Source organism: Cheilinus undulatus, linkage group 7 (genome assembly GCF_018320785.1).
Source record: "Cheilinus undulatus linkage group 7, ASM1832078v1, whole genome shotgun sequence".
Lineage (NCBI taxonomy): Eukaryota > Metazoa > Chordata > Actinopteri > Labriformes > Labridae > Cheilinus > Cheilinus undulatus.
The window spans coordinates 49196190-49340368 of NC_054871.1; the positions used below are offsets into that span (position 1 = coordinate 49196190).

General features: G+C 39.8%; 1 protein-coding gene across 1 annotated transcript; it reads left to right on the plus strand.

Moving 5' to 3' along the window:
• The first annotated feature begins 27841 nt into the window (after nucleotides 1-27841).
• On the plus strand, nucleotides 27842-116087 carry kita (KIT proto-oncogene, receptor tyrosine kinase a). Its single transcript, XM_041790598.1, has 21 exons — nucleotides 27842-28125; nucleotides 41867-42121; nucleotides 56182-56466; nucleotides 56554-56693; nucleotides 67871-68042; nucleotides 70622-70808; nucleotides 78652-78767; nucleotides 78976-79090; nucleotides 84427-84611; nucleotides 92729-92835; nucleotides 92999-93125; nucleotides 93666-93770; nucleotides 94084-94194; nucleotides 95785-95926; nucleotides 96085-96176; nucleotides 96286-96416; nucleotides 98631-98753; nucleotides 106771-106882; nucleotides 106966-107065; nucleotides 110361-110466; nucleotides 114385-116087. Exons 1-21 carry the CDS (start codon nucleotides 28071-28073, stop codon nucleotides 114568-114570), a joined length of 2952 nt encoding a protein of 983 aa, XP_041646532.1. The 5' UTR covers nucleotides 27842-28070; the 3' UTR covers nucleotides 114571-116087.
• Nucleotides 116088-144179: the final 28092 nt, after the last annotated feature.

The window sequence follows — 144179 nt, forward strand, 5'->3', positions numbered from 1 at the left end:
ATTCCACCATTTAAGGACAACAGAGGAGAAGAGTCGAGCTAGTGACGTAGGAGCATGATATGCTGGAAGTACCAGGCGCCTTTCGCTGGCTGAGCGTAGTGGGCGAGAAGGGGTGTAGACCTGGATGAGGGACTCCAGGTAAACAGGAGCAGTTTTAGTTACTGCTTTGTAAGCAATGATTAAAGTTTTGAATTTAATGCGAGCTGCAACTGGAAGCCAGTGTAGAGAGATTAAAAGAGGCGTGACATGAGCTCTCTTGAGTTGGTTGAAGACCAGACGTGCTGCTGCGTTCTGGATCAACTGCAGAGGTATAACTGTGCATGCAGGTAGGCCTGCCAGTAATGAGTTACAGTAGTCAATACGTGATATTATAAGAGCCTGTACCAGGAGTTGTGTAGCATGCTCTGTCAAGTAGGGTCTGATCCTCTTGATGTTGTAGAGGGCGAAACGGCAGGACCGAGCAATCGAGGCCACATGGAGCTTGAAGGTTAGCTGGTCATCAATCATGACACCCAGATTCCGGGCTGACTTAGTGGGCAAGAGATTATTTGATCCAAGCTGGATACTGATCTGCGGTTCCACAGTGGGACTGGCTGGGATGATAATGAGCTCAGTTTTGGGCAGGTTGAGCTGAAGGTGACGTTCCCTCATCCATTTAGAAATATCAGCAAGGCAGGATGAGATCCGAGCTGAGACAGTCGTGTCATCTGGTGGAAAGGACAGGAATAGCTGTGTATCGTCTGCATAGCAGTGATAAGAAAAGCCATGGGAGCGGATGGTTGCACCAAGTGAGGTGGTGTATATTGAGAAAAGTAGGGGACCAAGCACAGACCCTTGAGGCACCCCTGTTGATAAGCCATGCAGTTTAGACACTCCTCTCTTCCATGATACTCTAAAAGATCTCCCTGTGAGGTAGGACTTAAACCACTGTAGGGCAGATCCTGAGATACAAGTGAAGAGAGTGTGGAGAGGAGGATTTGGTGGTTTACTGTGTCAAAGGCAGCAGACAGATCCAGCAGTAAGAGAACTGAGGACTGGCCAGCTGCTCTGGCCAAGCGAAGTGAATCCGTTACCAACAAAAGTGCAGTTTCAGTAGAGTGGCCCCGCCTAAAGCCAGACTGATTCTGATCAAGTAGGTCATTGTTCTGCAAGTGTTCTGAGAGCTGGTTGAAGACTGTGCGCTCCAGTATTTTTGATAGGAATGGGAGAAGTGAGACCGGCCTGTAATTTTCAACCAGGGCTGGGTTGAGAGTGGGTTTTTTGAGCAGTGGTGTAACCCGCGCTTGCTTGAAAGCAGCTGGGAAAACACCTGTGGACAGAGAGGAGTTAATGATACAACTCACAGCAGGGCTGATTGTGGGCTCAATCGCCTGCAAGAGATGTGATGGTATCGGATCGAGGGGACAGGTTGTGGGCTTAGAGTCAAGCAGAAGCCTGGTGACCTCGCTCTCACTTAGTGGAGAGAATGAGCTAAGTGATGCAACACTAGCTGGTGGCAGAAAACTGAGTTGGACAGGCTCAGAGAATTGGTTGCTGATGGTAGAAACCTTGTCAGTGAAGTAGGAGGCGAACATGTCTGGAGTCAACATACTGGAGGGTTGTGGGTTTGAAGGAGAGAGGAGCGAGTTAAAAGCAGAGAAGAGTTTGCGTGCATCAGTGGCAGCACAGATCTTTGATTGATAGAACGCCTTCTTAGCAGATTTTAGAGCAGAGGTAAAACAGGACAGTTTTTGCTGATAAGCACTCAAATCAGTGGTTTGTTTGGATTTACGCCATTTTCTCTCTGCCGCCCTGAGCCCTGCCCTTTGGGTTCTGATGACCTCAGTGAGCCAGGGACAAGGTGGAGTATTTCGAATAGGCTTAGACACCAGAGGGCAGAGTTTGTCCAGAGAGGAGGTCAGTGAGGAGCAGAATGTGTCTGTGGCCTCGTTAACAGTGAGTGTGAAGGACTCGTTACATGAGGCTAGTGCAGCTGAGACCTCGTCAGACAGCTGTGTTGGGTCAAGTGACCGAAGGTTTCTGCGGTATGATCTTAACTCAGTAGTAGATTGTTGAAGTTCAGGTAAGCCAAGTGAGAACTGAATGAAATAGTGGTCAGAGAGGTAAGTGGTGTTACACTCAAATTAGCCGTGGAGCAATTGCGAGTTACAATCAAATCCAGTATATTACCAGCCTTTTGTGTAGGAGGCGTTTGAACCAGTTTCAAGTCAAAGGAGGACAGTAGTGAAATAAAATCAGTAGCCTGGGCTCTATCCAAGTGGATGTTCATGTCACCCATGACAACCAATGGTGTGCCATCATCAGGGATGTCTGAGAGTAACATGTCCAGTTCCACAATAAAGTTGTCTAGGTGACCCCCAGGTGGGCGGTATACCACAACCATGTAAGCCTTTATCGGTGCAGTGACCTGTACTGCATGATATTCAAATGAGGTGTTATTGTCCAAGGGTTTGAACTGGCTGAAGTTCCAGCTATGAGAAAGAATAATGCCTGTGCCACCTCCTCGGCCAGAAGAGCGAGGTGTATGAGAGAAAACTGCATCAACTGATAGAGCAGTTGGTGTTACAGTGTTCTCAGGACGGACCCAAGTTTCTGTCAGGGCTAGGACCTGAATGTCAGACAGTTTAGTGAGGGAATGGATGAATTCTGCTTTGTTAACTGCAGACTGGCAGTTCCAGAGGCCAACTGTGATAAAAGGTTGTGGAAAAGAAGCTTTCTGCAAAGTGGATAGATTATGCAGGTTTCGTTTTCTGTAACTATTGTGCTTCTTTCTGTTCCCATATATGACTTGTACTTTTTGGTTGCACATGTTGCGTTAGACTGCTGAGGTGCGTTAGACTGTTGTGAGGCAGTGCTGCCTGTCGGTGGCCTTGCTCGGTGGACTCGCACAGGTAGACTCGCTGGTCTTTACCCTCACAATTGGGCTTCCACAAGGGCTGACGCTTACACTGATGCTTCAGCGCAGTCTGTGTACTTATATAGAGAGATATGCCACAGATGTGCACAATTTAGTTGATTGTGCACAGCCGCTAACCGCCCCAGCTGGCAAATTTAGATTCAAACTCTCTTAAAGCTTGGACTACAGTGAAACTCTGCCCCGGCTGTTTTCACTTTAGCAATCAATAGAGGGAGCCACACGCGTCAACTGCCTCACCTATTGTTGCAGAGAGAGTGAAACTAACACGTTCAGCCTAAGCAAAACTGCCAACAACCTACTTCCAACTGAAACAACCCAAAGCAGATTCCTCTTACCAAGTAGCTTCTCCCTTCCTATCTCAAAGATCAGAGCTTGTTATGTGAGTCAAGGCAGGTGAGCAAATACTTTTGGCAATGTAGTGTTTATGCACCAGCTTCCAGCTTATGCTGACATGGCATTCATCATCAGAAAAAACAGCAGCTTAAGAACAAATCTGATGAAGATCTCTGAGGCATTTTAGTGGGGACAATTTTAAAGAAAGTCTTCAGGAAGTGTCGGGGGATGAAGCCCTTTGTTTTTAGCATTGCTAGCGTGCTGCCACAGCTTGCTGTCATTGTAAGGTATTCTTTTCCTTATCTAGTGTTGTCACTGATGCCTCAGAACTTCTATTTACCTCCTTTTGGCACTGGACTGAGACTCATATGGGCAAATTGGTCATTGATGATAAAAATAACTAGAAAATGTGGGGATTATAACAACTGCTTTGATAAACAACTCCCAACTGTTGTTCACACTTCCCGCTCCTCATCTGACTTTTGTGTGTGATGGGGGTCATGTGACAGCAAACAGCACAGCACTACTGCTGGGAAGCTTGGTTTGGTTTCTGTGGAATCTGAGCAAAGCATGAACATGAGGCCAATGACCTTGACCTTTGACCTTCAAAATGAAGTCTGTTCATCCTTATGTTGAAGGGGATTGTCATGAGAGGATATGCAGCACTGTTTGGTTGTCATGCTCGCAAAAATGGTCTGGATTGGTGGACATAAAAAGCATCACAGCTCGCACATCTTTAATGGTGCTGCAGCCTAAGAGGACGAAGTCATAGTCCAAAAATGAAAACAAAAGAAAGGAAGCACTGCAAATAATTAAAGTGCTGCAGGATGCCTAAACGGGCTAAAATATGGAAGTGAACCGCTAAACAAACAGGCAAACTGAGGAGAAAACAGGCGCCTGTTCAGTCACCAGAACAGAGCACTCCGGGCTGCTCTAGATCTTCACTAATTTGTTCTCATATCAGATGGAAGTTGACCGAACAATGTGATCCACCGAGCAAAAGTTTGTCAGTTGATTTGTTCAAGTTGCTGCTGCTGTTGCTGTGCTGTGATATCTATACTGTTTTTTGAGAAACAACAAAAGTCTCTTTTTTTATTTGTTTGTGGCATTTTAGCCATCTTAAAAATGAAAATCCCTTTTCTTAAACAATAAAACTGGTTTAAAGTGGTGAAATTTAGATGACAAAATGGCAAAAATGAGCATAAAATTGGTTATAGGCAGTTCTGACTTTATAGTGATTTAAGGGGAAAAGAAATGTCTGGGAGTAAAAAACGTGCTGAAAAAGGACTTGAAAAGTGGTGCAAATTGATTTAAACTGGCAATAATGGGATAAATGAGGCAGAAAAAAGAAAGTGGCATAAACAGTTTAAACTGGCAAAAAAGGGCATAACAATTAGTGAATGTGGTTAAAATAGACAAAGGTGGGAGTAGATAGTGGGGAATCAGGTTAAATCATGGCAATAATGGGTCATCAGAGGCAACATTAGGTGGAAAGACACACTGTAAAATAAAAGCATCCTGAAAACTCAAAATCTCAAAGCAACCTTTTGTAGATTTTTGAGTTTTGAGACCAACTCAAACTTTGAGGTTTTGAAGAAAACTGCCTGTAGTTGAGCAGACAAATAATCCTTAGTTGAGGTAACTTACATTTCCTGTGTGATCAAACTTGGAATTTTAAGTTCTACAAACTTTAAATTCCACACCGGGAAATTTGTGGCAACTTATTGTTTTTCTGTTTGGATAATTCATCTTTTCACGTGACACAATGAGAACTCTAGACAATAAAGTTGTGCCAACTTTTTCTCTTTAATACGAAAAACAAACAAAATCAGATGAGTTCAAATGTTTATTTAAACATATAGCAAGTACACATGAAGTGACCATGAAAAAGAAAATAACTTCTCCCAACACAACTTTCAGTGAATCACCAAAAATTTGTCCTGAAAATGTAACATGTACAGTCATGGACGAAAATGTTGGCACCCCTGGATTTTTTCCAGAAAACACACCATTTCTCCCAGAAATTGTTACTATTACAATAGTTTTTGGTATACATGTGTTTATTGTCTTTATGTGCATTGGAGCAACACAAAAAATCTGACAGAAAAAGACAAAATTGACATAATTTTACACAAAACTCAAAAAATGGGCCAGACAAAATTATTGGCACCCTCAACTTAATATTTGGTTGCACAACCTTGGAAAAAAATAACTGAAATCAGTCACTTCCTATAACCATCAACAAGCTTCTTACAGTGGGGTTCTCCTCAGTCTCCTGCCATAGCGCTTCATCTCATTCAGACGACCACGTATGGTCCCAGCTGACACTTTTGCACCCTGAGTCTGCAGGACAGTCTGAATTTGTGTGGAAGTTGACTGAGGATGTTTATCCACCATTCCAACTATCCTGTGTTGCATTCATTTGTCAATTTTTCCTCTTCCATCCACGTCCAGGGAGATCAGCCACAGTGCCATGGGTTATAAACTTCTTCATTATATTACACTCAGTGGACAAAGGAATTTCCAGATCTCTGGAGATGGTCTGTAACCTTGAGATTTTTCATATTTTTCCATAATTTTGCGTCTTAAGTCCTCAGACAATTCCTGGCTCTTCTTTCTCTTCTCCATGCTTGGTGTGACACACACAGGCACACAACACAAAGGTTGAGTCAACTTTTAGACATTCTAACTGGCTTCAGGTGTGATTTCTAGATTGCCAGCACCTGTTACTGCCACAGGTGAGTTTAAATGAGCATCACATGCTGGAAATAAAATGATTTAGCCAAAGTTTTCAAAGGGTAACAATAATTTTGTCCGGCCCATTTTTTGAGTTTTGTGTAAAATTATGTCAATTTTGTCTTTTTTCTTCAGATTTTTTGTGTTGTTCCAATGCACATAAAGGAAATAAACATGTGTATACCAAAAACATTTGTAATTGCAACAATTTCTGGGAGAAATGGTGTATTTTCTGGAAAAATTCCAGGGGTGCCAATATTTTCATCCATGACTGTAAGTAATTATAATAAAAAGGAACAAAACTACATGAGCACACAGTAATAATTTCAATATTGTAGCTGTGAACCAAGGGGATCTTCAAGAGGTACATTTTGTTGTCATCTTTACTCAGTTAAAATCAGGTCTACTGTGTTATATAAACTCAATCCAGTTTTTCTACACAACCTCAAACTTGTCCCGCATCAGTCTAAGAGAAAAGGTCGTCTTCTCTGTAATGTAGATATGACAGTCTGGCAGGCTTCCACCCTGGGTGCCTCAGTCCTTAGACCGGGGGTGTCAAACTCAATCACAGAAGGGGCCGGGTTCTGAATTAAGGTATTACCTGAGAACTAACAGGGTCCACATTTAAGCAAACTGTTAACCTCATTTTCTCCAGTAATGAATTATGGAGACAGAAAACTAGCACTGATGAAAAATGATTTTGAGATTTAAAAGTCAAAATGTTTAGTTAAAAGCTTCATGATCTGAGATAAAAAAGTTCAACATATTAGTTCAAAAGGTCAAAACACAAAATTAGATGTTAAAATAAAAAAGGCAAATATATAAATAGAAAGTCACAATCATGTTTTTTAAAATCGTGCAAACAATGAATTGAAAAGTTCAAATGATTAGATAAAAAGTCAAAATTATAAATTGAAAAGGTCAAAATATGAGATGAAAAGTGAATTTTAAAATAAAAACAGGCCAAAATCATAACATAAAGTCAAAATTATAAATTGAAAAGGTCAAAATATGAGATAAAAAGTGAAAGTAATAAATCAACCAACTCAAAACACAAGATGTAAAGTCAAAATAATGAATTGAAAAGGTCAGAATATGAGATGAAAAGTGAATTTTAAAATAAAAACAGGCCAAAATCATAACATAAAGTCGAAATTATAAATTGGAAAGGACAAAATATGAGATAAAAAGTGAATTTTAAAACAAAAACAGGCCAAAATCATAACATAAAGCCAAAATTATAAATTGAAAAGGTCAGAATATGAGATAAAAAAGTGAAAATAATTAACTGACGAAGTCAAAATATGAGACAAAAAATTCATAATAATAAATTAAAATATGAGATAAAAAGTAACAAAAAAAATGTAAATGGTCAAAATATGTAATAAAAGTCCAAATAATAGATTAAAGTCATAATTGTGCAATGCAAAATTGAAAATTTGAGATGAAAACACAAATTAATTTCTTTTTCCACATTTCTTTGTATCTATTTTTTTTTTTACTTTTTATTTTTTCACATTTTTATGACTTAAGGATATTTGATATCATATTTTTATACTAGAGGAAATCTGCAGACCTTATATTTTAGGGTCAGTTATAATAAGAATAGGATGTGATTTTGCAGGTTGGGTGTAACTGTACCACGGGCCGGAGTTTGACACCTTTGCCTTAGACAGTTCCTTGTTACAGCCTTTCGCTTGAAATAAGCACGATCCTCCACATGTATTTGTGTGCAGTAGCCTTTAGCTCAGTGTTTATTTTTCCCAAATAAAATACTTTCAATAAAAGACTTTTCATACCTGTTCCATAGGTTTCTGTAGTTCAACCCAAAATGGCTTAATTAAGGGGCACTTCATAATCTCTTTTCAGCTACTTCCACCTGCATCTGGTGACCCCCTCTCAGTGTCTTGCGACCCCCAATGGGGTCCTGACCCCAACATTAAGAACCACTGGTTTAGATATTTACCTTATTGCACTTTTTTGGGTAATCATAGTCATTCAAGACAGAAAAGGTGCACAGATAGGCCTTTTTGATATAAAAAGCTGATACAAACAGTCCAATAACAACCAAACAAACAAAAAGAACTCTGACCAAATGCTGGCTTTGGTTTATCTGACAACACTCAGTGATGCTGGCAGGTTTCTCAGACAGAAATCATATTGGCTTCTCCCAGTAGACATCCATTTGAAAGGAAAATTGATAATTGATGGCTGTTTTACACGACTTAATGGTTGTAGGAAGTCAAATTAGAGATTTGGTTTCAGTGTTTAGGCCATTAGAGGCTTTAAGAGAGGTCTGCGGTGCTCACGTTCAGAGAAATCATTCTGCCAGATATTAAATGACACAAGGAATCTTTTCAGCATTGAGGTTGTGATCCATACCTCTGATAGCGCTGAAATGCCTTCATAACAAGCAGATCTTTAGAGTCATTCTGCTCTCGGGCAAAATCTGTGAAGAATTCTCTGCAAACAAAGCTTTTTTATTTCAAACTCTGCTCTGATGAACTCTCAGAAAGAAGTCTCCAGTACAGCTGCCAGCAGTCTGCCTTTCAGTCTCCTGAGCCCGCTGACGTTTGCACGGGCCCCTGAAATGTTATTTCAGCCCCATCTCAAGATTTTGATTGATTCGCTGACTCTAAAGCATGCGTATCACATTTCATGGCATTTGTTTAAAATGGTGCTCAGAGACGTTTAAGGCCTCGGGTGGAGAAATTCCACAGGTAAATCATTTGTTGTCATTTGCTGCAACCAATAGGCACACGTGGGCCAGGTATCACTAGTCACAGCCGGCATGATTGGCTTTGAGGTATGTGATTTCAGGCCGCACCCATATTTGCATGTGGCTGACATTTTTAAGCAAGTATCTGCGGGCTAAAATATGATATGTAAATGATAGAAAGAATAGGTGGTTACACAGGGACTGGATGGAAAAATACCACCTGATAGGAATCAGAGTAGAGGCCCTGATTACATCGGAATAAACCGCAACAGCAGATAGCTCCAAAAATGCTGCATCATTGCTCCCCTAACACTCCATCCTAATCTACAAACCTGTTTATATATAGTTCTAATGATATTTAGTTGTAAACATGTCTATAGAGCCATCCTTCTCAGTGCTGTTTGCTCTTGTTTTTGTCTGAGTATAGAGAGAGGCCATCTGTACCTTTAAGGCCGGCTCAGACGACACAGCACCATGTCAGACTATGCAACAAAACATTCATTCCACCTGGTCCAACGGACTAACCACGATATACGTATAGCTCAGTGGCGTTACCCCTGACTTTGACTCAGACTGGGGGTTCAGATCCCTGCAGGCACAATGAGTGGCCACTGTGTGTGTTTACAGGTTGTCAAGAAGGGGGTTCAAATAGTTACGGTCACTCTACAACAGAACCGCTCTGTGTAATCGTAGCGGTCTTTTACTTGTAATTAAAGGAAATGATAGAAGCCATCATGGATTGGATCATGGCTCTATCAATTGGAGGACGATAGGACTCTGGTATAGCATGTGATAACGTAAATTAAATCAAATGTACTCATTAGTTCCCTGGAGAAAAGAAAAGTAGGGATTACCTAACCTGGCACGCCAGATGGATTTGTGTTTGTTTTTCAGAGTTTCAGAGGAGGATAAAGGCCCATTTATGCTCAATGTTAAATACGGATACAGACGGAGCCTTCTGTCCGCGCTCCGCATTCATTTCGTCCATATTTCTTCACATTTCCATAAAGCTTACGGATACAGACCAAACGGAGCAGAACAACCGGAAACCGTAGGGCAGTGTTGCTGTCACTACCTGATACGTAGCTCTAGTGAGACACAAAGAAGAAATAACAATGACGGAACTTTTTGAGGAAAAGTTGTGCGAGTTGGCCTCCTACAACGCTGCCTCTATTTTTGTCTTTTATGCAAGAGGTACATCATCAATACCTCCTCCACAGTCGCCATGTTTGTTTTTGAGTTTGTTGTTGTCATAAACCTTTGACTCTGGACCCCCCGGTGGATGTATTGGTTAACATCCATGTCAACATAAAAGACACATGGAAGTATGTGGGCGTATGTGGAAGTATTATCGTTTGAAAAGGACGTATACGTTTTCGTACGTAAAGGGAGTATAAATGGGCCTTAACACGACTGTTTGTAAAACATGCTCCACAACGAGCCCCAAAGGGGTAAACTCAGTTTTAACATGACGGATCTAAAAAAATCACTTTAGAGTAATTATCCTGATGATGGACTATTAAAGGCAGTGGTTCTCAACGTGGGGGTCTTGAGACACTGATGGGGTCGCCAGAAGTCCTAAAAAGACAACATTTTTTTTTTATGATATCAAATTGTATATTTCATCAATTTTATATTAGCATTTTATGAAAATATAAGCATAAAATTAGTTAAATGTAAAACAAAACACGGTTATTTGATGAGATTTATGCTGAAATCAAAGCCCCAAGTGAAGGAGTGGAAGTGTTTTGGGGTCTTGTTCACGAGTGAGGGTAAAAGGGGGCGTGAGGTTGACAGGCGGATTGGCGCAGCATTGGTAGTACTGCAGGCGTTATGCCGGACTGTTGTGGTGAAGAGGAAGCTGAGCTAAGAGGCAAAGCTCTCAATCTAGATCGCAGATAAAAGCGGTCGAAATGAGTTTCCTCCAGAGGGTGGCTGGGCCAAGCCTAAGGGACAGGGTAAGTGGCTCAGACACTCTAAGGGGGGCCAGGAGTAGAGCCGCTGCTCCTTCGCATCGAAAGGAGCCATTTGAGGTGGTTCAGGCATCTGATCTGGCCGCCTCCTGGCCGCCTCCTCATGGAGGTGTTCAGGGCACTTCTGGCTGGGGAAGACCCAGAATGCACTGGAGGGATTACATATCCTGTCTGGTCTGGGAACGCCTCAGGATCCCTCAGCAGTAGTTGGAAATTGTTGCTGGGGACAGGGATGTCTGGATGGACTTGCTTAGCCTGCCACCCCTGTGACCCGGCTCTGGATAAGCAGAAGAAGATGGTTGGATGTTGTATTTATTTTGGCCACTTTTTAACCACTTTTCCCACCCAATTTTTCCACTGTTCGGAACTTTTCATCAATTTCACGCAATTTGAACAGATTTAGCCTCTTTTTACCTATTTTACACCAATTTTCCACATCTAAACCTGTTTTCATCACTTTTAACACACTTCTGCTACTTTTCTGCATGTTTTTTTGCTCTTTCCATTTATTGTCGGAATCAAATTGAATTTATTGGAGGATGAGGTGGAGGCCATTCTGAGAAACATGGATCATCCACTTCATATCTCCCTCAGTGAGCAAAGAAACAACGGTGGTGGACGGCTCCTATCCCTGCGCTGCAGGACAAAATGATTTAGAAAATCTTTTATACCATCAGCTATTAGACTGTATAATTCTAAAGTAAACAGATGAGAATCCCAGACCATTGAATTTCCCTTTGGGGATAAATAAATAAAGCTCTAGTATTGTCTTGTCTTGTATTGTTGCCTTTGTTGATCCATTATTGCCACGATCAACCCTGCTTCACCCTTTTAAACGCCTACTGTAATCTATTTTAACCACAATTACTATTTGTTATTCTCCTTTTTGCCAGTTTTAACCATTTCTGCCACTTTCTACTTTTATTTTTCCTTGATTAATCCATTTTTGCCAATTTAGACCAATTTCCCACTTTTTGAATACCATTTCATTATCCTTTCCACCCATTTTTGCCCCTTTAAGCCCATGTAAGCCACTTTTAATCTAATTTCACCACTTTTTCTACCAAATTCTGCCACCTTAAAGCTGAAATTGCCACTCTTAACCACTTTCTATGCTCATTTTTTACCCTTAACCTATTTTGCCACTTTAATCCAGAACCCCCCGCCCCCCATGGACGGCCTTGTCTGCACATGACTATGCTTGAATGTGCATGGCTGTGTTTAACCACACAAAGTGGGGCACAGAGATATGCTGGTTCAAATCTGGCCTCTGGCTCTTTCACAGAATGTCATTCTCTTCTCTCTCATCCCTGTTTCCAGCTCTCTCCACTGTCCTGTCTCTTTTAATAAAGACAAAAATCCCTAAATAAGTCTTAAAGAAACAAAAACATGATACACCTAAAGTGATAATGACAATGCTTCTCTATGTGTTGAAGTTGGTTTTTATTCATTAAGGAATGATATATAAATATGATATATAAATAATCATTTCCAGAACTTTCAGCTACAGTATATTCCAGTGTTACTGAGGACCGTTCTGCAGAAGCAGTGTGCTCAGTGACAAAAGAGGCCTGCAGCATTTGTAGTGTTCTTTGATTTTCAGGAACTCATTGTTGACAAAACATTTCTGGGAAAAAAAATCTCAAGCAGTAGTCAGAGAGCGCCAGAACAGACAGAAAAAATCATCATGACTAAAGAGCATGACATTTATTAAGCCAATGAAAAGGACATCAAACTTCCAGAGTGGGTTCTGTGTGGTTTATTCCAAGCCATAAATGCCAACAAAGATCACAACACTGACACAGTGAAATTACTCCGAAATACATTCAAATCAAAACGATTTTCCTCATGAGGAGGGAATATTTACTTGTCCAGTCAGTAGTGGCAGTTGTTTTTATGTAAGAGTGGTGGAAACTACGAGAAAAAGCAAGACTTAGTCTAGTGCAGGGGTGTCAAACTCAATCACAGCAGGGGCTGGATTCTGGATTTACGTCGAATCTGGGAGCCTGCTAGGGTCAACATTCACCATAAACTGTCAACTCATTTTCAGCAGTAACAGAATATGAATAAACAGCACTGATGATAAATCATTTAAAAATTTAAAAAAAGTAAAAATGATAAGTTTAAAAACTCAAACTCTGAGATAAAAAAAGTCCTAAAGGTCACAACACAATATTAAAGATAGAAAAATAATGTTTTTAAAGAGCAAATATGTGAGTAGAAAGTTGAAATCATAAGTTTGGAAGGTCAAAAATATTAGATAAAATTTGAAATCATAACTCTAAAGTCAAAATAATAATAAGTCTGATATAATATGGGCTGTAAAAGCCAAATTCAGGGGTTGTAAATGTCAAAATATGACTTAAAGTTAGAAAAAATGACTTAAAAAGTTAAAAATATGACTTAAAATTTAAAATTGTGAATCTAAAAGGTCAAAATATAATATAAAACATCAAAATTATCAATTTAAAAGGTCAAAATATGAAAAAAAATGAGTTAAAAAGACAAAATAAGATCATAAAGCCAAAGTAATGAGTTAAAAATGTGAAAATATGACTTAAAATGTAAAATTATGAATTTAAAAGGTAAAAAACATGATAAAAAATGTCAAAATCATGAATTTAAAAAGTCAAAATATTGAAAAAAAGAAATGGGTTAAAAAGGACAAAATAGTGATTATAAAGCCAAAATAATGAGTTAAAAAGGTAAGTATATGACTTAAAATTTAAAATTTTGAATCTAAAAGGTCAAAATATAATATAAAACATCAAAATTATGAATTTAAAAGGTCAAAATATGAGAAAAAATAGAAATCATGAGTTTAAAAGGACAAAATAGGGATTATAAAGCCAAAATAATGAGTTGAAATGGTAAAAATATGACTTAAAATTTAAGATTGTGATCCTTAAAGATAAAAATATGACATATAAAGTCCAAATTTGAAGTTTAAAATGGTCAGAGTTTGAAATAAAAAGCCAAAATCTCAGTTTAAGTCATAATATTGAGATGCAAATTCTGACTTATCTAATTTTTCTTACTCTTTACTTTTCAGGTTTTTATGGCTTTACAAGGATATTTTGAATAATCAAGGTTTAGTTCACATTTTCATTCTGGAGTAAGTCTGCAGACCTCATACTGGTGGGCCAGTTATAATAGAAATATGATCTTGCGGGCCGGGTATAACCATTCCATGGGCCGGATCTGGCCCCCGGGCCTTGAGTTTGACACCCCTGGTCTAGTGTAATCACTTTCAACAAGGTAAATGGCGTCTACAGAGCACCTCAGTGGCCTGCTTTCAGCAGGATGTAGCTGTGGTTGCAGACTCTCTGGTCTGGCCCTGCTTAGAAACGCTACTCCACTCTGCTCTACATGAGTTAAACGTCAAGTCTATTTTCTAGCTGAGCGTGCTGCCAAAGCACGTCACTCCACAAAGAGCAGATCGACCAAAAAGGAGCTAGAACATGCAGAGCATCCAATTTTTAAAATACAACAATGATTGAGTTATGATTGTAAAACCGACGCATAATGTAACAACCGGTGACACAAGCCACAAGTTCATTTTGGAGGTGAAAACCTCAGAACTTACATAACTACACACGTCCTTTTTAGGAACATTTTGTAATGACCCTGGGTCATAGTTTTATATTTCTGTTTGACTACAAATGTGCAGCTTTGAATCCTCCCCTGGAGTGTTGAGTGTGTGTGAGTGGGTCAGTAGCTGTGGGTCAGTAGAAATCAAAATAGGAGGACCAGCCCTGTCCATTATACTAACATATTATCCTATAATCGTTATATAAACAGTGCTTAACAAATTTATTAAACCACCCTAACCCTAACCAAAGTAAGGTTTATGCCACAGCTGCCCTAAATTAACAGCATTGGTAATTACCAAAATCATTTTTTCTGTTTCTGCAGTGGTTAATACACCAATATGTAGAAGCTCTTTAACCCAAATGATATTTTTAATGCTAAAATATAATTATTATTGTCAGCCATGAATTTTTAAATTGACTGATTTACAAAAAAACGAAAAAAACATTACTATTTCTTGATTGATATGTCAAATTATAGTTATTTACTTGCATTCCTGAAGAGAAAAATGAGTTTTAGTGGTTGAATGTTATGCTTGATTCATTTTTGACTCCTCAGAGAAGCCCAGTGAGCCGGCTCAAATTTTGGTGAATTCAGTTTGAAATTCCTCATTCCTGTTCAAAATGGTAAAACCCGGAGAGCTGACTGAAAATGAAAGAGTCCGCATTAAAGCACTTCATGATGCTGGATGGTCTCTGAGACAAATACGACAGGTGGTCTAATAAATTTGTTAAGCACTGTATATATGATAATATCATTAATCTTATGATATTATATAATGTAATCATATTCTGGGCTGCACCGTGGTGCAGGGGTTAGCGCTGTTGCCTCACAGTCCCTGGTTCTCTTCCTGGTCAGGGCCTTTCTGTGGGGAGTTTGCATGTTCTCCCCGTGCCGAGCATGCAGTGTCTATGTAGGTGGACAGTTAATACAAAATGTTGAAGAGTTCAAATAGGTGTCCTCCTTGACTGCTCTTTGACCTTTAAAAAAATGTCAAAAAGGTGACTAAAATTTTGAAAATGAACATTTCAAACTTTCGTCATATAAGAAATTCTCTGTCCATGGAAGCGTCTAAATCCTATCTGTATGCCATGATTTTTTCCCATATTTCATATTGTTTAACCTCCTGCTCACAGGCTAACCAGACTGCTCTGAATCCACCGAGATCACTTTATAACCAAGCTTTGAAAATATTGGATAAGAAACCGAGGCGGTACCATCACTGCTAACTACCTGAGAAACACAAATCGCTGAGCTTTGATAACTTCATCAGATATCAGATTAGTACATAAAATAATAAACAACACTGCTCCTCCACCCTTAAAAACTTTTGTGCAGCCTCGCTCTGAGTCACTGGGTAGAGCCTCACGCTCCACCTCTAGAGGTGACTGTAACATCCAAAAACATAGTTCTGCCCTCTCTCAGTCAGCCTTTTCAGGCAGTTAAAGAACAGAATAAACTTCCACATGACTTGAAAAGTATAACAAGCTTTTAAAGTTTCACCCACGGCATTAAAAACTGGATTCTGAGCTTCTCAAAGCGAGTTTCTCTTAGCACCTACTGCCTCAGATGTGCAGAGCAAGGAATCTGCATTAGTATCAAGTCCTCTCCTGCTTACTTAGTCATGCAGTTATTATAGCTTAATGACGTCATAATGCTGCTACTGCATCTTGGTCATTTTGTAATGTACCTCATAAATCTTAGTAGCTCATAATGCAACTGATGAATTTGGGTTACTCTTTCATTTAACTGTCGTATTTTAGGCACTATGTAATGCTGCCATTGTGTATTGGTCATGACATATCTATTGCCTTTCCATATTTTTATATTGCTGCTTTTGCATCCTGGTTATTTTATAATGTAGCCTCTAAAGATTGGTAGCTCATAATGCTACTGATGAATTTTGGTTACTCTTTTATTTCAATGTTGCATTTTAGGCACTGCTTCAAGGGATAATTCAACATTCTGGCAAACTCGCCCATTGCCATAATTCCTGTAGTCTTAGTAATAGGTTCGTTACCTTTAGTTGTCGGTGCAAGCTATTTTTAGATTGGCGCTGCCGAGTTCGGAGCTGCTGTGCTAATTCAATGTAAACAGACGGTATTGCAGCCTCCCTCCTCAAACTCATCAAATACACAATCCAACAACTCCAAAACGCTCTCGTGGAAAAGTTGTGACCTGTACATTCACCAGGCTATGAAATAATCATGGAACATTACAAGACAGAGATGTTTTAAAGTTAAATGCAAAGCCAGAACTACACTCCAGACATGGCTGCTGCACTATGTCACTCTGCCCGGTGGTTCACTCAAGAAATAGTTCCAATTGTTTGCTTCATGTGTCGTAATGTTACATAATTATATGTTATTATTTCATATCTTTTCCACTAAATGTGGAAATTGAAGGTTAGACTCATGCTGAGGCTGGTCAGAAGTGCAAAAACATGTTCTCCACCAAGAGGAGCTTTCAGCAAGGCTCTCTGCTCTTTATTTAATCAAGAAATGGGATCTAATTCTGATAAAACTGCTGCTATAGCTACATCCATGCATCTTTGCCAACTTCTCAAACCTCTGTTTGACAACAACTTAACGTTGTCTGTGAGGGGCAAGGCGTTATTTGTGTTTTTAACCACTGGGCACCAAAGCACTTATCCATCCATCCATCCATCCACCAGACCAAATTTCTTCAGAATGTTGCTTTAAAATAAACTTAAATGCATTGTGTATGTGCACAAATCCATCAGACCAGGGGTGTCAAACTCAAGGCCAAATCCGGCCCGTGGCACAGTTATACTCGGCCCGCCAGATAACATCATATGTTTATAACTGGCCCACTGGTTTGCAGTCTGCAGATTTCCTCCAGTTAAAAAATGGAAATCTTGCCTTGATGATTAAAAATATCCTTGTTAAGTCAAAAAAAATTTAAAAAAGTAAAAAGTTAAAATAATTTGAAAAAAAGTCAGGAATGTGGGGAAATACATTTCTGTTTTCATTTCATATTCTTAACTTGCATCACACAGTTATGACTCAAAGTTATGGTTTTGACTTTTTATTTCATAATATGAAATAAAAAGTGGATTGAAAGTGGATTGAAAAGGTCAAACTATTATGTTGACCTTTTCAATTCACAATATTGCTTTTATTTTATTTTTTACCTTTTAGATCATCAATTTTAAATCTTTAAGTACTGTTTTGACCTTTTAAACTCATGATTTTTCTTTTAGCTCCTTACTTTGACTTTTACCTTTGAATTTGACCTTTAAGATCCTCAATTTTAGATTTTAAGTAATATTTTGACCTTTAAAACACAAAGCATTTCTTTTCTCATTCTTTTAATGGTTTAAACGATTGGTATTTAATTTTATCTCATATTTTTACCTTTAAAAATCATGATTTCAAATTTTTGTCTCACATTTTGGCCATTAAAAATAATGATTTTTACATTTCTATTTCATATTTTTTCCTTTGAAAAACTTTATTTGACAATAGGTGCCATGTTTTGACCTTTTAAGCTAATAGGTTAGAATTTTATCTCAGAAATTAAGCCTTTAAACTCATCATTTTTACTTTTTCAATCTAAAACCATACATATCAGTGCTAAGCCCCCCCCTCCAATAATTCATTGCTGGTGAAAATGAGGTTGACAGTTTAAATGGTTAAATGTGGACCCTGTTCGGCCCTCAGGTTGGATCCAAATTCAGAATTGGGCCCTTGCTGTGATTAAGTTTGACATTAGACAGTTTATTTGTCCTCAAAGAGAGGTGTCAAAGTACAAGTGCATAAACAAGAGGCTGATTACTGACATCTACATGAATCACTTCATGGTCAGAGTTGGTGTTAAGATGGGCAGCTCTTATGAGAATAAATGCAATCTCTTATTTATTGCAGCGATGCAGCATTAGAAGTCGACACCATGGCAGAGAATCAGGCCAGCTGTGGAGCCTGTGAGTGCGTGCCAGGGTTCAAAAAATGAGCAGGAGAGGACGAGGACAAAGACCGTGTTATTTGATGTTCCTGACTTGATTTTGCTGGTTTTTATTTCAGTTAAAATGACTCCAAGTGTTAGTTTTAAAAACAGATCCAATAAAAACTCAGCGAGTGGAATGAAATAAGGTATGTGAGTTTAAGTTGCAGAGGGGAGTTTTTATGACTGTAATGTGATTGGAGTTCGTAGAAGGCTTGTTTCAAAGATGTTATCAAATTTAGTCTGATTTTTCTGTCGGTTCAGAACAAGAGCTGACATGAGTCTCTTGAGCCCAGTTTAAAGCTGTGACTTTTATGTTTCACCGTCACTGTGAAATAGGAGTGTGCAGTGGGACAGCCTTAGAAATAGAAAATATAAACACTCTGTTAAAGCTGAGAAATCGTAGAAATGCATTCTTATTGTACGTCTTTGTTCACTCACCCCTCTCCTCTCCTTCTGCTTTCAGACTGAAAATGTAAACAAAACTAAACTCAGTGAACAGCCTGCACAAAGTCTGCAAATGTCAGCATCCTGAGAGTCAGAGAGAGGGATCAGACAGTCAGCAGAGGAGAGAGTACAGCAGCTGCAGGATTATTGCTACTATTATTCTGCTCTTTCATTGGTGCATCTCCGCATCTCCGCTTAAGCCTTAACCAGGAAAACAGAATAAGGATAATAGAATTTTGATATATAATATATACATCCTTTATGTACAGTGCTTAGCAAATTCAACAAATTGGTCACCTGTCAGAAAAACAAGAAAACATAAATATTTTAGAAATCTTTCAAAAACTTGTTTAAAACTAAAAATGTTATTGTTATTTATTTGCTGCCATTGTTTTTCTGAACTTTTCCACAGTCTCTTTTGTTATTGAGTTCCAAATAGTTTCTAGCTGTTCCCACAGACTGGCTTTAGATTAAACTTTTGTGCCATCAATCTTTGAATCTACTAAATCCCAAATTTGTTCTGTGGGATTCAAATCCAGACTTTGACTTGGCCAGTCCATCAGTTCCAGTACTCCAGATTCCTATTTCTTGCTCAAATAGTCTCTGCACAGCTTTGAAGTCTGCTTGGAGTCATTGTCTTGTTGGTCTATGAACCCACGACCAATCAGATTCAGTCCAGAAGGGATCCCATGATGCACTAAGATGTTGTGGTAGACGTTCTTGTTTATGATACTGTGGATTTTCACTCATTTGCCCTTGCCGTATCCACAAATGGAAACCCATACCATAACGGACTCTTAGCAGCCATTCTTCCCTTTAAGCCTTGTTCTGTCAGTCGTCTGGTCATTGTTGAGACTTTCTCAGACTCTGATCTAGAAGCATTCATCTCTGCCTGAAGATCAGCAGTGCTCTTCCTTCTGTCTCTAGTAGTTCAGATCTTGAGGTGTCTGACATCTGCTTCAGTTAACTTTGGTTTCCTGCTTCTTCCTTGGCAGATTTTGCAAGAATCAGTCTGGCCAGTTGACTCCAAAGCATACTCGAGCACACTGTGAGAACACTTTATGTCTTTCCCTGTTTGTCTCAGAGACCATCCAGCATCATGAAGTGCTTTAATGCAGACTCTTTCATTTTCAGTCAGCTCTCCATGTTTTACCATTTTGAACAGGAATGAGGAATTTCAAACTGAATTCACCCAAATTTGAGCCGGCTCACTGGGCTTCTCTGAGAAGTCAGATATGAATCAAGCATAACATTCAACCACTAAAACTCATTTTTCTGTTCAGGAATGCAAGTAAATAACTATAATTTGACATATTAATCAAGAAATAGTAATTTTTTTTCTTTTTTTGTAAATCAGTCAGAAAATTCATGGCTAACAATAATAATTATATTTTAGCATTAAAAGTATCATTTGTGTTAAAGAGCTTCTACATATTGGTGCATTTACCATTGTGGAAACATAAAAATGATTTTGGTAATTACCAATGCTGTTGATTTAGGGCAGCTGTGGCATAAACCTTACTTTGGGTGTTGGTCTAATATATATATAATAATTTTATTTTAGATTATCTTATTTTATTTTTATTTATTATTTATTTATTTATTATTATTTTATTTTATTTCATTTTATTTTATATAATAATTGTATATATATATATATATATATATATATTTTTTTTTTAGTATCATTATCAGGGTCTTTATTTAACAGAGAGAGGCAATGATGTCCGAGAGGTCCAGACCTCAATCTTTTTTAAAGAATGTTTATAACAGAATAACAGTTTCCATGCAATTATATACATGCATGCAGCTCTCTCTCTCTCTCTCTCTCTCTCTCTTTCTCTCTCTCTCTCTCTCTCTCTCTCTCTCTCTCTCTCTCTCTCTCTGCAATCTAATGTAATCTAATCTCTGCATTCTTGCACAGAAAAATCTGGGGGGTCATTTTTCCAGAGTTAAAATATTTTTGAGTGTATTTGTCACCAGAGTTGGAGTAAAAACACACTTGCAGTTTTGCTGGAATAAAACTTGAACCACATCCACTCAAGTTAGAACTCAGCCGCCATCGCTCATGGACAGTCACGGCTGTAGATAATTGGCAATCAGGATCTCCTCCACCCAGTGATGAACTTTCAGACACCTGTGTGCTACAGCTTCTAGTCAGGCAGCCTGGCTCCTCTTCAACCTTTGACTCTCGGGATTCTGCCTCTTCTAATGCTGCGTTCCATTTACCTCGGAGGTCAGAAGTCGGAACTGGGAATAACATCACATTTGTCTGCAAATACAGATTTCCCAGTTGTTTGCGTTCCATTTATCATAACCACTAGGAGCTGGGAGAAAATGGCTGTCTCCATAGTTGCTTATTTTGGTTGGATGAAGAGCAACTCTATGATGTACAAACCAGCAATTTTTTATTATGACAGGAAATGTAAAGTGTCAAAAGCTTTATATTTTGAATTTACTTGTATTGTTTGATAAATATTGTATCCATACAACACTGAATGTGTTTGTTTAATTTCTAGGTACCCCATGCATACAGTGTATTAATTCATATATACATCAGTGACTGATTTAAATAATGTTTGTAAGTATGCATGTATGTGATTCACACATATCAATAAAAAAGTCAGATGCTGTTCTTGCATTAGCCTGTCGATGTTTTCAGCAACATGTATCAGTTGCTAGCTGATAAACCTTTAAAACAGCACATTGCGCAGTACTTCATGTATTAAAAGACTGCAGTTGCACATGACATATAACTGCAGGGTAGTGCTGTGTCCACAATTTCTAAAAATGCACTGAGAAACAGCAAAAGGTTCTGAAAACAAAATCAAAGTTTTTACTACACTTAATACTTTGTGCTACCATGTTGGGGCGTCGAGGTCGGGTGTTCTGTGTAAGACCGAGTTCCCGAGTTGTAAATACGACTTGGAGAGACGTTCCATAGCATAACTCCATTTGTCCTCTATTTTTGCAGTGTGCTTCTGCACACCAGCCAGTACTCTCGCCATCGTTTGCAATATTGCTGCTGTCAAATAAACTCCTTTAACCTTATAAACACACTGGAGATCAAAATTAGAGAACAATCCACAATTTCCTACATTTCAAGTTCTCTGAATTGCCCTGTTTTAACATGGTCCAGACACGAGTAAAGAGCAGAATTTTTAGCATATTGCATGTGTTACATATATTGTGAAGCGCAGTATAAAAAACTTAAATGAAATATTTAAAAAGAACACTGATCAGAATTACAGAACACTTTCAGATACCTTCCCAGTAATCGGTCACCTGGTGCTAATTTCCTTACTAATCTGACAAACCCTGTTTAACTGGCAGTCTCACTTCCAGATTTGACTGACTTCACAAGATAGTGAGCCGTTCTAAAGTGACCGAAACCCTCCGGCAGCAGGCTGTCCAGATGAAGGCCAAAGGGATGACCCTGTCAGCCGTAGCAAGAGAAGCTGGCCATTCTGAATCTGTGATTTCAATAATATTACATCTTTAGAAAATCACAAACTCATTCAAGTCCACCAAGAAGGCCGGTTGCCCATGAAAGACAACTAAAAGAGAGGACAGAATATGGAGAACCTCTATGGACAACTGGTTTAACACTGCAGCTGGAAATGCTCGCCAGTTCATCACTGAACAGGGTAAGACTCTGTCTCATCATACAGTGTCTTGATGTTTAAGAGCATTTGGACTGAAGGCCCACTCTGCAGTGACTAAACCTCTCATTACCAGAAAGAATCAAACAGCTAGACTAACCTTTGCTGAGGAACCTGTGGACAGAAGAAAACTGCTCCAAAGTTCACTTCAGTGATGAAAGCAAGTTTAATTTATTTGGGTCCAATGGAGAACATCATGTAAAAAAAACTGTCGTCACACTGGGGAAAGACTGAGGAGGAAGTGTCATGGTTTGGGGAATGTTTTCTGCAAAGTGAATGCAAATGTTTATTAGAACCTTCTTTGACAACATATGATTCCTTCCCTGCGTTCATCACCTAATCAGACAGTAATTTTCATGCAGGACAATGCCCATTGTCAAACAGCAAAATGTGTAAAGCACTTCCTTGAAACTGAAAACACTGAAATATTGAAATGGCCAGCCCAGAGTCCTAACCTAAACCCAAGAGAAAACCTATGGAAAATTCTTCGTGACAAAGTTATGGCCAATAAACCCACGACAGTCACTGAACTGTGGAAGAGACTGGCAGAAGAGTGGACCAAAATCCCACCAGAGCGGGAGACTGGTGACGTCCTGTGTAGATGTGCTCAAGTCATTCAAAGCAAAGGCCTGTACACTTCCTACTCATTTTGACTGCTGTAACCTTCAGAAAATTTTGCTTTAATCTTTCCTTGTGCTACAGGCATTGCTGTTCTTTCATTTTCACAGTATTTTCCACAAAATAATTGTTTTCTGTTAAAGTTCCTTTCCCTGTTTTAAAACAATGTTCCAGTAGCACGGCATTGCCACAACAGAAAATCCTTCAAATGTTGAGCAAAGAAGATCACATTATTTCAGAAAAAATCAAGTGTTAATAAATTGTTCTCTAACTTTGATCTCCAGTGTACATAGTTATATAAACTCTCTATGGTCTTAAATAGTTGTAAACACTGTGTGGCCCACCTGAGGTACCTCTGGGGTCCACTAGAGGGCCCCAGCCCACACTTGAGGAAGCACTGGTTTAAACAAACTTTCTTCTGTGCAGTTGGAGAGCAGAAAAAACTATTCAACATTTTTGGGTTTCTATGAGATCATTTTTTTTTAATGATTTTGAAGCAGGTGCTGATATTGTTTGATTTTGACCAGTATCGTAACAAAATTATAAATTCAACTCTAACTGGCTCCTCCAGCAAATATGGTACCTACACCATCCTGCTGCACGATTATGTATTATTTTATTTAGATTTATTAAACCAGGACAGCCTCGCTGAGATGAAGAATCTCATTTACAAGCGTCCTGGCAGTGCCACAATTAACAGGTGCAGATATGAAGAATTTAACATTAAAAACACGACAAAACAGATCAACCAATCCTGAGTCACAGATCAGAAAGTCATCAGTTAATACATCTACAGCCTGATGCATCTTCCTCCAACGCCTCAGTCTACTTTTAAAGGAGACCAGCTCCCAGAGACCTTCATTTTCCTGCAGAAATGTTCTTGCATTATTTGGGTTCATTCTTATTGTCTGTGTTTTGTCTTAATTTAACCTCCACCCACTGGACTGTTGGTGTGTTTTCCAGATTTGCATCACCCTAAAGCCATGTGTTAATACAGACAACAATGGACCATACACACTGAGAAAAATGAATCTGGGCAAAAGTGGGTTTCATTTAATTTCATCTTCGATATTAATGATAAAAATTCAAGTTTCTAGCTTGACATAAGTACATCTAATTTTGTTTCAGTCTCCTTTGTTAAAAATACAAGATTTTTCTCCTAAACAAAAATAATTTAGATAATGTAAGCCAATCTTCCAAAGTTTATCCACGTAACTAATCCTGACTTTGTTTCTTTAACTCTGTTTTATTCTGTTTCAGAACTACTAAAAACTACATTATCCATGTATAAATGCTTTCTGTGATGCATTGTGGGTATTTCAAATAGTGATAAATGGCTTTTCTAACAATCAGGATTAGATGAACTGCTGACTGGAGACATGGTAGTGACGATAGATCAGATTGGTAGGATTCAAATCTGGAGCTATGTAGGCAGAATTTTCCCATGATGCCCTGGTGCAGAATGTTTCTATGTGTTTAGAAATGTTTAAATGTGATCAGGTGAGTTTAGATGTTGAATGTTGTACATATAAACTTAAAACAAAAAGTAAGAAAATGTGTGTTTGGTAGATTATTTCTTTGTTGTAACAATGCTTCTTGGTAATAAATCTTATACTGTTGGAAAGCCTGTTTATTACCCTTTTAAATGGTGCCACATTTGTAAGGATCATGCATTTGTGGGATGAGCAGCAGAGCTGAGTATGTGGGTTGTGCCCATGAAAAATGTGCCAAATTTCTCTGCCAATGCCAAACAGCTGATTCTGCTGTTGCTACTGACTCTTGTTTTGAGCTTCTGGTACCCTCAGGTGCTGCCAATCAGGTGCCTGATTGGCAGCACCTGTGAGCATGGGCCCTGCTCCAGCGGTCAGCAGATGTCTGTTTCAAGAATCAACATGCCACGTTTGACTGATCTGGATAGGGCCCGTCGGTTGGGCAACCTCAAGCTGGTGTTCTGCAAAACCAAGTTGCAGCATTGTTTGGAGTGAACCCTAGTACCATCTCCAAACTGAAGGCCAAGTTCCAAATAACGGGGAATGTCAGAGACAGGCCGTGAAGTGGGAAGAAGACGACACCCCAAGAATACTGTTTTCTCACCCTGTCAGCAAGAACTCTATCCTCCAAGATGACAACACTCGCCCCCACAGAGCGGGGTCTATCAGAGACTACCTCTAGAATTTGGGAGTGGAGAGGATTGAATGGCTTGCCAGCAGTCCTGACCTCAAACCCACTGAACTCTTGTGGGATCAGCTTGGGCGTGCTGTTGGTGCCAGAGTGACCAACACAACCTTGTTGACTGACTTGAGTCAAATCCTGGTTGAAGAATGGGATGCCATCCCACAGCAGTGTGTGACCAGGCTGGTGACCAGCATGAGGAGGAGGAGGCAGGCTGTTGTGGCTGTGTATGGTGCTTCCACAGGCTACTGAAGCTCCTGTTTGTTAAATGAATAAATTGTTAAATTGTCAATATGTCTTGTTTCTTCAAACTTCAGTCATCCAATCCACCAAACACCAAACAAGAGTCAATGGCAGAATCAGCTGTTTGGCATTGGCAGAGAAGATTTGGCACATTTTTTATGGGCGTAACCCACATACCCAGCTCTGCTGCTCATCCCATGATCCTTACAAATGTGGCACCACTGAAAATGGTATAAACAGGCTTTTCAACGGTACACTGAAAAAAGTAAAACATGCTCTTGTAGGATTGATGTGATTTTTTGCTCTATAACAGCCTAAAATGATTGATTTGTTCATTAAATCTAAATGTTCTAAATTATCTTAATGGTTGAACCTTTATTTTTTATTTAAACTGGCAGCCTGACACCAAATTAAATTGGATCAATGAATTTTTATTGCATTAAGCCTGCTGTGCGCATGCACATTCGTAACAACATCCTGTAGGTGGATCCTCTGTCAGGGCAGAGCAGGGATGCTTAGTTGCAGCGCCGTTTCTGGGCATAGGCGATATTGGTCCTCAGCGTGGCGCCGTCATGAGCCCTGAACATTTTGAATAGTTCCACCAGTATATCAGATCACCAACTCCTGGACTCTAACCTCTGTGCCCCTCTTTTGTGAAACAGTCTAGCCTCACCTTGCTGTTCTCTCTCTCTCTCTCTCTCTCTCTCTCTCTCTCTCTCTCTCTCAGAGTGGTCACGTGATGTGACTCTGAGGAAGACTGCAAGTGAGCAGTCGAAACTGTCAGGTTTGAAAAAAGACTCTGGTCTGTTAAAAAGAATCACTTAGAATAAGTTATCAGTGGACCAAATGAACCTCATTGGACTATTGTGCATCCCCCTTGTTAAAAAAAAAACAAAAAAAAACAAATCTCCTACTTCCTATACTACTGTTTTTTCAGCAATAAACTTCACAGGCATGTTTTGGGGACCTCTGAGACTAATATAAACTTAAAATATGTCCCCTTTAATACAGTTCTGCTCTCCCATCGGGCCAAAGTCGCAGGAGTTTTCAGGAAAAAAGTGTTGAGTTGACTTTTAAGTGTTGTGGGAGGCATGGTGGTGCCGGGGTTAGCGTTGTTGCCTCACTGCAAGAAGGTCGCTGGTTTGCTTCCCAGTCTGGGCCTTTCTGTGTAGAGTTATTTTATATTCCCCCCGTGCACGCGTGGATTTCTCTCCAGGTACTCTGGCCTCCTCCCACCTCCAAAAAAAAAAGCTCATTAGGTTATGGTGACTCTAAATTGCTGGGATAGGCTCCAGCCCCCACCAACCTTTGTAAAATGGTTGTACGAACTTAAACATTTTAAGTGGAATATTTATATCAGTTAATTAAGGGAAATTTTTATTTTTAGTTTAGGACAATCTTAAATAATTAGGTTTGCTAAACATTTAAACACAGTTTCTATGAACTTAAAAAATTTACATTTACCTACTATAAAAAAAAGATTCAACTCAAAATGTTTCGTTTGATTGATTACTTCATTTTTTTTTAAGTTCAACCAATGTTTTACTTTTTCCAGTGTATAAGATTTATTACCAAGAGGCATTTTTGCAACAAAGAAATAATGCACCTAACACAAATGTCCTTACTTCTGTCTGAAGTTTAGATTTGTTCATCTCTCTGATGGATTATTGTTGGTTTGGATGTCAACACTTTAGCACCATGAGTGAAAAGAGTACTTCCTGAAAATGAGTTCGACTGCCCGCCTTACTTCTGTCGTTCAAAATTTAATCATTTTCTGTTCATTGCATTAATGAGGGAAATTAAAGAAGGAGTGGAAACAAATACAGGTACTTCCTCTGCAAGCACGGTTGCAGCTGTGACTAACGAATACCACTATTGGGAGGGAATCCTAAATTATACTACTCACATGATTGTGTTAGACTGCATTGAAAGCATGAGTCACGTTTGACTCCTTTATTCTGAGATGTTGAAATGACATGCATTTCAAAGAAAACATCAGGTTCAACAAAGATCAGTCTTGTTGAATCTACTTGAAAATGTAAGTAAATTTCACTTTGATTTTTTTGTTCTTGAACTAAAACAGAGTAGTCATTTTTACAAAGATTAGTCTGGATACCTACGTTTTTCTAAGTAAGAACCACTTAGTTCCTTGAAGGGAAGTACTGGAACTACATTTTGGTTAAAACGCGCCTTTAGGTGCTCTTTTGTGAACTAGTATGTCCGTTTCTGTTAACTTTACTCTGAAGAGTTTTTTATTCTGTTTCCATTTCAAGTTGTCACCAAATGATCAGGAGTGATCCTCTGAGGAGCTCGTGCCAAAGGGAGCGTGCCTCTTTGTCTCGCTGTCAGTGTGTGAGCGTGCGCGGTGTGGTTGTCGCCTCCCTCTCCTCGCGCACTCTGTGCGTAATAAGCTCCACCACTGGCTCCTGAGAACATGTTGTTGACGCCTCAGTCAGTCAGAGGTACCTGTCCTGCCTCCGTTCCTGAAGAGCTCAGCATGTTTGCAGAAAGACCAAGCCTGCTGCTGCTGCTGCTGCTGCCGCGAGCTCCACTGCGCATCTGTGCCTTTAAACACTTGTGAGCGCGTCTCTCTCCGAGCCCGCAGTCAACGTCCCTCAACTGCGAACGCAGCAGAGCTACGTTTACCCATTCAGGACCTGGCTCACCTTCACAGCTAGACCCATGGAATTATAACTATGGAATATCTCTGGATACTGCTCTCGGTCTTTCTACAGTTCACCTTCCGTCCAGGTAAGACTTCGGCGCTTTTACGCACCGAACTTGTTGCTCTCCGCGACAACCAGAGGCACGTTTACGTGTTCATGAGTGCAGGTATTCATCTCCCTACAGCTCTGTACGGTAAAGTTAATCCACGGTCTGGTGAAGTGGTCGCTCGTTTCTCTCTGCGTGGGTTTTATTGTGAGTTTGTGCACTTTGTTCTGGGAGGTGGTGCAGTTAGAGATAAGAGAACTCTGAAACCTGATGAGGAAAGCGGATCCCTCTGCTCATGATCTGGATGCAACTTTAATAATTCATGCTTAATTCGGGTCTCCATCAACAACACAGCTCTAACACGGTGGAGGGGAAGTGGGATGCTGAACAGAGGAGACTTTATCACGGCTCCCTGGAAGCGAGATAAATCGCGTAACCGTCCGTATGGAAATGTCCCCTACTCATTCCTTGGAAGCATGCAAACGAGCTGTATGTTGAGCGTAATTCCCCACTAGGAGGATAAATGCTGTCACACCTGATTGGAAGCCCGTTTCCTTCAGTTAAAGGCAAGAATATGTATGCAAACTAAGCACTGATGGAGAGAAAATACAAAAATAAGAAATAAAAAAAAGTCAGTTTATGAGACAAGTCTAATAAAAAGTGAAACTATGATCTATTAGTCATCCACATGGCACAAAAAGTCAAAAACACGCATGAAAAGTGGAAATAATGAGGAGTCAGTCATAGGCAGGGGAGTAAAAAGTCTAAAACAACACAAAACGTCATAATTATGAGATATAAAGCGTAATAATGAGATATTAAGCTATAAAAAAAACTACTTTTAAGCTACAATCTGAGATATAAGGCGACAAAGTGAAATGGTAAACCAACATTATGCAATAAAAAGCCAAACTTGTGTTAAAGATAGTCTGTTTTTTAAGATAGTAAGCAAAAATTATGACCTTTAAAATATTGCAACAGTCATATTTTTGGACTAGAAAGCAGGGGTTATGCCATAGTTGGTCAACATTTTGTGGTAAACCTTCAAAATCATTAGCCCAAAGTCATAACGGTAGAAGAGGTCACGATAATGACATAAAATTCTAAATTATAAGACACACTCATGGGATAGGCAGTAAAAAAATCTGAGCTGAATAGGCATAACTTAGATCAATCATCAGCAATATGAAAGAAAGTCATAAATATGAGATAAAAAGTTACAACAGTGAAAACAAGTATGATTTCATAATAAAAGTGAAAAAAGTGTGAGATAAAATGATGAAACCATGAGAGTCAAAAAAACAGTCCAAATATGACAGAATAAGAGCAGCCAATCAGATCATAGGTGATCTATTTACCCCATAATTATGAGGTTTTATGTAATAACGTGGACTCTCCTCATGTTTAACAGTCAGACTTTTTTAGATAAATGCGCACTAATGGGCTTCCATACATTAGTGACTCTAAGTGCTCATAATTTCCTGACCGTTGAGGCGTTGCAGCATCTTCGGCCGTCACGGTTGTAAACACCTCTAGTGGAAAATTTCTCACTTTCTGCCTTTTATGAGGCCTCAAGTTGGGTTTTTATCTCTTTAGGAATCAGAGTTTGGTGATTTTACAGAGATGCAACTGTTCTGGCAGAGCGAACGAACTCGTAACACACGCTGAGCGGGGGTGTGTGTGTGTCTGCAGAGCTGCAGCTCAGCGCAGCAGGTGGATTCAGTTTTCTCTACCTTGTAGGGCTGGGCGATGTGGACCAAAATGTATATCTTGATGTATTTTAGCTATATCTTGATATTCAATATACATATCGATATATTTGCCTGTGAAGAACGAATAAAAACAGACTCAGTTTTGAGTCAAATCCACATGAACTGAATAACTGTCTTTAACTGAACCAGTTGCATCCTTGTTTCGTGAGGTCTCGGAGGAGGAGGGTATTTTAACGAAAAACAGATTATATCCATATAAACGATATTGTCTTACTTCATATCTCGTTCAAAACTATATCGATATATCTTATAAACTCGATATATCGCCCAGCCCTGGTACTTTGTTACATCTGAAGAACAAGTCCATGTTGATCATGTTGATATAATCAGTACGGTGGCCCTGAGGGTCAACTGCAAAAACAGTTAGCTGAATACAAACATCTCACTATAGAAATCAGTCAACTTTACCTAAAAACATTTAACAGATAAAACTTTCAACACGTGGCAAAGTTTTGCTGCACTTCACCTGATTAATACTCTGCACAAAATGTCTTCACATTTAAAAATACATATGTGTCACTTACGGTTATTGCATTTCTCTAAATGTTTTTAAATTGAACATTTTTTATTGTTTTATACAGTTTTTATGCATTTCAGAAAACGTTTCTATTTCTTATGAAATAATTTCTAATATTTTGGTGCTACCTGTTAAGCCCTAGCCTCTTTTATCAGGCTACTTCTCAAAATTAGAGAACAGAAAGATGATTTGCACACTGCAGGGCTCCAAAAATATAATTATTTATTGCACCAACGTGACGTTTCGAGCAGAGTAGCTCTTCATCAGACCTTCTCTTAGAGGTGCATTTAAGTACTGTGGGTGCTATTGATGAATCAGAGATGATCCATCATCCTATCATGAGAGGTAAATAGGGGTATTGTACATCTGATCCTGTCATTCTGTGAAGCTATTACTCTGAATAATCTTAAGAAACCAGGTAATTGATAAAGCATAGTAATAAAAAGCAAAACAGACCAGTTTATAGACAGTATGACATGACTTTCACAACTCGCAGATCAGAGTACAAATTCATAAATCTGTAGGATGACTGAGTAATAGTGGCCGAGGTGAACCACAGCATGCACATTATAAAAAGGGGTGGATATCCATCTCTTCACTGAGGCCTTTGGGTGGTAACGGCTTGAGAGAATATATCCAGAATACTTCACGTTGAAGGAGGATGTTGTTAAAATCTCCTCCTCTCCGTGGGAGTGTGACATGTTCAATACCAATGTAACTTAAACTTCTCTAAATTACCAGCCCATCTTTAACTAAACTCTGTAAGTTCTATTTGAATGATCAAGGAGTGTAAATATGTGTGTGTATGTTACTGGATCAGACAGAATCAAGTTGGCAGATTTCATTTTCGCCGAATTTTAGCGTATATCCCATAGAAATAATGCAGTTGAAGTCCAGACATCTCCAGTAGGCCAAAGCACCACATTTTGGCATTACCTCTTTTAACTTTCATTCCACTAGAGCAGTGGTTCTCAATCTTGGGGTCAGGACCCCATTTGGGGTCACGAGACACTAAGAGGGGGTCTCCAGATGCCTTAAAAAAAAACAAGAATACTTTTTAAATGACACTGTTACCACTTGACATGAATTTTATCAAATTTTAATCCTTTTTCATCACTTTTTAACACCATTTTGGCACATTTTTGCCATTTAAAACCCATTTGTGTCGATTTTATACCTTCCACCACTTTTTTCTGCCTGTTTTTGTTACTTGTAAACCAATTATTGCCACTTTTTGACTGTTTTTGCCTCATTATTGCCACTAATAGCCATTTTTTACACCCCTATTTGCCCATTTTTACCACAGTTATCCCATTTTTGCCCATTTGTATCAATTTTTCATCCCAGCCCACTTAATTTCCCTCAATTTTTTGCACTTAAAAGTGATTTCAGCCACTTCGTAATCCACTTTTACCACTTTTGTGCCAATTCTTGCCAATTTAATCCATGTTTAGTTATTTTTTGGCCACTTTTATCTAATCTTTGCCACTTTTAACCCATTTATGTTCTTTAAAAATCCAGTTGTATCTTTTCCACCATTTTTTCCATTATTCATTAATTTAATCAATTTTTCACACATTTTTAGTTTGTGTTTAACAAAAGTTATTTTCATTTTAAGAAGGCTGTTACATAAATGAATAGAAAGAGATATTTGTTCCTTCGATCAGAGTGGTTATTATTTAGGTCAAATATAAAATATGGTTTTCGCAGCTTAACTTCACAATGGACCAGGGTTTTGCTGACCTCCATGGGCCCCCAGTTTGGCTGGGCCCCAAAAAGCTCTCCCCTTTATCCCCCCTTATAGACGGCCTTGTCTCCACATGGCTCTTGATTGTGCATGGCTGTTCAGCCGCCTTCAGGTACAGTGGGGGTCCCCGGTCTCTGGCACCTTTATTTTAGGAGTCCCATGCTGAAAAGGTTGAGAACCCCTGTACTAGAGGGTTATTAGGACAAAATAAGAGAGATTTTAGTAAAAAAATATCCAGGCAAAGTCCCCTCATGTGCCTTTTGGGCACAATTTGATCCAATTTGGCACTAATTCTGCCATTTGAAAAATCTCAGGTATCACTCATTTTTATTTACTCATATGCTATTATAGGTGGTCACTGCTTCATGGAATTCTTTTTTCCCGCTCAAATCACCCAGACCTCCATACAGTTCCCTTTCAAAGGAAGTCTGACAAAGGAACTAAAGTTTGACACCAAGAGGAGCAGATTTATCTTCAATGGCACAAAAAACACAACACAAAATAAAGTTCAGAAACTAAAAGAAACTGTTGAAACAAATGGAAACTGCACAAACATGACTAGAATTTTCAGTAAAGGCTGGGCTTTCAATTGAGACCATGTTTGTGTCTGTAGTACCAGGCACCATCCCATAGGGGGCGGAAGTGTCTGGCCAGGTAACGCTACGGCCGCTATATGTGGTCACTGATTTGAGTCCTTCTTGAGTTGAATGTGGTGTAGGTAAAATTGGTTTATTTGAGCTTGAAGCTGGGCTTCTTGCGTTTAATTTGATGTGCAACATGACTATTTTTGTACAAAACTAGAGTGCACACAGCAAGTTTGTTTGGATCAAGGCAAGCAGGATGGGATTGGTCCTGCTAGCGCTTAAAGGGTTAAAAGTATTTTCACACTTGGCAAGGTTTTATTTTGAACTTTTCTTAGGATATTTTTGAAAATCACAAAAAGTTCTTGTATTTAAGATTTTTTTTTTTTTTTTTTTTTTTTACAGGCACAAAAAATTTAAGTGCGACAAAACATTCTTGCATTCATCTTAATGTTTTTACATTTAATCTATCTGACTTATTGTGTTTGACGAGAAGATCTTGCACCTCACAAAATCTTTAAAATCAATGTTTTCATGGTCACAGAAAAATATGTAAGTCTCAAAATGTTTGTATGCTTGGAAAGTTTTTTTGCATATCAACAAATGTTTTTGCTTTTCATTGATATTTTTTGCATTTCACAAAATGTTTCTTTATCTCATTATTTTAGTTTGATTTTAATCATATATTTTTGCATTTTTTTTATTCATTCCACAATATATTTCACTGTTTCCAGAATTATGTTTGCATCTTATTAAATTTTATATTTCATTAAATATTTTTGCAGTTGGCCCTCAGGGCCGCCGTACATCACTGACTCTGAATGGCTTTCACACCTCATCCACATGTGATAGAGTTAAACAGTCAATAAAATTCTCCTTTAATGCTCCAGACCTCATTAACTTTTCTTCTCGGTGATAATCACATGGATAAATGAACATATTTTGAAGTAAACACCATTGTGGCACACGTGGATAAGCTGTAAAACATGTTTTTAGCTCCCCCCTGTCAGCCTGATCTTTACATTTAATTCCACAGTTGTTAGCCAAATATTTACGCATCAGCACAGAGGCTGAGCAAACACGGGGGCCATCAGCATCATTAACAGTCTCTAAATAGACCCATCTTTGTGTAATGATACACTCATGTTTGCTGTTCTGTGATTCTACCAGTTTCAGCATTTTAGATGCATCCAGCCCACCACCACACCCTGTAAATACAGCAGAGCTCAGACAGAGGGATTAGGGAAAAGTCTTTGTTTTTATATTGAAGAATGAGGGAATGACTGATGGAGGCTCTTTGTCAGAGGCAGCTGCTTTGTCACCAATGGTTTTTGGAGAAACACAAAGGTTAAATGCCTCCTCGGGTCAAAAACATGTTCATTTCCTTCTCCATCTGCTTTCTGTCACTGCTGCAGATTAGACTTGGACTGTTCTGCCCCTAACCAAGCTCACCCTCTCAATAAAATGTTGTTTTTAGACAGATTTTATTTTCTTTTTATTCCTTCCTCAGATGTGAGAGATTGAGGTTGAATCCCTGCTGTTAAAGGATGATGAGAGATCGAATTTATTGGGCTGTTATTTCTGTGACAGTCTTCAGAGTTGGCACAGTAGAGTTACTGTAAGACCTGGTAAAGGATAACCCTGTAGTGAAATTATCAGAATTATTGATTACACCATGCTCCAAATTTTATTGCAAATTGGATTTTAGTGTCATAAACATTCAGTTTTTTGTTTTCCAGTTAAACTCATGGATGGTGTTGTGTCTCAGGGCTCTTTGGATCACTGAAATCAATCTCAGACACCTGTGATCCCATAGTGAGCCCAATTAAAGGAAAACTACTTAAGAAGGACGTTTCACATTATTAAGCAGGCCACAGGTTTCCACTTGTTTGGTCCGCACCAGAGTTCATGTGAGCTTTCACACCACTACAAACGAATCGGACCACCCGGGAAAACGGACCAGAGTTTGTTTAAAGTGGACCAAACAGCTCTGGTGTGAATGCGCCCTAAGAGAGCAGCTGCTAAAATGTCATTACAAAGCAGCAAACAGGTATTTGAAGCTGATGGTGCCTCTTTTGTGGAGTCCCACAAACATCAAGGTGTAGGATCCTCCAGAGGCTTGCAGTTGTGCGTAACCTACTATTCAGCGCCCCCTAACCAATGCTCACAAGCAGAGACGGTTGCAGTGGGTGCAGAAATACATGAAGACTCATTTTCAAACAGTCTTGTTTACTGATGAGTGCCGTGCAACCCTGGATGGTCCGGATGGAGGAGTAGTGGATGGTTGGTGGATGGCCACCATGTCCCAATAAGGCTGTGACGTCAGCAAGGAGGGGGCGGAGTCATGTTTTGGGCTGGAATTATGTGGAAAGAGCTGTTAGGTCTCTTTAGGGTCCCTGAGGGTGTGAAAATGACCTCGGCAACATATAGAGTTTCAGTTGGACCACTTTCTTCTATGGTTCCAAAAGAAGAACAGTGCCTTCTGTCGCAACATTATCTTCATGCACGACAATGCACCATCTCATGCTGCAAAGAATCCCTCTGTGTCATTGGCTGCTATGGGCATAAAAGGAGAGAAACTCATGGTGTGGCCCCCATCCTCCCCTGACCTCAACCCTACTGAGAACCTTTGGAGCATCCTCAAGCTAAAGATCTATGAGGGTGGGAGGCAGTTCACATCAAAACAGCAGCTCTGGGAGGATATTCTGACATCCTGCAAAGAAATTCAAGCAGAAACTCTCCAAAAACTCACAAGTTCAATGGATGCAAGAATAGTGAAGGTGATTTAAAAGAAAGGCTCCTATGTTAACATGGAACTTGGCCTGTTAAGATGTTTTTGATTGAAATAGCTTTGATTTCAGTAAATATGACCTCCTAATGCTGCAAACTCAACAAATGACCATTTTCAGTTCTTTATGGCCTTTAAAATGTTTTGAAACTTGAAAAAAATCGTTTTCACTGGGAGGTTTGTTCAATAAAATCTGAATTATGCGCTAATGGTTTATGACTTGAAAATTATGCTGACTGTCATTTGCATCAACTATTTAGGAAAATCAGGGACATTCTTCATTTGCATAATAATTTGGAACGTGGTGTATTTGCTCTTCACTTATGGGGATAAAACTTATACACAAGTTTCAAGCAGAAGTTTGGATTTTCAAGACATTCAGAGATAAATCAGAGAAGAGAACACATCACAGTAAAATGACAGTATGGTTGGTATAGTTTCCAGGAAACTAATGAGGACCTAACAGTAAGTCATCCAGAGAAAACACAAGTTACTTCTATGTTAAACAGGGAACAACAGAGAAAGAACCTGCCAGTTATTCAGGATAGGGGTCGGTTTTTTTGGGACTCCTTCCAACTTTTGCTTTATGGAAACACAAAAAATGCGTGCCGTTCTGCACCGAACTGAGCCGGACCGCTTGGTGGAAATGACCTATTTGTGGCACTTACAGATGTTTAGCTCTGGTATCAAGCACCATGCAGCAGCTGGTGGGGAGTTGAACTGTTGATGCTCTGCTGTTGGTGGGTTAAGTTAATCCTGGAATGATTGAGAAACTACCTGCCAGTTGACAAGGCGAGGAATGTGTGACTAACTGCTGGTTAGTGGTTGGTTGGTTAACCGGGCCCAAATGGTTCAGACGGGAGCTTTGCAAGATGGATTCACCAGTGAAAAACACGGAATCGGGTGTATCCATCTGCTATGCAAGGTTAGGTGACAATGCAATGTGCCACAGTAATTTACAGCCCTGCTCTTTTCCCACCATGGCTGACAGAGTCTTTTCCTGGGAGCACAGCCGAGCTATGCATCTCAGCTACCCCGTAGCAGCTCTGTTTGAATGCACAGAGGAAATGTAGTTCCTTCTTCCATTGTGGAGTAGAGTAAATGGGTGGCCTCTGTTGTCAGAGAGATGCCACTGCTCTTATTATTTCACCTGGTAAAGCAAGGAGGTGAGCCCTGAGTGGACGCTGGTATCAAGCCCCTGGCCCAGTGGTGGGTTCTGGGGGGGTTCGACCATTAATACACTGCTGCTGGTGTGTAGAAGGGGTGACAACTGAGGTGCACCATATGAAGTAATGGACCACTGTGGTGCTGGTATACTTCAGGTTTAACTGCTGGTCAATCTAGATCGAAATAAGCACAGTAACTTTGTAATAACCTACTGTTAGTTAACCTAGCATTGGTATTAGGAGATGAGTGAGTGAGTAAACAAGAAGATGACTCAATGACTGAATGCTTGTTAACCTAGACTTAAATGGGCTTACTTATTGAGAAATAAAGAGGTAAGTCATTGCAAATTGACCCAGGAATGACACTGTAAATTATAGATAGTAGGACTGAGCAATTAGCTGCAAATTAGATTAAATTGCAATATGACGAGTTGCCATATTTCTTCAATTTGAAATGTGTGGCAATACCATAACAATACTTTTATTTTTGTAGCAGCAGAGATTTTATGCACATTATGAAAAGATTCAAGTGCCATTTTTAATATTTGCAAAAATTGCCTTTTCTTGTTTTATGTGTTTTTCTCAAAGGAAACATAAAATGATAATCCCCTTCAACAAAGTAAATGATAACAAATTTGCAATATGAGAAAAAGTAAATGCAACTAGATATGTTTTTATAATCATACTGCCCTAGTTCATTCTATCTAATACTGATGAAGCATAGCGTCAGCCGTGATCAGCTGACAGCTAGCTGATACCAATTCTTGCCTCCAGCTCCCATGGCCAATCACATTTCATTCTCTCAGCACAGCGGTCCATTTAAATTTGACGTGTTTCTCACTTCCCTGCTTGCAGTAATGCAGATGCACCATGTTGGTGCTGGTAAAGATTCACCTCCCCCACCCCAGCCACCTCCTTTATAGCTGAAAGCACGGGTGTCAAACTCCCGGCCCGGGGGCCTAATCCGGCCCATGTTACAGTTACACCTGGCCCACGAGATCATATCATATTTTTATTAAAACTGGTCCAGCGGTGTAAGGTCTGCAGATTTCCTGCAGTATAAAAATGTAAACTTAACCCTGATGAATCAAAATATCCTTGTTAAGTCATTAAAGTTTTAAAGTGTAAAGAGCACAAAAAATAAGGAAAAGTCAGAAATGTGCCAAACGAAATTAATTTGTGTTTTCATGTCACATTTTCAATTTTGCATCTTACAGTTATGACTTAAGCTTATGATTGTGACTTTTAATTAAAAAAATTGACCTTTAAGATTCACAGTGTTAAAATTTAGGTCATAATTTGACCTTTTAGACTTGATGATGTTGACTTTTTATATTTATTTATTTTTGACCTCTAAAACTCATGATTTCAACTTTCCCTCTCAAACAGTTGCCTTTTAAAACAGTTTGACTTTTTATTTTGTGTTTTGGAATTCTGATCAAATTAGTTTGACTTTTTATCTCACATTTTGATCTTTTAAACTTGTCATTTTGACTTCTTCTTTTATCTCAAAATGATTTATCATCAGTGCAGAGTTTTTTCCCCCTGTAATTAATTGCTGGTGAAAACGAGGATGACAGTTTCTGGTTAAATGTTGACCCTGGGGCCTAGGCCCTCAGGTTTGACCTCAATTCAGAATCCGGCCCCTGCTGGGATTGAGTTTGACACCCCTGGCTTCAAGCTTAAATCAAAGCATGTTGCTTAACTAACCCAGGGAGCATCTTCTGAGCAGCGTATTCTCCACCTAGTAAACATGCATAGTCCTTTTGTGATTAAACTAAATTAGACTGTTTCTACAAACATTTGTGAAAGAATGGCTCGCTCTCTGGAGCTCAGGATGCCACCTGTGCAACAAGTCCAGTGGTGAAATTTCCTCTCTCCTAAATATTCCACAGTCAACTGTCAGTGCTATTATAACAAAGTGGAAGCCATTGGGAACAACAGAAACTCAGCCACCAAGTGGTAGGCCACGTAAAATGATGGAGCAGGTCAGTGGATGCTGAGGCGCATAGTGCGCAGAGGTCGCCGACTTTCTGCAGAGTCAGTCACTACAGACCTCCAAACTTCATGTGGCCTTCAGATTAGCTCAAGAACAGTGCGTAGAGAGCTTCATGGAATGGGTTTCCATGGCAGAGCAGCTGCATCCAAGCCATACATCACCAAGTGCAATGCAAAGCGGACTCTAGAGCAGAGGAGACACGTTCTCTGGAGTGACGAATCACACTTCTCCATCTGGCAATCTGATGGACAAGTCTGGGTTTGGCGGTTGCCAGGAGAACTGTACTTGTCTGACTGCATTGTGCCAGGTGTAAAGTTTGGTGGAGGGGGGATTATGGTGTGGGCTTGTTTTTCAGGAGCTGGGCTTGGCCCCTTAGTTCCAGTCAAAGGAACTCTGAATGCTTCAGCATACCAAGAGATTTTGGACAATTCCATGCTCCCAACTTTGTGGGAACAGTTTGGGGATGGCCCCTTCCTGTTCCAGAATGACTGTGCACCAGTGCACAAAGCAAGGTCCATAAAGACATGGATGAGAGAGTTTGGTGTGGATGAACTTGGCTGGCCTGCACAGAGTCCTGACCTCAACCCAACAGAACACCTTTGGGATGAATTAGAGCGGAGACTGAGAGCCAGGCCTTCTCATCCAACATCAGTGTGTGAACTCACAAATGTGCTTCTGGAAGAATGAAGAAGTCATATTAAACCCTATGGATTAAGAATGGGATGTCACTTGAGTACATATGTGAGTCAAGGCATGTGAGCGAATACTTTTGGCAATATAGTGTAGGCTATAATACAGAATGATTTATTGCTGATTTTACATAAGATGAGGAACCTCATTATAAAAGTATATTAAATTGTTATCACAATATTTGGGGGAAAACTTGCAGTTAGAACTTTTCTGTAAATCGTTCTGCTCTATTTGCTGTTTAATCATGGAATGAATGAGTAACAACCAGCATGATGGAAGTATCAGCTGCCTCATCAAATGTGATGAGGAGTTTCTAACTATCTGCACACTAAAGGTCAACATTGGTCCTTATTTATTCCCTGAGAACTTAATGCGCTTTTACGTATAAATAACTACTGTAACATGTTTAAATTAATCATTATTTATCCATTTAAGGGGGGGAATTTCTCACCATCTACATGTTGACTACCTGTAAACCAACAGTCAATTTTTCATTCATGACCTCATGAACCAATTTTGTCCTCATTATGAATTGTTTCCAAAAGATTGTCTACGGCAGGGCTGTTCAGTTAGTTTGGAATGGGGGCCACTTCCTGAAGAAGCATCTATAAGAAGGGCCTGAGAGACATTGCATGATGCTATGAACAAGTATTCACCCCCGTCCTAACTTTTGGGGAAAAAGTCATTGCTCCCCAGTCTTAATAACTGGTTGTTCCACCTTTGGTGGCAGCAATCGCCAGTAAGCATTTGTGATAAATGTCAATAAGTCTTTCACATCACTGTGGAGGAATTTTGGCCCACTCTTCTTTGCAGAATTGTTTTAAACCAGTCACATTGGAGGGTTTCCCAGCATGCATTGGCTACTGGCTGTGTGCTCTTGCAATGTAAAATAGTGACAAAAATACAGAGGCTTTCTGGGTTGATACTTCAAAAAACTTGGTAGTGTGTTTATTTGAGGCAACATTTTTTTGTGGCCCATTTTTTACCAAAAGAGAAACTGAACCCCTCTGTTACACTATATCCTCCTGAGACCCAAGCTTTTGTTTGAAATGCGTTTTTAGTTTCACCCACTTACTTGAGATAAGAGGGACCTGATAAGTATAACACAAAACAAAAATATTATTTCTTTGCTTGGAAGTCAGTCTCACAAAGAATAGGTTTAAAGATTACTAGAGATTTCTAAAACGTAAAAATGGTCCCAATTTCCCCCAACTTCCAAAGACATTGCCAAGAATTCTGTGAAAATTCTTAAACATTTTTTAAAATTCCACAAATAAAAGAATATTCTAAAATATTTCCCAAATTTCCTCCCAAAAACATCAGGAAAATTGAAATGCAGATTTCACCCAAAAAATCCACCAAATTTCCCCAAAATTTCAAAGCAATTTTAATGCAAAATTCTCATATAATTTGCCAAGAATTTATGAATAAATTCCCAGAAATCTCCATTAAAATTTAGAAATGTCAAAGATATTCCCTCCCCCAAAAATTCTAATCTAATTTCCAAACACCTACAAATAAATCCCTCAATTTCCTATGAAAATACCTTAAACCTCAAAATCAGATTCCTCCAGTACCTGTTATAAAATGCTGAAAAATACACAAACATATCTCCAACAGTTCCATGAGAATTCCCGACATTTTTAAAGCAATATCCCCCTCCAAAAATTCTATCCCAATTACTGAAACTGCTCTGAAAATTCTGGACAGTTATCTAAAAAATTACTATAGCAGGATTTATTTCTTTGTTGTAAGAAAGCAAAAATGTAATGTCCTTGTGTGTGCATGCAGGGTCCCAAGAGGATATAGCCTAGCTTCCTGGCCTGTACAACCAGTAAATCCTGCGTTAAAGGAGCAATGCTCAGAACTAGAACAGAGATTAAGGTTAAGGAAATATCTGAGATAAAAAAAAATTAAATAAAATAGGAATGGTCACTTTTTAAATTGATACAGATTTTTACTAGAGCAGCTTCAAATATTTACTGCAAACGTGATGGGATTCATTCATCTGTTTCTGTCATTATTAAGTAAAAACAAATGTAGAATTGTCACAGGTTGTGCCTCATAAAGTTTAAAGATTTTCCATCCTTGTTGCATAAAGGGGAGTGTGGTGGTTCTGAGCATTTCTGACTATCTTTATGGTCATTTATAGACAACATTAAGACTCTGGTATTGTATCAAAATAATTAAATTCTGACGTTTCCTGCTTGTGCTGGGTGAACGGTCCAACTCTTTCCTCCTGTTGTAACTTGGGATCTTGGTGTCCTGCAGCTGTTAACACATCTGGATTGTGTGAAAATGACTTTAACATTTGTATCCTTTTCATACAACTTTGAGGTTTTCCAATAACTATGTGTTTCCGACATTCAAAAGCTTTTAAATGCATTTTTTAAGCATTGAAGTGACAACATGCATAATTATTTCCTCTAATGTGTAGCTTTGATAGCTGCAATAAAAGTGGCCTGTGATGGTTTCAGTTTGTTAGTTAAACAGAATATTTCTCTTTCTGTCCACTAACAGGCGACTCAAAGCCCACCATCACCCCCGCTGACCCCCACATCGTTGTCATGCTCAACAAACCCTTCGAGCTGCGCTGTCAGGGCGAGAAGGCCATGCAGTGGCAGCGGGAGGACCGGCTCAAGGTGCGAGGGGAGAAAAAGATCGATGGGATGTCCACCCTGCACATCCCCAGGGCTCAGGTGGTTCATATGGGGCGCTACATCTGCCTGGAGGAGAGCTCTGGGACATCTACGTCCATCTACGTCTACGTCAAAGGTAGATGGGTGCCATGGTTGAGGGTTTTTAGGTGTTTTGATGCATTTAGATCAGGGATGTGTGGTTTTAGTCACCAAGAGGGCCGTATTAACTTTAGCACTGATGATAGGGGGCAACATTGCTTTATTTTGATGTTTACTCCCAGTTAGATGACTTATAATTGAACCACGAGAGCAGAAATATACCTTCAGTCAGAATTGATCACACCCACATTTATATCTTTAAGCTTTTATACAAAGGATAACACTCCATGCAGTGAGTTAATATGCTAAATTTTCCATCCATCCATCCATTTTCTTTACTGCTCATCCCGTTAGTGTCATAGGGTCTGGAGCCTGTCCTAGCTTGCATTGGGCGAGAGGCGAGGTACACCCTGGACTAATCGCCAGTCAATCGCCAGTCAATCGTAGGGGGAAATAGGCTTCGTTCACACTGCAGTTAAAAGTGACCTGAATCTGTTTTTTTTGCCCACATGTGGCTCGTATCTGATTTTGTTCTGACAGTGTGAACAGCGCAAGTCACGCTGAATCTGGCCTCTTCGAATCAGATTCAGGCCGCTTTCGTACGTGGATCTGAATCAGATACATATCTGATCTTTTGGAAGTTGACTGCAGTGTGAACATGCAAACAAAATAAAATCAGATCTGAGAAAAAAATCAGAACTGAGCTTTAAGGCCTGCAGTGTGAACGTAGCCATAGAGACAGACAACCAGAAACACAGAAACACAACCTAACGAGCATGTCTTTGGAAGTGGGAGAAAGCCGGAGAGAGTCCACACATGCATGGGAAGAGCGTGCAAACAGAAAGGCCCTGACTGGGAAGCGAACCAGGAACCTTCTTGCTGTGAGGCAACAGACCTAACCCCTGCACCGCCATGCAGTGCCATGCTAAATTTTAAAATGTCTAACTTAATGTAAAATGGCTGTAGAAGATCAAATATTTACATGGTTTTAAAGGCAGATAAATCCTGTCTATGTGGTTGCACTGGCATGTCTTGCCATGTTAACTGTTGCCGTGGACACACTGGATGTTCTTCCAAAGTCATCAGAAAGTGGAGACTGCAGCTGAGAGCTGCCGCTCTGTTGCTGTATGTCATTCATGCTTTTGTACTGCTTACTTGTGATGGACCGGGATTATTGGAATTACTGGAAAAGCTTTAACATTTGAGAAAAGGCAGAGGCTTTCAAAAATCCTCGGAGTATGATTGGGTGAACGTTCAGTCAGTCACATCTCTACGGGCCAATCAGAGCAACAAAGCACGTGACGTAGCTGCTAGCAAGCTGCGCATTCGCAGCTGCTGAGGAATAACGTGAACCATGGCGACTATAGACATGTAAGTACTCGACTTTTGTTGTTTCTGAAAAGAAAACAACTCACTGCTGATCTTTGTTCTTCTTTTGACGAAGAAATGTCCCCAAGTTCTGATAAAACTGGCGCTTTAGCAACAGCCACGCTAAGCTCTTCCTCCATAACCTCTCCAGCTCTTGCTGCTGCTTGTTTACGTCACGACTGAAAGTACTGCCCCTCGTCCCTGATTGGTCCTGTCGCTTTCTAACCGGGCCCAAATGGTTCAGATGGGGGCTTTGCAAGATGGATCCGCTAGTGAAAAACAAGGAAACGGGTGTATCCATCTGCTTTGCAAGGTTAATTATTTTCTGCTATCAGCTATGACTTCCCACCCAAGTTCCCCATGTAGCACGATAACTCCACCCCTTTTTTGTTGTTGTTGCAACAGTGTGGTCCCACTAGACATTGATAAGATCTATCTAGGTGCTTTGCCTAAATGTTGCCAGCCTGTCCCTTTCTGAGTGAAAACATCCCATCGAAACGAAGGGTGGTAGATGGGAAAGATGAGATCTGTAGTGATAGATCACTTTTCAAAACACAGACTGGTGTCATAAAAAGTTGTCTCGACCATCAAACTGGACAAATGTCCCCACATGTGACCAGAGATATCATTAGCTACATCCTGAACCTTTTTAACCACATTAGCTGGGTTGGATCTTGACTTTTAAAACAATTTTAATAATTTATGACTGTGTAAAGAGTTAACAGGCAGGCAGAGTACAGCTCCTGCTGTCACAGAGACATCACTGGCTTAAAGTCAGGAGGGACACAACACCAGCCCAACATCTGACCATTCCACTGCTCTCTGGTTTCAGCCAATGCCATAGTGACTCAGTTTAAGGATGAAAAAACAGAATCAATTGTTCTTTAAATTGTTTGCAGCACGCGATAATATTCAATTGCATTGTTTTTTTCTAATTCACCGCCTTCTAATCTCATGGCCTGTTTTCACCCAAATGGGTATGATGTGATGAGCAGCTTAGCTCCGCCCATCAGAGGTGAGGACTCTATTGAAAAAAAAAACTGCACTCCTAAGTTGTTTTTTTTTTTTTTTTTTTTTTTAACTTTATTGCCTTTATTTGTGCAGGCAATAAACATCACAAAGGAAAATAAAAATATCTGGGGTTTGGGATTCATTCATCATGTATCAATAACACTGTCTGGATAAAGAACACATTTGCTATTCGCAGAGGTAAACAGCGTCTGAAATTGTATACAAATAGATAAATAAAACACACACACATATAATAGAATCACTTCAATCAAATTTGACTGATAAGGGTACAAGAGTAGGCTCCATTTAATTAGTATTAATTGTCTTCCTTGCAATCATCAAGAAAACATGCAATGTACACTCCCCTCCAAAAGTACTGGTACGGTGAGGCCAGTTCCTTTGTTATGCAGCAAGATAATGACCCAGAACACACTGCCAGAACAACAAAGGAGTTCATCAGGGGCAAGAGGTGGTTTTAGACTGGCCAAGTCAGTGTTCAGACCTAAACCCTATAGGTCAGGGGTGTCAAACTCAATCACAGCAGGGGCCGGATTCTGGATTCAGGACTAACCTGAGGGCCTAACAGGGTCACCTTTTTAACCAGAAACTTTCAACTTTGTTTCACTCGTAATAAATATGAAAAAATAAACTTAGCACTGATGATAAACGATTTTGACATTTAAAAAGTAAAAAAAAAAAAAAAATTAAAGGGTTAAAATCTGAGAAAAGTAAACTTATTAGTGTAAAAAGTCAAAACATGAAATTGAAATTGAAATTTTTTTTTCTATGGCAAATATATTAGAAAGAAAGTCAAAATCATGGCTTTAAAAGGTCAAAATATGAAATAAAATTTTTTAATCATGAAATTAAAAGTCTAAATATGATTCAAACGGTCAAACTATGGGGTTATGAAGTCAGAGTTAACAGTTGAAAATGTGAGCTAAAATACAAAATAATTGGTTAAAAAGGTCAAAATATCACTTAAAAATTAAAATTATGAATCTTAAAGCTTAACATATGATATGAGAAGTCAAAATTATGAGTTGAAATGCTCAAAGTAGGAAATTAAAAGTCAGAATCCTAAGTTGGAGTCCTAATTGTGAGATGCTATATTGAAAATGTGAAATTAAAACACAAATTAATTTTCCCCTACATTCCTGACTTCTTATCTAAATATTTTTACTCCTTACTTTTTCAGATTTTGTGACTTAACAAGGAAATCTTAAATCATCAAGGATGAGTTCACATTTTTATACCTGAGCAAATCTGCAGACCTCAGACTGATGGGCCAGTTAGAACAGAAATATGAGATCATCTTGTCGGCCGGATTAAACTGTTTCATGGGCCGGATTTGGCCCCCGGGCCTTGAGTTTGACACCTGTGCTGTAGAGCATGCATTTGTCCTGCTGAAGAGGAGTTTGAAGGGAGGCACCCCCTAAAACAAACAACTGAAAGAGGCTGCAGTGAAAGCCTGGAAAAGCCACACAAGAAGAAGAATGCTAAAGTTGTCAGTGAGTCAGACTTGATGCAGGTATCACAAGCAAATGATTTGCAACTTAATATTAAATCTTATCATTCTAATCTGTTTCGAGTCTCTCTGTTCTAATACTTTGCTCACCTAAAAATGTGGTGTTCCATGACAAATAAAGCTATCTCCTAAGTGGGTTAGCAGATCCAGATGTAAATACCTGGAAATAAAAGCTGAAATGTTGATCTCTTGTCTCATATTCAGCTTTTAGTGTCAAACCCAAATGTTTTTAGTCTACAGTGAAAATAAAGGAATTGGGCCCACCGTTCCAATACTTTTGGAGGGGAGTGTAGAAAAGCGATCTATGGTAAACCGGAGATTGGGTGACACACCCTGTTTACAACTTTTTTGCTTCGTTTTCCGTTTTCATTTCCAAAAAGTTCCACCTTCAGACAGCAACGTTTCAAAATGATCTCCATTCACACGAGACTGCGGGAAACACCAAAAACGATGTAGTGTACACGCCAGGCCAGTAGATGCCGGTGTGATTTTGCAATGTCGGGCTGCCCTTTGACGGCGTATGGGCCGAGCCAGAATCGTCTCCGCTGATCCAAGTGATGGTGAAGTACAGTTAAATTCAAAAGAGTGAGGAGCACGAACAGTACACTACTGTCGGCCATCTTTGTTTTGTTCTGGGCTTCCCATCTGCGCATGCATTATAAGCCTACTCGCGCATGTTTGTTTACTGCAGCTGCAGTGCGCATGTCAGTTTTCAGAAGGCGCCGGTTTCCCTGTTTACACGGAGACTGGGGCGTTTTGAAAAACTTCTACTCGGGAGCCAGTTTCCGAAAAGTTCAGTTTTCAGGCACCAAAACGCTGTTGCCGTGTAAATGGACAGCCAAAACACTACAAAACTTTTGCGTTTTCACCCGAAAACATTGTGGTGTAAACGGGGCCTAAAACCAAAGTGTATTTATAAAACAGTGAGGCTGTTTAAGGCGACATCTTCCTGGTTTACACAGAGGTCTGCCTCCAAAGCATCCTCTGACTCCTTGCAGTGCAAAGCAGGATGGTTGTGCCACTTTTAACAGCTTTTCTCCCTCGTTACTAAAATTCATCCTTGAAACCAAAAACAACAGTTTTCTGCTTAATAAATACATCTTATGGAGAGCAAATGTTACTGAAAAGGCGTCTCTATTATGAAAAAGTCAGCAGCAGAGTCAGGCGGAGCTAGGCATGCTGAACTACTTGAGTTGAGAATGTCTAGTCCTCATAGTAACTATGGGTGAGTGGGTAGAGTAGCAGGGAATCACTTCTATGATTCACATCATCAAATAAAGTTGATTAATTAATATTTTTGTCCAAATGCTTTCAATTAAATTGGCTAATTTCTTACAAGGACCAGTGAAGGTTCTTTTAAAAGCATTTCTGTTTGTCTTTCTCTGATACTTTGTGCTCTGGATTGTCCTGTCAGTGCATTCTCTTTATGTTTACTGTTTATTGATATTTGAGATTGACTCCAGGCCACAATGATTGAGGAAGGGGGCCGTATTTGGCCCTCAGGCTGCCAGTTTCCCACCTCTGATTTAGATTGTGTGATGTTGTTGAAATAAAGAAGAGGAAGAAGCGAAATGTGAGCGATGGAGAAACAGACTGCAGGTTACAGCCGCAGAAATGTGCTGCTTCTCTGTGCACTGAGATCAGAGTGTGTGGGTGTGTTTGTAGAAAGAAGGTGTTTGTAGCTCTGACCCGGACAGGTACAGTAGATACTGAATCTGTTTATCGAGTGCATGACTTGACTTCTACTGTATTTCCTTCTCTCTGTGACTCTACATCCCCTTGGCGCGCTGCCATCCCTGCAGGCTGATATCATGTGCTGATCACTCACTCCTCTCTTCAACATCCACCTCTGAGGCTGTGAACACTAACTACTTTGGAGACTCAGATGTAGTATTATCAAAAAATATTGACTCTTGTACAGGTAAACAGTGAAAGCTTTGTCTCTGCAGGGTGGATCTCTGTGTTTGGATAGCCAAAGCTTGATAATAGATCTCTTTTCCTGCTTGTTTATTCTGCAAATTTGGATTCAAAATAGAGGAATTATTAAATTTCATGTTTTAATCCTGTTGAATTTGTTCTGGCAACACTCAGTTTACCACAGCATCAGTAAGGAAGGCTGCTCAACTGTGGCAAAACTTAATTTCATAATTATTTTTATTGATACAGAGAGCTGCCTTCAGGGGCAACCACTACTGTGTAACAAGGTCAGCAAGTTATTTTGCATTGCTCCAAGTCTGACTCTGCCAAAAAAGAGTGGTTCCAAATGACAGACCTTTTTATCTTTGTTGTTTCCCTTTTACTGCCTTTCTATGACAATTTAAAGCTATCTCCGTTATCACATTAACCAGAGTACATGCCCTTTCTCCCTCTGCTCCTCATTTACATCAACAGCATTTTCAAGTGAGGCAAAATTGTTTCCTAATGTGCTCAAGCATGATTGCTTCCCTCCCCATACCATCAGTTTCACAATAGTAGCATGGCTCCATTGCTGTTTTTTGGTGCAGACAGGGAAGTTCATCCTGCTCATCATCCGCACAGCTCAGAGGATTAAATACTGCAAAGATAAAACCATGCAATAAAGGCCGCCTAGCCTACTTCCTAGTTTGAGCACAGTTCCATTTACGTCCCTTGAACTGTGCTCGAGTACACCTGAATCATGCTACCTCTTCAAGCCCAAGTCTGGGCTGATCAAACTGATCAAATGCGCCACACTTCTTGGCAAAGTGTGCTTGCATCCAGGTCTGGGTCCCTATGCTGAAACCATCCTAAACTTTATGATATTGCAAGTTTTAAAACAATTTAATTGTCACAATGGTCATCTCATCTCAAGTGCAACACATGTAAAAGTATCCTTAGTTGTTTTATAGTCACAGTAATCACTGATGGTTGTACAGATTCCCACAGCACACCTAAACTTGCTTCAAGCCATACCAGTGAGCCTCACCACACCATGTGAGAACCACTTTCATGAGTGATAAGAAGCCAGTAGAACATACAGATTAAGGTGAAAGGTGTAACTTTGTCTCATAACATTTTTGTGCCTGTCCTTTGGAGCAGTGGGAGATCCAGTTAGGGTGGCGAGATACTGAAGTATGAAAATCTGTCTTGTAGTATGATGCAGCAGGTATTGGATGTGTTGGTACCAGATTTGATATCCATCCCTAAAAATATCCCATGCTATGGATGTGGGAAATCAAGCATATTAGCATGACAGGCTAGCACTGCAGCACTGACACAGTTTAATCATCACGATTTTGTTTATCTAGATCAGGGGTGTCAAACTCAGTCACAGCGGGGGCTGGATTCTGGATTCAGGACTAACCTGAGGGCCTAACAGGGTCACCTTTTTAACCAGAAACTTTCAACCTTGTTTCACCTGGTGATAAAATATGAAGAAAATAAAACTAAGTACTGGTGATGAACGATTTTGACATTTAAAAAGTTAAAAAGATGAGTTTAAAGGCTCACAATCTAAGAAAACTACATCTATTAGTGCAAAAAGGTCAAAACATGAAATTGCAATTGAAAAATAATGTTTTTTTTAATGGCAAATATATTAGAAAGAAGCTGAAATCATGAGTTTAAAAGGTCAAAATATGAAATAAAATTTGTAATCATGAAATTAAAAGTCAAAATATATTGCAAAGTTTTAAATTGTGAGTCTAAAAGGTCAAACTATGGGATTATGAAGTCAAAGTTTGGAGAATATGTGAGATAAAATACAAAATAATTGGTTAAAAAGGTCAAAATATCACTTAAAAATTAAAATTATGAATCTTAAAGCTCAAAATATTATATGAGAAGCCAAAATTATGAGTTGAAATGCTCAAAGCCTGAAATTAAAAGCTAAAATTCTAAGTTTGAGTCCTAATTGTGAGATGCTAGATTGAAAATGTGAAATTAAAACACAAATTATTTTTTTCCCCACATTCCTGACTTCTTATTCAAATATTTTTACTCCTTACTTTTTTCAGATTTTGTGACTTAACAAGGAAATCTTAAATCATCAAGGATAAGTTCACATTTTTATACTTGAAGAAATCTGCAGACCTCAGACTGATGGGCCAGTTAGAACAGAAATATGAGATCATCTTGTCGGCCGGATTAAACTGTTCCATGGGCCGCATTTGGCCCCCGGGCCTTGAGTTTTACACCTCTGCTGTAGATCATGACAAGCAAAAATCAGAAAGTAGTTAAATACAACAAATCCCAGATAACACTGGACAGAAAAAGAGGCAGAAAGCAGCTGTTGTGTGTTTAATTTGCAGCCATACACATAAAGGGTTACAGACATGCTGCATTCCTCGTGTTTGACCAGTCAAAGACTGCATGTGAGAGTGGGAAATGTTCAATTTGCATGGCTCAAACATAGTCAGACTGATAGTGAACAGTAAACAGAGAGGCTGTTATCAGTGATCCAAATGTTTTGTGTGAAATTTCAATTTGTGCAGAGAATGTCTGAGCAGAAATGCCAAAAAAGAAAGATCCTTCTGGAAATGTTGCCGAAAAGTTGTTTTTTTATTTGTTGGCTGAGCTAAAGTGTTGAAGATTTCAGACAGAGTGGATGAAAACTAAATGTAAACAGACTTCTTCTTCATGACGTACATGAAGCGTGAAGCTCTTCTGAGGAGATCTCACAAGCTCAAAGGCTGTTTAAGCAGACGTTGTTTACATCCAAGATAACTAGCTAGCATTGATCTCCAGCTCTGTCTTTGTTAGCACGCTGGTGTGTTTTTGGCGCATTACCGTCATTTGTGGTTCTGTGTGTGAGAACATGGTGTGGTCATCTTGGGGAATCTGCATGAATTTGAATGAGACAAACACAACAAGGATGTTTTGCAGATAAACAGCTTCAGTTTGTCTTGACATGAAAAAATGCCACAAGTTGCCTTTGAAGATTAGAAAGATAAACTCTGCAGAAGTGTTTTAAAGCAAACTTTGGGTTGAATTAGCTCGTTTTGACCTCCTCCTTCTGTAATGGTGTAACAGCACCAACTGGAGAATTAGAAGCACCAACTGTTCATCGCCATGCAGCAAACTTCTGCAGGAATATTGGAATAAAGGAAGTGGGTGTAATGGCACATTAATCCTCCTTTGCTCGTTTCTGTTGAATTTCCAAGTGAACACCTGGCTGGGTTTGGTGCTTTTATTGTTTATTGTTTAAGGTGATTTGAATTTGGAATAGCTGACTCTGCCATCAAAGAATGAATATTGATAATAAAAAGTGATTAACTGATTATATGACTGGTGCAGATATATACCACTCCTCGGTTTTATTAATGATGTCTTTCTGTGCAGAGTTTGCATGTTCTCCCCGTGCATGCATGGTTCTCTCTGGGTACTCCCGCTTCCTCCCACCACTAAAGACATGCTTGTTAGGTTAATTGGTGACTCTAAATTGGCCGTATGTGAGCATGCCTGGTCTCTATATGTCAGCCCTGTGATTGACTGGCGACCAATGACAGCTGGAATAGGCTCCAGCCCCCCTGTGATCCCCAGTGGGATGAGCGGTATAGAAAATGGATGAATATAAGATCCCGACAGTGTGCAAGCGGTACAGCGTGAGGTGTTACCCCCATAACCCAAAAACTGTTTCCTCTCTGTCACTCATGTTGAGATGGGCGAGGACAAGAACAAGTACAGAGGAGATGACTAGGTACCAGGAGTGTCTTACAGGAATATTTCTTGATTTTCTGTCACATTTCTTACTCAACTGAACTTGTTAGCTTGTTTTACAAAGTAGAGACAGTTGGGCATTAAAAACATACGCTATGTTGCCAAAAGTATTCACTCACCTGCCTTGATTCGCACATGAACTTAAGTGACAACCCATTCTTAATCCATAGGGTTTAATATGACGTGGGTCCACCCTTTACAGCTGTAACAGCTTCAACTCTGGGAAGGCTTTCTACAAGGTTTAGGAGTGTGTTTATGGGAATTTTTGACCATTCTTCCAGAAGTGCATTTGTGAGGTCACACACTGATGTTGGATGAGAAGGCCTGGCTCTCAGTCTCCACTCTAATTCATCCCAAAGGTGTTCTATCAGGTTGAGGTCAGGACTCTGTGCAGGCCAGTCAAGTTGATCCACACCAAACTCTCTCATCCATGTCTTTATGGACCTTGCTTTGTGCACTGGTGCACAGTCATGTTGGAACAGGAAGGGGCCATCCCCAAACTGTTCCCACAAAGTTGGGAGCATGGAATTGTCCAAAATCTCTTGGTATGCTGAAGCATTCAGAGTTCCTTTCACTGGAACTAAGGGGCCAAGCCCAGCTTCTGAAAAACAACCCCACACCATAATTCCCCCTCCACCAAACTTTACACTTGGCACAATGCAGTCAGACAAGTACAGTTCTCCTTGCAAGCACCAAACCCAGACTCATCCATCAGATTTCCAGATGGAGAAGTGTGATTCGTCACTCCAGAGAACGCGTCTCCACTGCTCTAGAGTCCAGTGGCGGCGTGCTTTACACCACTGCATCTTACAATTTGCTTTGCACTTGGTGATGTATGGCTTGGATGCAGCTGCTCGGCCATGGAAACCCATTCCATGAAGCTCTCTACGCACTGTTCTTGAGCTAATCTGAAGGCCACATGAAGTTTGGAGGTCTGTAGCATTGACTCTGCAGAAAGTCAGCGACCTGTGTGCACTATATGCTTCAGCATCCACTGACCCCGCTCTGTCATTTTACGTGGCCTACCACTTGGTGGCTGAGTTGCTGTCATTCCCAGTGGCTTCCACTTTGTTATAATACCACTGACAATTGACTGTGGAATAATTAGGAGCGAGGAAATTTCACCACTGGACTTGTTGCACAGGTGGCATCCTATCACAGCACCACGCTGGAATTCACTGAGCTCCAGAGAGCGAGCCATTCTTTCACAAATGTTTATAGAAACAGTCTGCATGCCTAGGTGCTTGATTTTATACACCTGTGGCCATGGAAGTGATTGGAACACCTGATTTCTATTATTTGGATGGGTGAGTGAATACTTTTGGCAATAAAGTGTTGCTGTGGTTGAAATTTCATGCTCTGACTTGAGTTGATATGGAGGCAAAACTATTTTCAAAAGAGAGGCCTAAAAGTTGGGTTTTTTTCAAAATTCACATTTTTTGTGCAGAGTGGACAGTGAGCATACATTTGCATTACAATACAATGTAATGCAGTTTCTGATGCTCACATTCTGCTAGGACATAGTGGAAGCAGCACAAAACATGCAAGAACATCAGAACAGAGGCATTCTGCAGCAGTTCATACTTCCATATGTAGCAGTCTCTGTGATACATTCAGTGTTTACATGTCAACAGTGAAAACTCTGTGTCTGTTTTAGAAGCTGCCGTGACGTACATCCTATTACTTTTAAAGTTGAAATGCACTGATTGTGAACATGTGGGCCAGCGTCCATTCAGGTTTTCCTTCATCATCACTTCTTTCAGTGTAATCCTCCTATGTCAGCATGTCCTCTAACCAGCGTTGTAGTCCTGAAGTCCCGGACTCAGACTCGAGTCCTGATTTGGTGGACTTGACTTGAGCGCTGATGACTCAGACTTCGACTTGGACTCGAACTTGAACTGCATCAGGATTCGAGGATGAAAATGAGGACTTTTTTCTTAAATCTGTTTTATTCTGTTGTTTTTGTGTGAGAAAACCCTTCATAACGGATCAGTGTTCATGCAGTGCCCGCTGTGTGCGTTCACCTGCATGCGAGGTCACATGTCTAACCTGCTTTCTGTTAAAACAACCAGAGGAGAGAGAAAGGAGGAACGGGGGAGGCTAGGTGACAGAGAGAAGGGCTGATAACTTGATAGGTAGCTTAAACTAAAATGCAGTTCGCCTACCTTTGAATCGTGGAAAATCTCCATCAGCTGCTCCGACTCGGGACTCAACTCGGACTCAAGGTTTGGGGACTCGACTACAACACTGCCTCTCTTATTTAAAATCAGATGAGAGTTTTTCCAACAGGTCAATTTTTTCTGCCCCATAAAAGATTAGTTCATTGATTTGGCATAAAATTAACCTGAAGAGAACAGAAATCTCCGGCAATACTTGTAGTTCGGAGAACAGCTTTATTAGACTGACGCGTTCGGGCTGGTAGCCTTCATCAGGGCTGACCCTGACTTTCTTCATCCTCCATGCTCCTTGGAAGTTGGTGAGGTTGGGCCAGAAATACCCGCTTCAACGCAAAATTGATTAAACACAGATAAACACTGATGTCTGTTCTTGCAACATGATTTGACTGGTGGCCAATGCTTGCAAACAGAGCCACTGTTGGCCAAATATTGATGTTACACCCCTGCTTTTGTGCAACCTTAATGAAAATTAAGAATTTCTCTGGAATTGACAACTACTGGAAATATAAAAAACAATCCAGCACAGGAATGGTCGCTTATTTAATTAATGTAGGCATTTCCATGTAAGAATAGCACAGATTTACTGTATTTTAAATGTTAATTACGGAGCCAAGAGTGGATAAAAATTTAGAAAAATAGATGTTTGACTCTTCAAAAAGTTCCTTGCAAAAGTCCCAAAATTTATGTCAAGTCAATGTAGATGCCTATGGACCAGGGGTGTCAAACTCAATGACAGCAGGGGTCGGATTCTGAATTCAGGTCTAACCTGACGGCCTAACAGGGTCGATATTTAACCATTGAGTGTCAACCTAAATGATTTTGAGATTAAAAGTCAACATGATAAGTTACAAACTCAAAATCTGAGATAAAAAGTCAAACTTACAAGATTTAAAGGTTAAAACATGGCATTTAAAGTCAAAATAATGTTTTAAAAGGCAAAATATGAGATAGAATACTGAAACCATGATTTTTAACAGTCAAAAAAATGAAATAAAATGTCAAATTCATGAGTTTTAAAAGTTAACATATGAATTTTAAAGGTCAAAATATGAGATTAAAGTGACAGTCAGCAAAACTGAGATAAAATTCAAAATCATGAAATTTAACAGTCAAAATATGAGATAAACATCAAAATCATGAGTTTAAAATGTCATAAAATAAGGTTAAATGTAAAATTCATGAGTTTTAAAAATTAACTCCTTAAAGCCTGTTGTATCATGTTTGATACATACTTTTATAATACCTCTATCTCATCAATATGATCATAGATGACTAAAAAAAACGTCTGAATACAATCTGCTAAATGATAAAAACGCCCTCAAGCCGATTATCAGTTACCAAAAACACCAAATGAGATCTATATATATATATATATATATATATTCAGTGATTAACAAATTTAAAATTTATAAGACCACCTGTCATATTTGTCTCAGAGACCGACCAGCATCATGAAGTGCAAATGATATTTTTAATACTAAAATATAATTTTTATTGTTAGCCATGAATTTGCAAATTTACTGATATACAAAAAAACTGAAAAAATAGTAACGCACATTAATATTTCTTGATTAAAATGCCAAATTATAGTTATTTACTTGCACTCCTGAAGAGAAAAATGAGTTTTAGTGGTTGAATTTTATGCTTGATTAATTTCTGACTTCTCAGAGAAGCCCAGTGAGCCGGCTCAAATTTGGGTGAATTCAGTTTGAAATCACTCATTCCTGTTCAAAATGGTAAAACGTGGAGAGCTGACTGAAAATGAAAGAGTCTGCATTAAAGCACTTCATGATGCTGGATGGTCTCTGAGACAAATATGACAGGTGGTCTAATACAATTGTTAAGCACTGTATATATATATATAATTTTATCGAAATGTGAAGTTTTTTGGATTTCATTAGGAAGTGAAATAAACATTTCAGTTTTATTATTTCTATATGTTCCTCCTGGCTCAGAGACATGCTCAAACATTAGGATGTGTCAGCTTTGAGTCATTCTTCTCTTCAAAGAGCTTGATTTTTCATATTTTTTTCTAGCATGCTGGCTTTGTTGCCTCAGAATAAGATGATAGGCAATATTTTGTGGTCCCGCCACGTTTAGGTACTATAATATTTAACCCTGGCAGTGATACTGGCTCCAGCTGTGCAGTAACAGTTTTTAGGAGACAAACAAAGCCTGGTAATGATGTGGAAGCAGGTCAACATAACAAATCGATTTGTGTTTAACAGATAAACATCGTATTATTCACCATGTCACAAAACAAAGCTTCAGCAGCTCACTTTGCAGTCTCGCTCTCAGCTTTTGAAGTGTGATTGTTGATTTCTGTGTTTTTGGCAGATCCTGACAATCCCTTCAGAAAATCGAAGGTGTACAACATCCTCACTCGTGTGGGAGACGCTGCTTCCATCCCCTGCCTGGCAACGGATCCGAGTCTGGACAGCCTGGGCCTGGAAACGTGTTCCGGCAATGCTCTGGCCTCTGGTCTCCAGTTTTCTGCAAGCCTGGAGCAAGGCGTCATCATCCACAACACGCAGAAGGCTTACGAAGGCTGTTATGTGTGCACAGGACTGCTTGGAGAAGAGCCTGTTAGGTCTAATGATTACATCCTGACTGTTAGACCAGGTAAAGAGCTCTTAACGCATCTTCAGCTGCACATTCGGCTTAGGTTGAAGCAAAGATCTCAGACCCTCTCTGTGTCTTTCCTCTCAGTACCAGTTGCCCCTCCTGTGATCGAGCTGCTGGCGCCAAAACGGGTCATCCTCACCCGGGACGAGAGCCTAACCCTCACCTGTAACACTTCTAATGTGAACGGAGAGATCTCAGTGAAGTGGGTCACCCCGCCCGGCTCGGTGAGGCTCATCTGCATTCTCTTTATTGTGATAGAAATACTTCACAGCGGGGGCGACTCACAAAGACCAGATTGCTCTTGCAGGGTCTTTTAAACAAATAAAGCACAAAGAGACCACATTTTTCTTAAAGCACTTCAACCTAGACTCTTGAATCCAGATGCCCTGGTTCTGCTTGACGTGTCACTCAGTATAAGACTTTTACTTCATTTTGCCAGCTGCAGGGAGGAACAGATTAAAACTGGTGCACAGAGGTTCAAATGAGCCCTATCAGCAAAAACACATGAACCTTTCAGAGATGCAGATGCTCCCTTCTCAAAGTTTTTACTACTTTTGAAAACAGAGTTTGTTATTTAATGATTATTTCTCTCAAAAAGCATTGACACATTAAAAAAAAAAAAAAAGATCTTCATTCTTATTTTTAACTAAAAGCTGCTGCAGGTCAAAAGGAAACAACTGTTTTAGCTGCTGAAATGCAGTGTGCTGGAGTCTGCTTGCACTTTGTGATAATGAAAAACGAGAAGTAACCAAATGTTGATGGCTATAACTTCTATTTTTGTTCCGATTGAGCTTAAACAAATCATAACTTCCAGTCACATGACCATATGGAGGCCTGGAGGGCCAAAAAGCCCTACTGCAGCATTAGCAATTTACCCTCAATCTGTTTAAAACAACACCTGAATATGGAGATATTTAATTAGAGTCTTAAACAGTTAATTATATCATTAAAATCAGCTTCAGCCATGATGCAAATGACAGAATAATTTTTTTTTTTCAAAAATAAAAAAGTCAAAATGCACTGTTCCACATTATTAAGCACAACAGAGTTTTAAAACATTTTAGAGTTTGTAAAGAACTGAAAATGGTCATTTGTTGATTTTGCAGCATTATGAGGTCATACTTACTGAAATCAAAGCTATTTCAATCAAAAACATCTTAACAGGCCAAGTTCCATGTTAACATAGGAGCACTTCTTTGATATCACCTTCATTCTTGCATCCATTTAACTTGTGAGTTTTTGGAGAGTTTTTGCTTGAATTTCTTTGCAGGATGTCAGAATACCGTAAAACACCAAATAATAGCCGGGGCGTTTATTTGTCTCAATCACTGAGCAGACCAGGCGTTAATTTGAGACCAGGCGGCTATTTGGAACAGGCGTTTAATCCCTTTCTCACAAAAATCTTGCGTAGCAAAAATTGGAAAAGTATGGTAAATTTAATCAAAGTATTTATTTACACCAGTATGAATATCACCATTACATTTTTAAGACAAGATTACAGTACCATAGTTATACTTTTGTTTTTTACTGTCAACTCAACACTCTCTAAACACTTTAAATACTGGTAAGGAACTAAGTTGACAACAGACAGTTTAAAGTTAATGTCGTAATTTTAATTTTTTGGCTGCACTGGGCCATGGCGCTGCTATCTATCTTGAGAAAACCAGCAAGGGATGGGGTTGCCCCAGCCAATGAGGAGGCTAGTGCTCGCAGCCAATCAGGCTCAGGTCAGAGGGAGCGTTCCTATTGGCCGCTGTAGCTTCCGTGTCTCAGCTCAGTGAGAAGTTGATTCAATGGTGGAATCACGGCGGTGTTCGGTCCTGTCTAGAGTTTGTTCATGATGAGATGAAGTGTTTTCTTGCCTGTGATTCGGCCGTTGATTTCAGTGGAAAAACAGAGCAGAATCACTCCACGAGTGCTTTGCCACCGTCAGTATTCAATTCAGCGGACATTCTCACCCGCGAGGAGGCACGTAAAGAGAGGGGCGGAGCTACAGAACTCAAACAGGGAGAAGAACAGGCAGGGAGGGGGAATTGGGAGTTGATTCTATACAGTTCTCATCTCATCTCAGTCACATATCAGAGCTGTAAATAAATTACACCAGCATTTGTTTGGAAAAGGCGTTTATTTGTCAAAATGTACTGCCACACCCGGCAGTTAATTGGTGTTTTACGGTATCCTCCCAGAACTGAAGTTTTGATGTGAACTGCCTCCCACCCTCAGAGATCTTTAGCTTGAGGATGCTCCAAAGGTTCTCAGTAGGGTTGAGGTCAGGGGAGGATGGGGGCCACACCATGAGCTTCTCTCCTTTTATGCCCATAGCAGCCAATGACACAGAGGGATTCTCTGCAGCATGAGATGGTGCATTGTCATGCATGAAGATAATGTTGCGACAGAAGGCACTGTTCTTCTTTTTGTACCATGGAAGAAAGTGGTCAGTCAGAAACTCTATATACTTTGCTGAGGTCATTTTCACACCTTCAGGGATCCTAAAGGGACCTACCAGCTCTCTCTCCATGATTCTGGCCAAAAAATGATTCCGCCCCCTCCTTGCTGATGTCACAGCCTCATTGGGACATGGTGGCCATCCACCAACCATCCACTACTCCTCCATCTGGACCATCCAGGGTTGCACGGCACTCATCAGTAAACAAGACTGTTTGAAAATGAGTCTTCATGTATTTCTGGGCCCACTGCAACCATTTCTGCTTGTGAGCATTGGTTAGGGGTGGCTGAATAGAAGGTTTATGCACGACTGCAAGCCTCTGGAGGATCCTACACCTTAAGGTTGGTGGGACTCCAGAGGCACCAGCAGCTTCAAATACCTGTTTGCTGCTTTGTAATGCATTTTAGCAGCTGCTCTCTTAATCTGATGATTTTTTCTAGCAGAAACCTTCCTCATTATGTTTTAATCTGCAGGAACCTGCCTGTGCTCTGAATCAGCCACACATTTCTTCACAGTACGATGATCACCCTTATTTTTTCCTGAAATATCTAATGCTTTTATTCCTTGTCCAAGGCGTTGCGCTATTTGAGGCTGTTCAGCAGCAGAGATTATTTTTCTTTCCCATATTGCTGAAACCTGTGGAGTGCTTAATAATGTGGAACGTCCTTCTTAAGTAGTTTTCCTTTAATCGGGCTCACCTGGCAAACTAATGATCACAGGTGTCTGAGATTGATTTCAGTGATCCAAAGAGCCCTGAGACACAATACCATCCATCAGTTTAACTGTAAAACAAAAAACTGAATGTTTATGACCCTAAAATCCAACTTGCATACTAATTAGGAACATGGTGTTCAGAAGAGAAGAATCCTGCTACAGAGACAGTAGAGCTTCTAACAGCATTGTTCCATCTTTAACTCTTCTCTGTGTTTTCCCCTCGGTGAGTTCTGCAGAAGTGGTGGCAACCAGAACTATCAACTTCCCCATCGTGTACAGCAGTAGGAAGACATTTTTGCTCAATGAAAGCTTTGAATATTGTTTGGTACCAGCTGTTGAGCTTTGCCCAGTGTTACTCAACGTGAGGCTGTTTTGTGATGATTTGTGACTCTTTTGTGTCTTCATTTACAATACTTTAAAAAGGAAAATTTTGACCTCTGAAATCATCCATAGCAAGTCACAAGTCAGGTTGATCCCCACACTTATATAGGAGGCTTTAATTGTCAACCTTTATTTTCTGTCTGTATATATCCATTGCCCTTACGTTCGTTTTTTGCCCAGCCCAGCCCAGAGTCAAAAGTTAATGACACCAACAAACTCAAAAACAAACATGGCGACTGTGGAGGAGGTATTGATTATGTACCTCTTGCATAAAAGACAAAAACGGAGGCAGCCTTTGTCATTTCTTCTTCATGGCTCACTAGAGCTACATATCGGGTAGTGACAGCAACACTACCCCCACGGTTTCCAGTGGGACTGCTCTGTTTGGCCCGTATCCGTAAGCTTTATGGAAATGTGCAGAAATACAGATGAAATGAACGCGGCGCACGGACAGAAGGCTGCGTCCGTATCAGGATTCCTATTTAACGTTGTTCATAAATGGGCCTTAACTCATTTTTTTTACCCTCCTCACCCATCTTTACCACTTTTTCTTCCCATTTCTGCCACTTTGCCCCCAATTTTTGCAATTTAATACCTTTCCAATCATTATTTACCACTTTGCACCACTTAGCTTGTGGCTCTTGCAAAGGTAATTTCCACTAATTTGGCTCTTTGGTTAGGCAGGGTTGAGTAACACTGGCTTAGACCATTTGACAGTCACAGCTAGAGATGTCCAGATAGATCAGAAAAGTAACTAGTACATTTACTCTAACTACTGTAGTTGAGTGGTTTTTCTGTGCTTGACTGTGTAGTTATTGCACATTAAGAAAATATCTTGTTTTACTGTGAAATCCCCTGAGGTATCAAAAGTGGCCACTCAGTACTCAGTACTTTGGTAAACTTTGAATGATTTACCTTTTACGTTTACTTGCATAGATTCTAACCAACTTAACTAAGGAAATTTTAATAAAAGTAACTGTACTTTGACTCGAGTTAAATTGTCTGGTATTTTTTCCACCTCTTATGTGAACAGAGAGGTCGGGAGTTCTGCTCCTGTAGTCACATTTTTATTTGTCTTGAGGCACTTGACTTCAAATATGCTCTTGCAAAGACGCATGATGTCTGTTTGACATCTGCAAACTGTAAAGTTCAGTCATTTGGTGAGTTTATTTAAGAGTGCAAGCTGCAGCATCAGTGTAGAGGCAATGAGCATGAGTGAAAGAGATGTTGATCATTATAAAATAATGGAGGTGAGGCTTAGATACAGCTCTGCATGAAAGATGGAAAGCACGTTTGAACGATGACTCTCAGCAGTAGAGTTGGTTTTCTTGCAACAGAAAGGTCGGGTGTTTAATTCCCATTTCCTGCAGTTGCATGTAAATGTGTCTCTGGGCAGAACAGTTAACCCCAAATAGCTCCCACTGCTCTGCCAGTGGTGTGTAAAAGTATATAAATGCATATGAAAGGGTTTAGTTACTACTACTCTATAGCTAAAGTGCATGCACCATTTAATTTGACACTTTTCTCAGATGCAAATTTTTGCAAACATAACAAAACTGCTAAACATGTGGCTTATTTTTTTGCAAGATAACTATGTGCATTTCGTCCTGAATCAGACTTTGAGATAATGAGTGCTGGAAAATGAGTGTCTAAACAGCAACAGTCCATTCTTTGTGAATCGACCCCGAGTTCTGATCGATGTCTGCTGTCACTTCAAACTGTTTTAAAGTCGGGAAGAGTCAACCACTACCAATGATCCACTCCTGCACCCATATTTAACAACAGTGCATAGAAATGTCCACTGTTTTGCCTTATGATTAACCTCCTGAAACCTGATTTTTTTTTTTTTTTTTTTGGAAAAACAATTTTAGTTTCTCCAGCTTCTTTGGGATTAGTAGGGTTTGAGAAGTTAAAACATCAGCCTTGTCTTTCTTGTAAATTTTGCTTTCCAAAATCCATATAAATTCTTGACATATTCAAAGAACTAACCTAAAATATCTGTGAAAATTCTGAAACATATTTCTAAAGTATCCCATAAAAAGTACCCCAAAACTTTCAGTGAAATGTTATCATGAACCCTAAACATCCAAATTAAAATTTCATGCAAATGATTTTTTTAGAGCAAATTTCCCCTAAAATTTCTTAGCAATATATTTTCCAACATTCAAACAAAAGTCCCTGAAATATCCACATAAGACCATCCCTAATTCCAAACTGCTGATCCAATTCCACAATTTGCATATGACTGTCCCAAATTCCCATGAAAGTGACAAAAGATTCAAAGCAATTTTCCCAAACCTTCCAATGAAAACTCTCTAAATATACACGTCCCGATGCTTGAAAATTTCCAAGCAATTTTCCCAGATTATCCACACAGAAAATTCTCCCAACATTTCAAGCTAATTACTTAAACTTCAATGGACATACCGGTGATTATCTAAAACATTATAACAGCAGAAATTACTTAGTTCTAGGAAAGCCACAATGTGTTATCCTCATATGTGCATGCAAAGTCTCAAGAGGTTAAAACGTAAAATGTTTCTAAGTACAAAAACATCCATGCCAGTCAAATGTGAATGCCATCTATACACACATCCCAACAATCAGAGACATTAACATGCAGAAATGCCTCCAAATATACATATATAGATTTTTAAAAAGAGAAAAGCAGCAACATAGAGTAGTGGAATGAGGTTATTATGAGGTCTTGTTTGCACGGCAATGTTCTGCTTTGTTTTCCATTTTCAAATAGTTCCAAATTTAGACTCACCCTGCAAAGCAGATGGATACGCCTGTTTCCGTCTTTCTCACTGGTGAATCCATCTTGTTAAGCTCCCATCTGAACCGTTTGGGCCCGGGTAGAAAGTGACAGGACCAATGGTTACGGAGTCGTGACGTAAGCAAGAGGCCAGTGCAATTATGGCGGAAGAGATTAGCGTGGATGCTGTTAAAGCACCATTTTTATCAGAACTTGGCGACATTTCTTCGTTAAAAGAAAAACAAAGAACAGCAGTGAGTTGTTTTCTTTTCATAACGACAAAAGTCGTGTACTGACATCTACAGTCGGCATGGTTCACATTATGCAGTTTTCTATGGAGTTTATACCTTGGTAGCAGCTACGTCCCATGTTTTGTTGCTCTGATTCGCCCGTAGTGATGTGACACAATGTTCATCCAGTCACCCTCCGAGTTTTTGTCAAAGGCTCTGCCCTTTCCCAAATGCCGTCTATGGGAGTTAGTGGTTGGCAAATCGCTCCTAAAGTATCGATATTTCGATATTTACAAAGTACTCATTTGGTATCCAGTACTGTTTGAAAGTATCGGTATTAAATGAATACTGAAAAAAAACGTCTAACCATGCACCCCGTCCGTTTGTCTGCAGTCGCTCTCGCCTGTCTGTTGTGCCAAAAGTCCACAGCTGCACTGTTTTCTGTGTCACGTGACTTTGGTGACCAATCAGATAAAGCAAACGCGCACATATACACTCAAGGCATCAGCACACACACGGTTATTCAGAGTCCTCATGTCTTTATCAAGCTGGTGAAACGGCAGAAATAAACTGCTGCAGCTTTGTGGAATAACTTTCCACAAAAATGCAAAAGTGAGGCAGAATTTCCAGCTTTTAACAAGTTTCTATCTCAAAGTTATAAAAGCTGATGCATGAAGAGGATGTTAAAGTCATGTCTAATCTGCACCGCTCACTTTCAGAATAAAGATGGTGTTTTTTACTGAGCCAAAGCCACGGCTAGGGCTGTTAGTCATAAAAACCAGAAAAGAAATAAGTTCTGTAGCTGACTCTGATGCATGTGCGATTGATTTTCATTGACTTTGAGAGAGTACTTATAAATCTGTTCCTCTTTATTACTATTTACTAGTTTTTCCCCTATAATTTGACTGCCTTTTACAAAAGCTTAGAAAGTTGTTTGCAGCATTTTCTCAAATCACACATTGAATAGTTCACAGATCAACTAATTTAAACAGTCTAATCAATAAGTACAATGAGTAAACAAAACAGATAAAAACAAGTCCCATATTACAAAAAATATATAAGTTAGAATCCTGCTTTGTAATATGTTTTACCCTGAATACTTAGATAGTTAAAGATAACTCGGAAACAATTAGCTCTATTTATTAAGACTGATAAATAAATGATACATTATGTTTTTTGACTTTTTATCGGCCTTATTCATATCAGTTTAATAACTATGTATACTGCTGCTTTTATAAGTAAAAAGTATCGGTATTGGTGGTACTGGTCCTGTATTTACTTGGTATCGGCTTGATATTAGATTTTGCAGTATCGCCCAGCACTAATGGGAGGTTTATGTTTAGATGGCGATGTTTTGAAATTAATCTCCGTCTACAGGAGAGCACAGGAAACACAAAGTGCTGTAGTAGAGTGATTTACTGCACAATAAATCTGTCTCTACAACAAGGACAGAACTGCACAGTCACAGTTTTTCGTGTGTTTTTGATCATATTTAACATTGTTATCACATGCTGGTGCACGATAGTAATTCATCACTTAATCCTCCATTGTAGCGCGGTAAATTTTCAACACACATATAAACACAAAAATGCTTTTCTGGACCAGTCTTGTTACAACGAAGATATCCGCTAAATCCGTTTAATTTTCTAAGCACACATTTTTCTCCTACAGCCTTTAATTTCTCGTGGAATTTCTCAGAAAGTGCAGCGCTTCCTGCTTAAAGTGCAGCAGGAAAAAGGTATTCAGAGCAATATTTCTATTTCCCCTTTTTCAATTTTATCTGCTTCTTGGGCATGATTACAGTAGTCTTTTTTAACCTTAACGCTGAAGCTTCAATCCTGTCTCCTCCATGAATTGAGCGCTGGTGTGTAGCTGATGGAGGAGGAGATGGGAGAGTCTACAGGCTGAAGTTTCTGTAATTTTTAAGAGAAAAAGATAAAGTCTAAATCATTTAAAAGCAGCAGATATATAGGAAAATGGAAATGTCATTCTGAAAAAGCTCCAGTTGTGCTCACGAGCAGTGCTGCGCTTTCTGGGAAAATGTGGGAGAAATTAGGAGTTGAATTAGTCTGTGGAAAATTTATTGTTTTTAGTGGATATCTAGTTTTAACAAGACTGATCTTGCAAACCATTTTTTGTGTTTATATGAGCTGTGAGATTTCTCTTCTGCTCTACGGTGGTGATGATGGTGATTTTCATGATGACTGACAGGTAGATGTAATTAATAGCATGACTTTTTATAAAGAAACTGGCACTGGTAGCCCTCCAAATGAAAATAATGTGTCCCCTTTTTCAAAATCCAGCTGTCTGTGACAGCTTGATCAGAGGTAACTACACCAGAAGGATTAGGTCGGTATCCCACGGCTCGGTTCAGAGTGCTGCCACGCTCGAGCTACGACTGACTGCAACCCCAGCGTGCATATGCGTTTTCAGAAACTCTCGTTTACCATGTTTACACGGAGGCAGAGACGGGGGGTGACTCTGGAGCCCGTTTCCAAATTGTTCCATTTTTGCCACTTTTATCCCATATTTACAACTTTTTCACCACACTTACAATGATTTAGTTGTTTGCAGTTACTAGTCTGTACTAAATCTTGAGCACTAATAACTTCCTTACGTAAGTACTTGACAAAAAGTATTTTTAGTTACTTGAACTGAAGTGCAATAGTTCTTTACTTAAAAACCTTTTTAAGTGCATGAAAAAAATCTTTATTGTACTCAACTAGGGTCATAAAGTTAAAGTTACTTGTTTTTTCCAGGCATGATTTTTTTTTAGTAAGGTTAATTAATTGGATTTTACAGTGCAGTTTTTTTTTTTTGCCTTTTTTCCATGCTTTTTGCTATTTGTCTTTTTTGTTTGCCACTTTCTGCCCATTGAAGCTGCCTAAATGCCACTCTGTCCCCATTTTTGCTACTCCTTGCTGCTTTTTACCCATCTTTCCTACCTTTTTGCCTTTTTAGTCACTTTTACATTCATGCTTATGCTGGTTTTTTTGACCATTTTTGCCACCTGGAACTCATTTTTTGGTAACTTTTCACCAATCGTTGCCACTTGCTACCCTTTTTCGTCACTTTTTCTCCCCATTTTTTCACTTTTTACCCAGTTTTTGTCATTTTATGCCTACTTTGCTCCTTTTCACCCATTTTTGCCCCTTTTTTCCCACTTTTTAAACATTTTTTGCCACCTTTAACTTGTTTTCAATGCCCCTTTAAGCAATTTTTTTAACTTTTCACCACTTACACCAGGTGTGTCAAACTCAATCACAGAAGGGGCCAGATTCTGAGGGCCTAACAGGGTCCACATTTAACCCATCTGTTAACCTCATTTTAATAAATTATAGGGGAAAAATTAGCACCGATGATAAATGATTTTGAGATTTAAAAAGTCAAAATGATAACTTACAAGGCATAAAATCAGAAATAAAAAAAATCAAACTTAGTTTGAAAGGTCAAAATGTAAAATTAGATGTTAAATTAATGCTTTTAAAAGGCAAATATATAAAAAAGAAAGTCACAGTCATGTTTTTAAGTCAAAAATATGACTTAAAATTTAAAATGGTGCACCTAAAAGGTCCAAATATGAGATAAAAGTTGAAATAATAAACTGAAAAGGTCAAAATATGAGATAAAAAGTCCGAATTATAAATTGGAAAGATCACAATATGAGATAATAAGTCAAAATAATATATTGGCAAAGCTAAAATTATAAGATAAAGTCCAAATTTGAAGTTAAAAAGGTTAAAATATGAGATAAAAAGTCAAAATAATCAGTTGAAAAGGTCAAAATATGAGATAAATAGTCAAAATTATATATTGGCAAAGCTTAGATTTAGAAGGAAAAGTCAAAATTATAAGTTAAAATGGTTAAAATATGAGACAAAAAGTCAAAATAATCAATTGAAAATGGTCAAAATTTGAGATGAAAGTCAAAATAATAAATTTAAAAGTTCAAAAAATGAAATAAAAGCCCAGATAAACAATTGAAGTCATAGTAATGCAATGCAAAATTAAAAATATGAAATAAATTTCACACATTGCTTTCTGTGTAATTATTTTTACTTTTTATTTTTTCACATTTTTATGGCTTAAGGATTTTTGATATCATCAAGGTTAGGTTTACACTGGAGGAAATCTGCAGACCTCATATTTTTGGGCCAGTTATAATAAGAATATGATAAGATCTTGTGGGCTGGGTGTAACTGTGCCAAGGGCCAGATGTGGTCCCCGGGCCTTGAGTTTGACACCCCTGACTTACAGTTTGGCTCTTGCAAAGGCATTTTTCAACAATTTGGCTCTTCAGTTGAGCGGGGTTGAGTAAGGCTGCCTTGGAACATACGTGGATTGTGAGAAGAATTCATGCATACTACGACCCTCCAAAGCATTTTTATGCATCAAAGAACTGAACTAAAATATGTACACTCCTTCCTATGAAAAGTTCATGTTGATATAAACCAGACTTTAAAATTACATTCACACAGCAGACACATCTAGACTCATGCACTGTTGATAAGGAGCAGCTGCTTTGTTTCAGACAAAAGTTTTTAATTCCTGAATCCAGAAAATGTTTGAACTGAAGCCAAAAACAAACCCTGATAATATGACACATTTATCAGTGCTGTTTCCAGTTTAGAACCCGACCAGCAGAAATCTCAGTGGTTGCCTCTTCTTCTGCTCACAGGCCAAACTTCCTGCTTTCTATGCTTCAAGCTCTCGGCTGTGTGTAGAGTAACGTGTGTGTGTGTGTATGTGAGCTGTATGTGGTGTGTAAACGCATGCTGGCGGTTGTGTGTCTGTCAGCATGGATAGACATGCAGACGGGGTTAATCTCTAGAGATCTCTGGGCGTTGACAGGGTGCCGTCTGGTATCCACAGCAACCAGCTAAGGTTGACGGTGCGTCGCGCATAACGACGGAGCACTTCACGCACCTGCGCAGCGCCACCTTGAACATCGCAGCGGTGGGAGCTCGAGACGCCGGGAGGTACCAATGTGAGGCGCAGAATGAGAAGGGCGTCAGCTCGCAGTCGGTGTGGCTCGATGTTTACGGTGAGTGCATGAAACTGCATTTTTAGTTAACTGAATGTGTTTTTGGTCAAATAAGTTAAACAATGTGGCTGTCTCAGAATCCATCGTGTCTAACAATGATGGCAATGATGGCCTCTGGTGTAGCCACTATATGATGGGTCTTCCCTTGCTGCATTGACAGTCAAAACAACAACTAAGGATGAAGAGCAATGGGAACAATACAGTTGCAATCAAAATTTTCTTTATGCTTTTTACAATGAACAAATCAAACAAAAGTAATTGAAATAGCTCAACAAAACTAATGCTTCAAATGTTTTCCCCAAATGTACCTGAAAATGCAATTTATGATGACTTCTCCAATCTTAGAATTATTCAGCCCCTTCATGGCGAGCATCTTTAGTACTTAGTCCAGCACCCTTTTCATTCAATAACCTGCTGCAAATGTGATGCATATCCCGACACCAGGAGAAACACCGTACAGTCCTGGTGGGTATGGTGTTCTCCACACAGAAGTTTATGTTGTACGTGATGCTGTCAATGTCCTCCTCATGAGAGTCACTGAATAGTTCCCACACTGTTGTCTCAAAGCAGTCCTTCAGAGCCTCTTCAGCCTCCTCAGACCACTTCTTCACGGAACGGGACACAGCTGGTAGCCTGTTAACAAGGGGCTTGTATACAGGCAGGAGATAAACCAGGTTGTGATCAGCTCTTCCCAGAGGGGGGATGAGGTGTATGCCTCTTTGGTGTTGGCAGAATAAGTCCAGTGTTTTATTGTCTCTGGTGGCACATGTGACATACTGGATGAATTTGGGCAGAGTGGAGGACAGAGAGGCAGGATTAAAGTCCCCGGAGATCAGTAAGAGGGCCTGAGGGTTCTGAGTCTGCAGCCTGTTTACCACGCTGGTGATGACATCACAGGCTGCGTCGGCGTTAGCGGAAGGAGGAATGTACACAGCCACTATAATGGTGTGTGAAAACTCCCGTGGTAGATAGTAAGGCCTCAAACTAACCGCCAACAGCTCAATGTCCGGGCAGCAGCGCTGCTCTTTGATAGTGATGTGCCTGGAGTTACACCATCTATCATTCACAAACATCGCCAGCCCCCCTCCTTTCCTCTTACCGCTCCTCTCTGCCCGGTCCGCCCATAATAGGGAAAATCCTTGCAGCGCAGCGGTCGCGTCTGTGTGCTGTGCGTTCAGCCATGTCTCTGTAAACAACAGCATGCTGCACCGCCGGAACTCCCGATCATGCCGGGTCAACGCCACCAGCTTGTCCATCTTACTGGGGAGAGATTTTGAGTTTCCCATGATGACGGACGGGAGAGTCGGTCGGTAAGCTGTCCCCGTCGCGGCGTTTGATCCCGGCGTGGCACCCCCACATCTTCCTCCTTAACTTGCGGGGGACCTCAGGTCGCTCCTCCGGCCGCACAGCTATGCTGCGCAGAGCCAACAGCTGGTCCCTGCTGTAAACAATGAGATCCACTGCTGCTCACGGACCCACGGAGGAAAAGTTGAGAAAGTGATTAAAAGTTTCACTAGAAGCGCTGTGCTTGGTATCTCAGGTGAACTGAAGTTTTAAAAACACAACCAAACAAAGTAGAGAAAAAAGAAATAAAATAAACATGAATAGAGAAGGAAGAACTCCAGAGAGTCCTTAGAGCTGCTGTAAAAAGCTGCCGGTCAATCAGCGCCATCTTTACCTTTTGAGGTAAAGATGATTTTTCTTCTGCTTTTTTGTGTTGTTCCAATGCACATAAATGAAATAAACATGTGTATACCAAAAACATTTGGGATTGCAACAATTTCTGGGAGAAATGGTGTATTTTCTGGAAAAATTCCAGGGGTGCCAATACTTTCGTCCATGACTGTATCTGGTTGCAGCTGTTGATAGCTTCCTTCCTCTGCCCCATCCAGGTAGTGTCACCACGATTCCTGTTACTCTGAACTTGTGAACTATGCCTCCAACTGTGTTTCTAGTGCCTTTTGCTTTATTTTTGTATCCTGTTCCTTGTTTGTGAAGGACAATGAAACTCAACAAAACCTCTCATAGTTCGGCTATTATACGAGTTCCAGCTCAAGCAAACCTGGGGACGCTAATGAAGCCCTTGATTAGTTGCATCCAGTGTGTTTGAAACAACACTGGTTTTGCATATTTGAGCTGTTGTGAGGGATTCTGTCCAGGGGTGGAATAATTCCAAGACTGGGGAAGTCATTATAAGTTGCATTTTCGGGTGAATATGGGAAACCACTTAAAGCATTAGTTGTGTGGAGCGATTTCAACTGCCTCTGTTTGATTTGTTCATTGCAAACAGCTGAACCACATTGTCATGATTAATCTCATTTGTTACGGGAGCGGAAAAAAATTGATTGCAACTGTGTATATACATGTAAATACACATTTGCATATGTACATGTGCATGTGTTGATAGAGAGTAAAATAAAACAAATTTAAGAAGATAGTCAATGACAAATGCAATTCTGCCAATAATCAAAGCCCACTGATCAATACTGCTTGGACTACAAAGACAAAACCATAATTCTTCTTACGTGGAAAGTCATTATAAATCCCTATAAGTATCTTTTTGATATTCTGTCTTGCAGAGAAAGGATTCATCAACTTAGCACCCACAGAAAACCGAACCATCCAGGTGCGTTCGGGAGAGAGTTTAACCCTGAACGTTGACTTGGAGGCATATCCAAAGCTGCAGAGCCTCTCCTGGAGCTTCATGGGCCAGGAGCTGAAGAACACGACAGACCACGTCATCACCACGCAGAGTCACGAGTACAGGTGAGAGAAGCCTGACCAACACTGGACATCATATTCATGTGAATGTTTGTAGCCCTGATTCTCCAGAGTTCCCAAACATACTTTGACCTGGAAGTTGAAATTGCATCAATGCTAGGCAACACAGAAGTTGTTTTGTTTTCCAAGTGTGTCACCATAAACACGAGGATGGCAAGAGATGCGTTGTATTTGTGCAGAAATGGAAAGGGTAGAATATGTACAACATATAGAGTTCACTTTCAACTTACAACCTGTCTATGACGCTTTAACTTGCCAGCAGAAGGTCCGTCTATGATTGGCTGAAATGGGGCCTATCATAACCTTCTATAGGGCAATCAGACATCCCGTATGTCTCCTGATAAATAGATGCTATTCTGGTGCTCATATTGTGGTGCAAGGACAGCAGATGAGCACATTACCTCACTGTAAACATACCAACACAGACCCGCTGTCAGTGCCCAGCTTCTACACATAGTCCCACGTAGACGAAAAAGCTCATTACCCTCTGTTAGTGGAATTTAACGCCTCCTGTTCGGCTGCGGCCGCTCTCGTCACAGCTCCCTGAGACAAGAGGCTGAAATTCCAGAAAACGCCTTGAGGTTTCTCCACTAACTGGAAGTGACAGATTTTAAAAAAGGCTCTCACAGAAAAAGAAACCATGAAATATCTGCAGTAAATCCTCTGTTCTGCAGATAGAAATATTACATAATATTATCCAGCACCAGCTAGCTCTGCTCCATGCTGCTTGTTCCAAACATTTCCATCAGAACTGAAGAGGAAAGTCTGACCTTTAAGCAGGCATGACGGCCCAAAGCGAGCCATGCATGAGGAAAGAATTTCTTAACCCCTTTATTTACAATCAATAAATCCATACCAACGGTGGGAAAAAGAGATTCTTCAGTGGGAACTTCAAAGACTTAACCTTTGTTTAGCATTTGCATTGTGTCAATGAACAGATGTACAAAAACAAGAGAAGACAAACACAAGACTGTTTATAATCATTAACGCAAATATTTGAGTATTTCAGGTTCTTTGTGAAGCAGCTTTGACGTAAGAGAAAAGCACACTTTTCTGTTTGTACACAACCGAGAAAAACATCATTTCACTGGCTTTTCTCCATGGGCTTGAGTTTACCAGGTTATGGTCTCAGCATGTTTTTACAGCATCCACTATCTTTGAGCTTAATCTAGAGCAGTGATACTCAACGCGTGGCTCTTTTCTGATGATTTGTGGCTCTTTTATGATTTTATTTGAAATATTTTTCCCCCAGAAAACCTTATAAAAGGTCAACTTTAACCTCAGAAATTTTACATTGCAAGTAACATTAATCAGTTTGTTTTCCACTCTTGTACAGTTGGCTTAAATTGTCAACCTTTATTTTTTTGTTTATATATTTCCATTGCCCTTATTTGCAATTTTTCTCCATTTTTTGCCATTTTGGATCTATTCTTACAGCTTTTTAAGCCCAAGTTTGCCACTTCTTTTGCCTCTTTTAGTCAGTTTTTTCTTCTTTGTCCTGCTTTTTGCTATTTGCAATTTTGACTCCACTTTTTTAAGCTGCCTTCTTCCATTGAATGCCACTTTTTCCATTTTTGACAGTTTTGTCCATTTTAGTCTCTTTTCCCCATTTTTGCCACCTGAAACTCATTTTCTAATCATTTATGGCACTTATTCTCCTCGCTTTTGTCGATTTTTAACCCATTTTGCCTCTCCTTTGCCAGTTTTTGACCATTTTAGTCCTCTTTCATTAATTTTTGGCACATTTTACTGTGTTTGACCATTTTTGCCACCTGTAACTCATTTTCATATCAATTATGCCACTTATTCTCCTCACTTTTGTCAATTTTTTACCCATTTTTTACCTCTCTTTTACCATTTTTGCCACCTGCAACTCATTTTCTTATCATTTACAGCACTTATTCTCCTCGTTTTTCTCGATTTTTTACCCATTTTTTGCCTCTCTTTTGCCATTTTTTACCGTTTTAGTCTCTTTTCATTAATTTTATCCACATTTTTACAGTTTTTTTTACCATTTTTGCCACCTGTACCTTGTTTTTTGTTATCAATTTTTGCCTTTTTCCAACATTTTTTTGCCTCGTTCAGCTTGCTATTTGTTATTTTCATTTTCTCCCCCTTTTTGCCATGTTTTGCCCCTTCTTAACCCATTTGAGCTGCCTTTTGCCATGAAATGCAACTTTGGCCCATGTTGATTGCTCATTTTTACCACATTTTACTGTTTTTTGACATTTTTCTGCCACCTATAACTTCCTTTTTAATCAAATTTTGTCACGTTTTCTCCCTCTTGTTGCCAACTTTCACCAATTTTTTGCCACTTCTTTTTCGCTTTTTGACCATTTCACCACTTTAACTATTTTATTGCCACCCTAACCCGTTTTTGCCACTTTTCACTGCTTAGATTGTGACTCCTGCAAAGGTTTTATTAACAATTTGGCTCTTTGGTTGAGCAGGGTTGAGTAACACTGATCCAGAGGATTTCTGGACATCATTTGCCATTGTTTAGGGTCAATGCCATGGACAAACATTCCCTTAAAAAACCTTTTTGTCCTCTCGTGTGTTGATAAGAGGATTTATATCTTGAGAGATATCCCTGTATAGTAAGCAAGACAAAAGGGCGGGATTAATTTTAGGGTTGTTCCGATTCCAATTCCAGTATTGGAAGTACGTCTGATACTGCTAAAAACAAAGGTTTTAGTACTGGCGAGTACACAAGTTTTTGCACCATTACCATTTGTTTAGCTTGGTTTAGCCATGCTAAATGATAGCTCTATAAAAGGAAATGTTTCTCCAAAAAAAAAGTCTTTTTTCTGCCACTAATAGGATTGCTTTTTCCTCAGAAGTATCTGAAAACATTGCAGACAGGATCCCTACAGAGATGCATGATTATATCACTAATTTCCAATATAATACTTACTTTAATACTCTACACCCGTGATTCTCAACCAGTCCAGCCTTAGTTTCCCAATTTTCCAAAATACTTTCAACAACATATGTTTAGTTAATTGAATATGTTGCAGTTTGGAGCATGATTGAACCAAAACACCTGATATAAAAATGAAAAGGGACAAAACTGACAAATTTTATTTCCTCTTTCCCCATCATTATGTGTCAGTTTTTGCCAGTTTTCCAGAGAACTTGTAAAGTAACTTCACTGTCATGGGAAAAGAAGCCATTTATTGCAACAAGAGGAGATAATTTTGTTGAAATATTGATCAAACATTTAAATTTACCCAATTTTACAGTAAAACAAGGTAAAATAAAAGTTATTGATGCATGTCCAATAAGGACTTCAGGACTTTTACCACTTTTTTCAGACACCTAGTCATGACCCACTGAAAACTGCTCCCTGACTGCTTTTGGGTCCCGACACACCAGTTGCGAACCACTTCTCTACACCTAAGGCTTGTGTGATAACTACCTCTTTAGGTTGGTCTGCTTCTGTTTCAAGAGGAGCTCAGAAAGGCTGCCCAGTGCTGCCTCTGCTCCTCCGCATGGCAACAGCCTCTTTCTGCTGCTTTATGCTGGTGACTGTACTTTATCTCAATGACCCAGTTAAATGCACTGAACATTATCTGCAAACACTGACATCCTTTGAATTTTTAAACCAAAAACAACAACCCATAATTTCTACAAATCCACCAAACTGTGGTTTAATTTTTAGAATAGCTTGTCTGCTCCTGTCTTGATCAGTTAGCTTGTATATGAAGTTGTGTTTTACACAAATATTGGGCTGAATCATAACCAACTTCTCAAAATAATGAAGCCACAAAATAATGCTAGAAATGACCAAATTAGACGAGGATTCATGGGAACACTTGTGAGGCAAAGTGACTCATTTTTGCCTATGGAGACTGGTGGCTTTGAAGTTAGTGATGCACCAGCTGTTTCTACTTTTAAGAAGTCATATTCCTCTTAACAAGCTCTGTAACAGTCAGAATCCTTTACTTCACACTTACAACCGTATGAGCCTGTTTGTTGGGGGAACAATAACTTTAAGTAGGTGCACATGTATTACCGACTAAGTTTTGCATTTGCTGGTGTGGAAATCTACAGCATGGTTAGTGCATCGCCTACACCAGTGAAGCCCAAACTTTTTCTACTGGGTCTCCCACTCATCAAAATAAACACCAGCACATTTACACAACATTTATCAATACACACACGAAAGCCAAGCTCACACAGGAAGGTGAAAAGACAAAATGAGGATGAAAAATGACTTGTATTTTTTGGTCCATTTGTGTCTTAACAACATGCAAGTGTCAGATATTGCATTGCACAATCTCCCCTTGTAACCAGTCCAGCACTTTTATTTTGAATGCAGACCAGTGGAAGTGTAGCACTTTATACTGGACAGATTTGAGCTAAATTGTCTTCCCTCCATGTTGACACGACATTGTGTAACATTTCAAACACAGATATGAATATTATTAATACACAACTGTCTCTAGTTGGTAAACAAACTCTTCTGTGTGAGAAAAATGGAAGAAAATCAAGGAAATACTCCTGTCCGGCCTTCCTGATGCCTTGTCATCCCCTTCTTTCCCTGCTCTTCTTCTGTCTTAACAGAGAGGAAAACAGGATTTGGATACCTCACATCTTGTCACATTGCTTTGTGATGTATGGCTTGCTAATGAGCTGTCAAGATACTAAAACAGGAACCGGTGTAATCAAGCTGATTTTGTCGTTGTGATGTCTGGTGTAGACTCATTGTTATCCCTACAAAATTTTCCCGCGAAATTTGCCATGCTTTACTTGCAGTTCAAATGGCATGTGTTGTTTTTATTTATCCTTGTTGAGCCCCCATTGTAGCGTCACATGGGAGCTTCTTTGGGAATCACTGCCCTAAAGGGTATACTTCTTTAAGAAAATTCTTTGTTGGAGATCAGACGCCGCAGTCATGCATTTTCTTTAAAGGCACCATGGTCATGTTATTTTTTCCACATATGTCATGAGATGTTTTCCAGCTGCATCTGACAGTAATTACATCTATGTCCTACAAACATTGTGATGGTACCAAACTAGCAACTTTAATCATGGAATTTAAACATGACACAAACTTGCAAACACACCTTGGCGACATTAGGCCTGCAACTCAGTGTACTACTATGTGGAATTCCTGTTTTTGTCCAGGCCGACATTTACAGAGCAATGCAGCAGCTGCTTCTCAAACCTATGGGGTCTCTTCTGAAGACATAAGTGGAGAAACTAAGCACTTTTACTCAAGCTCATTTGCCACATTGATGAAGCTGGTTCAGTTGACCTTGCAAAGCAGATTGATATGCCCATTTATGTATTTCTCACTGGCAAATCCATCTTGCAAAGCTCCCATCTGAACAGTATGGGCCTGGTTAGTAAATGACAGGACCAATCAGCGACGAGGGGCAGTACTTTTGGGCGTGGCGAAGTCATGACGTTAGCAAGCAGCGAGAAGAGGCCAGTGCAATTATGGTGGAAGAGATAAGCGTGGATGCTGCTAAAGCACCAGGTTTGTCAGAACCTGATGACATTTTTTTGTTAAAATAAGAACAAAGAACAGCAGTGAGTTGTTTTCTTTTCAAAAATGACAAAAGTGGTGTACTGACATGTCTATAGTCACCATGGTTCACGTTATGCAGTTCTCTATGGAGTTTGCTCCTCAGTAGCGGCTACGTCACGTGTTTTGTTGCTCTGATTGGCCCATAAAGATGTGACAGACCGAACATTCATCCAATCACCCTCACCCTTTCCAAAACGTTTAGGATTGAAGGTTTTCCAAATGGATATGTGAAACAAATCTACTGAAGAAATTCACATTTTTATCAAGTCAAACTTTATTTAACCCTTTAAGCACCAAAGTCGCAAAATTGCAACAAGCAACATTGCTGAATTAAACAGGCTCTAGCTGCAAATATGGTGCCTAATGTTGTTACTACTTTACACCAGGAGATGGCAGACATGAGTAACTTCAATCCCAGCAGCATTTGTGGGCATGTTTTTATTCAAAGTTTTGGAGAGAAAGAGTTTTGAAAGACCCCACCCCCGGTCGAAGAGACGAGGAAGCGGTGCTTGTAGTCAGAGCATAACGGAGAGAAAGAGAGCGAAATGTAGCGAGAATACATAGAGACATAGAGGAATATTCACCCTCTGACATGACGTTCAGTCGTCCGGTGAAACCATGGGTGAGACTGACGGTGTGTCTGTGAGCACAGACAGCCGTCCGTGCACCATGATAGTCCACAAGCAGCACATACTGAGGCCGATGCTTTGCCTCACCGCGGCCTGGGAGGGAGGGGACGTGGTGGAGGTCAAAACACCACGAATAGTGACAGAGGTAGGGAATGAAAAACACCACGGAGGTAGGGGAAGCCATGTTTGAAGCCGTGGGAGAAAGTGCACAGCCAATGGCGGTGGAGGCCGCCTTGTGATGTCAGAATATGCAAATTAGATGAGTAAATTTACTTCCATCACAAACTTTGGGTCATACTGAAGATTTTTCTTATTTACAGTATGCCTTTACCTCTAACCACTTTCAAGTTACAGCCTTTTGAAATCTTGATAACAAAATTAAATATTTTCTTGAAAAACTCTGGTGCCCAAAGAGTTAAATAGTAGATTACACACACAGATGCAATGAGTTGCATGCTCAATCAATAAATCAATCCTTGCGTAGCACCAATTCATTATAAATGTAATCTTTAGACTCTGAGAGCAGGTGTAGATGGTAATCTATTTATGAAGCTATGCTACAGCTGTTTAATTCATTTTTATCCTCATCATGACAAAGTCAAAACAGGATTTTAGGAATATTTGCAAATTTATTTGAAAAATATGATGATAAAATATCTGATAAGGACCCTTTGCAAAAACACGACACACGTGACAGCCTGCTTTGAACTCCATACAAAGGGTATGCAGGTTTTCATGTGTTGAGCACTGAGGATATAGGCCTCAAAAGTCCAGATTGGCAGAGAGATGCAGTGATGGTTGTCTTTTTGGAACTTCGTCCCATCGTTACAGGATCTCTGCAGCTCAGTCAGAGGGACCATCAGGCTCTTGATTACGTCTCTTACTAAGTCCCTTCTCCTCTGATCACTCAGTTTGACTGGGCGACCAGCTCTTGGAAGAGTCCTGGTTGTGCCAAACTTCTTTCATTGGAGAATTCTAGAGGCCACTGTGCTCTTGGGAACCTTCGGTGCAAGAAAAGTTTGTGTAGCTTTCCCCAGATCTGTGCCTGTCGACAATCCTGTCTCTGAGCTCGGCAGGCAGTTCCTTTGACCTCATGGCTTTGGTTTTTGCTCTGATATGCATTATCACCTGTGAGGCCTTCTGTACCGATCAAATCATGTCCAAATAATTTGATCCAGCACAGGTGGACTCTAGTCAAGGCTTAGCAACATCTCAGTAAATATCGGGAGAGATGGGAGGAACCTGAGCTACATTGACAGGGTTTTTGCAAAGGGTCTGTATACTTCTGTCAGTGTGATAGGTCAGTTTTTTTACTAAAAAAAAAGCAAAGAAATTCTAAAATTCTGTTTTGACTTTGTCATGGTGTGGTGAGTCTAGATTAATGAGAATAAAAAATGAATTTAAGTGGCTGCAACATAAAAAAAATTGAAAGCAGTGAAGGGGGTCTGAATACTTTCTGAATGCACCATAAAGTACGGTATTTTTGCCACTTTTTTTTCTTAGATCATGTGTGTGACCCACTGAGACCAGCTCTGAAACCCACTAATAACATAACCCACCATGAACACATATACCTGTTAAACATTTGCACATACAAGACAGAAAGTTGACTGAAACATGCTGTGTTTATCAGCCTGTAAAAGTGACTCCTTTTAAATTTTAGGTATAGCAGCGACCTCCGGCTGGTGAGACTGAAAATGTCAGAGGGCGGAGTCTACACCTTTAAAGCCTCCAACCGTGACGCCTCAGTAAACCAAACCTTCACCATCTTTGTGATCAGTAAGTTATTTCATTGATTTTTTTAAAGGTTTTTTGTTCCCTAAAGCTATGTCATGAATTTCATTTCAACACATTTCATTAACCTTTGTTCACTGAGGTTTAGGGAAAGGTTTCATTGACCTTTAAAGAGCTCTCTGCCCCCCTCATACCCTCAGAAAGGTTTCTCTCCCCTCGCTGACATACTGTGACATTAATCTGTGTTTGTTAGGTAAACCTGAAATCATCTCACACGAGGGTCCGGTGGATGGACAGGTCCGATGTGTGGCTGAGGGCTTCCCTGCTCCACGGATCACCTGGTACTACTGTGAGCAGCCTTATGTCAGGTCAGATTTCTTACCTGCTTTGAAAACAGCTCCTTTCAAATATAACCCTGTTACTTTTCTTCAAACGCAAGCTTGTTTCAGTTTATGCTTTTCTTTGTAAGACAACTTGAAGTCATTCATGTCTGCACCAGTGAGAGTAGTTGTATGGAAATCAGGCCCACAGAACTGACTGTGCCCCTGAAACACCCAGTAAATGCGTCCTCTCCAGTAGTGATTTATTGTTGATGTCAATGCAAGTGTGTTAAATCGGCTATTGCGAAATTGTTTAACATTTTTTAACTCCTTTTCACCACACGGCATATGGTAAAAAGGAGACCAGCTCTTCTTCTTGATCTGAGCAAAATGCTCCAAATCTCTAAAAAGTGACGACAACAAGCGAGGCTGCACAGGAATCAGCTGAGGAAACACAAGCATCAGGGTCTACCATGACAAACTGTACTGAACCAAACCAGACCGCTTGGTGGAAACGGGTCATATGAGCTCCAGACTTTAGATAGAGAGGCTTTTTCATGTCTGCCACCAGTGGAAATGCCCACTTTTGAAGTAAGAAGACAGTGTTATACATCCACTTTATTTTTGTTCCAAAATGTTGCCGACATGTGAGTGAAATGTAGAAAGTGTAGAGCTCTTTCATTTGGAATTATTCCTCATATTAAAAAAACAGGTTTTTGTTACACTTTCTGATACTAAATAACTCTAATTTCATTGTTTTAAACTTTTGTCACTTTATTAAAAAAAAAATCAAGTTAATCATGATTAACATTTCTTTAGTTTTAGTAATTTTTAGATTTTTAAATGTTCTTATTAAGTGATTATTTTCATTGTTTTAACTTTATGTACAGCACTTTGAAAGCACTTTTTACTAAAAAATGTATTATTATTATTATTATCTATAAATCAACATTTAAAATATTACCATTTACTTGTATTTTTGCTTGAGATAAATGGGTACAAGTATGGTGTTTAAATGAAGAAATATTAAACAAACTAGAGTTTTTAAACGTACTTGTGGTTTGTAAATCAAAGTGTCTTAATTCACTGAGCAATAATATTTATATACTGCAAACAAGCCCAGCAGATAAACACATCAGGTAGAAAATAAAGTGAAGTAAAGTGAATGATCAGGTGTGCTGTTACCCCGAGGTAGCTGGAGTTGCTGACTGATGTCCAGTGGTCTCTGGTCAGTGTAATAGATGTAGCTCGGGCCAGCTGCTCCACTTTAGTTGCCTTTTTAGCTGTCATACAGTTCATTGATTCATATTTTTAAACTGAGTGTCTAAAATGTCAAACTATGGGATTATGAAGTCAAAGTTAGGAGTTTAAATTATGAGATGAAATATCAAATAATTGGTTAGAAAGGTCAAAATGTGATTTAAATATCAAAATTATCAATCTAAAAGTTCAAAATATTATATAAGTACGAAAGAAAAAGTCGGAATCCTAAGCTTCAGTCCTAATTGTGAGATGCAAAATTGAAAATGTGAAATTAAAACACAAATGAATTTCTTTTCCCACATTCCTGACTTCTTATTTAAATATTTTTACTCCTTACTTTTTCAGATTTTGTGACTTAACAAGAAAATCTTAAATAATCAAGGATAAGTTTACCTGTTTATACTTATGCAGACCTCGGACTGATGGGGCAGTTTTAACAGAAATATGATATAATCTTGCGGGCCAAATTTTAACTGTTCTGCAGGCCGGCTTTGGCCCCCAGGCCTTGGGTTTGACACCCCAGCTTTGAACCACTTACACAAAAAGTAAGAGAAAGCATTTGTGCAGTCATTTCCAGGGTCTAATCATGTGTATGTGTACCAGTCTGTAATAACAGGGTAACAATTACTCAGGTTTACTGTCGGCTTGGTTTCTACTTCTCTGTTTTGGGTCAGGTTTGGAAATAAAAATGTGTCCTCAGCCCCCATACAGACGTGTATGTATCAATGTATCACAGAATTTCAGATTTATGTGTTTTGCTGCTGTTAATGCAGCAAAAAAATATTAAAGAAAATGTCCAGTAGTTGTTCTAAATGTTAAATGTTGTTCTTGAGGACTGCCGGGGACAAAAAAGTCTAGAGGAATCTCTGATTATGAAAACTACTGAGCTGAGATGTTGTCTGCCTGTATGTAACCCTGTGAGGTCACCCGGCCAGTTTGAAGAAAAATCAGCTGCCTGAAATATCTACAAACTATCAGCTGATTACACACAATCTATGAGCCCATCAGCTATCATCTGACGATCAGCAAAGGCTCTGAGGGCAACCGCCAAAATGTTGAGACATCCCATGAAATGGTGAATAATACAGTTGGTCTCAGACAGCAGAAACTTCCCACACTTTACTGCCAGAGACTCACGTAAGAAAGTCTTAAAACATGTTAGATTTAACAGTTAAAGCTTCACTCTGAGAAAGAGAAAAGGACAAAAGGCTGAAGTCTTTAGTTTCTTAGCTTTCAACATTTTTAAAAGCAAAGATCCATGTTTTATGATTTGAAAATGATCCATGCAACATTCATTTTGAAGATTGTCTTATCATTGGTATCCATTGTTTTAAGTCTGATGGCAAATTGAGCTTCAGATGAAGACTTCAGGAAATTAAAACGGAAAAAGAGAAGGAAGCTGAATCCAGGCCAGGCCACATGTAGCAGAGACATCCTCTCTGGTACTCCCATCTAAACTTATGATCCACATCCTGAAGTCATTATGGTGGTTGGGCAGATTAAAGCAGACTAGTCATTTGTTTCACACACTGAATGAACAAAAGTAACACAGATAAGCATCAGGAGCGGCCCTGTTATCTAACAGATATATTGCTGTAAAGCAGTCCTAATAATAGAATCATTAAAGTTGGAAGTTACATAACTTTTGACGCCCTTTCACTTGTTTATTTATACTTCACTATTCAAATTCATAAAGCTTTATTGTCCTCAAGGTGCCGTGTGATGATTTTGTGTCTGGCTCTGTTTTACAGCCGGGGTCATAGCGCTCACAAAAAAGGGCCGGCCCCCTTTGGTAGCCTGGATATCATAGTGTGCAGCTTTTAAGGCTTTTAAACAGTAGTCAGCCTGAAACTGTGCAGCTTTTCTAGACTTCATAGTGATTGTCCCATATTACGCTGATCACCCAATCAAATCCTTTCAGCAGACAGGAGAGTTTACTGGGGAATAAACGGAGCAAGTAAGCGACAGTGGAGACAGTTTGATTATGAGAAGAAGACTGAAAGTTGTATACTGTGGCAAATTCATCCCCTCATATACACTGATGTCTGCATATGTCAATATACCAACGATGCCTCCTTGTGATCCATCTATTAAGAAGTGTGCTTCTTTAGGAATGCATAGACACCTGATAGAAACTACCTGTAGCCGTTGATTTTGTTAGTTTTACCAATTAATAGCGTAGAATTTATCTTTGAAGAAAAAGTGAAGTTTGCTAGACACGAAGCACATTTCTAGATTATGTAATATATTTAAATCAGTGGTTCTTAAATGGTGTGGCAGTCTGGGTGTGCCTTGGGAATTTGTACAACCGTGCACGATTACCATGACTATAAACAGCTGGAAAAACCTCTGAGAAAAGTAACATTTTCTGTGATATTTCTTGCTACACCTTTGTTTCATATGCAAGTTTTGTGGATAATTTGGTGTGAAAATGTTCTGTAATAGGTACAGAAATCTCCAGCAAGACTTGTAGTTTAGAGAACAACTTTATTAGACTGACGTGTATTGTGGGAATATGGAAGGTTGAGGACTGCATTTTTATGGCAATGAAGTTTCAGAAGATCTCAGGTGACAGAGTAGAGCAAAAATAATGTAACAAATTGTGTAACTAGTTACTTTCTGCCGTGAGTAACTAAGTAATGTAGCTGATTACATTTTTTAGAAAGTAACTAGTAGTGTTTCATGGATTACTTTTTGAGTACTTCAACACTGAGGCTCTGGTTATTATTTTAGGACTTATGTTAAAATAAAGGTTCAGATTTATGTCTTCTTACGAGAAAAGAGCCGTCTTATGACGGCGCCCTGCAGTTGAATGAATGGGTTTGTTTACATTGGTTCAAGGGGAAGACAGATTTATTTATTTAATTTATTTTTTCTTTTTTTTTCTTTCCTTTATTTGTTTTTATTTTATTATTTAGTCTTATTGTTTCATCTAATTAATCAGATTTATTTCATTATATATTGATTATTTGTGGAATTATTTAATATGCAAATGTATATTATGTGTAAAAAATTTTTTTAAAGACTTTTTTTTGGGCCTTTTTATGCCTTTATTTTATAGAGGAAGGACAGTGGATAGACTTGGAAACAGGGCAGAGAGTGGGGAGAGACATGCGGTAAAGGGCCACAGGCTTCAAACCCAGGCCGCCCGTGTATATGGGTAGCACCTTAAACCGCTTGACCATCTGCACCCCCATATTATGTATAAATATTTAATGCATTTTTAGTTTTTACACTGCTTTGGCAGTAACTGGTCTGTTCATGCCAATAAAGCAAATTGAAATTGAAATTGACAGACTAGGAGGATGCTGGGAACTCCCAGTGGCTAGAAACTGAACAGAATATAGGCAGCTGACTCGGAGGGTAAAATCTGAGGTGGCTGCATCCGTACACCAACGTGCCTGAATCTGAAGCATCCGCCGGCCCTTTAAGGTCACACTAAAGACGTCTTGGTTGAGCAGGGAATGATGATGGCGGTGGAATGTGGGATTGTGGCGGTTCTGATTTGTGATTGGTTGACATTGAAGAGATGACTGAGGATTTTCTCAGAATTGATTTGTGATTGGTGGGGGGATCAAGACATCTGCCTGGATACACGTGACACACGATGGACTCCGCTCATTGTGTGTCAAACATAAATGTAGTCCTGTGAAGAGCACCTGGTGACACCAATCCCAAAGACGCACGGGAAGTGAATCACGATAATCCAAACTTTATCCCAGCATTTTAAATATGCTTTAATCCAGTGAATAGACATTACATCTAGACACGCACATGGGCGTTATAGAAACAGAACCACGTGGCCTGAGAGCGCCTACACAACACATACTTTTCATGGTGCATGGCTGTGAAATATGAAGCACTGGATGACTTTTACACTCTTCAGCTTTATGTCATGGGCACAGAACAAACTCCCCGCTGCTATTATGACTTCTCCTGAAACAAACAGCGGGAAATGCACAGAAATATGAGCACACAGGCATTCGGTTCACTCTGTTGGGTCAAGATGTTCCACAAAAGCCTAAGGATAGGAATGTGTATCCTGCAGAGACTGAGCAGGGAGATAACAGATGAATAGTTCAGTGATCTTGTGTCAATACGGTGTAATCTTCTGCCTTCAGGTGCTCTCAACAGGTGAATGCCACCCAGGAAGAGCACAACGTCATCACCGTCACCCTGTTCAGCCCCTTGTTTGGGAAGACGGAGGTGGAGAGCCGCGTGAACGTCAGCAGAGGACGGTTTAACACTCTGGAGTGTGTGGCGACAGCAGAGGGAGAGCAGGCCTACACGCTCTTTTCAATCAGAGGTGAGTTTGTTCACCAAAGACACAAAAATATACTATTTATATTGAAACAAGCCTTAAATTAGGTTGTAAGGCAAGGACAGGCAGCTGCGCTCTGATCAGACTGTTTTTTTTTTTTTTCTTTTTTAATCTCAGAGGATCATATTTCTCCTGAGTGGGCGTGGCTTCAGCTCATTCAACAGACACGCCCACAAGATCCTGGAGCAGATTTTACTGACTCATTTTTCAAGATTTTAAAGCTTGATTTTATAAATTTAAGAGATGTTTTTTTCGACTGAAATTTGAAGTAAGGGTTCATAACACAGTGACCTCTCATACAGCAAACCTAAATGCAGATTTATTTTCACTTTACAGGGTCTTTAAGAGTCTTTTTGCCTGACTGGATTCTGCTCCTCTATACTTTGAGCATCTTTTCAGTGTCATGATTTGCCAAATAGCTCCTTATGTCACTCTTATTCCCCATCAGGTGTGTAATCACAGTCTGGCAGTGACTGCATATTGTTTTCTGTTTTCCTGTCACCTTGTCTCCATCTCATTTCTTGACATCGGGAATCCAAAAGGCTTCCATGCATCAGTACAACTAAGTACAACTAAACCTCGCACATAGCTGCCACCTTTTTTCCTTAAATGATGCTGATAGGTTCGTCCCCTCTCAGACCTGCCTCAAAAGTTTCAGATTGAAGCTTTGGAGGATGGATCTGCCTGATGACAGTCATTGAATCTGGACAATCCACCAGCTTTGCAAGGTTTTAAGGGAAAAAATACAATTAAAAAGGGTAAAAAAAAAAGGGTAAAATCTAACTGGGGGTGGTATTTTTGTCAAAGCCGCCAAATCCACAAAAGAACTCAGAAGATGAAATTAAGGGTTTATATTAATAAAAGATGGGCTTCTTATAAACATTAAACAATGCCAAAGTCTTGAATGTTACCATCTCTTTTTCTTCAGTGTTCTGTCAACATTTAAGTATCGTTTAAACAAATCTTACCCAGCTTTCTTTAAACAATCCAAGGCGTCCCTCCCTGTGAATGTTTGCCATGCAAATGTAAACCATGGCTGTTTTGGCAGGATGCAATCAATCATTTCATCTGACACCAACATTGTTTACATGCAATTTAAATTTCTGCAATGTCACTGGTGTTCTTTTGTGTTTTTGTGCTCATCTAGAGGCAAAAATACTCTTTCATAACATCTAAAACTTCACCGGGCTTTTTGTCTTTCCTAAAGAATTTTGAAACAGGGTGTTCCTGTGTTTAGATGTTTATCTCTATAAATCTCTAACATAAATCCTAAAAATAGTGTCATAGCAGCTTTTTCAGTGCCTAGCCAGCTTTTCTTCTTTGGTTTGTTATTTGATAGAGGGGGAATTTGAGTGTTGACCGCAGGTTGTTTATTTTGGGCGGATATATTTTAGTATTAGGGATAAAGTTAGAGGCCCAGTCTGCCAGGGATCTATTTTTAATGGTGGATGTTTAACCCGCTGCAGGGTGTTCTTTTTCTTTTAAAAGATGGCGCCATTTTTTGGGATGCATGACTAGCTTTGATGAGAACTAAAGGATCAGCTCTGCATTTTTTTTAAATGACACAAATATTTTGATTAAATCTTTACCAGCTAAGACAGACATCTGCCCACATCTGGCTTTGTCTGGTGTCCGTCCTGGACCCTATTAGCATGCATGCTAATTGCTAACAATGACAGTGATAGCAGATCCTTTGGTATGCCAGTATTTGAGGTTCAGTTGTTTTTGATCCAGCTTCCACTCCTTTGAAAATAGCCACGTAGACAGAGGTGGTAAAATACACACTGATATACAATCATTTTAAAATCCTTTCCAACCTTTGTTCAGCTCAATGCATCTCAAAGACAAGATATTTAATGTTTAAACTTACTGTTTTATGGAAATAGACAGACATCCCTGAATTTTATGCCTGCAACATTTTCCAAAAAGTTGGGACAGGAGCCTGCACACCACTGTCCTACAGCAGATTTTCTTTTAATCCCACCCTGTAAACATCTTGGGACTGAATACATTGATTGTTGTTTCCCATTCTTTCTTGACATGCATGCATCTTGCTGGACTGCATGCATGTCAGTCTAGGCCCCGCCCTCTTTTACTGTGAAGCAACACTGTTGTAACTGGTGCAGAATGTGCCTTGGCATTGTCACACAGGGACATCCTTGGAAAAAAAAACAGGTCTGAATGGAGGCAAATTTTGCTCCAAGACCTTTCAGTATTAATAGAACCTTTACAGATGTTCAAGTGACCCATGCAGTGGGCACTAATACACCCCTGAATCATCACAGATGCTGCCTTTTAAACTTTGCATTAATAACAACGTGGAGGATCTTTTTCCTCTTTAGCCTGCGAGGCCTGACAGCCATTATTTCCAAAAACAGCCTGAAATATTGACTCATCAGTCCACAACACACTTTTTCACTTTAGCCCAGTCCATTTCAGATGAGCTCAAGCTGAGAGAAGTGGGCGGGGCTTGTTGAGATCTTGATATACAGCTTTGTGCTTGCATGGCAGAGTCTGAACTTCCATTTATAGATGCAGTAGTGTTCTTGAGCCAGCTTTGTAATATCTATCACAGAATGATGTCGGTTTCTAATGCAGCACTGCCTGAGGGGTCAGAGGTCACAGGGATTCAGTGTTGGTTTTCAGCTGTGCCCTTTACTTGCAGAGATTTCTCCAGATTCTATGAACCTGTTGAGGCTTTTGAGGGGTGCTTCTTCCATACCCATTAATGTTACTATCATCTATTACCAATTAGAGTTGGTATCTTCCAGTCTATGCTTGTTACTGTCCCAACTTTTTTGAACATATTGTTGGCATCAAATTCAGAATATGTTCATTTTTCCTCAAAAACATAAATATTTTAAATGTGTGCTGTATTAAGGTATAAGTTGAAAATTATTTGTAGATCCCTGTGTTTTGCTTTTATTTGTATACATTAGTGATCATCAACTGGTGGCCTGGGGGCCACATCAGGCCCCCCACAGCTTTCCGTCTGGCCCCCAGAGGATTATTAAATCTAGAAAATTTGAGGAGGAAAAATATGGCATGCCATTGTTTACATTAAAAATAAACCTTCAACCTAGTGACTTATCAAACAAAAGGCACACAAGTAAAGTATTTCATTAGTTTGGCATGGTAAAAGCAAACGTATCAGTCTTATCTTGATTCAAGCCGTGTTTTATCTCATCAATTTTCCACACAAGCCTCTTTGAAAGAGCTATTTCCCTGTCTGAGAGTCTTCTCTGTGGCCAACAGCATATTAGCATCAAATCAGTGATAGACATCACCAGGGCTCCAGAAATGTGTGGCTAAAATATCTTAATTGCCCCCTAGTGGCTGGCTGCAGTATAGGTGATAGGGACTGATCTCGCTGTTGAGGGTAAGTGCCAATAATTTTTGATGGAAACATTTTTACAAGAATATAACTAACTACACCAAATATTGATTTTCTATAGATGTTTTGTTCATTTTAGTATTCGATAGTCTATTGAAAGTTTATTTCAATGTCTGGCCCCACAGAATCTGTTAGGAAAAAGCTGGCCCTTGTGCAAAAGGATTTGATGACCCCTGTTCTACATTTTACATAATTCCCCAGCTTTTTTGGAAATGGTTTTATAGAGATCTAGGCTGATCCCAAACTATTTAGGGCTACAAAGCTAGGCCTTAAAAGTAGGCCATGAGAGGTGCAGGGAGCCGATGCAGGTTCTCCTGAAAATAAAGAAGGGTGCAGATTGTCAGTCGGTCCAAACACCACGTGACGGTGGAGGGGGCGCCTGTCAGTCTCATGTTTTGTTTCTAACTTGATGTAATCCTCTGCGTGTCCTCACCTTCAGATTAGAACTAAGCACAACAGAGTCAACAAAACCTGAGGACACGCTGACAGGGATGGCTCCTCTGTCCAGATAAGGAAACGTTCTCAGCTTTGTTTTTAGTTTCATTTTAACGTGAACTCAAAGTCCAGTGACCCTCTGCTCTGAGGAACAAAAAACATCGTTATCACGAAGATTTAATCCTGGACCCAAAATATTTACGATAAGCATGATTCAGTGGAGGATTAACCCATAAATGTGGTTTTACAACTCCAGTTTGGTCGTCTGTGATCTGTTAGGTAAACATGAGCAGGCTGAGATACCTCTGATATGATTCGCCTGGATGAGATGTTGTCACTAACAGAGAGGAATTAGCTTCAGTCCATTGTTTACTTTATGACTCAGAATCCAGCCTGCTATAACGGCTTCCCCATCTGCTGCACATGTCCGCTGAATTGCACAGAAACTTGTCAGTCCATGAGTGTGGAGACCCGGGTTAATGCATGATCAGGGGGCTAACTGTGACTACAGCGGGTATGTGGGCGAGATCATTGCAGGAGGAGTGTGTTCTTAGCCAGACCTCTGGGACCACGTGCCCAGGATTTCTGTGCTCTACAGCGCAGCAGCAGAGCAGGCGGAGGCAGAGTGTGTGGAGCTCAGTGGGAGTCCTGGCGGTGCGGGGCGTCCGGGGGGGCTGTGGGAGGCTGTGGAGGCGTCCGTGAGCGGCAGAACAGAAACACAGAGAAGCTTTAGAAAGCACTGACAGGTTTACAGGGGATTAGTTCCTGCAGACTCTGCATTCTCTGATTTGAAGTGGAGAGAAAGCTTCTTATCTCTAAAGAGCTTATTACACCCCGGTATACAGAGGAGCAAAACAATAAGGCATCACAGATAGGATAGGATAGTATCATTACACACAAACAGCTGCAGAAGTGACAGAAATAATGAAGGTTATTTCAAAATCAGAAGAAATTTCATAAAATAAAATGCAGAATTTCTCAAAGAGAGGAGAACAAGTGACTTTACCGCATGTTTACATGTTTAATTGGATTAGTTTTCGATGGTTTGAGCACAGTGGGCTTCAGTGTGACTTGGCCCTCCTTGGCTTACCTTAATGCTCCTCTGCAATGTCATTTAGAGTGTAAACATGGCAGCCCACTGAAACAGATATGAGTTGAGTCAGGGTTAAAGCTCGCTAACAATATTTCACTGGACTACAAGCAATGATGGTATGAGTGTCTCTGCTGCATTAGGCGGCGATATGTCCCAGTTCAGTTACAAACAACAGATAAGAGCATCCCATCCTGGTACTTTGCCCAAACGATGCTGGCCCCTCCCCTTTCTGAGAGAAAACATTTTATAAAAATGAATGGAAGCCAATCAGACCCATTAAATAGTCTTTTTTTCTTCTTTAATGCTCTACACCAGGGATGCCCAAACTATGGCCCACGGGGCAAATGTGGCTTGCAGTTCAATTATGATTGGCCCGCAGCAAATTCTAGAAATAAAATGAAAAATGGCTCACATTTGAACATGGAGCATGCCCTTGACTGTACTTCATAGTTTCACCATGCTAATTCTTTAAACAAACATTCTGACAAGAGGAATTTTTTTATGTGTTTTTTGTGGCTAAATTGAGACAACCCCCTATATGGTAAACAAACTAGCAACCAAAATAATAATGATATCTTATTTTCTAACTCCCTGATGGGTTATGGCAGCAAATAGCAGTACCAATAATATTTCAGACCAATCTGATTGGTCTACCTAAAAACTGGTAATTATTGTCTATTTTTGAGCAGAGAACAAGATAAAGAATGAGATCGAGGCTGCATTCGCTCCAGAACTGTTTGGTCCGCTTTAAACGAACTCTGGTCTGTTTTCCCAGATCTTTCGGTTCGTTGCTGCAGACCAAACAAGCGGATTCTGGTCCGCTTGAACACAGGGGGTCTTGGTCTGCTTCCAAACAAACTGGTGCGGTTCGTTTGAGGTATGAAAGCAAAGGGGACCAACATGTGAACCAAAGGCAGGAAGTGGCATAAAGTTTAATGATATATATGATATCTATATGTGATGTAATGCATTCAAATACATGTCAGTACCTCACTTGGTGTCAGTGTAGCCATAGCAACATGTCATAGTCAGTGCTGATTTATTCATCCCATGTAAAGAACAACATGCTGAACAGCTCACCACCTTGATGGCTTCTCGTAATGCCCCAATGCAAAAGCTGAAATCCAACGACGGTGTAAATTTGTTGTTTTTCAATGTTTATGTAAAAAAAGACCCACAGAAGGAGATGGATTTCTGGTTTCGTCTTCTTCTACACCTTTTCTTGGTGGTCGCCATTTGTTTGTGACCACCGCACCCCTAACGGGCAGAGGCTGGATGCGAACCAAACCAAAAGAAAGTGCAACAATGTTGCAGTTTCTGTTCCAAAATGGACCAAGTCACCCTGGACTATCAGGTGTGAAAACAACCAGAGATCGCATTTGGATTAATATCTTTTAAAATCCAATGTTTTAAAATCATTTACATCTAGTAGAAACGAAAGGAAAGTTGAACATCAAAGCAACTTTGCATGTTACTGCAACAACAGAGGAACTATCCTGGAAACTTCAGAATAAAAGCACCATGAAAGTGCAATTCATCTTACCATAGAAGCAAACTGATCAAGCTTTTACTTTGAAAATCCCAGTAACAGTTTACTGTACAGTGCTTAACAAATTTAGTAGACCACCTGTCATATTTGTCTCAGAGACCATCCAGCATCATGAAGTGCTTTAATGCGGACTCTCATTTTCAGTGAGTTTTACCATTTTGATCAGGAATGAGGAATTTCAAACTGAATTCACCCAAATTTGTGCCGGCTCACTGGGCTTCTCTGAGAAGTCAGAAATGAATCAAGCATAACATTCAACCACTAAAACTCATTTTTCTCTTCAGTAATGCAAGTAAATAACTATAATTTGACATTTTAATCAAGAAATATTAATGTGCTTTACTATTTTTTCAGTTTTTTTGTAAATCAGTACATTTGAAAATTCATGGCTAACAATAATAATTATATTTAGCATTAAAAATATCATTTGGGTGTATTAATCATTGCAGAACCATAAAAAATGATTTTGGTAATTACTAATGCTGTTGATTAAGGGCAGCTGTGGCATAAACCTTACTTTGGTTAGGGTTAGGGTGGTCTGATAAATTTGTTAACCGCTGTACCTGTCATGTCAGTCTGGAATGAATTGACAGACAGGGCACACAAACACACAGGTGCAGAGATCTGACAGCAGCTCTGAGCAGAGAAATTTTCAGTCTCTAGAGTTGTGACGGTACATTCAGCAACTCTAGAATGATCTATGTTCACAACATGGGCTCTCATTGGTCGTGGACGACCCTCGCATCACTGAGAAAAACAATTTAGATTCAACCGGGCTAAAGACTTATGACAGTATCAATCTTATGACCACCTTACACCGAATGACTGAGACAACTGGAGCAAGCTGCGACTTTAGTAAGACCCCATGATTTTACTCTGACTTTGGAATTGCAGGAAAAGTCGTTGGGTGCTAACCTGACACGCCAGATGGATGTGTTTCACACACCCATCTGGAAAACCTTCAATAATAAATGTTTGGGAAAGGGCAAAGTTTGAAAAAACCATCTGCTTTGCATGCTTGGTTAGGTGCAAGGCTGCCTTAAGTCTGAAGAAAGTCTAACACTCTATTAACCCACAGTCATTAAAGAACTTTTTTCGGCCATGACAGAACTATGTTGTTTCCAAAAGTCAGGATGTACATCACTTGGAATGGTTTTTTTGTTTCATTTTCTTGAATAAAAAAAAAAATGAACTCATGGAGCTATTCAAAAACAACTTTATGGATTCCACTGTCATCTTAGCAACAATAAACATTTGTTAGAAATGCGCTGTTACTATGGTTAAAGGCACTGCCAGCTCAAAACCATCACATTAGACACAGGCTCTTAAAGCTGTTTGATTTCCATGTCATTGCCTGGGGGTGAAATGTGAAGCATGCACGGAATGCCTCTGCAAGTTTGGCTCCAGTTGAGGGGTATAAATACAAGTCATGCCAGTTAACTGATCCCTAATTACATGATACTAATGTGTGAGTCTGACTTCTAGAAATGTTTGTGCAGTTTCAGCTGGGCTAACATGCTAACATTTACTTTGAAGGGATTTTTTATTTGGACTCAGCCTTGTGCATGAAAATAAACCTACTAAACGTCACTGCTCTTGTACCTCACAATATAATGTTTGTGTTCCTGCAGAGAGAAGCGATTTACATGACCTTTTCACCCCTCTGCTGATTGGCTCGGTGTCAGCGGTGTGCATCCTCTGTCTCATCCTTATCATGCTCTTCTACAAGTACATGCAGGTAGGACAGCTCTGCATTTCACCGACATGCAGGCACACCCTCTTATTTTTTTTTTTTCCAAATTTTGAGTCAGACCAAGTCAAAAAAGGAATATTGAATTCCCCAGAATTAAATTGTAACAGTAAATGATGTTTTGTTATCCTCTTATCTGTATTCATGCCAGAAACCCAAATACCAGATCCAGTGGAAAGTTATCGACGGCATCCATGGAAACAACTATGTGTATATTGACCCCACCCAGCTACCGTACGATCACCAGTGGGAGTTTCCTCGAAACAACCTACGCTTTGGTAAGCAGCGTGCACTCCCGTCGGCCTCTGAGGTGTCATTAATCTGTCAGTCTGACACTCTGCAGCAGCGCTGAAGCCCAGGTTTCCATGACTGAGGTGTAGAGCAGCGTTGGAGCAGAGTGATGTGGAGATAAACGGGGGTTTGTGTCAGTTAGAAAGCCAAACAGAACAGGCAGCATGACATCAGCGCTGCCAGCCTGGGGCTACTTCTCCCTGATTGACAGACGCTCTCTCTGTTTTCTGTGCGTGTGGACACAGCATTAAGGCTTTAGCCATGTCTGTGGTCATCAGTGGCTAACCAGCTCCACGGCTCATTAATGATGAAACCCCACTCCCGCACTGCAAACAGGATTTTGTTGACATATTATGGGTGTTGTTTTTGACAAACCTCCTTAAACAGGATCCTGCGTGTCCTGGTGCCTGCGTACACAGCCCGGGGGCTCAAACTGGTGTTGTCCTAGGAACGCTGGCATGGGGCCAGCTAGTGGGAGGGAAACAGGATGGGGAGTAACAGTTTTGTGTCTGTCTTCTTGTCTTCAGGGAAGACGCTGGGATCTGGTGCATTTGGAAAAGTGGTTGAGGCAACTGCGTACGGCCTCTCCAAAGCAGATTCAGTCATGACGGTGGCTGTGAAGATGCTCAAATGTAAGCACTTTTCAAGCAGCTCAAGCACTCCAGAGCTATTTTTACCAATCTGCAATCATAGGATAATAAATCATTTGCCTTCAGGTGTTCATGCTGCTCTCAAGAGCATTGTGTGTATTCGGTGGTTTTTGCTCTGCTGCCAAATCAATACGTGTAATTAACACTTTTTTATTTCTTTTAGCCTCAAGCAACAAGCTATTTTTTTGTGATCATGCATGCCAGATCAGGACATGTTGTCATAGTTTGGCTTCATTTACTGCTTACGGTTATGCACATGTTGATCTTGATCCAATATCTTTTTTCTTTCCCACAGCGAGCGCTCACGCCACAGAGAAAGAGGCGCTGATGTCCGAGCTCAAAGTCCTCAGCTACTTGGGAAACCACATAAATATCGTCAACCTGCTGGGCGCGTGCACTGTTGGAGGTGTGGCAGCTACTACTCCATCATACAAGACTGTCAAGTCAGATCAGCAGCTTCAGAGATCACTGACTTTTTCAGGAAGGAGGAGGGTTATTTCTAGAGAAGTTATATTATAAGTATATTTACATTTTTTCCCCCCATATTTTTAATAAATAATTTATATGTAGCGCTAACAGTTGGCATGGCTAAACAAAGCAAAATATAAAGCTAAACCAAAAGGTATCAGATCGGTGCATGAACTCTGGAATCGGACATTTTGTTTTACATTATTTGGTAATTTGGGTCACCCATTTTTTGTTATTTGAGGTGTTTCACTTAATGGCTTCCTAAAGTCCGGAGTATAACTCACATAGGTACATCAGCTGCAGCCGCTTTATCGGAGTCTACCAAAGGGAGAAACAGTTAAACTCCCTCTGGGACCATTTTTTAAATGAATAAATATGTTTTTAAAGTACATCTTGCATCAGATTTTATATTTAGCCAATTTAAAGCTGCAATTAGTTATTCCAACATACTATACATACCTACATATAAGATGTTAAAATCTCCTGTGATGGGGAATCCGTGTATAATTTGTTCATTTAATATTTGATTGATAATTGAATAACAAATAATGAAAAAATTGTTCATTTTCTTGTTTTCATTTCTGAAATGAATTTAAATAAGAAATGGTGCGTCTTTCTGACTTTTGCTATTAATTTTGCGATCAATGAATTTGTGATGAAAAAACGGGCGTAAGCATTTGGTATGATTTCAGTATTAATTTGTGTAACCTGATGCAGGTGTTGTGCTCAGAAAAGCATCCTGAGAATCACATGCCCATCGCTGAGGAGTTCAACACAACACACAACACCTGCACCGGGTTACGCAAATCAACACTGCAATCAAATTGACTGCTTACACCTGTTTTTCATATTACATTCTTTGATCCCAACATAAACAGCGAAAGTCAAAAAGACGCATCATTTCCTGTTTATTTGATTTTGTTTCAGAAATATAAACTAGAAAATGAACAGTTTATTCATTATTTGATTTGGTTTTTAAAACATAAAAGTGAACAATGAGCCATTTTTCATTTATTTGTTATTCAATTACTAAATGAACGAATGATACACGGACTATAGAGTCTTGATTTAGACAGATTTTCCAAGTTTTCCAATTGAAACAAATATAAGAATGGCAAAAAATATGTATTACATCAAACAGTACCCAGTTTTGACCCTTTGGAGATGCCATTTTGTTTAATTACAAAGTTAAAAAGCAAATCTTTTCAGTCTTCTTTTATTAAACAGCCATGTGTTAGCCAGAACAGATTGATTAAGTGCTTGTAAGGCATCAGATAAGTCTGGTTAAAGTGCAACACTGTAGCTTTTGTGTCGACATTTATTAGCTACCTTTTTTAAACAGCAACAGAATAATTTTGTTTTCTAAAAGCCAAAATTGCATCATTGTGATTGGCTGTTAGGAATAATCATTTATGTGTGTGCATGGAAAGATCTAGGGCTCAAACTGAATTTAAAAAGTCTCAAGCGTGTTTGCTTGCTTTTAATCTTCATCATTATGTAACTGCAATGTTTGTGTGTGTGCCTGCAGGGCCGACACTGGTGATCACAGAGTACTGCTGCTTTGGAGATCTTCTGAACTTTCTCCGCAGGAAAAGGGAATCCTTCATTTGCTATAAGATGGAGGAAGACTACTACTACCGCAACGTCATGCCGCAGAGAGACACAGCTGGGTGAGGATCTGTGAATTTAGAGCTGGTTTTAGTTTGCATGGAGTAGAGAGGAGTATTTACTACACAGAACGTGCGTAGGAGTATTGTATTCGGACAGCAGCGTGCCTATGTGTGCTCGTGCTCGGCTCAGACCAGACTGCTCTTTTTCCTCCTCACAGCGACAGCTTGAACGGCTACATGACCATGAGGCCTTCTGCTGCTGGCAACCTGCCGGCAGGCTTCTCAGAGAAGAGACGCTCACTACGCAAAGGCAAGCCAGCCAGCCATTCATCAAATTTCTCAGTCCTAAAATACAGAGCAAACTGTTGAAGACTCACACAGCTTCACAATACAACCAGAATCTCTGTTCGCCTACACAGGTGGCCCCTACGTCGAGGCAGACGCGCAGAGCGAGATGTTCGAAGAGGACGGTTTGTCTCTGGACACTGAAGACCTCCTCAGCTTCTCGTACCAAGTGGCCAAAGGCATGGAGTTCTTAGCATCCAAAAATGTAAGCAACTTCCTTTAAAACTTTAACATGCTTCAGTTCCCATGATCGCCCCTGAGTGCCCTAGTGTGGTACACTGATGGTCACGGATGAAATTAACCTGACTTTGCAAATCAAATCCACTGAACCTGCCACTGATAAAATGCCTCTGTACCAGGGGCGAAACGGTGTTTGTCCTAGACCAGGGGTGTCAGACTCAGTCCCCATGGGGAGATCTAACCTGAGGGCCGACCAGGGCCAACATTTAACCAAAAACTGTCAACCTCATTTTCACCAGTGATGAATTATAGGAAGTAAAAATACAACTTAGCTCTGATGATGAAGGATTTTTGGATTTAAAAACGTCAAACTGATAAGTTTAAAGGCTCAAAATCTGAAGTAAAAAGGCAAACTTAATAGTTCAAAAGGTCAAAACACAAAATTATAAGAAAAATAAAATAGAAAAAATAATATGCAATGCAAAATATGAGACTGAAAGACAAAATCATGAATCTAAAAGAACAAAATATGAGAGAAAAATCACAACTGTGAATTTAAAAGGTGAAATATGAGAATATGAAATAAAAAGTTGTGAGTTTTAAAGGTCAAAATATGAGGAAAATTCAAAATCATGAGTTTTAAAGGTCAAATATGAGATGAAATTTTTAAAAAAGAGTTTTTTAAGAGCAAAATGTAAGGTAAAATTTTAAATTATTACTATAGGTATGCATGTGATGACGTAAGTAAAATAAAATAAAATTTACACATCAGTTTTAGGGAATAAAAGGGGATAAAAAGTAGTTAATCTTGTAAACGATGCAAAGATAATGAGCAAATGTTCTCCTGTTATTAGACAATAGGGTTCATGTCGCTTTGAATCGGGCCTGAGTTTTGACGATGAGCTGCGACGTTGCAGTCGGGCTGAAATCTGGCTGAATTCGTGTAGTCTGAGCCGGCCTTTAGTCGAGTATTTCTTGTGGGGAAAAGGTCATAGAATAGCAATACTAAACTCTGCTCAACCAAAGAGCCAAACTGTTGAAAAAAAACCTCTGCAAGAGCCGCAATCTAAGTCATGAAAAGTGGCAAAAAGGGTTAAAGTGGCAAAAAGTGGCAAAGCTGCCTGAAAAGGGGCAAAAATGGGACGAAAAAGTGGGTGACCAGAATGGAGTTTTAGGTGGCAAAAAGGGTCATAAACTTGCAAAAAGCTGGCAAAAAATGCATGAAAAGTGACTAAAATGGGCAACAAGCAGCAAAAAGGTAGGAAAAATCAGTGAAGAGTGGCAAAAATAGGGAAAATATAAGAGCAATGGAAATACAAGGTTTTCTGGGGGAATAATGTTATAAATTGATATATATATATATTAAAGAGCCACAAATCATCACAAAACAGCCACATGTGGCTCAAAAGCCACGCGCTGAGTAACATTGCCATAGACAAACATTTTTTTGTTGTGGAAATTAACACTGGGGCAAAGTTGAGTGTAGCCAACATTAGTCATTTTATCACCGCCGTCCTTGGATTTTCAGGTGCATGTTAACTTTCCCCTTTGGAAACAGGAGGGGTCTTTTTTTAGTCATCTCTACTCACAGCACTCTTACACCACAGGTCACACCTACCCATTCGCTCCACATCTCCTCACTGATGGCAGAGGGGTCATCAGGATTAACCAATCCCATCCATACACATCCATACCCATTCACACACCACTGATGGAGCAGTTAGAGCAAACTAGGGGTTAAGTGTCTTGCGCAAGGTCACATGAACATGTGACTGTGGCAGCTGACCTTTGACCTTACAGTTGCAGGACTGACTCTGCCCTCAGTCCATCCAGGCAATGTTTAGAAAGATAGAGGAGACGAACTCAGAGTGTGGATAAAAAGGCTCCATCCATATCCATGTGGACCGCGGAGTCTTAAACCTTTAAAATAAAAAAAGGTTATTATCCTAGGCATGCTGACACCAATAGAAAATGGCTCAGAGTTTTCCAACTCAAAGCACAGGTCATGTTGTAAGTAAGCGGATCTGAAAAGCATGTTGGAGCTCCGTTGAAATATTTATCAGTTGTGGAGGTGAGATAGCGTGGCCGCTGAGCTCCTGTATCAGTGTCAGAGGTTGAGTGTTACGGACTCAAGTGTGGAAAAAAAAGCTCTTTATCCATGACCTGTGCTGTATTATTGATTGTCTGTGTATCACACGTATCATTCAGTGTTAAAAGCAGCGGTGCATTTGTTTCACAGTGTATCCACAGAGACCTGGCTGCCAGGAATATCCTCCTGACTCAGGGAAGAGTGGCAAAGATCTGTGACTTCGGCCTGGCACGAGACATCACCACGGACTCCAACTATGTCGTCAAAGGCAACGTAAGTCTGCATGAAACGCAGTTATTTAAGAGGTGATACAGGATACGTCAAGTGGAGGCCGTCAAGAACAGCCCAAACCTTCAACACGCCAACCTTTTCTAACGAAAGCTTGTCCTTCAGTTTCCTGGCTTTAAATAATCAAACGCAATGATGAACATCCTTAATCCTGCATGGCCTTCCTAGGATGAGAACAGTGTCATGAAAAAGTATTTACCCCCCTTCAAATTCCTGATCTTTTTGCATGTTTATCACACTTAAATGTTTCAGATCATCAAACCAATTTTTGTATTTTACAAAGACAACCCAAGTAAACACAAAACGCAGTTTCTAAATGCTTATTTAATTTTCTAAGGGTGGAAAAAAAAATCCAAACCTATCTGCCACTGTGTGAAAAAGTAACTGCCCACTGAACCTAATGACTGGTTGTTCCACCCTTGGCAGCAATAACTGAAATCAAGCGTTTGTGATAACTGGTGATGAGTCTTTTGCATCGCTGTGGAGGAATTTTGGCCCACTCTTCTTTACAGAATTGTTTTAACTCAGCCCTATATGAGGGTTTTCCAGCATGAAGTGCCTGTTTAAGGTCACACCACAACATCTCATTTGGATTTAAGTCCGGACTTTGATTGGCCGGTCCAAAACCTTAACTTTGTTTTTCTTGAGCCATTCAGAGGTGGACTTGCTGGTATGTTTCCTTGTTGTTTTGTTGCTGTATAACCCAAGAGCGCTTGAGCTCTTAATTGAGCTATTAATTTTATATTTATTTGTTTTTGGTTTTTTATCTGTACCAATCGATTAGTCGGTGTGTGAGTGTATTTCCAGTTTTTGGTTGACTACTGATCAGACTCTTTCCATCAAACTAGACTGTGACCAGAGATGTTGTGATCTACCACCATTCAGTCTTAGGGCTTGTTTTCACCAACAGGGGCGTGGCCACCCTGGAAGCCTTCTTTCTGTTTACTCTCATTGAGTAAACAGAAAGAAGGCTTGTTTTTTTTTTGTTAAAAACAGATCTGATGAGCACATTTTGACATTTGAAAACATGGAAGTTAAAACAAAGAGGTATTTATTAGCACAGCTACAGAAGCATCAGGCTTTTCTGTGCTTTGCTCTTACTGTGTGCGTTTGAGGAGACCCTGCTTTGCTCTGTAATCCTCTCAGGGTGACCCAGCTCACTGAACAGAGTCACTGACTTCAGTGTTAAGGAGGATAATGCTGTTATTTTACTTTCAGTTACTTTTATGGCTCCCAAATATAATTATTGACTAAAACGCAAAGTAGCCTTGATCGACACTGGTCATTAGGTAAAGCATTACGGTTATAAGCAGAGATATGTGCAGTTTCTATCGGTATCAAAATCAATATAAGCAAAATTTGCAACATGTGGCAAAGTTACCATGGCAATAAAATCCCTGTTCCCCAGCAGACAGTTCCTGACTCCTAGTGACAGCTGTCTGTGAAATTGTCTGGAAGTGTGACACATGTTTTCTTTACCTTGATCATAAAAATAAAGACATCTTAAACTGTATTTACATCCAACATAAGAAAATAAAGCATCAAAAATTTCATAATACTGAAAAATCTCTCTTGGATATCAAAAGAAAAAAGCTAAACCAAATCAAACACCTACATTTTTAGCACTTGGTTTGAAACCGCCACTTTCTTCCTCCGTACAGACAGTTCCAGAAAGAAAATTTTGCTCCGTTTGTGTTCAGAAATGATTCCCAGAGAGTAATATGATATCTAAAGTTAAAGACAAAGATATTTTACAAGAGCACACAGGTGAGCAGCTGCCCTAAACTTCCTTCTTTGGGTAAATATTGACCTTACATGACTTCTGCTACAGCTCTGCATTGTGATTCAGCAGCTGTGTGGAAGTTCTCTCTTTGGTCAGGGTGTGAGGTTTTAACTGGAGGTTTCATTGCTCATAAAAACAGGTCAGTTTGTTGTTAAATGATGGACTTGAACTGACCGTGCCTTCATGACTTGGTGCATAGACTGGATGTTTGCTTATTGCATGCACTTTAGTGTCTTTGGGTCGGATGAAGCTACTTGAACTTTACCTTATTATATATGCTAATATGCACAGTTTCCTAAGTTTTGCATGCACTGATCACAACACAGGAATAATGTGAGTAATATAGTAACTAAGAGTAGAGCTGCTACTCCTTTTGCATCCAAAGGAGCCAGTTGAGGCGGTTCGAGCATCTGATCAGGAGAAGGGTGTCTGGGTTGACTTGCTGGATGGATGGAAAGTTGGAAAAAATGATGTTAAAATGAATATGAGTTCTAGAATCTGGACCCTTTCTCTACATTGAAACCTTTATGAAAATACAAACTCCTACCTGACCTCCTGAGGCCCTGAGTAAAAATCTGCTCATGGGACTTCCAACATGACCTCAGATGATGTTGACCATCTGTCACAGTCACACCTGACACCCCCAGTACTCCCACTGCAGCCATCGTCCTTTAAAACAGCCCGTCCCATCTGTCAGTCCAACTATAAGTAGAACTAAACAGAACAGAGCAAGAAACACGAAAAGCAATAGATTTATTGAAACTGTATGACTGTGAAAGCTGTAACATTACAAAGGCATAATATACTGTAAGTCTCACTGTTACTTTAGTCTGTCTGTGTTTAGGGTCTCCATGACAACAAAGGTTTAAACTTCCTTCCTGTGCGATGGTTTTCATTGTGTTCAGTGTGCAGTCTCTGTGCAGCTGTGTAGATTTTAAGCCCGGGCTCCATTTACCAACCGTTTACACGAAGAACTTCACTCTTAAAAGCCTCCCAAGCAGTTTATAAGAAGAGTCAGACATTCGCCTAAGTTTTCTCTGATTTGTTCATAGAAGATCTAAGAACATTCCAGAGCACTCTGACCAACATTTGAGTGCTGATATGAGAGGATAAAATGTTTATTTTAGCACTCATCAGCACTCAAATGTGATAGATTAAGAATGACATGATAAAATATGATGTTTAATTCTATTAGAGAGTGGGGGAAGATATGCACCAAACAGTAATGGGACCAGGAACCAATGCTGCGACCTGTGCCTTCAGAACTCTGTATGGTGTCTGTATAAGAGAGCCTTCTTTACTTACTGAGCTAACCAGTGTCCTTGTACCAACATTTAGGCAAACATCTTCCTATTCCTTCATCATGTCAATAATATCATGCACTCCTAGAAGATGCACATCTTCATGACCCTTGATTTTGCTTTCTGTCACGCATTATTGTGGCGTTAAATCTAATCTTGAACCGTGGTAATGAAAGTTTCCTTCACACACATTTATCACCTCAGACGCTCCCCGCTGAGGTCATCTCTGCACACTTGTATAAACTAATAAAAACACCTAAGCGTTGTTTGCAGACATCAAACATGGAGATGAGCTGACTAAAGTTTAGATAATTTTTTTAATTAAAAGGTTTACTCTGGAAGAACATGTCGTTAAAGTTGTGAACATGCCTGTAAAGGAAAGGGCGGGGCCCTGGCATCATTTGCACGGCCTTAGATAATTTTGGTGCAGAGCCGCCCTGCTGACACACACTTTTCTTGATAGGAAAACAATACAGGCAAACTAAGTCACACCTTTAATTACCAAGGATCAGGCCTGGAGTTGGAAATAAAGTTTTGTTTTCTCCAGCTATTTATATTGGCAGTAACGTTTCACCTCGTGATGCCACACTGCAGCGTTGCATTTGTGGTGGCGTTTCACTTTCACAGGTGTGGTTTTGCAAGATGTAGCAGCGTATGCTCCTGACAATTACGTGATTGTTAAATCGACAAAAACTGGGTGTATCTTCATGATATAACGATCACAAACAAAAGCAAAGTTGTGTTTGAGTTTATCATTTGGCATGAATGCTTAAACCCAACTTTAATGTTAGTTTAGTTCAGCAAATTACAGTGTTTATATGGAGCTCGGTACTAGCTAAGGTGCTACTGAAGGATTTTCTTGTTTTTGTTCAACATCTTTTGATAAGTAACTGGCTTCATCTCCGTTTCTACTGATGTTCCATTATGCAGATTATAAGAGCACCTGGTCTAGAGTCTAGAAAACAGTTAAAAATTAGCACTATTCCTTTAAGACAGGATCAGATGAAACTGGTTAGCAGAATGTGGTTAAAGTTAGCAGAAACATCGTCCTACGTTCGTCCTTACAGGTTCATTTTCAAATGTCTGTGCTTAACACTTAAAGCCGATACTTCAAATAATAGCCAGGAAATTCTCTTGTTTAGGAACTGAGATTTAATCTAACCTTTCACCAAAATAAAAAAAAATAGCCATAATTCCACGTATACAGTGCTTAACAAATTTATCAGACCACCCTAACCCTAACCAAAGTAAGGTTTATGCCACAGCTGCCCTAAATTAACAGCATTGGTAATTACCAAAATCATTTTTTATGTTTCTGCAATGGTTAATATACCAATATGTAGAAGCTCTTTAACCCAAATGATATTTTTAATGCTAAAATAGAATTATTATTGTTATTCATGAGTTTTCAAATGTACTGATTTACAAAAAAACTGAAAAAATAATAAAGCACATTATTATTTCTTGATTAATATGTCAAATTATAGTTATTTACTTGCATTCCTGAAGAGAAAAATGAGTTTTAGTGGTTAAATGTTAGCCCAGTGAGCCGGCACTTCATGATGCTGGACAGTCTTTAAGACAAATATGACAGGTGGTCTAATAAATTGGTTAAGCACTGTATATATAAATATATATTTGTGTGTGTGTGACATCAGGCATTTCTTGCAATTGATAATTCACTGGAGGGCGTTTTTGCAAATTTATCAGGTTTTATTCAGAAGGTTTCTATGGACTTTATTGATCATGTTGATTAGAAAAAGGTTTCACAAATCTCACAAAATATCTAACAATTTCAAAATAAAATTAATCACTTGCTTTTTTCTAATGTATTTTGGCTAAATAAATACAATGCAAAAAAAAAAAGCAGTGTATCACGTATGTTCTGAATTTTAGTTTCTATTTAGGGTATAAAATTATCATTTTTGTCCTTTTTCCATATTTCATGGGCTTACTTCTTAGATCTTTTTTAACCATGTTGAGAGCGTTTTTGAAAAATAAAAAAAAGAAAGATGGGACACTTTGAAAAATGTGGTAAAAACAAACAGAATGCATTGATTTGCAAATACTTTTGAATCTACATTCAACTGAATACTGCAGAAAGACAGGATATTTAATGTTCAATCTGAAAGATTTTCTACAAGTATACAGGTTAACTGGAAAACGATGATTGGGTATAAAAGGGCCACTCCTGAAAGCCTCAGTTGTTTAGTCAATGGTGGCATGATGGTAGTGTTGTAGTACTCAAGAAAAGTCTTGGTCTTGAGATTAGTCTCAAGACCACATTTTGAATGTCTTGGTCTTGTCTCGGTCTCGGACTGGCCGGACTCTGGCTTTCCATTTGGCCTGGTCAAGACCAGAACTGATCTGCTGTTCTTGGAATTTCCCCTTGTGGGACTAATAAAGGAATATCTTATTTTATCTTCTTCGACTTCATTTATGTGATAATAAGGAGAAGCACTTTCTAGAAACAAATAGACACACCTGCAAAAACTCAGACATCAGTCCATCTTACTTCTAGTCAGAAATACCTCTGAATACTGATTTTAGACCTCATTCACCTGAAAAATCTAGACAAACATCTCATTTTCAGATATTTAAAATCGTTCCAGACTTGTCAGTGGCTTTTAAATACAAACAAGGATTTATTTTTTACAAGAAGTTAGTTGAAACTAATTTGTTAAGATTTGAGATTTGTGCATGTTGTGCTTTGAAAGAGTTGCAGACACCGTGTTTTTAGTCTTTCAAATCTATTAAAAAGAAAAATGAAATTAAAGAGAATGCTCTTTAACTGTTTAACCTTGTCGTGTTTTTTTAAATTGTTTTTTATGGTCTTGATCTCAGCTTGTCTCAGTCTCAGTCTTGACGGTGCACTCATGGTCTTGGGCAAGTCTTTGTCCTTGATAGTGTGGTTTAGGGTTGGGCAAATGAGATCAGATTGCAATATAGCATACTACAGTTTACAAACCTCAGATATTGCAATATTGCTTTGACTTGAAGTATGTCAAAATACCAGTTTAATACATTCATTTTTTGCAGCAGCAGAAATTTTATTGACATTTTGCAAACATTCAAATGTAATTTTTCTTAAATAGTTTACAAAATTGTCCTTTTTGCATTTTGTGTACATTTTTCAAAGTTAAAACAAGTGACATTAAAACAATAATCCCCATTCAATAAAGCAATATCAAGTTCACGTAAATCATGCCTCTAGCTGTGATTGGCTGATAGCCAGCTGACACCAATTATCGCCTCCCAGCTCCCACAGCTAATTGCAGCTCTTTCTCTCAACACAGTCATGTAAATATGATGTACTTCTCACTAATCCCTGCTTGCATCAATGCTGATGCATCATGCTGCTGCTGGCAAAGCTTCACCTCCTCCACCCCTGCCTGCTCCTTTATAGCTTAGAGCTTTTTAATAATCGCATATCGAATCGAAATCGCAATACTGGGGGGAAAAAAATCGCAATTAGATTGTTTTTGCAAATCGTTCAGCTCTAGTGTGGTCTTGAGTAAAACACTATGTGATGTTCTCCACCTGGTGAAAGACTGTGAGGTTAAACAATACAATACAAGACAAGAACTTTATTTATCCCTGAAGGGAAATTCAATAGTCCACCAGTTAACTGACAGTGGTCCTCAATGTACAGTTAGAAGGAATGAGGAGATTTCACCATTGACAGTCAATAAAATCATCAATAGACTCAGAGAATCTAGAGGATATCTCTACACTAAAGTGGCAAGGCTTGAATACCAACACTGAATTCCCATGGCCTTCAACTTCTCTGGCATTGCTGCATTAAATCTATTATTCTGTGATGGATATGACCAGTTAACCAACCACTAATTAACCAAACGAGCACGTCTTTGGTGGTGGGAGAAAGCTGGAATAGCCAGGGAGAACCCGTGTATGCACGGGGAGAACATGTAAACTCCACACAGAAAGGCCCTGACCTAAAAGTGAACCAGGAACCTCCTCGCTGTGAGGCAACAGCGCTAACCCCTGTGCCGCAGCATAGCCCTCATCAGTCCTCAAATATTTTAGATTTTAGAGATTATTTCTCAGATTATCACCGTGCAATCAAGATCCATAAACCGTTGGATCTCTGTTCAACTTTATAGCCAATTTTATGGATCAAAATAGTCATAAACCACTCTGTTACCACGAATGCTATCAATGCCATCACATCATTCTTGTATTCATACCTAGTATTATTGCAAAATTTGCACTTTTTGAGCCGCTGCGTGTTTTTTGAAGTTGCCCAACACTGCTGGCCCAGAGCCCCAAACAGTGTGGAGGATTATGCACTGGTAGCTATTGCAGTGGTGCACCAGCGCTTATCTAGTGATCACATAAAGTTCACGCCCTTTATTCTTCCATTACATCAGGAAAGGTCAATATCAAGCTGGTGCAAGAAAGAACAACCTTATCTTACATTTTTTCTTTGTGCATTGGAAGAAGTTTTCCCTGAAGGACGTAGCTCCCTTTAACCTGATTTACCTTCCCTGTCTTTTCCAAGGCCCAGGCTACATCAGTTTTATCTGTTTTATAACTGTAATTATGAATTTACATTAGAGCCTCAGGACACAACGTAGTGTGCATTTAATGTAACATTCACTGAGGTTCAGCAACAAAGGAATATTTCTAAAATTACAAACCTGTTGAGATATGATGGCGGATGAGCTTCCACACACAATGACGTGTCTTTTTATATTTTTATGAGAGTTTTAGTGTGGGAAGTGTGTTTTCAGCTCCTCAGGCTTACGGTGTGATCAGATGTGACACCTAGTACATTCTGTTCCTGTAAAAGTCCTGAGTCATCAACTGATTTGACCCAGAACATCACCTCTGGGGAAAGGTTTCATGTCTGGATAAGTTACTCCCTCCACCTCCTCACTGAGTGCTTTTCTTTCAGGCTCGTCTGCCCGTGAAGTGGATGTCTCCAGAAAGCATCTTCGAGTGTGTGTACACGTTTGAGAGTGACGTGTGGTCCTACGGCATCTTGCTTTGGGAAATCTTCTCACTAGGTATGGCTCCTGCATCCACAGAGACTGTTTTTGTTTGTCTGACTGTCTGGCAAAAAGTAATTGTAATCTCTGGCTTATCGTAGGAAACAGTCCCTACCCCGGCATGCCTGTGGACGCCAAGTTCTACAAGCTGATAAAAGAGGGATACAGGATGGACGCTCCAGAGTTTGCACCCAGTGAAATGTGAGTCATTTAAAGCAGTGGCTCTCAACATGGGGTCAGGACCCTCTGGAAGGTCACGAGACACGAAGAGGGGGTCACCAGATGCCTTACAAAAAAATAAGAATACTCTCTAAATTATTTCAAGGTGTATTTTTTATCAATTTTTCTAAAAAATATATGCCTACAATTTGTCAAATGTAAAATAAAACATAACATTTGATGAGATTTATGCTGACATATATTCATGTTTAAAAAATCTGTAAAAAAATGAGTCTGCACACCGGCATGCTAACAGATTTGGCCACCGACATATCCAAGAATGGGCCCTCCCATTCTTTGGCTTCTAATGTTGAAAGTATTTATTTGTGACACTTTTTAACTGCTTTTCCCTCACAGTTTTGCCACTTTTCATCAATTTTGCACAATTTGCACAGAGTTTTACCACTTTTAAATCCTATTTCACCTCCTTTTATGCCCATTTATCAGAATTTAAGCCATTTTTTGTCACTTCTTACCCCTTTCCACCAATTTTCTGGCCGTTTCTGCCACCTCAAAACAATGTCTCCTCTTTTCACCTACTGTTGCTTCTGTTGACCCATTATTGCCATGATTGACCCTTATTCACCACTTTTTACACCCATTTTTGCCCATTTAAACCACATTCACTAATTGTTATGCCCTTTTTTTGCCAGTTAAACCACTTCTGCCACTTTCTGCCTTGTTGTTTCTGCCTCATTTTACCCATTTTTGCCAGTTTAGACCAATTTTCTCCACTTTTTAAATCCCATTTCACCACCTTTCCTGCCCATATTTGTCACTTTAAACCTATTTCCATGACTTTTTAATCTAATTTCACCCCTTTCCTACTTAATATTGCCACTGTTAACCACTTGTTACCCTTTATTTTGCCCATTTTTCCACTTTAACCCAGTTTTGCCATTTTTATCTTAATTTCACCAATATTACCCCATTTTAATCTGCTTAAGAAAAGGGATTAACAATCTGAAGATGGGAATATACTATGACACAATAAATTAAAACAAAGCTTTTTGTTGCTTTGATAAGAGTAGTTATTATAAGGAATATAAGTATAGGTGTCACAGCGTGACTTTATGACTTTATGGACGGCCTTGTCTGCACACGACTAATCTTCATTGTTCATGGCTGTGTTCAACCACCTTCAGGTACAGTTGGGGCCCTGACCCCTGGCATCTCTATTTTGGGGTCACAGGCTGAAAAGAACCCCTGATTTAAGGAAGTCTCAGTGTTCTTTTTTTTTTTTTCCGTAAGTTGAGGGTAATTATAAGCAGAGATGGGGTACACTCTACAACAGTGACACTCAAGGCGAGGCTCTAGAGCCACATGTGGCTCATTTGTGATGATTTGTGGTTCTTTTCTGTCTTAATTTGAAGTGTTATCTCCCCAGAAAACCTTCATATGCTTGTTTCCCAAGCTTATACAGTTGGCTTTAATTGTCAACCTTTATTTTTTGTCTATAGATTTTTATTGCCCTTGTTTGCAATTTTTGGCCCCTTTTTCCATTTTTACTGCCTTAATCCCACTTTTGCCACTTTTTTAAAAATCTTTTTGCCATTTTTACCACTTTTATCCTGCTTTTTGCAATTTTTTTCCCACTTTTTGTACGTTTTTTGTCCAGTGAAGCTGCCTTTAGTCATTACTTTTTCCCCCATTTTTGCCAACTTTTTCCCACCTTTTGCAGCTTTTTGCCCATTTTCCCAACTTTTTGCCCATTTTGTTCATTTTTGCTCATTTTTTTGCCACGTTTTTGCCATTTTTGTCCATTTTTGCCCTCTGTAACTCATTGTTTGTCATTCACTCTCTTCCTTTTTTGCCCTTCGTCTCCCCATTTTTGTAACTTCACCCAGTTTTTGCCATTTAATGTAGCTTTTTGACACATTTTTGCAACCTTTAACTTATTCTCATTGCCACTCTAACCATTTTTTTTTGCCACTTTTCACCATTAAGATTGTGGCTCTTGCAAAAGTTTTTTTTTTCAATAGTTTGGCTCTTTGGTTTAGCAGGGTTGAGTAACACTGCTCAACTAGATACTCAGCCCAAACTTAAGCTTTCTCCTGCCCTAATAAAGGTTAGTAAAGTCCAGCTTTGCATGTACACTCATACTTCAGGATGAACTATTTTGACTGAGGAGTTCAAAAGCGAAGGGTAAAGGTTATAGGCCTCGTGGTACCCCTTGCTCTCAACATCTGGACCACAGAAAACACCTCAGGCCCTCTTCTTGACACAATGAATTATATGATACCATGACGTATATCATAGTGTTTTTCTTGCCCTTATTAGATCCCCATCCATTTCAGGTCCACTGTTTTTTTCTAGCTCCAGGACTAAGGATTCTCTCTCAATCCTCACAAGATGCAATCCTGAACAGCCAGGAACAGAACAGTCTTCCATGGACATCATGTCCATCCGTAACTTTATGGATGCCCACAAAAATGCAATAAATGAAATCTGCCACCATTTAGACCTACCTACCTCCAATCTCATCTGTCTTCAATCCTTCCTGGCATCCTAAGCTATCTGACATCAACATATGTAGGCCCTGAGTCTCTCTTACTCACACTCTGACGAGTTAAAACTGATTATTTGGAGTTCCTTTTCCCGTCCACATCCTCCGTCCCAAATTTATCTCAGCCCATACGAGCCACTAACAAGATACATCAGCTCTAGGTATGCCACTGGAGCATCACCTCACGACCCACTCTTCCTCGCCAAAATCAGAAAAATGGTCTACTTGATTCTGGTTCACAAGCACCTCTACCAATCCAGATCTCAGGCATCACCTCAGAACTATCCAGCTCATTCATTTTGCATCCGTGCAGCATGCTCAGCATCCAGACCTGGCATCTTGGATCAAAGCATTCAAATCTTTGGACACTGGTTATCTCAAGCTCATCTCTCCAAGATTCGTCACAATCTCAACTGTCTGTGTTAAGCTCAGTCTCGACTAAGCACCATTCAAACATAGTTTTTTGGGGGGTTGAGATCAGCTCTAGCAGAATAACTCCTGAGCCAGAATTCCCATCCTGAGTTTAGGATGGGGGACTTGCCAAACACTACTTACTCACACCATGGTGTGATTAGAAGAGGGAGGTGGTAAGCCATTACGAGAGTGTCGTATGTGGCATTCACTCGTATTCTTTTGCATTTTTTCTTCTCATTTGTCCTTAAACTGACCAGTGCAATTCACAACAAAAGTCCAACTAGCAGAGTTTATAAATGCATGTACAGAAGGAGAAAATAAACATGGAGATTTATGTGTCTGTGTGCTGCTGTGCAGGTATCAGATTATGCGTTCATGCTGGGATGCTGACCCCTTCAACAGACCCCCCTTCAGGAAGGTCGTGGAGAGGATCGAACAGCAGCTGTCGGATGCCACAAAGCATGTAGGTTTCACAGTTTTTATCCGGTCTACTCTTAAACAAAGCTCAACTGTAAAGCGCATTCATCAAAATTAATGAGGCATGATGTTTTCACACTCTGAGAAGGATTATACGGTGGGAAAATGAACCTCAACTCATAATATTCTTGACACTTTATGAGTTTCAGTAAACACAGACAGAATGTAAGTTTATTTGGCATCATGATTCTGACAATTGGGACCAATGCTAACCACTAAACCAAAGCTAATCAACTCTGATTCTTTAAAAAAAAACCTCTCAGCTAACATATTTGGTGTCCAGTGGTTGGATTTCATCACTTCTAGTGGGAAAACAGTTTTAAAAGTCACCGCCTGTGTTTTCATACATATTTCAGCTATATGCTTGGCGCCTTCACAGCGTGAACAGATGTGTTTGAACCTTCAGCTGGTCTGGTTTACTCGTGTCAAAGACACAGTCTTTGTTGTTTTCATCACCGACAACATGCCAACTCTGACAGCTCTCTGATGGGATCAACCGCACATTGTTGACAAGATATGATCTGCAAAATATTCATTGCCTCTTTTCTAACAATGAGAAATAAATACTGCCACATATCTTTATGTCTTTTGACTTTTACAAGACATGTAGTTTTAGTTTTATGGGATGACAATATGACCAATGCATTGTCTTTAAGAAACGACGGGGTACTTTTCCAAAGCTTGTGAACCTACAGGATAAAAAGGCGCTTCTCCAGGTACCCCAGCCTCTAAGCTCATCTGAGGTTGTAATGATGTAAAGGTTGCTTGAAATCACATGACCTCTGTGATGCTGACAGTGAGACTGGGAACAGGAAGTCTAGAACGCTAAATCAATCAAATGAAAATATATTCTACATACATATACTACAGCAATGGTATTTCATAGTCATTTCTTCCATGAATTAGAATAGTACTAACTATTAAAGGCGATACTGGCACAGGACGGCTGGTAGAGAACCAGGATAAAGTCTGAATTCAGGACTATTACGTATAAAGCGTAAAAGGGATCCACAATCTAATTGTGTTTATTAACCTTCGTTATGTTACTCTGCAGCAATGGTTCTCAAAACGGGGGTCAGGACTAGGGCTGAACGATTTGGGAAAATAATCTAATTGCGACTTTTTTCCGCAGTATTGCAACTGGGATTTGATTTGTGATTATTACTTTAGTTCCTTATATTGTGTCTTTTAACCAACAAACACAAGGAATGAATCAGTTATATGTAGCACAATATTAGATACATCTAGAGCTGAACAATTTTGAAAAATAGGTAATTGTGATGATTTGGACTGGTGTTGCAAATTGGATAGGAATTGATGTATTGAAGGGAGTTATAACTATCATGTCATTCTCATTTCTAATGAGAGAAAACAGTTTTAAACTGCTATTTTGACACAGATTTCAGGTGAAAGATATATTGCATCTCTGCGATTTGAAAATTTCAGCAGGCCATATTATGATTTCATCTAGTTTTGATTAATTTCCCAGCCCTAGTCAGGACCCCCTTGGGGGTCCAGAGACACTGAGTGAAGGTCCCCAGATGCCTTTAAAAAATTAAGAAGAATTTCTAAGTGACTTCAAATTGTAAATTTGACCAATTTTTAGGAAAATAAATGTGTAAAATGATTTAAATGTGAAATGATAATTTGGTCATTCAATGAGATTTATGCTGAAATCAAACTCAACCAAAAAAGTCAAAAACAAAAAACAAAACAAAACAAAACAAAAAAAAAAAGGGGGGGGGGGGGAATGGACATGTCATGATGGCACCTATATTTTTTTAGTTTTATTTTTATTTTTTTAACCATTATTATTGCCATGCTATTTCCCTCTCTGCCCAGTCGATTTGTTCCTTTTTCATTTCTTTCCCCATATTTTTTTTCTCATTCTTTATCATTTACTGTCAGTTTTTTTAAATTTATATCACCCTCACCTGTACTCTTCCATTACCAACATATATCCTACATCCATATATACTGCTTTTTATTCTATTCTATTTTATTTTATTTATTCCTCTTTTCTTTTCTCTCTTCTTGGAATGTATACATACAACTAAATCCACACTTAAACCAACATTTCATACTCTCACCATTCCATTATGTTCCCCTAAACAAATAAATGTACGCACACACACATAGACATACACCAATATACACACACACTCACAAATTTATAAAAATGCAACCCCAAACACACACACACACACACAAAGAAACATATCCTTTCAACACCCTCAAATTTAAAACATCACAATATTATAAGTTCCTGTCTGTCTCTGTCTCTGTCTCTGTCTTTATCTTGTCTGGTTGCAACTGTTTGTTTTGTTTGAATTGCAAATGTTTTGCCCCCCACTTGTCTTGTTATGTCTTGCACCACTCATTAAAAAAAAGAAAAGAAAGTTAGGGAAAGCAGAGCCCATTATGATGAAGAACGAGAAAAAAAAAGGTAACAAGTAAGTCTGCACATGGATTAGAGAGCAGGCTGAGATTCATTAATGATATCACTACATGTGTGTTTTATCAGCAGCATTGGTGCAAGAGTCCTGAATAAAAGTTTCCTAATTTTGGAGCTGAAAAGTGTCTTAAAATGTTACTGCATTCCAGTGTTGAAAGTAATCACTTGTGCCACTTTCTACAACTTTTTCCCACCAAATTTGGCCACTATTATGAACAGATTTCATAAATTTTGCATTTTTGTGTGCCCCATTTATACCCATTTTTGCCACTTTCACCAGTTTCGCCACCTTAATACCTGTTTTAATGACTTTTTCTGACTTCTAACGCATTTTCATGCCCATTTATTCCACTTTTAAGATATCTTTGTCACTTTTAAACCATTTGTGACAGCAACTTTCTGACTGAATCCAGAAGCACACAGACCAAGGTGTTGGGTAGAGACTGATTTTACTGTCAACAGAAAAGGCTAGTGATTGACTGGAGGGAGGCTGGCAGAGTGGAAGAGGCACTGGGAGTCTGAAGGAGGCACTGGGGAAAAAAGAGAAAAGTTCAAGGAAGTTAGAATACGGTCCAAAAAGCATCACAAGAAGCACAAATCAATCAAGGAAAGAGCTGGAGTAAGGCCTGATGCCACGCTGGACATAGGCTATACTCTGGCAACTTCTGCGCTTCAGCCAGCTGTATATAAGCAGGTCTTGATTGCTTCCAATGAGCTGCAGCTGTGTAATTAAGGAGCCTCGGTGCCTCTAAGCCACTCCCACCAGCCTGCAGCAAAAGAAGGAAAAGACAAAGCACACAGCCTCCAAACTACAACACACAAGCATCACAAAACCCAAAACAATCACTAGTCCAGAGACTACAAAAAATTAGTCCTAACAAATCCAACCACGTCACCATCTCCACCACTTTCTGCCAATTGATGCCTCTGTTGACCCATTATTGCCACTATTAACCCCTTTTTATGCCCTCTTTTTTGGCCAATCAGAGATGTAGGAGCACGCATGTGCAGCTCTACTACAAACCTCCCGTAGTTTAGGAACTGTGGATTATAATGTGGATTAAATACTGGGAGAGGAGCAAAACCTTTTCCTCTGCCTAGAGGAGCTTACAGTGTGGCTCTTTGCTCCTGTTTTAATAAAGAAATGTGGTCCAGTTCTGTTTAAACTGCCTCTATACCAATGCTACAGCCGAGCTCAGGGGTGTAGCACGGGGGGGGTAAAGGGTACTAATTACCTGGGCCCACAGTAGGGAGGGGCCCCTTGAGAAGCCTGCAATGAAAAGTGTGTAATAAATTTAACTTAGTAAGATTTTAGTGGGACTAACATATATACATTAATTCTTAAATTCCATCAATGAAATAAATACAATTTTTTATCATGATTTAAATGCACTGAGTGGAAAGTTTGATGCTAGAACAATCACAGACTGCTCCTTCTCTCTTCTCCAGATCTATCTGAACTTCAGCTCCAGGATCCCTGCAACACCCAGAGCCAGGGAGGAGCCCGAAGCGTCTCAGAACTTGGCTCTCCACCATCTGCACTCGACCGGCAGCAACAGCCCGGCGTCCCAGCCCTTACTGGTCCAGCACGAGGTCTTCCTGGAGGGCACGACCTTCAGAGCCCAGCGAGTGTGAGGACCCCCCAACCTGTCTGGCCGCCTCATAAAGTGCCTGTGATGTTCAACCACAAACCCCCCTCAACCACTCAGCCCGCCCACTGTTCCGCTACCAGCAGCATGCGTTCGGACACGCCGTAGACAGGATGGTCATTTTCTCTCCAAGTATACAGAACAACAAAGGACAGACGGCTTTGTTATCACTGTTATTGCCTGCTGATTACATGGAGGACAGTCGGACTAAAGCTGCCCCCGATTACAGCAAAGAAGCGTTCAGGAGCCCCCGAGGAAGCACGGACTAAAACTGTTACTCCACATCCATCATTAGGGACATCGCCAGACTGTTATCTGTTTTACGAGCCCTGTTTTTCTCACACATCTCAGAAAAAGTAGGTTTTTTTAGCCTGCAGTTCATCTCCTGCTACCGGACATTTTTTTGGTGTTTTGTTATTTTTCTGTTGTGGATATTTATGTAGCAATTTTGTGGTTGGCTGTTGCAATTCAAGGAGGAAAAAAAAAAAGCACTTGAGGCACTTGAACGTCACATCAAACACCATGTGAAAGCAGCTGTAGTTTATTTTTTTTACTCTTTTATTGTCAGTATTATTTACAACTGTTCAGATTTATGTTTATATGAAGGACATACTTACTGGGGGCCAATTAAGTGTAGATATTAAGACACTGGTTTATAAGCTATAAAACAGCATGATGAGTCATGCTAGGGGCGTGTTCAGACCAAAAAAGAGCAAAAAATATCTCCTCATTCAATGTTAGAAGTCAGTTTGCACCAAAGGACATAAATTGAAAAGACATCATTAATGAAGAAGGGCGTTTTCATATCTAGCCTGTTTGGTTCTTTCAAAGTTTGTATTTTACAATGGCACCATATCAGAAACAAGCATTGGCCTGTCTTGGACAGAATGGCAATGCTAAAGTGGGATTCTGACCAATTATATTTGCTTTTGTCATGGAGAAACTATCGTGGAATAACCCCCATTAGGGGAGCACAATATTAGATTTTTGCAGATGTGTATAATAACTTTAGCCAATAGTGATATTGATACTGTCGTATACATGTTCAGTGCTTAAAATACACTTTAAAGTTAAAGGAATGAGTAGGGACAAAGAAAAGGACCTCAGCCGACGTCGGACTGTTGGTCCTCCCCAATACGACAAAATCTATTGGTGCATACGGGTGATATTCAGTTCAGATCAAAACTTTATTGCAGACTCCAGGTCCTGAGAATATATAAAAACAATACAGCACATAAAAAAGGACAGAACAATACATACATGTTTCCAAAAAGTCACAATGAAAGTTAATAAATTAGATTCAGTATGAAAAATCATAAAAATAAGATTACACTTAAATCTGGCATCGGTACCAGTGTTTCCATAGTGGTGACACATAGTTAACAGCATGTAGAGCAGGGGTGTCAAACTCAATCACAGTAGGGGCCGGATTCTGGATTCAGGTCTAACCTGAGGGCCTAACAGGGTCACCTTTTTAACCAGAAACTGTCAACCTTGTTTTCACTGGTAATAAAATATATTTAAAAAAAAAATAGCATTGATGATAAATGATTTTGACATTTAAACAGTTAAAAGGATAAGTTTAAAAGCTCACAACCTGAGAAAAGTCAATTTATTAGTTCAAAAAGCTCAAAACATGAAATTGAATTTGAAAAATAATGTTTTTTTAATGGCAGATATATTAGAAAGAAGTCAAAATCATGAGTTTAAAAGGTCAAAATATGAAATAAAACATGTAATCATGAACTCAAAAGTCAAAATATTTAAAATTTTAAATTGTGAGTCTAAAAGGTCAAACTATGGGATTATGATGTCAAAGTTTGGAGTTGAAAGTATGAGATAAAATACAAAATAATTGGTTAAAAAGGTCAAAATATCACTTGAAAGTTATAATTATGAATCGTTAAGCTCAAAATATTATATGAGAAGTCGAAATCACGAGTTGAAATGCTAACAGTATGAAATTAAAAGTTAAAATCCTAAGCTGGAGTCCTAATTGTGAGATGCTAAATTAAAAATCTGAAATGAAAACAAAAATGAATTTCTTTTCTCACATTCCTGACTTCTTATCTAAATATTTTTACTTCTTACTTTTTCAGATTTTGTGACTTAACAAGGAAATCTTAAATCATCAAGGATACGTTCACTTTTTTATACTTGAGGAAATCTGCAGACCTCAGACAGACGGGCCAGTTAGAACAGAAATATATGATCTTGTGGGCCGGATTAAACTGTTCCACGGGCTGGATTTGGGCCCCGGGCCTTGAGTTTGGCACCTGTGATGTAGAGTATTAACTCCTGCAGTTACAAATATCTCACTTGCACTGCACCATCTTGGTCTTTTCATTGATATAATATTGATGGTTATAGTTGGTATATCAGTCATAAATATCAGAAATGTTGAGATCTGCTGATACGGATAATTCACTAAAAAATCTGCTTATATTTGTCACTATAACTAAACTGATGCAAGAAAAACTCTGACTTGCCACTCTTGTCAAATCATGGCCGTTCAGACACATTATTGGTTATGCCACACTACAAGACCAATTGTCCTTTCTATTGTTCATATTTGGTAATCTAGTTATTGTGGTTTATTTGTGCTGATTTAAAAGCTGTCAAGCTAACACTGGTGCCGACCAGGATCACTTGAAAACGTGGCTGTTTATTCAAACATGAACAAACCTCAGTGCAACCTAACGACAGGATTAAATCACAAACTGTAGCATGCATTGGTTTACATTTCAACTATTCTGTTACTAGTTACCTCAGGGCTGTCAAACTTAATCACAGCAGGGGCCGAATTCTGAATTTGGGTCCAACCTGAGGGCCGAACAGGATCCACATTTAACCATGAACTGTCAATCTCATTTTCACCAGCAATGCATTATGGGAGGGGGCTTAGCACTGATGATGAATCATTTGAGATTAAAAAAAGTAAAAATGTTGAGTCTAAAGGCTTAATTCTGGACATAAAATTCTAACTTTTTGGTTCAAAAGGTTAAAACATGGCACCATTTGTCAAAATAATGTTTCTAAAAGGAAAAATATGAAATATAAATGTAAAATCATTAATTTTAATGGTCAAAATGTGAGATAATAATTGGAAATTATGATTTTTAAAGATAAAAATATGAGATAAATTTAAAAATCATCTGTTTAAACCATTAAAAGTGTGAGAAAAAATAAACTTTGAGTTTAAAAGGTCAAAATATTACTTAAAATTTAAAATTGATGATCTTAAAGGTCAAATTCTAAGATAAAAGTCAAAGTAAGGAGCTAAAAGGGTAAAAAGATGAGTAAAATACAAAATCATGAGTTTAAAAGGTCAAAATATTACTTAAAGATTTAAAATTGAGGATCTAAATGGTAAAAAAAAATAAGATAAGGCAAAATTGTGAATTGAAAAGGTCAACATGTTCAATGTTGTCTTTCAATTCACTTTTTATTTTATATTATAAAATACAAAGTCAAAACCATAACTTTGCATCATAACTGAGATGCAAATTAAGAATATGAAATGAAAACAGAAATGTATTTCCCCACATTCCTGACTTTTTATCTAATCATTTTAACTTTTTACTTTTTCTCATTTTAATGACTTAACAAGGATATTTTTAATCATCAAGGCAAGATTTACATTTTTAAACTGGAGGAAATCTGCAGACTGCAAACCAGTGGGCCAGTTATAATAAACATATGATGTTATCTGGTGGGCCGAGTATAATTGTGCCACGGGCCGGTTTTGGCCCCCAGGCCTTGAGTTTGACACCCCTGAGTTACCTTTTCATAAAGTAACCAATGTCGAAAAGAAGAAAAAAACTCATTTTTTCTACTTTTGTGGCAGAAAAACAGAGAAAGGAAACAAGAAGCCCCTTGAAGCATCGGCCCTGTTTGCCCTTCTGTCTTTCCTGAATGCACGTTGGCACACATGAAGGTTAACACAGCTATTTCAGGACGCACCGGTCGCTAGCTTGTTGAGCCAGAGGACAGCATTACACTGAAATTTTCCCTTTTATGTTGGATTTTTGGATGACGGGGAAACGATCAGCATCATGGTGAAACGTACGTTTCATTGAATCATCTGTTATTATGCACACGTTTGTGTGACTTTTTAGTTCTCTGCCCAGTTTGTTGTCAGACTGTGAGCAGGGCTGTAAAAGTTTGTCTGCTATGGGTGTTATCAGACTAAAAGTGAACAGATTATGGGCCATAAATTAGGCTGCATAATAACAGTGCAGTCTCCACATTTAAAGGCTAATTATTGCTTCTATAACTTGCAAATGGAACGAGTGGCTAAAGGGGTTTTAATAATTGGTAAAGCAAAGTAATCTAAGGCATTAGTTTTTGCAGATGGTAATGAAGTGATCTAATGAGTTAGTTTCAAAGCTAATGCTACCCAACACTGGTAGCCAGTCAAACATGCTAAAGACAGGCAGGCCTGGAGAGACTTGAAACACCACAACAAACTACAAATGCACCACAGATCTGCAGCTTTTAATGTAATAATCCCACAAATGTAACAACACTTTTATACTACTAGTGTAACACCTTAATTCCTTGTACACAAACGAGTTATTTGCATGCATTTGCAGCTTATGCAATGCAAAAGATACAAGTAAAATGCTCCTGCAGATTACCAACTCATGCATATGATTGTGCATGTGAAAATCGGTAAAACTAATATAACATTTACATAACAGCACAAATTAAGAGAGCACAATATTATCAGATGACAACAGGACATTGCCTCTGCAGTAGATAACTGCTACTACTTTGTAGGAAATGTGTTACATTTGTTTGCTTGGCAGGAGTTAAAAGCCTTCCTCTGGTCATCAGCATATTAAAGCTGTATGGTTTTCCAGTGTTGATACATGAAAACTATATAAAAAGTGATGAGCAGAGCTAACATTAGTTGATGTAGCTGTCTGAGGATTTTAAGACTGCTAAGTGTCATTGTAGCAGCCACAGCCAGGCAGGAGTGAACCAGTCTTCTGCAAGAAATTGAGAGAGTGTTTTCCTTGTGCATCGTACATTTTGCTTGTAAATGTCCCCATTTCAACAAAGATCTAACTTGAAGTAGTTATGCAACAATGCCGCAAATGGGTCAATGATTTGGGCCAGAGCAAACCAACAAAAAGTGTGAAAACGCCCTTAGGAGGAGGAAATAATTCAACTTGAGCGAGAAATTTGCAAACGCATTTCAAAGTACCATTTGATATCATGTGGCCAAACTCCAAACAATAAATGCCCATTTCAAAAGGGTTTATTTGGCTTTTTTTTAACTGGAAAATCTCTCAGAGCTTGAATATTAACAAACTGTACCCAAAGGCATTTACGTTGGCTCCCATCAGCTTGTGGGTCACTTTTTTTTATCGGTTGCGGTTAACCATGAGTGGCTAGAAGCGGTAGCAAAAATTGTTCCTGGAGGAGGCATTGAAATTGACCAAGCCTCCTGGTGATGAGCCTACACCGAGCGGTCTGTTCCTAAGAGAGTTCTTCAAAGGGTAAACTTTTTATTGGTTGTGTTTACCAAAAGGAAATAACCACACATTCTCCCACGGTCAAACTCATGTAAAACGCTTCATTTTTGGTCTGAACACATCTTCAGAGTCCGTGAGTGCTTCAAGTCAATTAGGAGATGTGTTTTTGTTCTTTGTGTGTTGAAACTGCCCATATTTACTGGATCTATCAGCAAAAATGGAATGTGGTGAAGCTAAGGTACGCTGTTGACTGTATATGTGTACATATCTGTATGTGAGGATTTTAGTCATCCTATATGATGAGATAGGAAGCGTCATATGACAGAGACTCTTGGGAAGTCTGTAACTCTTGCTGTTTGTCTTTGCTCCTGAATAAGCGTAGCAGGTGTATAGTTTGGTGTTTTGACAGCTGGACTGCTGTAGAGCTCTCCTGTAAAGGTGTAAATAAGTGTTCAGGTTTTATAGGGTCGCTCCATGATCTTTGTTTACGAGCAGGAGACAGGTACTGCCATTTCTGAGATCTGCTTTTACCTTCCCCCCTTCATGAAGGATCAGGAAACAGGAACTTTCAATTGTCACTCACAAACGGTTGTTAAGAGACTTTAGTTCTCCATTTCAGAATTTAAATCATAGACTGATAGAAGCACCGCTAAAATCCCACTCCAGCTAGCACTTTTAACAGTCTTTTCTTTTCTTTCATTCTTAAGAGCATGCAAAGACTCCCAAATAAATAATGTTTCAACAGTTGTGATTCTGGATTTAAAAAAAAATCCAGTTATGACTTCAGATTCAAGACATTGCAAATCCATTTTAGTCCATTTTAGTCACTTTAATCAAGGTCTATTGACTATTTTTGTTAGGCGTCTTGGATTGGATAAGCTTTTGTTGATTCCCAAACTTTAAAAAAACACCCCAAAAACTAAAGAGTTCCCTTTTGAGCCACCAGCTGTTCCCATCCTTACCCTTTTTGTTTCTTAGTGTAGCTCATGCAACCTCCACAGATGCACAGGAGCTAGCCAATCTAACTAGCATCACATAATTTCACTTTTATTCTTAAAGAAAATTCAAATTTTCAATGCCTCTTGCTTTTAACAGTCAAAATGAAACCCATGCTTATAGTCTTTTTGGATTACTGAGCCAGTTGTGAAAGATTTTTTGGATTGGCGTGCAATAGCCTAGATCTCTGACCTGGCACGCAAGATGGTTTGGTTCACACATCCATCTGGTAAACTTTCCATAGACGGGGTTTGGAAAAGGTCAGAGCCTTTGAAAAAAAAAACTCTGAGGGGGATTGGATGAATGTTCTGTCTGTCACCCCCTTACGGGCCAATCAGAGCAACAAAACACGTGACGTAGCCACTAAGGAGTAAACTCCATAGAGAACTGCATAACGTGAACCATGGCGACTGTAGACATGTCAGTACACGACTTTTGTTGTTTTTGAAAAGAAAACAAATCACTGCTGATCTTTGTTCTTCTTTTAACGAAGAAATGTCAAGTTCTGATAAACTGGCGCTTTAGCAGCATCCACACTTATCTGTTCCGCCATAATTGCACCGGCCTCTTGTTGCTGCTTGCTTACGTTACGACTCCCCACGACGGTTAAGATGGGAGCTTTGCAAGATGGATTGGCCAGTGAGAAACACTGAAACGGGCGTATCCATCTGCTTTGCAAGGTTACTAGATCTCAGGATTCCTAAAATACAGGGGTACAGGTTAAGACCTAAAAACCTTGGCATAAATGCTCCATGTCCGTGATTTGAGCAATGCAAAAGTTAATTCATAGGTCTAGAAACACTGAAAACACAACAACACATTGCAGCTTGCCCCCTCCTGTGGGTATAAAGAAGTCACATGCTTTGGTGTATTTTAAGTATTTTTAGCTGTTTGCATTTTATATCTTTCATACCATCTTGAGTGTCTAATCTGGAACATTCATTCAGCCATTTTACATGGCCTAGACACAGACCAGGAATAGCAGCAAACGTCCCAGCAAACATGAAACAACCTGTCCTGTAAATCACTTAGAGAGCAGAGAGATCATGTCTTAAACCATACCAGTCACTACAGTCACGGATCAAATTAAAAAGTTTTGTTCCTGTACAGAATTGTATGAAGCCTAGCCACAACTGATTCTAAATCCTGTTAAGCATCATAAAATCACTCTGGAGTGGGACTTAAAGCCAGCTGTGAGACGAGTCAAAAGAAAGCAGAGTCTCTTTACATTTCTGGCCCACGTGTTGACGCTGGTGCAGAGTTCAGCCCCCGTGTGCCGTCCGTCTCATTGTTCTGCAAGCAGTAGCTACTTTCCCAGCAGTCCTTGCAGCTGTTTCCTCCATCAGATGTGGGACTTTTCAGCACATCCCAGCCAGTAGTCTGTCCCTGTCCATTCCACTATCAGATCTTCCCCATGGTGGATGTTGTTGTGACGAGCACCATGAAGGGGTCCTGTTTTTGTGAGTCAAGCGGTGCCACAGCTCAAGATTCATCGTGTAGTTTAGTCTCACAGCCCTTCTGCTTACCATGTTTTGTAAATATCAGTGCGTGTTTATTGTAAAGTTATGTTGATGCTTTTGAAGGTACATTGATGCAGATTTGATTATGCTGTATTTTCTCACATGTGCACGTTTCAAACTGTAGACAGAACTGGAGAAGGCTGCTCGTGTCTCTTTGTGTCACCAGTGTAGCAGACTTTTGTTGGCTAATTCATTCATTTACACCCAGTAACAATAACGGCAGAAATATCATATTTAACCATCAAGATCCATGGAAATATCAATAAATATCTTGTTACAAGATTGTGCAACCAGAATAAAAGAGTTTTGCTTCTCTTTAGTTTTTCCCAGTGAAGCCAGGATTAGATTTAAAAATGCACATAGGACACGCCTGTCTTTTAGGTTCACAATCACAACTGAGCTAACAAAAGAGGACTAAAGTTCCCCACAAAAACTCGGATAAACTACCAGTAGCTAGATATCCGGCCTTAAGAATGACTGCCAAATAAATATGATCAACCAAAGAAACATCTAGGAATAATTGGTACTGAGCTTGAATTCAGGCAGTGTTACAGTCCAAAGAGTTACAGCATTATTAACTGGCAATTTTAGCTGAATGCATGGTTGTCACAGTTAAAACAGGCATTTAAGATGGAAAAAAGTCTTAACTAATGTCTCTTTGAATTGCTTTTTTGTAATGTCAATAAAAGTGTCATTCATGACAACTAAACAAACAGGAAGTAGCCCTCATTTTTAAAATCGGTTGTAACAACAACCATCAACACATTCTGCTGAAAGTCACCTGTGGATACGGTCAGTCATTAAACCGTGACACCCAAATTTTTAGTTTGACAGACAGATGTCCGTCAAGCTCATCAGCCTCAATACAGCTGATGTGAAGTGGAGCAGGTAAGGTCGCTTATGCAGAGGAAGTTTTGTTTTCTGAGGCCTCTTGGCCTGGAAACAGTCGCTGATGAGGATGTCTGCCATTTTAATCCTAATCCACACGTTGATGGGTGTTATCAGCTCACTCACAGCTTATACAGTTCACAGGTATAAGATGACACTCTGACGCTCATCATTCAGAAATATTCTGCATGGTTTCCCCTATAGGGCAGTGGTTCTCAATATTGGGGTTGGGACCCCTGTTGAGGTCGCGAGACACTGAGGTGGGGGTCTCAATATACCCTAAACTATACTGAGAATATTTTTTGGATTACACTGTTGCCACTCTTCACTAATTTGCCAAGTTTTAACCAGTTTTTATCACTTTTTTTCCACCATATTTGCCAATTTTAACACATTTTTGCCTCTTAACCCTTGGGTGCTACAGTTTCTTCAAGAAAATATTCAATTGTGATATCAAGATTTCAAAAGGCAGTAGCTTGAAAGTGGTTAGAGATAAAGGCAAACTGTAAATGAGAACAATATTCAGTGTGACCCAAAGTTTGTGGTGGGAGTAAATTCACTCATCTAATTTGTATATTCTGATGCCAGGCAGCCTCCACTGCCACTGCTTCTACCACTTCTGCCTCTACCTCCACTGTGTTTTTTTTATTTCCACTACCTTCGTCAATATTCCTGTTTTGACCACCCCTGCAACCCCAACATGTCCCCACCCCGGCTACCGTAAGGAAGAGCAACGGCTTCGGTATGTGCTGCTTTGTGGACTCTCATGGCGCACAGACTCGCTGTGGCTGCTCATAGATGCACGGCAGCTTTGGTCTCACCAGACAACTGAACGTCGTGTATTGACCACCCCTGAAACCCCCGATGAGGAAAAGCATCGGCTTCGGTATGTGCTGCTGTTGGACTCTCATGGCGCACGGAGTCACAGTGGCTCCGACGCACCGCTATTACCGGATGACTGAACGTCATCGTCACAGGGGTGAATATTCCACTATTTCTTACGGAATTGTCGGTATTCCCGCGACAATTAGCTCTCTTTCTCTCTTTTACACTCCAACTACAACCACTTCTACCACTTCCTCATCTCCTCGACCGGCGGTGCATCTTCAAACTCTCTTTCTCCAAAACTTTGAATAGAAACATGCTAACATATGCTGCTGGGATTGAAGTTACTCAAGTCCACCATCTCCTGGTGTAAAATGGTAACAATATTAGGCACCATACTTGCAGCTATAGCCTGTTTAATTCAGCAATGTTGCTGTCGCAATTTTGCGACTTTGGCGCTTAAGGGGTTAAAACCCATTTTTATCAATTTAAAACCCTTTCCACCACTATTTTCTGCCTGTTTTTGCCACATCTAAACCAATTCTTACCACTTCACAACATTGCCTTTGTTGACCGATTATAGCCTTTATTAACCACTTTTTGAATCACATTTTATGCCCATTTTAACCACATTTTACCATTAAATATGCTCATTTTTCCAGTTTAACCCATTTCTGCCTATTTTCCTGTCTCAGTTAACCCATTTTTGCCTGTTTATATTAATTTTTCATCCCATTTCACCAAATTTTCCTACCATTTTTGCCAATTTAAAGGCATTTTAGCCACTTTTTGCTACTTTTTGCCACTTCTAACCCATTTATTCTACTTTTGAAATCCAATTTCACCACCTTTTCCACCATTGTTTGCCATTGTCAATCAATTTTAGCCAATTTTTCTAACCCATTTTAATTCTAGTTTTAACAAAAGGAATTTATTTTTTAAGAAGGCTTTGTTTATTGATAAGAGTGGTTATTATTCAGGTTAAATATAAGATATGGATATCACAGCTTAACTTTACAATGAACCATGATTTTGCTGACCTACATGGTCCCCCAGTCTGGCTAGGCTGCAGAGGGCACCCCTCTTTACCCCCCCTTATACACATGACTATTCTTGATTGTGCATGGCTGTGTTCAACCACCTTCAGCTACAGTGGGGGTCCCCGGTCCCTGGCACCTTTATTTTTGGGGTCACAGGCTGAAAAGTTTGAGAACCCCTGCCCTAGGATGGCATGACCCTGTCTCTAACTGGGTACGACTTGATAGCTATGCTTGTGGTTAGGTAGGAATATCTGGATCAAAGGCAGAATATGGCTGGGCATACATGCCCCTCAGGGCGTCATGTGGATGGTACTGCAGGAACATGGGGTCCCAGGGCTGAGGGCTGAGCCATCAGATCCCAGTATAACCAAAGTGAGAGTTGTGTCCACATGCTCAGCACAAAGTCGGACACGTTCCCAGTGCATGTTGGCCTCTGCTAAGCTGGCCCCTTATCTCAGATTGTATTAGTGATTTTCATGGACAGGATCTCGAGGCACAGCCGGGTGTGGGAGGGTTTCCGGTTCCAGGACCTCAGAATTCCATTTCTGCTTTTTTGCGGATGATGTGGTTCTGCTGGTTTCCTCAGCTCGGGACCTCCAGCAGGCACTAGGATGTTTTGCGGCTGAGTGCAGAGCGGTCTGGATGAAAGTCAGCACCATTAGGTTGAAGACAGAGCATTGGATTTACCGGTCAATCTTCCCCCCAGCCCTCACCTATGGTCATGAACTCTGGGTAATGACCGAAAGAATGAGATCGCTGATACAAGCGGTGTGTGAATTTTCTCCAGAAGGTTGCTGGGCTCAACCTTGGAGATGGGGAGAGGAGTTCCAACATCCAGAGGGAACTATAGAGCTGCTGCTCCTTCCCATTGAAAGTAGCCAGTTGAGGTGGTCCGGGCATCTGATCAGGATGCCTCCTTGACGGCTTTCTTTGGAGATTCCTTCTTGAGGAAGACCCAGAATGCACTGGAGGGATTATGCGTCCAGTCTGGTCTTCGAATACTTCGGGATTCCCCAGCAGGAGTTGGCCACCTCGACCTGGCCCTGGATAAGCAGAAGAAAATGCATGGATTGATCAATTCTTTAGAGTGCTTTGGGAAATCTAGCAGAGCAATGGACCTGGCAACGCTACTTCCTATCAGCTTTCTTCATGGAACAGGTTAGAAACTGGTTTCTAATTTAAAAAATACTAGTGTTGACTTAGAATTTTACAGCTCCTTGACTGCATTATGGTCTAGTTGGCTGTTGCCCTCTGTTGTATGCTAGCAGTGCTAGCATTAGCAGGCTTTGTGCTAGTAGTACATTTGGCACACAGCAAAGTTACGTTTTCTTTCCAAAAGCCTGAAAAATGTTCAGTTATTTGTGTTTGCACATGTCTGTGCTGCTAAAATTTTTACCAAAACACACACAAAACACTAACCTGGCAAAGCAGATGGATACGCCCTTTTCTGTGTTTCTCACTGGTGAATCCATCTTGCAAAGCTCCCGTCTGAACCGTTTGAACCCGGTTAGTAGGTGACAGGACCAATCAGCGTCCAGAGGCAGTACTTTCAGGCGTGGCAGAGTCTTGACATATGCAAGCAGCAGGAAGAGGCCGGTGCAATTATGGCGGAAGAGATTAGCGTGGATGCTGCTAAAGCGCCAGTTTTATCAGAACTTGATGACATTTCTTCAACAGCCACCGTGGTTCACTTTATGCAGCTGTCAATGGAGTTTACTTGTTGCTAGCGGCTACGACGTCACATGTTTTGTTGCTGTGATTGGCCTGTAAAGATGTGACAAACAGAACGTTCAGCCAATCACTCTCCGAGTTTTTTTTCAAAGGCTCTGCCCTTTCCCAAAAGCCGTCTATGATAGGTTTCCCTGTTGGATGTGTGAAGCAAATCCATCTGGTGTGCTTCACAGGAGAGAGGGACCCAACTGCAGTCAAGATGGCCGACATGGGCGTCGCTATACATCCAATCTATGCCAGAAGTCCCAAGCAGAAGTTTCTTCTTCGTGTTGGACTCAGCTGCCAGTGTTTGTTAGTCTTTTTTGCACCTAAGCCAAACCCTTGGTGCTGGATCTCAAATATATCACCTTCCCCACTGCCTTACCCTGAACCTAACCACTTGGGTTTTAATGTCCAAGCCTAACCTTAGACATACGGACTTCCGGTTGAGACTTCCGGTATGGATCTGATGTATGTCGGCCATCTTGTCTGCATCAAGGTACTCATGTCAAAGGATTATAGAAAACATTGGGCACAAAAAAAGAAGAGAATATCCATTCATACAGACTCTACAACACTGAAAACTGCAACCAATGATGGCAATGTTTGTGTCACCAGTGAAAAAAACCCACCAGTAACAAAGAGCTCCTTGACTTCCTCATGGCTAGCTGGCTGTTGCTCTCTGTTGTATGCTAGCAGTGCTAGCATTAGCAGTACATTTGGCACACAGCAAAGTTTCTCTTTCTTTCCAAAAGCCAGAAAAATGTTTAGATATATGTTTGCACATTTCTGTACTGCTAAAATTCTTACCAAAACACAGAAAAACTTCTGTCATTATACAGTTGCCAGCCGTCCCTTAGAAAAGGGGTTCTCAATCTTTTATGGCCCGCAACCTCCAAAATAAAGGTGCCAGAGACCCCCCCCCCCCCCCGTACCTGAAGGTGGTTGAACACAGCCATGTAAATTCAGTGAATTTAGCCATATGTACACAAGGCCGTCTATAAGGGGGGTTAAAGGGGGAGGTTTCTCGGGCTCAGCCAAACTCGGGGTCCATGAAGGCCAGCAAAACCATGATCCATTTTAAAGTTAAGCTATGAAAACCATGACCTGATTAATAACCACTCTGATCAACAGAAAAAAACAAAAATACCTTGATTTATTCATTTGTGTAGTAAATAGCCTTCTTTAAATGAAAATAACTTATGTTAAAAACATAATTAAAATGGTTTAAAAATTGCCAAATGGATTAATATTGGAAAAAATTGGTGGAAAAGGTGGTGAAATTGGATTTTTAAAGAAAAATAAATGAGTTGAAAGTGGCAAATATTAGATAAAAGTGGAAAAAAATAACCTAAAATGGGTTCAAGTGGCAGAAATGGGCACAGAAAGTGGCAAAGGGGGATTATAAAGTGGCTGACACGGCTTTGAAGTGCAAGAAATTGATAGAAATTAGGTGGACTGGGATGAAAAATTGATATAAACTGGCACAAATCAGTTAACTGTGGTTAAAATGGGCAAAAAGGAGTGTAAAGAGTGGTTGATAGAGGCAACAGTAAGCAGAAAGTGGCAAGAATTGGTTTAGAAGTGGCAAAAACAGGCAGAAAAAGTGATGGAAAGGGTTTAAAATGGACAAAAATGAGTTTTAAATGGCAAAAATGTGCTAAATTGACTAAATAAGTGATAGAAAGTGATAAAAAAAGGATTCACATATGGTCAAACTAGTATAAAGTGGCAACAGTGTAATTTAAAAAATATTCTTGTTTTTTTTTTTTTTTTTGAGGCATCTGGTTACCCGCTATCTGTGTCTTGCGACCCCCAAGGGGTCCTCGACCCTGAGGTTGAGAACCACTGCCTTAGAATACAGGATTGTCCCGTATTTGATCGTAAAATGCAGAGGAAAGAAATGGAAAAGAGTTAAATGGAGGATCTATCTTTTATTTTTAAACATACCCATGGTACATACAGGATTATGTCTGGAGTCTTAGATCTGGAAGTTTTCCTCTGTTTGCTTCATATTTATTAAACCGGAGCCTTGAATGTTTCTGTGTATATCTCGTGTGTTGCTGATACATGTGGCAATGTAAATAAAATTGTGTGTACTGAATTCCCAAAGAGAGTTTTCGGTCCCTTTATTTACAGACCCACCATGCTCAAAAGACTGAAAGTATATGAGCTTTATTCAGATGAAATTCTACATTTCACTCCTTCCATTGATGACATGTGAATTATATTATATTTTCCTGTGCAGTGCCAGGCTGTCCTCTCAGTCCAGGGTCACAACTGTTTCCGATCTGTTCTGAAGTTTCAAGTGTCCCAGTTTAACCAAATGCTGATGTAAAGCCCCACGACGGCGGGCCAATTATCTGATTCTTCCTGCCCTACTCTCAGTCTGCTGGCTGCAGACCAGAAAGGGACATCTGGCCGTGGGGGAAAAGCCACGAGGAGGACAGCAGCGCTCATAGCAGACAGGCCCGGAGCACAAATCTGCGTGGGTAGTCCATTGTTTCAGGATCTAACTGATAAGACACTCGCAGGAAATCCCACCATTGAAGTGGAGCAACTGAATGCAAGTGTTTGTTTGTCAGACTTGAGGAAGTTTTAGACTTAAAAAAAAGTCTGAGAAGAATCTTTGTGAGTTTATGGTAATATTGGGTCAGAGGGAAAATGAGGATAATCAACACATGGCTTCAGGTGCTCAGCCTTGTTGTGATTTAGTAGCTTTGTGGTCTCTGAAAACCTTAAACACCTGACTTTACAGCAGCTTCTTTAAAAAAAGAACTGTTTTCAGACTGAGTGAAGTCCATTTACTGGCTAGACTGAGTGATTACTGAATGTTTGTACGAAAGTCTTCTGCTCACACTGAATGAATGAATGAATGAATCCTTTATGACAAGACCAAAACTCACAGTTAATGCGATCACAGCGTTCAATCCCCTTCAGGCTACGAAGACATGAACACACAGAGTGCATTATTGTCATATGGTCTGTTGTTTAGCTTTCCAGCTCATGCCTGGGTTTATTAGCAGCTTAAAGGCGCTGTGTTTGTTCAGGTGACTTTGAGGAGATGGGTGGATTTACAAAAATAACGTGCACAATTGATTTGTGACAGAAAATAAAATAAATCTAATTCCAGACTTCCTCGTTCTCCTGCCCTGACCCAGAGGCAGGCAGCCATGCTTGGAGACCACAGCACAACAACCCAGGGCTAAGGGGGGTACCAGTGCCAGAGTCAAGGTCATGCTCTGTAGCCAAGGTCAAGCTTGACAGCATTTAGTCCAAGCCTTTTCCTCTCTGGTAATACAGCTGGAGATCACCGGCAATTTTAAGGCTCTTAGGACATCTACAGAACCACCTACCAGTCTGGACGATACCCTAGGCCACAGGTGTCAAACTTAAGGCCCGGGGGCCATATCCAGCCCGTGGAACAGTTAAATCCGGCCCCAAGATGATCTCATATTTCTGTTATTACTGGTCCATCAGTCTGAGGTCTGCAGATTTCCTCAAGTATAAAAATGTGAACTTATCCTTGATGATTGTTTACGTTGCTTTTTACGTCACGACTCTGCCGCACCTTAAAGTTCTGCCCCTCGCCACTGATTGGTCCTGTCACTTTCTAACCGGGCCCTAGTGGTTCAGACGGGAGCTTTGCAAGATGGATTCTCCAAACAGGCGTATCAATCTGCTTTGCAAGGTTACAGTGGATGCCTATATAGACCTAAATTTTGACATGTCGGCTTTTTTTTTTAAATATTCACCTTCGCTAATGGGTCACCTTTTACTCAATTACTTCAACAAAACAAGAAAACAAAATAATGAAGTTTAAAAAAAAATAAATTGGACTGCTTTTTAGATATTTTGTTATTTGCTTTTCCATTTTTGGGACAGAAATGAGAAAAACAAGAAAACTTCTCGTTTTTCCATTTTTGTCAAAAATGAAAAAAAAACAAAAGAATAAATAACAAGAGTTTTTCCTGATTTTTGGGTCTGGTGAACCAGGAAATGGAATCTTCCAGAAAATACGAGAGGGGTCCAGCTGCAGACCTCCACTGTCATTCGGCCTAATGGCTCCTCCAATGTGAAGCAGAAGCCACCTCCACTCTGAAGCTCCTGTCTGAACCGTTTGGGCCCGGTTAGAAAGTGACAGGACCAATCAGCGACCAGGGGCAGTGCTTTCAGGCACGGCGGAGTCGTGGCATAAGCAAGCAGCAGCAAGAGGCCGGTGCGATTGGCGGGAGAGCTTAGCGTGGATGCTGCTGAAGCACCAGTTTTATCAGAACTTGATGACATTTCTTCATTAAAAGAAGAACACAGAACAGCAGTGAGTTGTTTTCTTTTCAAAAATGACAAAAGTTGAGTACTGGCATGTCTTTAGTCACCATGTTTCGCATTATTCCTTGGTAGCTGTGCACGCACAGCTCGATAGCGGCTATGTCACGTGTTTTGTTGCTCTGATTGGCCTGTAGCAATGTGACAGAACATTCATCCAATCACAATCCGAGTTGTTTTCAAAGTCTCTGCCTTTCCTAAAACGTTTCCTATTGAAGATTTCCCAGATGGCTGTGCGAAACAAATCCATGTGGCGTGTCAGATGATGTCTCCTGTCATCGTGTCATTCATGTTCGATTGCAGGATGGGTGTGGTAGTTTTCCAATGAGCTTCTAACAATGTGATGCTCCTTTTACTATCATGCAACTGGTTTTATATGTAAAAAGAACAATACGGATGTTTTTAACCTCTGATTAACCTGCTCTGCAGATATAAAATCTGTCAGCTCTTTAATACCAGAACAGTAGATGATCACAGCGTCTGTTAGGCTCCAGGTTTCCTTCAGGGCTAAAAGGTGTGTACTCTGCTGAAAGCCAATATCTTTGGGATTAAAAGGTTCTTGTTAAAGCAAGCGCACAAGACCGTTTCTTACACTGAGATTTAAGTATATGAGTCTTTTATACCACGGAGCCATCAATCATCTGTGTCTTTTCTCACTTTCCCTCAGAGAGATGAAGAACAGAGACGTGATCTTTCGCTCTGTATAATCAGGATCTAGTGGAGGAAAAATATGATAAACACATGAACTGTAAGCTTCTGTTTCTCACACTGTTGCTCAACTTGCTGCGGTTCTTTGCACTGGCTGTAAATTTGTTAGAATGTCACCTCCTTTCCAACGCTGTTTGTGGTAAATCTGTCGGTTTGATTTGAGAGGGCATGAGTGTGTGTGAGTGTTTTTGAGCTGAAAGTTAAAAAAGGAAACAGAAGGAGACAGTTTCTCAGCACAGGGACGTTTTGCCAGTAAATCTAGAGATACAAAATTACACCAGCTTATGTAAGGTTGCCTAATAAAAAAGTATATCAAAGTTAACAGATCATCTCCAGGGCTTTAATATAAGAGCTTTTTAAGAGTCTTTCCTCAGCATCATGTGAGGCTTCATGCCTCAGCATGTGATGCTGCAGCTCTGTCTCATTAAGAAGGAGCTACTATACAGCAGAGATAGCATCGAGTCTTCTTGATGTAGACATTCTTCTACTCAGAATAATCCCACAGCTTTGTCAGGATGAATACAGGCGTTGTTCCAGATTGTGTCCTACTTTAAAACTGTGTGAACTGAGATCACCTCTAAAGCTATAACCACTGGCTGCCCCTACATGGTGAACGTTTCCTGGACAGGGAAAGTTCAGTGGTGGGTCAAGAAGAAGGCCTGTGATAGTGGGATCAGTAGAAGTGTTCAAACTAAGAGCCCCAGTGACATTGACCTTTGAACTTCATGACATCCAGACTCAAAGCTGTCTTGAGATATTGTGTTGTTACAGTGCGGGGTTCCTGTTGGTGTGTATGGTGCTTCACAATGTACTGTACAGATCCCCACTCTCTTTCATTGTGAAGCCATGCTGTTGTAACTCGTACAGAATGTGGCTGGGCATTGTCTTGCTGAAATTATCAGGGCTGTCCCTAAAAAAGATAATCTGGATGGAAGTATATGATGTTCAAAAACCTGTATGTACTTTTCAGTATTATTGGTGCCTTCACAGATGTGCTAGTGATCTTTGCCACGGGCACTAATATCACTCAGTCAATCAATCTATCAATCTTTGTTTGCATCGCACCGTTTTATAACCAGTTATCTTAAGTCACCTTACAAACAGGGCAGGTCTAAAACTTACTCTCTGTTGTGGCCTATCATAATAGACAGGGGTGGAAAAAGGATTGGACTAGGGATGGGCAATATAGCCCAAAATTGATATCCCGATTTATTTTTGCTATATCCCGATACACGACATATATCGCAATATTTTGAAATGGCCTCTCAGCAGCTGTATTTAATTCAGCCCTAAATGACTCTACTTTGGTGATTAAAATAGACTGTTCTATTGGATTTCTTAAAAAAATTGTATGCAGAAAGGGTTAAAATCAATATTAAGTCAAATTTAGCAGTTTTACTTTGAAAAGGACTTTATTCAGTCATTTACTGATAAATCAAAAACACATAAATCATGAAATACTCCGTCTTTTACAGTGTATGGAAAGTCCTGAAATGTTTTTTGTTATGTTTACTATTGCTGACTATAAAATGATTATTTTCCTCATTAAGGTTGAAGCAAACCTACACAAAACAGTCTAGTCCTCTATTCAGGCTCACAGCTGTGATTATGTCAGTCCGTTATCTGTGCTGATGAACGCTGGACCAGTTTCTGACAAGTTCACAACATGGGAGCGTCTTTAGTCCTTATTCAATAAACTTTCCTGTGTGATCATGGGGGGAAAGCTTGTCTGGAGGCCGGAACATTTTAACTCCTCGTTGTCTGTGTTTTGAACTGTAAAGCTGAGATAAGTCTCCGTAGTTGTGGAGAAGTGGATCACATTTGTCCGCTGCTGGGCCGTCTTCTCTCTGATGTGTTCGACTCTGGCAGGGAGTTTTCAGAAAAATGCTCACGCCCAGGTAAATCTCGTATTCTAAATCCTTGCTTTTCAACAGCACTGGGCTCATGTCTTTAGTGACGTTTTATGTTACTGCCGCCGTTATCTCGGAGTCATCTTGCGGCGTATTTTAACGAATACCGCGTGAGTTCAACCTCCTCCTTTTCAAAGCTGAACGACTGCTCAACGCTGCAGATCCAGCGCTGTTTCTCGTTAACTGTCTCTAAAGTCAGCTAACTCCCTAAGTAGCCACGCTGCTCTGTTTACTTTCCTCTTCCTTGCTTCTCGCCGCTGATGCCGTGTGCAAAGGAGTTTTCTGGATGGTCGGAGGAGAGAGAGTGAGCTCTCTGCTGTGAGAGATGCGTTCACGGACAATGGGACATTCAAAGGAAAGGCCTGGATGGATGGTTGCACAGAAAACAGGATGACCTGGAGCCTTAATGCCTCTTGTCTTGGCTACTGCCAATGTGGAGGCATAAAAACAGCACAAAGGAGCACAGAGTTCACATTTTCTCCTGCCCTTTGCAGTTAACCGATGCACTGGGGTTTCAGAAAGGGAAGGTAAAAATGGGGCCACATATGGGTTGTTTTTCGGGTCACCACCACTCCCCATGTTTGCTCAAGCTGCTCAGGAAACATGCCCCTCTGTGTGCAGAGCTGGGTGGGGGGTTACCGCTGAGGTCTGCCATCCAGAAGCTCTGAGATACTCAAACCGCAGAGGGAGCAGAGTGGAGGATGAGTCCTATGAGTGTTAATGTGTGTGGAGACAGTATGTGGGGGGGGGTTGAGGGGCAACGCTTTATCTAAGGTACACTGCACTTCCTCATGTGTGCAGAGTGAACCGTGTGTTCCCAGAACGAGGGAGCAGGTCAGAAACAGACTGAGCCCCTCCTCAGCACATCCCAGCAGCAGATGGCCAACTGGACTCTGCTGTCAACAGAAGAAGCCCTGAACAAACTTGAATATGAACAAACAACTCTTTAAACATAATCAGACATTTTATAGTGTTTTCTCATGAAAGACAGAAGTCTTGGTTAGATTTACTGCTGCTTTTATTATTGGACATGAAAGGAAAGTTTGTTTTTTTTATGAATTCTCAGGAACATGACAAAACTATAAACTGTATTATATTGACTTCAGACGGTTTCATTGCTTTAGTTGGTTTGTTGTAGTCTGAGTCCTGGACCTGTTTGTACCATGGTTGCATGACTATGTCAAGTTTGGTCGGGTTCATATCTGACCATTTTCTAACACACAATGAAGACGCTTTCTAATCAGTCATAAGTTCTCGTGATTTAATACACAGGTATGCAACTTTGTCCCTTTGGCCTGGGTTAAAATCACAAGAACTCAAAAAATTCTTAAACCCAAAAATAATTGTAAATGACCCCACAAGATACTCCTGCTACTCCTTCAAATTAACAAATCTATCCAAAAATTGCCTTATAAGGATAAAAGTGTATTACACGTTGCAGCCACACACACAAAAAAAGGTTTGAAATGCTATAGATAATTGAAAAAAACTGACTTATTTCTATCATAGTCTTAAACCCTGATTAAAGTACTCTCCACATTTCTTTATAGTGAAGACAAACTCTTCAATCTTTACCCAGACTGAACCAGGAAAGCATCTAAGACAGGGGTCATCAACTACATTTGTACAAGGGCCAGTTTTTTTTTTACTTAACATGCATACTGGGGGCTAAACTTTCAAAAAAAAAAAAAAAACTAAAGAAATTGGCTAAATTAAGTGGTCTGATTCAAATATTTTTGTATATATTTTTATAGTCTTTCAAATGTTTGTGATTTTTAGGCAGCTGAGATATTTCAGCTAAGTATAAACTGCACTCCCAAAACACCCAAAAGCCGACAGTTTCTATAGAAAGCGACAGTTTTTATCAAAAAAGAACTAAAAAAATACATGTTTGACAAAAAGCATGAATTGACGAAAAGTAGCTGGTCCTGATAAATTGGACCCTTTCTTTCTTTGATTGGCTGCTGATTTCATTGCAGAGCCTCTCTCTCTTATTTTTAATTTAAGCTTCACCACTGGTGAAATTCCAAAAATCTGGAAATCGGCTTTTTTTCTTCCCCTGTTAAAAGGGGGCGAACCTTGGGATGTAAATGATTACAGACCCATTTCCAAACTGTGTATTCTTGCTTAAGCGTTTGAACGCATAGTCAGTAACCAGGTGAGGGAGTTTCTTGACACAAACAGCATTTAATAACCTTTTCAATCTGGTTTCAGAAAGCCACACAGCACAATTACAGCCACTCTTAAGGTTTTAAATGATTTTATTGATGCCTTGGACTGTAAGAAATACCGTGTTGCACTGTTCATCGATCTGTCAAAGGCATTTGACACAGTGGATCACAGTTTAATGATAAACATGCTTCATCAGATTGGTTTGTCAAAAAGTGCAGCATCATGGTTTGCCAGTTACCTGTCTGATAGAACCCAATGTGTCCAGATGGCTGGCTCCACCTCATCATTTCTGGAGGTATCCAAAGGTGTGCCCCAAGGTTCAGTCTTAGGATCTTTTTTTTTCCATCTATATTAATAACATATGTGATCATTTGTCAAATGCCTCTTACCATTTTTATACAGATGACACCATTATTTATTGTTGGTCATCTTCGATTATGCAGACTTTTGAGTTTTTACAGTCTGTTTTTAATGTTGTGCAATCTTGTTTAAAAAAAACATACATTGGTTTTAAATGCAGACCCAAACTCATGGTGTTTTCTAGTTCCAGTGTGTTACCAGGGAACATCCCATCAGTCCTAACTTCACAAGGTGTTCCCATTGAAATAGTCTCAAATTACAAATATTTGGCTTTTCTTATCGGCCGCGAGCTCTCGTTTAAAGCACATATTGCCAGTTTAGTCACCAAACTCAGGGTTAAAATAGGCTTCTATTACAGAAACAAGTCCTGCTTCTCACTCAGAGCTCGTAAGTATCTTGTTTCTGCAACCTTTCTACCGTTGCTGGATTATGGAGATGTTCTGTATATGACAGCTTCAGCGAACTGTCTACAGTCTTTGAACACTGTCTATCACTGTGCACTGAGGTTTGTCACTGGCTGTAGTCGCCTCACTCATCATTGTGATCTCTCTGCCAAATCTGGCTGGCCCTCTCTGAGTGCTCGCTGGTACACTCACTGGCTGACTCTGATCTACAAGGCGCTTCTTGGCTTGGTTCCCACTTACGTACTCTTGTGCAAAGATCTAAAAGCTACTATGCTTTGCATTCTTGTGATATTCCCCACCTGCTTGCTCCTTGTGTCAGGACTGGACAGGGGAAAAGAGCATTCAGATTTGCTGCCCCCTCTGCATGGAATACCCTCCAGACTGATTTGAAACTGTCTGAACTCATCTCACTGGAAAATTTTCGCTTTATCTTAAATGATAGACAACACAAATCCATGGATCAGTGCTTGTGTTTTTACATTGTTATTGTGACCATTATTCCTGCACTTAAAAATGTGATGTAGCTCTAATTCTTAATTATTGTTGTTTTAACTTATTGTGTATTATCTGTCTCTTGAAGATGTATTACTTATCATGACGTGTGCTGCTGACCCCTTGGCCAGGTCACCCTTGTGAAAGAGATCTCTGTCTCAATGGGTTTTTATCTGGTTAAATAAAGGTTAAAGACAGCTGTAATCAGTTTCTGATAGATAGCTGGCTGGCTGGATGAATGTATGTATGAATGAATGGATGTATGTATGGATGGATGGATGAGTGGATGGAAGAAATGATGAATAGATTGATGATTTGATGGATGGATGGATGATTGGATGGATGGATGGATGGATGAGTGGCTGGATGAAATGATGAATGGATGGATGGTTTGATGGATGGATGAATGGATGTATGTATGTAAGGATGGATGGATGGATGAGTGGATGGAAGAAACAATGAATAGATTGATGATTGGATGGATGGATGATTGGATGGATGGATGGATGGATGGATGGATGGATGGATGGATGGATTGGTGGATGGATGGATGGATGGATGGATGGATGGATGGATGGAACAATGGATGGATGGATGGATGGATGGGTGAATGGATGGATGGATGGATGGATGGATGGATGGATGGAACAATGGATGGATGGAAGGAGGGGTGAATGGATGGATGGATGATGGATGGATGGGTGAATGGATGGATGGATGGATGGATGGATGGATGGATGGATGGATGGGTGAATGGATGGATGGATGGATGGATGGATGGATGGATGGATGGATGGATGGAAGGAAGGATGGATGGAACAATGGATGGATGAATCGATGGATGTGAGACGACAGACTTCACAGTTACCCCAAGAAGCAGAGGTACAGAATCTAAGCAGTGTTAACTTTGGCAGCTTTTTTAAATTTTAGTCTCAGTTTTAGTCTTTAAATGAAATGCATTTAAGTTTTAGTCCCACTTTAGTCATTTCTACCCTTTTTAGTTTTAGTCTAGTTTTAGTCAACAAAGTCTCAAAACGTTTTGGTTTATTTTTAGTCCATAAACAGTCTCCCATTATAGGGCCAGATCTACTAAAGGTCTGCGTGTATAGAAACTTGTACAAACTCATTGCACACGCAAAAGAATGTACAAGCTGATTTACTAACAGTGCACACTAAGGGTTGCGTCTTTCAAAGGTGCAAAATAGCACGTCTGCATCCAGTTGTGGCAAGACAGAGACATCAGAAAGATAAAAGAAGATGCAGAGAATGCATTTTTCACTCTCGTGTTAACATTTTTGGAATGAATGAGGAAACAGTCGTTGAAACATATCGCCTATCCAGCCCTGCCATTTTGGAGCTGTTGGAGGAACTCAGAGAGGATTTGGAGCCAGCCACGAGAAGGAGTTGTTTTTTGGTATGTCATTTTCAAGCTTGAACACTGAAAAAGGGCCTATGGATAAAAGGGTTAAGGGGCCATGTCATCTGCTGGTGTTGGTCCATTTTGCCTTATCAAGTCCAGAGTCAACTCTGTCAGACTTTTCATGAGGTTTTAGAGCCCTTCATGCCTCCATCTGCTGAGAAGCTTTATGGACATGCTGATTTCCTTTCCCAGCAGGGACCTGTCCACAGTGAGGCCAAAACTCCAAGAAACTGATTTATGACCACAGTGTTACTCTTGATTGGCTTGATCTGAACCCCATAGAGAATCAGTGAGGAATTGCCAAGAGAGAAGAGAAACAAGACTCAACAATCCAGAGCAGCTGACGGCTGCTTTCAGAGCAGCCTAGGCTTCACAACACCCCAGCAGTACCACGGACTGATCGGCCCCATGACACCTCACATAGTAATTAGTGCAAAAGAAGCTCCAGCCAATTACTGAGTGCATAGATTTTTTATTTATTTAACCTTTATTTAATCAGGATTTTTTCCCATTGAGATACAATAAATCTCTTTTACAAGGGAGTCCTGGCCAAGACAGCAGCATGATAAGTTTCACATATATGACATTAAACAGGACGTAGAACAGAGGTTACATCAATCAACAAATCAGCAGCTTTCAGCAGAGAAACATGCACACACTGGTCAAATGTTCCCTAATTCTAGTTTAAAATCTCCTAAACTAACACAACGCTCAAGTTTAAGATGACCCTGTAACTCTGACCAAGACGATGGAGCAAAAACATTAAAAGCTCTTTGGCTAAAGACAGAGCAAGTTTAAGGAATCTCATACATGATGAATCCATGAGAACAAAGATTACAGCTACTGACAGCTTTTGGAGTCAGTAAAGAACAGAGATAGGAAGGCAGTTCATGTAAAATAGCTTTCTAACAATAGATATACCAATGTTACATCCTCCTATTGTATAAGCACAACCAACAAAGTTTCTTATATAAAACACAAAGATGGGTCCAAAAACCCAGACCAGTGATAAATCGTAAGGCAGCATGGAACACTGAATCAAACATTTTCAGAGAGGATGAGGTAGCATGCATGTAAAGAACAACACCATAATCCATTACAGACAAAAATGTTGCTTGAATGAGTTTCTCTCTTGCAACAAAAGAGAAATAGTGTTTGTTTTGATACCTGGAATGACGAAACTCTTTGCAAGTTTATATTTTTTTTGCATCTGGGTCATTCCAGCGTATGGTAGCTATGACAGCTGGGATCTCCGCTTTTTCTGGTGTTCTGTGTGAAGTCCTGGATGCCATGTCGTGCTGGATGTGCAGGCTTATTAGGTTTCCATGCACTCGGGACTCCTTGAATGAGACCAAACAGGGATTCATTGCTGTAGCTCGTTTAAGTGTTTATTGGCTTCATCCACCAACACCTGTAGTTCTGTAGGGTCGAATTTCATTTTGCGCGTTCGGCTCTCCAAACTCGCCATGGTGCAAACCATGAAACACGCAAAACCCTCATTTAAATAGGCGTGTCTCCAACATGTTTGCACCTCTTGTCATTTATGCAATCACTCTTAGTAAATCACCCGCAAACCGCGTTCCAACCCCAAACGCAAAATTCTAGATTGCTTACGCAAATTAGTACACGCAAATTTGGATCTTAGTAGATCCGGCCCTTAGTCTTTACTTTTAGTCCAAGCATTTATTCTCTTGCCTAAATCTGGTACCAAATCATGGTAGTGTGTTCTCTGCACCCTGCCCAACCTGGGGTCCCTGCTTTCTACAGCTGAGAGGCAGAATAGATACAGATGCATTGCATTTTGATAGGTTTACCCACAGTGGAGAAATATCACGGATTTTGAATGTCTGACAAAAACTACATAACATTTAATCTAGTTTTAGTCATTTAGATGAAAACTAAACTTAGTTTTTGTCACTTTTAGTCATCACAGATTAATTTTTTAGTCTCATTCTAGTTTTTTTCATGGAAAAAACAGCTGTCAAGGAATAGTTTTAGTCATAGTTTTAGTGGATGAAATTCACACTGAATTCAATGTGCTTGGTATCCAGTGTTTTTTGTTTCCACTGTCATTGATGTTTAAGGCAGTGGTTCTCAATGTATTTATCAAATTTCATGAAAATATAAGCATAAAATCAGTTAAATGTGAAATAAAACATTGGTGAGATTTATGTTAATGTTGAAAAAAATCTGTAAAAAAGTAAGTCCACCCACCGACATGCTAGCAGATTTGGCTGGGCCCCTGTCAAACCAAAGACTGAGCCCTCACATTCTTTGGGTTCTAATATTGAAAGTATTTATTTGTGAAGCCTTTTAACCACTTTTTGCACCCAATTGTGCCATTTTTTTTGCCTATTCAAACCAATTTCTGACACTCTTTAATCTAATTTAACCACATTTTCTACCCAAAATTCTGTCACTTTAAAGTCAATATTGTCACCGTTAACCACTTTTTAGGCTTGTTCTGTCACTTTTATCTAAATTTCGCCACTTTTAACCCATTTTTATAATATATAAAAAAAGAAAATAGATTTTAAGATGGCTCAAAACGAGAAATGTTTTGATGAGAGTCATTATTATTCAGGGGGAAAAAGTATAGATATCACAGTGTAACTCAGTGTTACTCAACCCTGCTCAAACAGAGAGCTAAATAGTTGAAAAATACCTTTGCAAGAGCCACAATCTAAGTGACAGAAGAAGATAGGTGGTAGTAAAAATAAGTTAAAGGTGGCAAAAATGGCCTAAAGGGGAAAAAAATAGCAAATAGAAAAAACCAGGACAAAAGTGACAAAAAGAAATGGCAAAAATGGGCTAAAAGCAGCAAAAATTGATTAAAAGTGGCCAAATAAAGCCTACTGTACAAGCGTGGGAAACAAACTGATTAATGTGACTTACAATGGATCATTTCTGAGGTCAAAGTTTCCTTTTTTTTAAGGTTTTCTAGGGGAATAATATTTCTAACTAGGACATAAAAGAGCCACAAATCATCACAAAAGAGCCACATGTGGCTCAAGAGCCACGCGTTGAGTATCACTGGTGTAACTTGATGACTCCTTGGGCCCCCACTATGACTGGGCCCGGAAAGTTCTCCCCTTTTTTCCTCCCTCATGGACAGCTTTGTCTGACTGTTTTGACTATGACTGTTTTTAAATGTGCTCGTCTGTGTTCAACCACCTTCAGTTACAGTGTGGGTCCCCGGTCTCTGGCACCTTTATTTTGGGGGTTATGGGCTAAAAAGGTTGAGAACCTCTGATTTCCCCCTTTCATCCCCAGAGGCCCCATATCTTGGGCTAGCTCTCTTCTGGGGAAAACCTTTGAAGGCAGTCTTAAAGTCCATGGACAGAGTCCTACACACACTGTTCGAAGCCCACAGATCACGGCAAACTTAACATTTTCCACCTAAACAAAACACAGCTCAGACCACAACCAGCAGACTGGAAAGATGTCGGAAACTACAGTTCCTCTAAACACAGTACTTTACTGCAAACAAGGCACCCTCAATGCTGTTACAATATTTCATGCCAGCGACACAGGAGATACTCTAAAAGTGCAAACATTTTTAGGCAGAAAAAAGAAGTCATGCTATTTTCCATCTTTATTTACTCAGTCCCAGTAACTTCTACAGAGATTACAATAGATTTATCTTTACAATGATGCCAAGCTTATCAGTGTAGACTTTGTAGCTGCAGAGATATACTCAGTTGTATTTGGGTATGTCATTTTCCTTGAATGACTTTCTCTCTTGCAACAAAAGAGAAAGTGTATTTTTCGATAGAAGAAACCCAGTTTCAGCCTCAGTTTCTTTGCAAGATGACCAATATGATGGTTAAAAGACAGATTTTCTTCTAACAAAAAGCCGAGGTACTTATATGTTAGAACACATTCAGTTGCCTCATTGTTTAAAGTAAAAATCTAGGAACTGCCTTGAACTTGTGACTTAGACCTTGAGAATTGCATCACTTTGGTATTTTTGGTATTAAGTATGAGTTTAAGGCCACATCCACACAGAGACAAAAATGATATATTGCTGTTTCATTTTGAAAATGCTTTCCGTAAATACTGGACCATTTCAGGAAATATCCGCGTAAGCACAGAACCTCTGAAAATGACTGAAAACGCTGTAGTGCATATGCCAAGCCTGTATGTGGCGCTGTGTTGCTGCCACGGAAATGCACCAAAGAGAGAATAAGATCACAGAAAACTGACAAACTTTCTTCTAGTTGCCCTTCTGGTTGTTCTCTGCATTGGATTTAAGAACATCTGGTGTGTGGGTTTCGTGATGGTGGTAAAGGAGCATCAGATTTTGCTGGAAAGCCATAACAAGCTCAGTAGCTTCTGCAGCATGAACACAGCCCTGTAATCTCTGTTGTTGTTTTGGCCAGACCTGCGCAAGCACCTTGCGAGAGCTACGCCTCTCAAGGCGCCAGCTATGTGTGATGTAATCATTTCAAAAAGGACGCGGTTGGCCGTCCACATGGAGATGAAACGGTAGTCGTTTACGGATTTGTGCACTCTGGGACCCGGTTTCAAAAGTATCGTTTACAGTCACCCAAAATGCCGTTTCCTTGTGGATGAAATGCCAATACAACAAAAAACTGTTGCATGTACTTCTGAATTCGTCTCCGTGTGGACAGGACCTTAAGTCACAGAGGTTTCTCTGGACAACATTAAGGCCGCCTGTAGTGTTTGTTGCACTTTCTAAGGAAGAGGACGATGAGGGCATCACTTCACTGTCCACGTAGAAATGAAACTGTCAGTAACATTCATACACAACTTGTTTATATAAATAACTAGAAAAGCACTCGGAAAGCACAGACCTCCGCCATTAGCCCTACCTCCCAATAGTGAAGAATCCTTCAAAAAGTTCCTAGATCCGTCCTCATGTGCCCCCCACCACGGCATTCGCTGATTACTCCCTCCCCGGTGGGGTGGACATGCGGTGGGGTAAAGCATTGGCTTCACTACAGGTGGACTGTCATGGCGGAAGCATTGCCTGCTAGTGCCAACAGATGCACTGACAGTCTCACCCATGGTCTCACTGGACAACTGGAAGTCATGGCAGAGGGTGAATATTCCTTAATTCCTTCAGGCATTGTGAGTATTCTTGCTACAATTTGTTGTCTTTCTCTCTGTTGCGCTCCGACTCGTCTCCTCGACCGGACGGGCGTCTTTCAAACTCTATAAACTCCAAAACGTTGAATAGAAACACACACACAAATGCTGCTGGGATTGAAGTTACTCATGTTCGCCATATCCTGGTGTAAATTGGGGACAGCGCAGACCTCCACCATTAACCCTATCTCCAAATAGTACAGAATCTTTTAAAAAATTCCTGAATCCA

Excerpts from the sequence above, each read along its gene's own strand:
- kita (XM_041790598.1), top strand. The coding sequence starts at position 28,071 with ATGGAATATCTCTGGATACTGCTCTCGGTCTTTCTACAGTTCACCTTC. Across the intron at positions 56,467-56,553 it reads CATCCTGACTGTTAGACCAG|TACCAGTTGCCCCTCCTGTG; the intron begins GTAAAGAGCTCT and ends CTTTCCTCTCAG. Across the intron at positions 110,467-114,384 it reads TGTCGGATGCCACAAAGCAT|ATCTATCTGAACTTCAGCTC; the intron begins GTAGGTTTCACA and ends TCTCTTCTCCAG.